The 132,500-nt window shown below is 39.4% G+C and overlaps 4 protein-coding genes across 16 annotated transcripts; 3 read left to right on the top strand and 1 right to left on the bottom strand.

Annotated features, from left to right (window-relative positions):
* Window positions 1-6,491: 6,491 nt before the first annotated feature.
* LOC135103613 (bis(5'-adenosyl)-triphosphatase enpp4-like) lies at window positions 6,492-37,457 on the top strand. 7 transcript variants are annotated; one of them, XM_064010091.1, is made up of 9 exons: window positions 6,492-6,569; window positions 7,583-7,771; window positions 16,683-16,854; window positions 17,113-17,373; window positions 17,792-17,993; window positions 20,617-20,826; window positions 21,393-21,644; window positions 31,717-31,825; window positions 35,227-37,457. In XM_064010091.1, the coding sequence occupies exons 2-9, from the start codon at window positions 7,590-7,592 to the stop codon at window positions 35,309-35,311; spliced, it is 1,473 nt and encodes a 490-aa protein (XP_063866161.1). In that variant the 5' UTR covers window positions 6,492-6,569; window positions 7,583-7,589; the 3' UTR covers window positions 35,312-37,457. The 7 variants fall into 7 exon arrangements, with proteins under 7 accessions (XP_063866161.1, XP_063866166.1, XP_063866160.1 ...); XM_064010096.1 differs by lacking the exon at window positions 7,583-7,771 and having other exon boundaries at window positions 6,493-6,569; XM_064010090.1 differs by lacking the exon at window positions 6,492-6,569 and having other exon boundaries at window positions 7,404-7,771.
* A 4,483-nt stretch (window positions 37,458-41,940) lies between these two features.
* LOC135103614 (hexosaminidase D-like) lies at window positions 41,941-57,242 on the bottom strand. The gene is made up of 12 exons (XM_064010098.1): window positions 56,950-57,242; window positions 50,093-50,132; window positions 48,903-48,957; window positions 48,532-48,729; window positions 48,145-48,309; window positions 47,622-47,805; window positions 47,146-47,217; window positions 46,586-46,778; window positions 46,047-46,211; window positions 43,997-44,107; window positions 43,430-43,516; window positions 41,941-43,029 (listed from the first exon to the last, which is right to left on the bottom strand). Exons 2-12 carry the CDS (start codon window positions 50,116-50,118, stop codon window positions 42,828-42,830), a joined length of 1,458 nt encoding a protein of 485 aa, XP_063866168.1. The 5' UTR covers window positions 50,119-50,132; window positions 56,950-57,242; the 3' UTR covers window positions 41,941-42,827.
* A 9,329-nt stretch (window positions 57,243-66,571) lies between these two features.
* LOC135103612 (glutamate receptor ionotropic, kainate 5-like) lies at window positions 66,572-72,357 on the top strand. Its single transcript, XM_064010089.1, has 13 exons — window positions 66,572-67,031; window positions 67,169-67,341; window positions 67,532-67,633; window positions 67,924-68,003; window positions 68,161-68,406; window positions 68,534-68,661; window positions 68,927-69,048; window positions 69,296-69,503; window positions 69,772-69,917; window positions 70,591-70,680; window positions 70,816-70,982; window positions 71,284-71,413; window positions 71,839-72,357. The coding sequence occupies exons 1-13, from the start codon at window positions 66,965-66,967 to the stop codon at window positions 71,932-71,934; spliced, it is 1,755 nt and encodes a 584-aa protein (XP_063866159.1). The 5' UTR covers window positions 66,572-66,964; the 3' UTR covers window positions 71,935-72,357.
* Window positions 72,358-73,935: 1,578 nt separating this feature from the next.
* On the top strand, window positions 73,936-118,336 carry LOC135103610 (uncharacterized). 7 transcript variants are annotated; one of them, XR_010270134.1, is made up of 8 exons: window positions 73,941-78,350; window positions 81,841-82,192; window positions 92,880-93,231; window positions 104,238-104,589; window positions 115,071-115,422; window positions 116,278-116,460; window positions 117,611-117,678; window positions 117,826-118,336. XR_010270134.1 is itself a non-coding variant. In XM_064010087.1 (5 exons), exons 3-5 carry the CDS (start codon window positions 93,205-93,207, stop codon window positions 94,205-94,207), a joined length of 327 nt encoding a protein of 108 aa, XP_063866157.1. In that variant the 5' UTR covers window positions 73,936-78,350; window positions 81,841-82,192; window positions 92,880-93,204; the 3' UTR covers window positions 94,208-94,227. The 7 variants fall into 7 exon arrangements, 2 of the variants coding, with proteins under 2 accessions (XP_063866157.1, XP_063866158.1); XR_010270135.1 differs by lacking the exons at window positions 73,941-78,350; window positions 81,841-82,192 and adding exons at window positions 89,024-89,890; window positions 115,902-116,015; XR_010270136.1 differs by lacking the exons at window positions 73,941-78,350; window positions 81,841-82,192; window positions 92,880-93,231 and adding exons at window positions 99,833-100,687; window positions 115,902-116,015.
* Window positions 118,337-132,500: the final 14,164 nt, after the last annotated feature.

Below are 132,500 nucleotides of genomic sequence, written 5' to 3'. Positions count from 1 at the left end.
ACAAACTTCCAGACAACTATCCCCCTCTTCTTCAATGACACTCAACTGTCACCCTCTTCTACACTGAACATCCTCGGTCTGTCCTTTTCTTATGGTCTAAATTGGAAACTTCACATCTCATCTCTAGCTAAAACAGCTTCTATGAAGTTAGGTGTTCTGAGACGTCTCTGCCAGTTTTTCTCACCCTTCCCCCAGCTGCTAACTCTGTACAAGGGCCTTATCCGTCCATGTATGGAGTATGCTTCACATGTCTGGGGGGGGGGTTCCACTCGTACCGCTCTTCTAGACATGGTGGAACCAAAGGTTTTTTCTTTCATCTACTTCTCTCCTCTAATTGACTGTCTTCAGCCTCTCTCTCATCGCCTCAGTGTTGCATCTCTAGCTGTCTTCTAACGCTATTTTCATACTAACTGCTCTTCTGATCTTGCTAACTGCATGCTTTCCCTCCTCCCGCGACCTCGCTGCACAAGACTTTCTTCTTTCTCTCATCCCTATTCTGTCCACCTCTCTAATGCAAGAGTTAACCAGTATTCTCAATCATTCATGCCTTTCTCTGGTAAACTCTGGAACTCCCTGCCAGCTTCTGTATTTCCACTTTCCTATGACTTGAATTCCTTCAAGAGGGAGGTTTCAAGACATATCGTTCAATTTTTGACTGCCACTTTGGACCCTTTTCTGGGATTGGCATCTCAGTGGGCTTTTTTTTTTTTTTTATTGGAGTTTTGTTGCCCTTAGTCAGTGTTCCTCCAACATAAAAAAAAAAAAAAAAAGATATGTGAAGCATACTCCATACATGGATGGATAAGGCCCGTGTACAGAGTTAGCAGCTGGAGGCGGAGGTGAAAATTGGCAGAGACAACACAGAACGCCTAACTTCATAAGAAATTGTTTTAGTTGGAGATGAGATTTGAAGTTTCCAGTTTAGATTATAAATAAAGGACATACCAAGGATGTTCAGTGTAGAAGAGGGGGACAGTTGAGTGTCATTGAAGAAGAAGGGACAGTTGTCTGGAAGGTTGTGTCGAGTTGATAGATGGAATTGATAGATGAGGCATGAAACAATACTAAGTTTGCTCTGCCCCAATCATAAATTTTAAAGAGATCGGAAGTCAGGCGTTCTGCGGCTTCCCTGCATGAACTGCTTACTTCCTGAAGGGTTGGATATCAACGAAAAGATGTGGAAAAATATAGGGTGGTATCATTAGCATAAGAGTTTTGTTTAGAAGATCATTGATGAATAATAGGAAGAGAGTGGGTGAAAGGACAAACTGGAGAACACCACTGTTAACTAATAGATTTAGGAGAACAGTGGCCGTCTACCACAGCAGCAATAGAACGGTCAGAAAAGAAACTTGAGATGAAGTTACAGAGAGAAGGACAGAAGACGTAGGAGGGTAGTTTGGAAATAAAAGCTTTGTGCCAGACTCTATCAAAAGCTTTTGATATGTCTAAGGCAACTGCAAAAGTTTCAACAAAATCTCTAAAAGGGGATGACCAAGACTCAGTAAGGAAAGCCAGATCACCAGTAGAGCGGTCTTGGCGGAACCCATACTGGCGATTAGATAGAAGGTTGTGAACTGATAGATATCTAAGAATCTTCCTGTTGAGGATAGATTTGAAAACTTTATAAAGGCAGGAAATTAAAGCAATAGGATGGTTGTTTGAGGGATTAGAACGATCATCCTTTTTAGAAACAGGCTGAATGTAGGCAAACTTCCAGCAAAAAGGAAAGGTAGATGTTGACAGACAGACCTGAAAGAGTTTGACTAGGCAAGGTGCATGCACAGAGGCACAGTTTCGGAGTACAATAGGAGGAACCCCATCAGGTCCATAAGCCTTCTGAGGGTTTAGGCCAGCGAGGGCATGGAAAACATCATTGCAAAGGATTTTAATAGGTAGCATGAAGTAGTCAGAGGGTGGAGAAGAGGGAGGTACACGCCCTGATTGATCCAAAGTAGCATTTATAGCAAAGGTTTGAGTGAATAGGTCAACTTTAGAAATAGATGAGATTGCAGTGGTGCCATCATATTGAAATAAAGGACAAAAAGATGAAGAAGCAAAGTGATTGGAGATGTTTTTTTGGTTAGTTGCCAGAAGTCACGAGGGGAGTTAGATCTTGAAAATTTTTTACACTTTTTATTAATGAAGGAGTTTTTGGTTAATTGGAGAACAGACTTAGCATGATTGTGGGCAGAAATATAAAGCGCATGAGATTCAGGTGATGGAAGGCTCAAGTATCTTTTGTGGGCCACCTCTCTATCAAGTGTAGCATGAGAACAGGCTGGGTTAAACCAAGGTTTGGAAAGTTTAGGTCGAGAGAAAGTGAGGAATGTACGCCTCCATGCCAGGCACTATCACCCCTGTTATGCGCTCGGCACGCAGAAATAGATCTCTGACACGGAAGCAGTAGTCATTCCAAGGAAAATGAGCATAATACCAACTAGCAGAGGCAAAACACCAGAGACACCTCCGCTTTGGGGGATCCTGAGGAGGGACTGGAGCAGTAGGACAAGATACAGATATGAGATTGTGTTCGGAGAAACCCAATGGAGAAGACAGGGTAACAGCATAAGTAGAAGGATTAGAAATTAGGAAAAGTCAAGAATGTTGGGTGTATCTCCAAGATGGTCAGGAATACGAGTAGGATGTTGCACCAGTTTCTCTAGGTCGTAGAGATTAGCAAAGTTAAAGGCTAGTTCAGCAGGATGGTCAGTGAAAGGATGGTCAGAGGAAAGCCAAAGCTGGCGGTGAACGCTGAAGTCTTCAAGAACGGAGAAATTTGCAAAAGGGAAGAGAGAATGTGCTCCACTTTGGAAGTTAAGTAGTCAAAGAATTTTTTATAGTCAGAGGAGTTAGATGAGAGATATACAGCACAGATAAATTTAGTTTGAGAGTGACGCTGTAGTCAGCCAGATGGTGGAAAATTCAGAAGATTCAATAGAGTGGGCACGAGAGCAGGATAAGTCATTGTGCACAAAGATGCGACATCCAGCTTTGGATTAAAAATGAGGACCGAAAAGGTAGGAGGGAACAAAAAAGGGTATACTGTCAGTTGCATCAGACACTTGTGTTTCAGTGAGGGAAAGGAGATGAGATTTAGTAGAAGAGAGGCGGTGTTCTACAGATTGAAAATTAGATCTAAGATCGCGAATGTTGCAGAAGTTAATGAAGAAAAAATTCAGGGAGGTGTCAAGAAACTTAGGGTCGATACAAGAAGAGCAGTCCGACCTGGGGACATTTGTGGTCGTCTCCCCAGATGGGGACCGAGGCTGGCGTAGGAGTTGCCATGATAATTTTGAATTTTGAGTTAAGGGTGTGTGTGTGTGTAATTAGGTGCATGTAGTTTTGTGTGAAGTAAGAGAGTTGTCTTTAGAGGGCAGGCTGTGACTGCCCCCTTGTGTTATGAGACACAAAAGGAAACGTTCACGGAGGTCACAGCCAGGTTTAATGACAGGTTTACAGCACTCCCTGATCCAATGCTTTAGACCTCACTGGGAGTAATTATCGTTTCGGCAGGTGTCTACTGCCTTCTCCTGCTGGTGATCTTTGCTTCCCTCATATATTAATTTATGGTCATATATTAATTTATGGTTTGAATTGAGCATTTAGGCATTATTCTTTCCGGTGATTCCCTGGCGCTACCGCACTCCTACCAGGACATACTTCATGTCAGGTACTTCCTACTTCAAAATGAAATGGTGTTGTAGCATATATATACACTGTGATGATCTAAAAAAAAAAAAAAAAAAAAAAAAAAAGTTTGTGTAATATATTTGTAATGATCCTTGTATTTTTTTTTTTTTTTTTTTTTTTTAGCAAACACCACAATACTTGGCAACGTTTCCCCCAGGTGATGTCACGTTTCCATGGGTGACTGATTGAGGTTACACGTTCAGAGTGACCGTGTTAATCCATGGTCACTTCCTCTCGCGCTATCAGTCAGGATGGAAGCTACCTCTCTCGCTAGCTCTCGTCACCTCCAGTGCCGAGAAAAAGAGCTTATTTACTCAGTAAATAATAATTTTTTTTGGAAGAAAAGGCTAATAGGGGGTCATTACTTGATCCCTCAATAGCTGTTACCCGAACAGCGAAAGCCCTTTTACCTGGATGGTGGTGTGGAAAAGTCATAAAAATGTAACGTCATAGTTTAAGAGAAGTATCATATCTAAAAGGAAACCTATCATATTTAAACGAAATTAAAAATGGAGAGAGAGAGAGGGGGGGGGGGGAGACAGGTTGACCGACTGACAGGCAAATTTTTTTTTTTATCAAATTCTAATGATTCATAGACAAGTATAAATCTCTGATAGAAATAAATTTGCATGATATATTATAGATTGTATATGCAGAGAGAGAGAGAGAGAGAGAGAGAGAGAGAGAGAGAGAGAGAGAGAGAGAGAGAGAGAGAGAGGTGATGTGTGTGGGGAGCGAGGTTATCAGTAACACAGGCTCCAATCTGACAATTGGCCCAGTACAAGGTTTGGCAGTGCCGCAAGCCGGGAACCCCCAGAAAGGGCAACACTTAAACTTTCAATTCAAAATGGTCAGACAATAGTGACAGCCACCTGGGCATCCGTTCTTGTCATCTGCTGCTAATCTCCAGCTTTGTTAGTTTTGTGTTGACTCATCCCATCGTGTTGTTCTCTTAGCTGGTCACGTTGTTTGGCAAATCTATCCCGGATCCAAATTTCTCCTGGGTGACGCCACTGCACATGCGCACCATATTGAGGCGACAGGATCAAAACATCACTCAGGTATTTTATATATTTTTACGTATTATAAACTAATTTTCAGGTTTTATTGACAAATCACTATTGTTTCATTGTATATGTATATGTTAGGAATGGAGCAAGTAAACAAAAGCAGTGAGTGATAACAGAGTACCAAAACTTTCTCTCTGTGCAAGTATTAAGTCCTACCACCATGTTATATATTTTACGCATTACCAACATCGTTATGGAGTTTTATTGACAATATACTAATGCTTCCTTACCTGTGGAATATTTTAAGATAGGAATGCAACAGATAAACAAGAGTAGTGAATGATAACAGACCACCAAAATCTTCTCCCCTTGCATATGTCAAATCCTACCACCATGTTTTATGTTTAAAATATTCTGCTGACAATGGAACATTCGTAATTTGTCAATAAAATTCCATACCTATGTTGACAATACGTAAAATACATAATTATAAAACATGGTGGTAGGACTTGACATATGCAAAGGGAGATTTTGGTGCTCTGTGATCATTCACTACTCTTGTCTACTTGCCCCATTCCTATCCTCGCATATCCACTTACAATAAAGCAATTCTTGGAGACTTCAATGTTCACCACCAGCTTTGGCTTTCCTCTCCCTTCACTGACCATCCTGGTGAACTAGCCTACAACTTTGCTATCCTCCATGACCTAGAGCAATTGGTGCAACACCCTACTCGTATTCCTGACCGTCTTGGAGATACGCCCAACATTCTTGACCTTTTCCTGACCTCTAATCCTTCTGCTTATGCTGTCACCCTTTCTTCTCCGTTGGGCTCCTCCGATCACAATCTCATATCTTTATCTTGTCCTATCACTCCAATCCCTCCTCAGGATCCCCCCTAAGCGAAGGTGCCTCTGGCGTTTTACCTCTGCTAGTTGGGGGGACCTGAGGAGGTATTTTGCTGATTTTCCTTGGAATGACTACTGCTTCCGTGTCAGAGACCCGTCTTTGTGTGCTGAGCGCATAACAGAGGTGATAGTGTCTGGCATGGAGGCATACATTCCTCACTCTTTTTCTCGTCCTAAACCTTCTAAACCTTGGTTTAACACAGCTTGTTCTCGTGCTATACATGATAGAGAGGTGGCCCACAAAAGGTACTTAAGCCTTCCATCACTAGAATCTCATGCACTTTATATTTCTGCCCGGAACCATGCCAAGTCTGTTCTCCAACTAGCCAAAAACTCCGTCATTAACAGAAAATGTCAAAACCTTTCAAGATCTAACTCCCCTCGTGATTTCTGGCATCTAGCCAAAAATATCTCCTATAACTTTGCTTCTTCTTCTTTCCCTCCTTCCGCGGCCTCCCCTCCTTCCGCGGCCTCGCTGCACAAGACTTTCTTCTTTCTCTCACCCCTATTCTGTCCACCTCTCTAATGCAAGAGTTAACCAGTATTCTCAATCATTCATCCCTTTCTCTGGTAAACTCTGGAACTCCCTGCCTGCTTCTGTATTTCCACCTTCTTATGACTTGAATTCCTTCAAGAGGGAGGTTTCAAGACACTTATCCACCAATTTTTGACCACTGCTTTGGCCCTTTTATGGGACTGGCATTTCAGTGGGCATTTTTTTATTAGATTTTTGTTGCCCTTGGCCAGTGTCCTTCCTACATAAAAAAAAAAAAAAAAGTAATTTGTCAATAAAATCTCAAATAGTTGATAATACGTAAAATATATATAATATACCTGGGTGATGTTTTGATGTTGTCGCCTCGATATGGTACGCATGCGCAGTGGCGTCACCCGGGAGAAATTTGGCACGACAACGTCTCCTCTGTTATCTATCAGGGTGGTGATAGCTTCTTAATTGGTACCTGCTTTCGTGTTTATCATCTTCTTCCCTCATTTATTCTTTTTATTTCTTACTTCCTTCTTCATTTCTTCATCTCTTCATTCTTGTTTCATTCCTTTCTTCTTACGTGTTTCCTTTCTTTTTGTTTCTTGGGTTACGATAAGAACATTTCCTAGTGGTCACGACTGCCTTCCCTAACCACCCCATGATTACCAAGACGGTCCATTCACTCACTCAGTTGCCTTATATCTTCAACATAATTAAAAGTATAAAATCATAATATCTGGAATCAATGTCTTCGTATTTACACATACGCAAGTCGTGCTTTACTTAAATATTGAAAATGGCTCGTATCCTATTATGTTTGCTTTAAAATAACCAATTCTGAAGGTATTTTCTTAATACTGTACCTAGTTTTTCTGTAAAACTGCAATTAAATTTTTATCTAATAATGTACCTAGTTTTCTCTAGTAACTTTCCTTTTTTTCGCATACTGCAGCTTGTCTAATACTGCACGGTACAGTATTAGACAAGCTGCAATATATATATATATATATATATATATATATATATATATATATATATATATATATATATATATATATATATATATATATATATATATATATATATATATATATATATATATATATATATATATATATCGTGTGGTTTAACTGCATAAGCTATATTACTGGAGAAAAATTGGCTTCAGTAATAAATAAAAACTAAGTACTGTACCCAGCTTTTTTTTAATACTGAAGCCAGTTTTTCTCCAGTAATGTAGTTGGAGCGGTTAAACCACACAAAATATTTAGGACTTAAAGAGTTTGAAAGGTCTTGTTGTTATTAGAAATAAACTCGGGAAAGAAAAAGAGAAACGAAAAAAAGTATTGGTCGTATCTCTTAAGTGTTTACTTCAGCAGCAGGTGTCCCAGGTGTACATGAGCTGTCACCAGCATTCGGGTGTCGGGCGTGTGTGTCTGTCACCTCTTTCTGGATTACTGACTCGTCCTCGCCTCCTTCCATAGCTTTAAGATGCACACACTGGTCCTGGCCTCCCTGGTGGTGCAGCTGCTGGGTGTTGTGAGAAGCATAGGTGTGGGGCGGCAGGTGGTAGTGGTCGCTCTTGACGGTTTCCCCAAGGAACAGCTCTCCAGGCACCCGTGGGAACACCTCACTTGGGTATATGCGCATGGCAGTCAGCCACGCAGGTTCATGTGAGTGTTGTGGCGATTTCGTGGAGGTTTGTTGAAATAACCTTGAATAATATCAGTGTTTCCATCCTAGGGCTTAGTTAGATCGAGTTAGATTGGGTCCAGAATGGTTTGGTTAATTTCAGTGCTCATCTCTTCAGTGTGTAGATTATGTAGTAATTTTCTAGAGTCCTTTCCCACCCTTATTACTGGTCTGTTCTCTTCCATTCTTTCACATCCACCTTTAGATACACCTAAAACATAAATAAAAGGTGGGGGAGAAGTGCCCTTGTCCTTAAGGGAGGGGGTCCCCTAGTGGTATTATTATATAAGTGCACCCGTCTCATGGGAAAAAAAAAAAGCATTGTTCTCGGTGAAGTATGAGGGTCACATTTATAATGCAGTGATGTATGTCTTCACCGCCGCAAATTGTTTGTTCTTGAGATATTAATCTATCATTTCTTCTACGTACCCAGGTTACGTTGCACCATGCTGGTCTGCAGGCAGTGTCAGGAGAAAGGGAAGGCATTAGACAGGTTAGGGGAGGAAAGGGTGATAGAGGAGGGAATTTCATTAGTGCATGCATGAAACAATGCCAAGGCCAGTCAAAAAAATATTCTTATAAATCAGCCAATATGCGGGCTGTATTCTGCAAGGCGGGAGGGAAGAGCTTGAATTTGAATCAGTCATGGACAATGGTTAAATTCATTGGCTGGAGTGTGATTACTTTGAGGCAATGAGAAAATTTCACAGCAATAACAAAGCTGCACTTCAGTTTCTACATGCTCATGGTGCCCTGCCAACTTCTGTGAAGTGTCTGCAGTGTAACAAGGTACCAAAGAACCAATAAGATAGGTTTAGTTAAGCTCTGTTTTTTTTTTTTTTTTCAGTGTCATTCATGAGGATGAAACTACATTTTTTTTGGTAGATTTTGATGTATTTTGGATGAATCTCTGCATGTTTTTGCTGCAAATCATTGATTTACATGTGTGGATGGATATAAAAAAGTTGATTTGTGGCAGAAACATTTACTAGATTCATTCAGAGTACATCAAAATCTATGAGAAAAATGTAGTTTTGTCTGAAAATGTTAGATGGGTGTGCTTGTACAGATTCACCCTCCCCCCAGTTATGTTAGGCTAGGTAATGCTAGGTTAGATTAGTTTCCTTAAGGGGGGTGTCCGGGGGAAGCAAAGCCCCCTGATTAGGTCTGATTGAGTTTTATATAAAAGTCTATGGTGACTTAAACGGGGGAGCATCACCCACAGCAGACCAGCTGTGAAGTGAATAAAATGAATTAATTGAAACTTAACCCAATGTAACCTAATCTAGCTTTGTGTGGAAACATGTTATTTCAAAGTAACTGTTTTTGGATGTGGATGTAATAGTAAATGTAATCTACCATACCTAATCAAACATTTTGTAACCAATCTTGGCACTCATGTAAAAGTGGGCTCCCTGGCTGGCTGGGCCCACATCCTGCAGGTGTGAGTTGCCAGTTATGCATTTCTGTTGCAGTGTTACCACATTGGGTGAGCAAGGATACTGCCATTCTGGGCAGAACAAACAAACACTTAATGCAGTACAGCCTCAAAAGACAAGGAATCCCAATAGCTAATGAGTTTGAGAAAAATCTTTTGCACAAGTCAATATGTATATGAGGATGAAATATTTTGAGAGAGTGGCCCTGTGTCCTGACATCTGTCATTGGTATAAAGATATCTCACAGAGATAGGTGATAATTCCTTGAATATTTTCCACACTTTGGTCAGATCAGCTCTGAGTATTCTATCCTGCACTGAATACAGACCCAGAGTAGAAAGGCGAGCACTATAATCCACGTTACAAAATCAAGAAATTTGCTTAGACCAATGACATTGAGCCCCCCTCCAGCAGCGAGAAATCTTCTTCCTAACCTGTATGCCAAACCACTGAACAGAACTCATTTATTGGATGAATATGTGTGAGATAGAAAGCATAAATGAGGAGTTGACTGTGCTCTTCAGAAGATTAGAGGCAATACCAGAAGCCTTATTGACAATTCTGTGAATGTGTTAGTGAAATTTCAAGGTGTTATCAGCCAGCAGTCCCAAATCTGATGCTGAATCTACAAACTGAATTTGATAAGAAACAGACATGGAAAAGGTGGAGGAGGAGTGATGATGCTTGTAAAAAAAAAAATATCAGGGTGGAGAGTGTGGAACAAGCAGAAGGCTTGATGGAAGGCTTAAATTTGAAACTAACAAATAAAAGAGGAGGAAGATGATATGTTACAGTGGTGTATGTCCCACAAAAAACGAAGACCTGGAATAGGGAAGAGCATGAACAGTTGCTGAATGAGACAGAAAAATGGCTTGTAAAGAAAATAAAGAAAACAATAAAATTATTATAATGGGATATTTTAATTGTAAAGAGATACATTGGGAGGAGTGAAACACAAGAGAAGATTCATGGGAAGATGAAGTTTTGAAATTGGCAATGAATAACATAATGACACAGTGGGTTCAGCAAAACACTAGATACAGAGGAGGAGAGGAGCCATCAAAACTCAATTTGGTACTATCAAAAGAAGCAGATATTATAAAAGACATGAATTATGATTGTCCAATAGGAAAAGCGACCATGTGATGATAAGGTTTTGCATTAAAGAAAAAAAAGAGAGGAAAGTAGATGTGAAGATTACAGAAATGAAAGATTTAACTATGGTAAGACAAATTTTGAACAAGTGAGGGGATACCTTGGTGAGGTGGATTGGAGTGAATTTACCCAAGCAAGTAATGTGCAAAAGAAGTGGGAAGCTTTCATCAATATATGAGTATATGAGGAGGGAGTGAAAAGATGTGTACCAGAAGTAAATACAAAGAGAAAATATAACAATGAGTGGTATAATAAAAGATGTGAAATAGTGAGGGAGGAGGGGGAGAAGCCATGAATTAGATGGAGGAAGAAAAGTACACAGGAGCTGTGGCAAAACTACACAACTACAAGAAATGAGTATGTAGGGGTTATTAGAGAATAAAGGAAAAGTTATGAGAAAGATGTTATGGACAAATGTAAGGAGGAACCAAAACTTCAGATATGTGAATAGTAAAATGAAAAATAGAGAAGGAATAAATAGGTTGAAGGTGAACTGTCAAATGTTTGAGAATCAGGCTGAAATGGCAGAGATAATGAACAAGAGTTTTCAAGTAGTGTTCACAAAAGAGAGAATATTTGTGGGGCAGAATGAGATGAGTTAGGAAATTGGTCTATGGGAAATGCAAGTAACTGAAGAAGACGTCCAGAAACATTTGGAGGGATTAGACGTTACAAAGGCACTGGGACCTGATGGAGTGTCAGCATAGATATTGAAAGAATGCAATCAGCAGTCGACATGTGTGGTCCACAGTATTACTGAGAGGTAGGTCCCTAAATGAAAGTAGAGTCCCAGTTGAATGGAAGAGAGCCAATATAGTGCCAATTTATAAAGGTCGTAACAAAGAGGAGCCTTTGAACTATAGACCTGTGTCTCTAACAAGTGCAGTGTGTAAGTTGTGTGAAAGATTAGTGAAGGATAAATGGATGCACTACCTAGAAGAAAATGAAGCAACAATTTGGATTTAGGAAAGGAAGAACATGTGTTATAAGTTTAATGAGTTTTTATTCTAGAGTGCTGGATATAATGCAAGAAAGAGATGGTTGGGTAGATTGTGTTTATTCAGACATGAAGAAAGCCTTTGATAAAATGCCACACAGGAAATTATGGTAGAAGTTAAAGCATGAGATGGATGGGAAATTCCATGTCTAATAGAGAGAGATGAGAACTGTGGTAAAGGATCAGGAATCATCGTGGAAAAAAAGTCACAAGCAGGTTACCCCAAAGTTCAATACTTTTACTAATCATGTTTGTGGTTTATATAAATGATGTGACAGAGAGTGTGAATAGCTACAAGAGCCTTTTTGTGGATGATGCTAAGTTGCTGAAAAAAGTTGAGAATGTGGAAGATTGTGAAGTGTTACAAGAAGATTTAAACAAGGTATCTGAGTGGGGTCATAGATGGGAAATGGAATTTAATTTAAAGAAATGTAATATAATAGAATTTGGAAAGAGTGCGAGGAAAGTAAAAGGGAATTATGTGTTGAATGGTGAAAGGTTTAGTGAAGCAGAAGAGGAAAAGGATCTAAATGTTACAGTGACTGGGAATTTGATCCCAGAGAAACACATTAGCAAAATTACAGGAGAAACCTATAACTGTTGAGAAGAATAAGGCTGGCTTTTGTGTATATGGATGAAGAAATGATCAGGAAGATGATTATATCACTGATTAGACCTAGAATGGAATATGCAGTGGTGGTGTGGTTACCCCACAAGAAAAAGGATATTAGGAAGTTAGAGAGAGTTCAGAGAGCAGCAATGAAGATGGTACCAAATATCAGGGACTTGACATATGAAGAGAGACTGGAAAGATTACATCTACCAACGATGGATAAAAGGAGAAAAAGGGGAGACCTGATTGCAATATATAAAGCATATGAGGGAGTTGAGAAGGTGGATCAGAGTGACTTGATGGTTTGGGATACACATGATACTAGAGGACATGGAAAGAGGCTGAAGAAGTGTGCTCATAGAAGAGACATCAAAAAATATAGTTTCCCATATAGAAGTAATGATGTATGGAACATTATGGATGAGGAGATGATAAATGCATAAAGTATACATGGATTCAAGGCTAAGTTGGATATTAAAAGATATGGAGATGGAACAGCACAAACAGCTCTTTTCCCATAAAGTATAACTAGGTAAATACACAAACGTGATGCCCATCTTGTGACATAAAAGTGATCATATCTCTTGCCTGAAGAGAGAGAGGACACACACACACACACACACACACACACACACACACACACACACACACACACACACACACACACACACACACACACACACACACACACACACACACACACACACACACACACACACACACACACACACACACACACACATGATGCCTGTCTTGCAATGTAAAAGTGATCATATCTCATGCCAGGAGAGAGAGAGAGAGAGAGAGAGAGAGAGAGAGAGAGAGAGAGAGAGAGAGAGAGAGAGAGAGAGAGAGAGAGAGAGAGCTAACTAGCTGCCCAGTGTGGCAGTATCCTCACTTGACCAATGTGATAACACTGCAAGAGAAATGCATATCTTGCAACTAAGACAACTCTCTTCCTTCACACAAAACTACAAGCACCTAATTACACATAAACCCTTCATTCAGAATTCAAAATTATCATAGCGACTTCTACACCAGCCTCGGAGCCCCCCAACTGGGGAGGGGACCACAAATGTCCCTGGGTTGGACTGTTTCATTCATGGAACCATACCAGGTCTGTTCTCCAACTAACCAAAAACTCCTTCATTAATAGAAAATGTCACTCTTTCAAGATCTAACTCCCCTTGTGACTTCTGATACCTAGCCAAAAAACATCTCTAATAACTTTGCTTCTTCTTTCCCTCCCTTATTTCAACCAGATGGCACCACTGTTATCACATCTATCTCTAAAGCTGAACTTTTCGCTCAAACCTTTGCTAAAAACGCTACCTTGGATGATTCAGGGCTTGTTCCTCCCTCTCTTCCACCCTCTGACTACTTCATGCTACCTATTAAAATTCTTCGCAGTGATGTTTTCCATGCCCTCGTTGGCTAAACCCTCAGAAGGCTTATGGACCTGATGGGTCCCTCCTATTGTTCTCTGAAACTGTGCCTCCATGCTTGTACCTTGCCTAGTCAAACTCTTTCAACTCTGTCAACATATACTGTACTTCTTGCTGGAAGTTTGTCTACATTCAGCCTGTTCCTAAAACTACTGTCCTATTGCTTTAATTTCCTGTATATCTAAAGTTTTAAATCTATCCTCAACAGGAAGATTCTTAAACACCCATTACTTCATCGTTTTCTATCTGATCGCCAGTATGGGTCCCATCAAGGCCACTCTACTGGTGATCTTCCTTACTGAGTCTTGGTCATCTTCTTTTAGAGGTTTTGGTGAAACTTTTGCTGTTGCCTTAGACATATCAAAAGCTTTTGATAGAGTCTGGCACAAAGCTTTGATTTCCAAATGACCCTCCTATGGCTTCTATCCTTTTCTCTGTAACTTCATCTCAAGTTTCCTTTCTGACTACTCTATTGCTGCTGTGGTATATGGTTACCGTTCTCCTAAATCTATTGACAGTGGTGTTCCTCAGCATTCAGTCCTGTCACTCGTTCTCTTCCTATTATTCATCAATGATCTAAACCAAACTTCTTGTCCTATCCACTCCTACGCTGATGATACCACCCAGCATTTTTCCACGTCTTTTCCTAGATGTCCAACCCTCCAGGAAGTAAACAGTTCATGCAGGGAAGCCACAGAACACCTGAATCCTGATCTCTCTAGAATTTCTGACTGGGGCAGAGCAAACTTAGTATTGTTCAATACCTCAAAAACTCAATTCCTCCATCTGTCAACTTGACACAATCTTCCAGACAACTATCCCCTCTTCTTCAATGACACTCAACTGTCCTCCTCTTCCACACTGAACATCCTTAGTCTGTCCTTATAATCTAAACTGGAAACTTCACATCTCATCTCTAGTTAAAACAGCTTCTATGAAGTTAGGTGTTTTGAGACGTCTCCACCAGTTTTTTCTCACCCCTCCCCCTCCCCAGCTGCTAACTGTACAAGGGCCTTATCTGTCCATGTATAGAGTATGCTTCACATGTCCTGGGTGGGGGTTCCATTCATACCGCTCATTTAGACAGGGTGGAATCAAAAGCTTTTTGTCTAATCAACTCCTCTAACTGACTGTCTTCAAACTCTTTCTCATCACTACAGTGTTACATCTCTTGGTGTCTTCTGCTATTTTCATGCTAACTGCTCTTCTGGTCTTGCTAACTGCATGCCTTTCCTCCTCCCATGGCCTTGCTGCACAAGACTTTCTCCTTTCTCTCATGCTTATTCTGTCCACCTCTCTAATGCAAGAGTTAACCAGTCTTCTCAGTCATTCATCCCTTTCTCTGGTAAACTGTGGAACTCCCTGTCTACTTCTGTATTTCCACCTTCCTATGACTTGAACTCCCTCAAGAGGTAGGTTTCAAGATACCCTTTAATTTTTGACTACTGCTTCGGACTCTGTTTGGGACTGGCATCTCAGTGGGCTTTTTTTTTTTTTTTTATTGGATTTTTGTTTCCCTTGGCTGGTGTCCCTCCTGCATAAAAAAAAGAAAAAAAAGAAAACTTGCTTTGGCAGGATGTGGGCCCAGCCACCCTAGGACCCAACTTTTCCACAAGTGCCCTGATTTTATCTAATCTTACTTAATATAACCTAACTTAACTTACCGTAGCATATGATATATATCCTCAACCTGGTGCAGGTAACATTATCACTAACTGCCCTCTTGAAGGAAGCAGTATGTTCATACATGCATTTTACAACTTTATGCACTGCTGTGAAATAGGTCATGGTGCTTTGTTTTGTCTCAGAAGTAAGAAACTGCCCGAAGTTGAATGGGTCTGTGAAAGATGTCTGTGTGTGCTGGGCACTTTTGATTACTTTGCAAGTATTGCTTGATTTTACAAAAATATTCAAGATTCCCTGACTTTTTTTATTTGAACAGTGTTCTGCAATGAGTGTTAGGTGCTAAAGCAACTGTAGTGTGTGGGTAGGCCAGATAAGGCCTTTTTTTATGAACTGTCAGAACTGATCACAGTTTAGTTTTTAAAGTTGAGTGGGGTGCAGCCCCACTATTAGGACCAGTGACAACAAAGCTTTATAGCTTAGACTAAATGAACATGATCTTTATACCAGGCCAGTAATTCCACATGGTATTGTCCAGATGGCATTGTTTCAGTGAGAATACTCTAGAGTGGATCTTGGTTGTGTAAGAATAGTCTTCTACTTTTTATGCAGCCTTATAAAAAAATTGCAATATAGAAATTTGTGTTCGAGGAGGATTGACTGTATGTATACATAATTGTATTTGCATATGTTTTAGCTTTGAAATTTCCTGTGTTTGTAAAGTATGCCACCTCATATGAGGTGTTCAGTTACATAATGATGTAAGTGCCAAAATCTAAAAGTGGAGAAAGCAGTAAAATTTTTGGCAACATGCAGAATGTGATAACTTTTTATTGGAATGAGCTAGGAAGCTCTAGTTTGTTTTAAATTGAAGCTCGATGACCTTGCTTTCTATTCAGCATGAAAACATTAAACATTACACAATACATTCTGATTGTTGCAACATTAACTGTGTTTTTCTCCATTTTTTAGTTAACATTTTGAGAAAAAGCTTCTCAACACCGAAATTCGCTCCAATTTACATTTTTTTCAAATCATGCTATTTTATAAGTGTGTGTGTGTGTTTGTACACATTAATGAAAGAAATTATAAAAATAATAATTTTTTAATCAGCACATTACCTTTGATGATGATGATGATGAAGATGTGTTGGTGATGACAATGATGACTGATGATGATGATGATGATATAGGGGTGGGGTGTCAGTGGGAAGAGGTGGTGAGGCAGGAGGAAGAAGGTGATGTTAGGGGAAGGATGCGCTGCTCATTGGCCAGTGGAGGGGTGCGGCACAATGATGAGGCAGCTTCCCCATCTCCCATTGGTTGCTCAGCCTTGTGTCTTCTGGCAGTGTCACATGTGTTGCTGGCGAGGTGAACTTCAGAGCGTATAAGTGGCAGCGTTGATACAGGTGACAGTACCTTCCAAATGAGAGGGGTTTCGACCATGTTGGGAACTGAATTTTAACATCTGCCTTAGCACCCCAGATAGAGGAAGGGTTGGGGAAGACTGTGCTATAAATAACTCATTTTCACCAGATGTGGCACTTATGTCACTGTGTAACTGAATGCCTCATATATGTTAGAAAGGGGTGGTGGTATTAAACATATTTTGTCATTACAGAAATCAGTTTCCAACCAAGAGTTTCCCAAACCACTTCAGTGTAGCAACAGGAATGTACTTAGAGTCCCATGGTGTGGTGGGGAACACAGTGTTTGACAAGACACTGAACCGCACCCTCACCATCAAGAATAGTGAACTCTTTACACAGAACCCTGGAGTAATGCCTCTCTGGGTAGGTTCACTGTCTGGTCTTGAAATGTCATGCCCTTATTATCATGAAGTGAAGGTCTTGGATGAGTCAGGATTGTGGAGGATCTCTAAAACAGTTGTAGTACTGCTTAAGAATTTTATTATGCTTGATATGTGTTGATGTATTTATGAAAAATATGATATATCCAGAATAGATAAAAATTTCGCACAGATTCTCCTCTATTATAAGCTCAGTTACTATACAGGAAGGAACAGTCTAACTAAACTCTGCTTCTTGTAGACCCTGAATGAACAACAGGGAGGCAGCAGTGGGTGTATCATGTGGCCAGGCTGCGATGTCCCCTTCCATGGGAGGAATGTGACCTACTGGGAACCTTATCAGAACAATGCTTCACTTACCAACAGTGTGGACCTGACTGTGGAATGGCTCACACATGCCATGGTTCCTGCCAACCTCATCTTCCTATACCATGATCAACCTGACATGGCAGGGCATGTCTATGGCCCAGACTCACCCTACTACAGTGATGTGCTCAAACAGGTATCTAATCTGATGCTGAGTTCTGCTGATATGACAGGATCTTGTATATACTAAGTTATGTTGAAAGCAACTTTATTGATCTAGAACTTCAATGCCATTGATGATTTTTTTTTAAATTATAATTTGTCCTTCATGTAGGAAGCATTTAAAGAGGAAACAAAATGTTATCAGTGGCTTAAAAGCTACCTGTTTCTTTTTTTTTTTTTTTTTCCAGAATCCTAAAGTTCCTCTACCATTTAGTAAATTCCTTTCATCCTACCTGAAATGGTTAATTTATTGAGGCAAACCAGTCTGTAGCAAATACTTTTTTTGTAATTAAGGTGAAAGATTTGTTGGTATGTTGAAGTAGTTTGAAGAATATGAATGTGCATAGTGTTGTATTCATTTTGAACATTACTATTAAGTAAACTCTCTACAGGTAGATGCAGGTGTAGGATACCTTTTCCATTTACTGGAGCTGCGAAAGATAAGACAAAAAGTGGATGTAATCATCTTGAGTGACCATGGAACAGCCTCAATCTCTGCAGAAACTGGCATCATTAACTTGGCTTCTGTGCTCAGCCCAGAACTGTATACTTACACAGGTTCTTCTCCAGTTCTTAATATATGGCCTGTTGAAGGTAGGTATACTTTTCATTATATGTTCACTTTTTTTAATAAAAATGTATGTATTCAGATTAAGCTGCTTGATTACAGATTATTTGAGGCTTTAGGCACTTATTGGCTAGTTTTCATAGATGGGTATCATTGCTATAATTTATCATGATAACAATAATGGGTTATCGGTAATCTGATAATTATTTTTCCTGCATTATCGATTCATTAGTATCATTGATACTTTTGGTTCCAAACTAACAATAATCGATAATTTTAGATTTTGGAACATGAGCATGTTGAAGTTTTAAACTTGCACTAGTTACATAATGAGCACATACTGCAAATACTGTATAGCTCTTATTTAATTATTTTACAGGGTGTCCCCAAAAAACTGACATTATTCTATCACCTAATATCATGAACAATTTTCATCCAAATTGTCTCAGATTTTAGCAGTATATCTAGAATTCAATACATTTTTAAAGTCTAACCTATCGTATATTTCTGTTTTCAGGGTTAGACATGCCGTTTACTGCAACAAAAAAGGCATTTTGTGTATTGAAGTAAGCCGAAACTCAGTCAGATGTGAATGCACAACATGAATTTGTAAGAAAATTTGATAAGTAAGCGTCAACAGGGATGTGGTGTAAGAAGTTTCAAGAGGAAGGCTGTTTGTGTTGGAAAAAAGGATATGGATGGCCACCAGTTTCAGAAGAGGTGATGAACCAAGTTTGTGAAACATTTAGTCAGAGTCCAAAGAAATCTGTGCGAAGAGCAAGCCTGGAAACATGGATCCCAAAGTCAATTGTTTGGCGTGTCATAAGAAAATGCTTGCTGCTGGCCCCCTACAAGTTTCAGCTTATGCAGGCTTTAAAGCTGGGGACAACTTGGTTGACCTTCTCTTCTGAAACTGATGGCCGTCCAGATCCTTTTTTCTGACACAAACAGCCTTCTTCTTGAAACTTCTTATGCTGTGTTTAAATCTGGTTTCCTGTTGGTGCTCATTTATGAAATTTTCTAACAAATTCGCATTGTGGATTTACATTTGAGTTTCGTCGTACTTCAGTGCACAAAATGCCTTTTCTGTTGCTGTAAACAGCATGTCTAATCCTGAAAAGAGAAACATATGAAAGGTTAGACTTTAAAAGTGTACTGAATTCTAGACGTACTACTAAAATGTGAGACAATTTGGAAAAAAATTATTCATGGTATTAGGTGATGGAATGATGTCAAATTTTTTGGGGTACCCTGTATTTTATCTTCTGTGCTGTTGGATGTGCACCATATGCTCTACCTTTGATTTATTTTAATCCTAAGGTGAGCTTGGAAGATAAATCATATTCAAATTCAATTGCAGGTCTGTCTTATGGTCTCTTTAGACTTGTGTAATGAACAATAATGAACTTGTGTAATTAATAATTAGTGTAATTAATGAGGGGCATAGTGGAAGGGACAATAACTTAAGGTGATTATTTTATGATGTGAGTGTAAGAAAGAGAATTCACTGGTTGGGTATGTGGAGAGAGAGAGAGAGAGAGAGAGAGAGAGAGAGAGAGAGAGAGAGAGAGAGAGAGAGAGAGAGAGAGAGAGAGAGAGAGAGAGAGACCATTGACAAGCTGAGTGACCAAGAGTCCAGTGAAACTGCCACTAGTGTACTGTGTATGTGGAATGTGGAGTAGGAAAAATATAATAATTTGTTGGATGAAAATAGTGATGTTGATGAGGAATGGAGAAAATTATCCATTTGCTTTGATGAGGAAGAAATGAGAGGGCTAAAGAAGAAAACACTGAGTTTGGGGTTTCCTTAAATGATGTGAAGATGTTGAGAAACCAGTATTTAGAAACTTGGTGTAAGTGGCTAAATTGGTTCTATCCTTACCCCACTCCAATGCTGAGACTGAGAGAATTTTTTCTATGCTAACTGACACCAAAACAAAGAAGAGATATAAAATGAGGCCAAAACTATTGAATGCGCTTCTAGTAATGAAATCTAGTATGGTTGCAAAGAAAGAAGATTGTAGAAATAAGACAATTAAACTGGAACACTACAATCTGCATAATGTATCTACGTATGATAAAAATAAGTCTTTAAAAATCTTTAAATTATGTCTGGAAAGCTCTTCCTATTCCAGTTTTTGGCCTGAAAAAAGATATGAATTATGTGTAATGGATTTTCTTTTAGAAGGAAGTTTTATTTTATTCATAGAGGCCCAATATGTATCACTGTTTTTCTTGGAAAATGATTATATAATCTACAATATAAATTTGATTTATTACTTTACCTACTGTGTCAATACCTGAGGAATAATGACACATTTCACAGAACAGAATAGAAATTACCTTGGAGTATATGAACATTTTCGTCCTGAGCTGTAGGGTGCTGAAGGCAAATGTAGGGTAATTTTGTTGTCTGTATAAGGCAAAGAAGCTTTCAGGGGTTGGCTACACTGATGTGAAAAAAGTAAACACAAGTGAGTAGACTCCAGGCACAATATTATTGGAGAAGGGTATGAAGTTGTCAAAATGTACGTAAATAATACTAACCCTCACAGAAGAACCAGGAAGCACAGAACAGAAAACGTTGATAGGCAAATAAGTTATAGATTTATTTTTCAGCCTAAAAAGTGGTGCATGAAACCTTTGCAGGGAAGGATCTGTATGTTTATGCCGAGCTGAAGAATGGGAGTCTCTCAAACCACTACAAAGTGTTCCTGAAGGAGGACTCACACATGAAGGCTTGGCACTACAGGGATAACCCACGCATCAGCAGCATCACCTTGGTGTCTGATGTGGGCTATGTCTTTCAGGACTTCACAGATTACATCAAGAATTATCAGGAGAAGGGATATCCTGGCTGTAAGTGCTGAAGACACTTTGTTCATGGCTCATTTATAGTGAGGTGTTTGTGTGAATGAGGTGTAAGTGTGTGGTAGACAGGTGAAGATGTAGAGCCAAGTTGAAAAGGAATGAAGTCTTCTTTTCTGTGTATGTATTTATATTTTTATATTTATTTAGGAATGAATGAAACTTGTATTGTTTTATGTTTATGTATGTTGTTTGCATACAGCAGAACCTCTAATAATGTATTTTTATGACATATTGCTATTTTTTTGTGTGTGTGTGTGTTTATGTGTGTGTGTGTGTGTGTTGTTTGTGAGTTAAAGCTTATAATGTTTTTACTTCATGACTTTAATTTTTAGCATGTCTTTTGTGAGGAGGAAAGGCAAAAGGAAACCCTCCATATAATTTTTTCATTATAAAAGTTAGTGCATATCTTATTCAATATCTAATACAAAAAAGTCACTGCATATCTTTGTTCAATATCTAATAGAGTTTTGATGCATATCTAGTACATTGAACACCATTGGCAGTGTAACACAAATGAGTTGTACATCATTGCCTCACTGCCTCTTGTGTTACAGTGACAAAAGTGTTTGGTGACCATGGATATGAGGTAGACAACCCAAGCATGGAGCCAATCTTTGTGGCAGTGGGACCTTCCTTCCGACAGAAATTCATCTCTGAGGACTTCAGCAATGTCGACGTGTACCCGTTGGTGTGCATGATGCTGGGGCTTCCTCCAGGACCCAACAACGGCTCACTGGACAACATTCAGACCATTCTGGCACGCCCCATCTCCTCACGCCTCATTGAGCCTCTCCTTGTTGCTGTGGGTTAGTACTTTGATGATATTTTATTCTTGTTGGAATTTCTTTTCTATTAAGGTGTATTGTAGGGATTCTTTGTAGTGTTTTTTTTTTTTATGTTCTTTTGTATAATAAGAGACTAACTTTGGAACTACATCTCAAGGAAGGAGAAAAATGTTATACTTCTTATGTATGCAAAATATGATTTCTGTTAGTGGGTTTTCAAGCCAAGAAAATAAAAAAAAATAAAAAATTCAGAATATTTTTATTTTTTGATTATTTTTAAGGATATGTTAGTTTGAATTTTATCAGACAACTTTCAGCTACTTATTTTTTATTCATATTATTAGTTCAACATTCTTGTGTTTTCCATAGCAACTTTTAGCACTTTTTTTTTAATCATATTTATTTGTTCAGTGTTCCCTTTTGTATGTAAAAATTTGATTATCATAGCAATGGGAACCTTCAGCAGGTGTTCTTGTGAAGATTGCTTGAGCTCTTCTACTAATATTACAATTAACTTTGACATTTGAAATTGGCTGATGCTCTACATCTCAAGTTTTTAGGTTGCTTTACTTTCCCGCCTACTTGCAAGCTTTGGAATAGTTTGCTATCCAAGGGTGTAACTTCCTCAACTATTGATGGACTTTTAAAAATCAGCTGATGTCTTTCTGCTATAAAGTAACATAAGGTTATATAAGTAACATAATGGTAGTAGTTGTATTTTTTGTTATATTGTATTTTTATAAATCTTTTGTTTTTTTTATTTTAATCTTTATTTTTAATTTGATTTTTTCCAGCTATCTTGATTCATGCTGACACTTGGTGGTGGTACAATCTTTTGATTCTTCAGTGTTGGTCTTTACAAGTTTTTTTATAATAATAATAATAATAATAATAATAATAATAATTAATAATAATAATAATAATAATAATAATAATAATAATAATAATATTGATTATAATAATAACATTAATAATGATGATTTCCAGGATTTGCAACTGGTGGAAAAAATCATTTTTGGCAAGTAGGCATCTTATTGTTCTATGAGATGGAAGTCTTTCTTTCTTTCAGCCCTACACTTTGGGTTGGTGCTTTCAGAGGAATGGAAAGTGGGAATTGATGCCCTATGACCAAATTTTATCCTTTGCTTTATATCAAATGGTGGAGAATTATTTTTTGCTTTATTTATCTAACTTTTCTGGTTAAAGTATATTAATTTCATATTTGTTTTTCATAATCAAGAGGACTTCTTGGAAAAGTTAAAAAAGCAAGTAGCATGTATGAAATGGTAATTCATCAAAATGACATTTTTATATTGTAGTGATGTACTTTGCTTTGTGAGGTGTAGTGATGTACTTGCTTTGTGAGGTTAGGTTCAGAACAATGACATTAAGAAAAGGTGGTAGAATTATCACTTATAAAAGAGTTAATTTTTATAAGACCTTGTGGCAAATTAAGAACCTAAAGGCTGAAGTAGGAAACAAAATCTTCCAAGAAAACAACAGACATCCACTGTCATTCAGTTGTTACTCTTTGTTTTGGTTAACTTTTACTTTGACAGTACTCATAGGTGATATTTTGTATAATCTCTCAATGAGTCAAACATGCTTTATTTTTTTATACATTTTTTATATGTATTATTATTATTATTATTATTTTTTTTTTATTTATTTATTTATTTTTTTTATACGTAAGAGGGTCACTGGCCAAGGAAAACAAAACCAGAAAAAAGGAAAAAAATCCCCACTTAGGCACCAGTCCCAAAAGAGATTTCAAGAGAATCATTGTAAATTGAAGGATAAATATCTTGAAACTTCCCTCTTAAAAGAGTTCAAGTTATAGAGAGGAGGAAATACAGAAGCAGGCAGGGAGTTCCAGAGTTTACCAGAGAAGGGGATGAATGATTGAGAATAATGGTTAACTCTTGCATTAGAGAGGTGGACAGAATAGGGATGTGAAAAAGAAGAAGGTCTTGTGCAGTGAGGCTGCAGGAAGAGGGGAAGCATGCAGTTAGCAAGATCAGAAGAGCAGTTAAAATGAAAATAGTTACAGAAGATAGCAAGAGATGCAACATTGCAGTGATGAGAAATAGGCTGAAGACAGTTAGTTGGAGGAGAGGAATTGAGAAGACAAAAAGCTTTTGATTCCACCCTGTCTAAAAGAATTATATGAGTGGAACCCCCATACATGTGAAGCAAACTCCATACATGGACATATAAGGACCTTGTACAGAGTTAGGGGTGGGGGGGAGAAAAGCTTGTGAAGATGTCTCAGAATGCCTAATTTCATTCGAGCTGTTTAAGCTAGAGATAAGATGTGAAGTTTCTAGTTTAGATTATAAGTAAAGGACAGACTGAGGATGTTCAGTGTAGAAGAGGGGTACATTGTGTCATTGAAGAAGAGGGGATAGTTGTCTGGAAGGTTGTGTCAAGTTGGTAGATGGAGGAATTGAGTTTTTGAGGCATTGAACAATACTAAGTTTGCTCTGCCCCAATCATTAATTTTGGAGAGATCAGAAATCAGGTGTTTTGTGGCTTCCCTGCATTAATTGTTTACTTCCTGAAGGGTTGGACGTCTATGAAAAGACGTGAAAAAGTGTAGGGTGGTATCATCAATGTAGGAGGGGATAGGACAATATGTTTGGTTTAGAAGATCATTGATAAATAATAGGAAGAGAGTGGATGACAGGACAGAACCCTGAGGAACACCACTGTTAATAGATTTAGGAGAATAGTGACCATCTACCACAGCAGCAATAGAATGGTCAGAAGGGAAACCTGAGATGAAGTTACAGAGAGAAGGTTAGAAGCCATAGGAGGTTAGTTTGGAAATCAAAGCATTGTGCCAGACTCTATCAAAAGCTTTTGATATGTTTAGGCAATAGCAAAAGTTTCACCAAAATCTCTTAGAGTATGACCAAGACTCAGTAACGAAAGCCAGAAGATCAGTAGAGTGGTCTTGATGGAACTCATACTGGCAATCAGATAGAAGGTTGTGAAATAATAGACATTTAAGAATCTTCCTGTTGAGGATAAATTCAAAAACTTTAAATAGGCTGGAAATTAAAGCAATTGGAGGGTAGTTTGAGAGATTAGAATGGTCACCCTTTTTAGGAACAGGCTGAATGTAGGCAAACTTCCAGCAAGAAGGAAAGGTAGATGTTGATAGACAGAGTTGGAAGAGTTTGGCTTGGCAACGGAGGCATAGTTTCGGAGAACAATAGAAGGGACCCCATCAGGTCTATAAGTCTTCTGAAGGTTTAGGCCAGCGAGGGCATTGAAAACATTACTGTGAAGGAAGGATTTTAATGGGTAGCATGAAGTAGTCAGAGTTTGGAGGAAGAGGAGAAACAAGCCCTGAATCATCCAAGATAGAATTTTTAGGAAATGTTTCAGTGAAGAGTTCAAATTTAGAAATAGATGAGATGGCAGTGGTGCTATCTGGTTGAAATAAGGGAGGGACAGGTGAAGAAGCAAAGTTATTAGAGAGTTTTTGGCTAAGTGCCAGAAATCACAAAGGTGGGGGGGTTAGATCTTGAAAGATTTTGACACTTTCTATTAATGAAGGTGTTTTTGGTTAGTTGGAGAACAGACTTGGTATGATTTCAGGCAGAAATATAAAGAGCATGAGATTTAGTTGATAGAATGTTCAAGTACCCTTTGTGGGCTATCTCCCTGTTATGTATAGCATGAGGTACAGGCTGTGTTAAGCCAAGGTTTGGAAGGTTTAGGTCAAGAGAAAGAGTGAGGAATGTACTCTTCCATGCCAAACACTATCACCTCTGTTATGCACTCAGCACACAGAGGTGAGTCTCTGACACAGAAGTCATTCCAAGGAAAATCAGCATAATACCTCCTCAGTTCCCTCCAATTATCAGGGGCAAAATGCCAGAGGCATCTCCGCTTTGGGGATCCTGAGGAGGGATTGGAGTGATAGGACAAGATACAGATATGAAATTGTGATCAGAGGAATCCAATGAAGAAGATTGGGTGACAGCATAAGCAGGATTAAAGGTTAGGAAAAGGTCAAGAATGTTGGGTTATGCACCAGTTGCTTTAGGTCATGGAGGATAGCAAAGTTAAAGGCTAGCTCACCAGGATGGTCAGTGAAGGGAGAGAAAAGCTAAAGCTGGTGGTGAACATTGAAGTCTCCAAGAATGGAGATCTCCACAAAAAGGAGGAGTCAAAATGTTCTCCACTTTGGAAGTTAAGTAGTCAGAGAATTCCTCATAGTCAGAGGAGTTAGGTGAGAGCTATACAGCACAGACAAATTTTGTTTGAGTGACTCTGTAGTCATAGCCAGATGGTGGAAAGTTAGGAAGATTCAAGATTGTAGGCATGAGAGCAGGTTAAGTCGTATTGCACATAAACACAATATCTAGCTTTGGGTTGAAAATGAGGATGGAGAAAGTAGGAGGGAACAAAAGGAACAACTCTCAGTTGCCTCAGACACCTGTGTTTTGATGAGGAAAAGAAGATGAGGTTTAGTAGAGGAGAGGTGGTGTTCTACAGATTGAGAATTAGATCTTAGACCGTGAATGTTGCAGAAGCTAATGAAGAAAAAGTTGAGGGGATGGTGTCAAGACACTTAGGGTTGATACCAGAAGAGCAGTCTGACTTGTGGACATTTGTGATCCCCTTCCCAGATTGGGACTCTGAGGCTGGTGTAGGAGTTGCCATGACAATTTTGAATTTTGAGTGAAGGGTGTGTGTGTAATTAGGTGCATGTAGTTTTGTGTGAAGGAAGAGAGTTGTCTTTAGAGGGCAGGCTGTGTCTGTCCCCTTGTGTTGTGAGACACAAAGGGAAATGTTCAGTGAGGTCACAGCTGGGTTAATGATAAGTTCACAGCACCCCCTGATCCATTGCTTATGACCTCACTGGGAGTAATTGTTGTTTTGACAGGTGTCTACTGCCTCCTCATCCTAGGAGGTGATATTTTGTTGTATTGTCTCTTATTGAGTCAAAGGTGCTTCCTTTGAAGTAAGCTAAATATCATTGTCAAACATTCCTCTTGTGTCCATTTTGCCCAGTAGAGGCAACACATTGGCAAGGTTAATTCAGCAGATGGTTATAGATGAGCTGATAAATACATAACATAGTACTTTCACCTTCACAGATATTGATCATTATGTCACAAGAATATGAATATTATTGGTGAAAAAAGGCAGTGTTCTGGTACGAAAAGTATGAGAAGGATGATTACATGTGAAGAAGGAATTACACAAGTTATCCAAGATTGAGACTGAGAAATGGCAGCCATTGATTGTTTCTTATAATTAACATAAATGCTATCATGTTTCATGATAGAACATTGCTCAAGCGATGTCTTGCTTTGAAGGAGCAAAAAAATGATAGGCACAGTGAATGTTATGGTGGTATGATTTGGCTTTTTGAAAATTTAAGAATATTTGTTCAGGTGGTGATTCATTTGTAATTGATTGGATTGTTAGGATAACCTATTCATTTGTAAGTGTTTGTTGTTTGTTTTATGATCTGTCTTGATGTTTCATATCAGCATGTAAGCAATTGTTGAAGGTTTTGATATATGTCATGAACTTTTTAAGGTAACTAATTGTTATCCAATGCATTAGGCAGTGGCATTAGAAATTGCCAATAAGTAATGGATATACATATTACTACTTGAAGTTATACAAAATTTTATATCATAGTGAAATACCATGATCCTGATTGAAGTTTTCATTGTTCTAACCTGACTGTTGTGTGATGTCTTTTCACTTTGGTGGTGGTGATTTAACATGACCCAGTGAGGCAGGTGATGACAAGCATTAAATGGCTTCCTGTTTGCTATCAGGCACAATGGTGCTGTGGCTTCTGCTATCCCGCAACAAGTGACATAGTCAGGTATTCTGCTGCTTTGGTCAGCATCTTGCCTGTTGTGCTGTTTCTTAACCTCTTTGTTTGCACCAGTAACCATGTAGCTCCATTTGTGTGAATGTGCATGAGGGCCTAGAGATAGTTTATCTTATTGATTCACTGACTAACCTGCATTCACATCTATTGTGTTTTGTGTTTATCCTCAATTTTTAAAGTGTTCTAATGTACTGAGAATCTTCATACAAAACCTAAAAGTTAACATTTTAGGTCAGGACTGAAGATTGAAAGAAACCATGAAAGTGACTGTAATATATTATTTGACTTTTGATTATGACAACAAAACAAGATCACTGTCAGGGTTCACACTAACCATCACTGTTATGTTGTAGTTGGTGGTAAAAGCATGTGGCTTATTGTTCATGCATTCAGGATTTGTGTCATTCTGAATTCTATGAGTATGTTTCACCACATTTTCTTAAAGAGCTCCCTCTCAGAAACTGGCTATGTTTCAATCTCATTAAGTCATTATCTCTGGTTTCTTAACTCTCAATCATTCTTATATTCTCTTGTCTTTATCACCTGAGTTCTGATATTGTGAATGGTTCTTTCCTTGTTTTTCAGACTGAATATGATTTGTCTTTTCATAAGTTTTAGCTGTTACTATATACTAGTTATGCTCTTTTTGTGAGCTCTAGGTGAATTGTCTTGGCAAATTGTATTTTGCACAGTCATCCCTTTGCAAATTACCCAGTTTTCTCTTAGAAGTAAAATATCCCTTGGTTCTTGCTTGTTGATTTAATATTTCTTTTTTTTTGTAATACTACTGTGAACCCTTGTTAGATTTTACTTTGAAATGTTCAAAATATTTATACTCCTTTATGAACAAAATTTCTGAGCATTAAAGTTATAGTCTTCATAATACATTTTATATGAATATTTATCTTTGATGTATTGGTTCCCTTTTGATTGAGAAACCATAGGGAAGGAATATACCGTATGCATATTCCTTATTACATGCAGATTATTAGTAAAAGAAAACAAAACAATGAATTAGTAAAAGGAAATCAGGCAAATATGTCTATCATATCTTTTATAAAATTCTTGAATGGTTTATGGTGTATGTTGCTGGTATTTCTGGCAGTGTCTCCCATCATCAAAAGTTGCATTTTCTCATGACTAACAAGATTGATGTTTAGATTCAGTAATTGTTAAATACTCTGCCTTCTCAAAGTTGTGAGATAGGAAATGTCTTATATTGTTTTTGAGAATATTTAATATTCATGGGTATTTAAGCTATGCCTCCATGCCCATGTCCATTAATATGCCTGAAAAAGCTTTCCCATTCTTATAGAGATCCTTTCCTAAATGCAAGCAGAATGTCCAGCTCACTTTGCTTGTTAATCTGATCTCCATATTACACATATACAAATAAAAAATAAACTGCTCATATCCTGTATTCTTCTCTATATGGGTGCTCATTACCACATAGCATGATGCCATCCTGTGCCTGTTGTGTTTTGCATTTATTATATGTAAGCCATTAAAGTGAACTTCCTTCTGATTTTTCACATTCCCATCACCACATCACCATATTTTGATGGGTTTTGTCCTCTCCATATGTGATGTGCAAGTTTAAAGTGTAGTTTATATAAAAGGAAAAGAAGCATGTAAGGCAGGAAAGGAAGATAGAGGAGAAAAGTGTTTAAGAGAATGGCATGAATAATGGATAAAAATGTAAGTAAGGACTATGCATGGGATAACAATGTAAGGACTCTGTGCATGGTAAGGCACAGATAACAGCCATTTCCATTATGGTTACTCTCATGGTAGAATTTACAGAAGGATGAAATGTCTAAACTACGCAGAAAACTAGTTTTCTGTAGTATTTATTAATGTTACTCTCAGTTAATTATTTCCTGTTTTATGAAAAGAAAATAGCTTAATGTATTCTTTCAGTATAAACAGCATAAAGGCTTGTATTGAGAGTTATGAGTGCCATTGAGCTGAACAAAGCTTAGACTTGAGTGAAAAGTTCTTAGGTCAACACATGCCAAGTGAGATCCTGACCCATTGCATCATCTGTCTTGCTGTTGTTTAGAGCATGCTGCATTGGGTATGCATAGAGTCACTGAAACAAGTGATTGATTTCTTGTTTGAACACAATTTTTAATACAAAATGCTTCATTTGATGCACCTAATGTAGTTGTTATGCACATAAAAATCTATGTACCTAAAAGACAGGACCTGCAGATCTGACCTCAAAGCATCTTGTGTAATGTTGAAATGCCATATTCGTACTTTCTTGTACAGTCACTTACAGTAGTATCTTTCCTGCAGTGTCCTTCCTCTGTTTTTGTGCAGTTCTGTTTAGTTAGACTATAAGGAATGTTTTCATTACAAATGTATCATACATAGAACTATGAGGGATGTTCAATGAGTTTTTGTCCTAACCTAGAAGGAGCAAAAAATAGAGCAAAGGTTCACTCATCTTACTTTTTTGTGTTTTTCAACGTAATCACCTTTGACCATGATGCACTTCTCTGGTCTCATCTTTAGCTGTGAAGATCCATTTGTTAACAATGGTGGGTTGAATCCCTCCAAAACCTCCATGACTTTTTCCTTGGACTTATCATTAGTGAAACCCTGCAGGTGCTTCTTCATGTGTGGGAAAAGGTGAAAGGCAACAGTTCGAAGCTGGAGGACACCACTTTGCTCATGGCCACCATGCTCTTGTGTGCAGGAGCATTGTCCTTTGAAAGAACAGCTCGGGTCACTTTTCCTTGGCATTTCTCAAGCAGAGCCTTCCAAACCTTCTCCATTAGATCAGCATAATATGGTCTGTTAATGGTGTGACCATGATCCAAGAAGTCCATAAGGAGGATCCCTTCAGAGTCCCAGAACACTCACCATGACCTTCCGGGATGACTTCATGACATTGAATACTTGTGGCATTAGAGAGGAGGGATGCTTCCATTGTTTAGATTCGGCTTTGGTTTCCAGATTGAAGTGAGGAATCCACATTTCATCCTGGGTTGCAATTCAGGCCATGAATCCCTCTGGATCCGCTCTCATAAAGATCAACATCTCCATTGAAGTCATTATCCAGTTCCTCTTCTGCTCAGGCATCAGCATTTTTGGGACCCATCAGACATCTTGGAAGGGTTGAGGTGATATTGCAAGATGGTAACAACAGATCGATTAATGATCCCCAGTTGAGAAACAATGTACTGCACCAAGATTCAGCAGTCATCCATGACCATGCTCTGGTATGGCTAGTTTCCATAGTGACTGCTGTTGATAGACCACCACTTTGGGGGTCATTCTTATATGAGTCTCAGCCCTGCTTGAAGAAAGCAGCCCAGCATTTGACAGTGAAATAGGATAGGGCACTGTCCCCTAGTCCTGCCCTCAACCCCTCATGAGTCAACTGTGGTGCTCTCCTGTGAATCATGGAAAACTATCATAGCCCACTGTTCAACTTCACTCATTTTGCTGGAGGTCATCATCCTCACTCATGAAAAGTCATTGTTGAACTGAATAAAATATGTTGGGAGGATGCCAGCTGCTACAAATGTGTGTTCCAACCATGGTGGGCTCCATTCTCCCTTCCTATGTTAGGCCGAGAACTCATTGAACACCCCTTGTAACAAACACCTGCAGTCCTGCTTGTTTATTAATGCCACAGGGTTCACTTCCTTGTTATCTCATGTTTATTACTTTAGCATGATACAGACTGGTTGTGCTACTCCTAATGAAAGCTTTATTCATGATAATGTTTATTAATATAAGTTATTTCCTCACATATATTTTAAGGCTTCACAACCACTCAAGACGTACTTGATGCTAATATGAGCACTGTAAACCAAAGTAGATGTTTTGCTTCCAGTGATTATTAAGTAGGATAAGGTTAATAAAGCTGTCTTGGTAGAAAGGTGCAGTTCTTGAAAACATTATCATTCTAACAAATTTTTGTAGAGGGAAGGCTTTTTTTATTAATAATTTCAGAACTAAATCTGGACAAAAAAAATTTTAAGAGAATCTTGAGTGAATTCTTCTAAATATGGATTTTATCTTTTATTTTTATAAAATGTTTTCAAACTCCTCTTAATAAGATTCCATGATACATTATCTTCAGTTATTAACAAATGTTCAATTCTTTGGTCATTCATATAGATTTCAGTAAACAACAATTTACATGGGGAAAATACATCAGTTATTGTGGCTAAGCTAGTGCCTGATAGTTTTTCATGTCCTTTCCAGCCTGCCTAGTGGTACTGGGGCTGGTTCTTGGGGCAGTGGCATGCAGATTGCACCATCGGGACAAGCGCAAAGTCTCTGCTGATGCACTCATCAATGGTTATGTGTTCAGGTCAGTGAAGTTATGGAAGAACCTTTGCAGCCACTAATCTATTTTGCATAAACAACATGAACACACACACACACACACACACACACACACACACACACACACACACACACACACACACAGATATTGTTGCTGAGGAAGTGGAATATGGTGATGGAATGGTGGAAACTTTGAGTGTTGTGATTAAGATCAAAGAAATTGAAAAAAAGGAAAGTTATTGTGATGTACATACCACCAAAAACTAATGCATGGGCAATAGATATAAAATTATGCAACTAGAAACAAGAAATAGCATAGAGGAAATGATAAGGAAAAGTAACAAAGTGCTCTTAGTAGGTGACTTCAACACTAAAGGAATTAACTGGAAGGAGATGGAAGTGAAAGAAAATGTCTGATCATGGAGCAAATAACGTATGCATACCATGATGGTGAATACAATGAAACAATGGGGTGAACAAACCTACAAGATGCAGAGAAGAAAAAACCATCACAGTTAGACTTAGTGTTTATGAAAACCCAAGAAAGTAGACCAAGTATACATTGTCTGAGTCCATTGGGAAGAAGTGATCATGTGACAATAGAAGTAGTACTACAGGAGGAAACAGTGTTGCACAGGAATGAATAATTTAAAAATGGATGAGAAAACTATGTTAAGGCAAACTTTGCAGAGCTTAATAAATTTTATGGAAAACTGGAAAGAGCTTTTTGAAGGTAAAGTGGTGCAAGAAAAATATGAGTTATTTTTGAGCAACTATAGAGAGGGGTGCAACAGTTTGTACCAAGTTATAAAGTGAAAATTGGGAAGCATGAATGGTATAATGCCAGGTGTGCAGAAGCAAAAAAGAAAAACGACAGGGCATGGAGGAAAATGATGAGAATACTTAACAGAAATACTAGGGAAGAATACAGAAAGGCAAGGAATATATATATATATATATATATATATATATATATATATATATATATATATATATATATATATATATATATATATATATATATATATATATATATATATAATAAGAAAAGAAAAATTTTGAAAGTGACCTAGTAAGAAAATAAAAGGAAGAGTCCAAACTCTTCTAAAGATATGTAAATGAAAAAAAATGAAACATAGGGATGATATAAACAAGTTAAAAAGAAAAGGAAGAATTTATGAAACTACTGAGGAGATGAGTGAACTAGTAAAGGAGAGTTTTCAATCTGTGTTTACAAAGAAAACTGATTTTGTGGCTCCAAAAGTGGTATCACAATGAGGGAATACTGGACATACAAGTAAAGAGACAAGAAATCAAGAAACTGCTGGAAGAGCTGGATGTTAGAAAAGCTATGGGACCAGATCAAGTAAATGGATGGATATTAAAAGAATGCAGAGTAGAAATGGAGTAACCCATATGGGATATAATCAACAGCTTGTTAAAAGAAGGAAAAATACTGAGGGAATGGAAAAGAGCTAACATGGTCCCAATATACAAAGGGGGAAATAAAATGGAACCATTAAATTACACACCAATGTCACTAACAAGTACTGTAAGCAAGCTTTGTGAAATAGTAATTAAAGATAGATGGGCGCAAAATTTAGAAGATGAAAAGATAATTACAAAAAAGAAATTTGGATTCAGGGAAGGGAGATCCTGTGTCACAACTCTACTGAGCTTTTATATGAGAGTAATAGGTAGAGTGCAAGAGAGGGACGGACGGGTTGATGCAGTATACCTGGATCTCAAAAAAAACATTTGATAAAGCTCCCCACAGAAGTCTGGAGGTGGAAATGGAAGTTAGAGAATGAAAGCAGATTAAAGGGAGCAACATAGAGATGGATGGATGTTTATTTACAAGGGAGAAAAGTGAGAACAGTAATTAGAGACACTAATTCAAGTTGGCGTGAAGGATCTGTGTTGGTACCTGTTACGTTTCAAATGTATGTAAATGATATGATAGAATATCTAAATAGCTATATAAATCTTTTCACTGATGATGCAAAAATAATAAAAATAATAAAGGATGAACATGACTGCAAGGAGTTGCAAAAAGATATTGGAAAGATACATGCATGGAGCCAAAGATGGAAACTAGAATTTAATGCCACATGTTGGAAATAGGAAAAAGTAAAGAGGCACTCATGGAATTACAAAATGGGAGAAAAATAATACCAAAAAGTAATGAAAAAAAGATTTGGGAGTAATGATCCAGGACACACTATCACCTGAATGGCACATAAATGGAATATTTAGGTCTACATACAGCTTGTTAACAAACATTAGGGTGGATTTAACTATTTAGATAAAGAAATGATGAAGAAAATTATAACAAGCACAATATGACTTAAATTGGAAATCACAGCAGTAGTTTGGGCTCCACATAGAAAAAAAGATACATGGAAACTGAAAAGAATACAGAGGATAGCAACAAAGATTGTACCAGAATTGAAAGATTTTAAGTTATGAAGAAACTTGAAGAGGTGGGATTACCAGCATTACAAGAGAGAAGAGAAAGAGGAGACCTGATAACAATGTACAAATTAGTAAACAGTATAGAAGGAATTGACAGAAATTACTTTGCACCGCAGATGGAGGAGGGAGAGAGATAGACGAGGAGGCATGGGAAGAAAATAAAGAAGAGTGGATGTTTGAGCGACATCAAAAAATACAGCTTCCCATATCGAACTATTTAAATCTGGAATGATTTGAAGGAAGATGTGGTTTTTGGCAAACAGTGTAGACATGTTTAAAGAGAAACTGGATAAATATGGTTATGGAGATAGGACAAAATGAGCTTTGGCTCATGCCCTGTACTTTATGGATATAGGACAAAATGAGCTTTGGCTCATGCCCTGTACAATACAGCTAGGTAAATACACACACACACACACACACACAAACACACATACACAAATCATGATAATAGGCCTTCTGCTTCTATGGAACTACACACATACACACACACACATGTATGCACACAGGGAGACAGGATTGCTGGTCATATCCTCGGTGGAATGTGAGGAATTAGATCTACAAAAGGAGAGCAACACAAGCTATCTATAGCTGATGAGAACTTGAACCTGGAACTTTGCAGTTGTACAACTTAAATGTGTGAATCACTGCACCACCCTGACACAGGTGGCCAAAGATGTATAGGATGTTACTGAAGTTTGTGTGTGAAAACACATGGCAGATTGTAAAGGAGTTAAACCTGTATTACCTTCTACATTTTTCATGTTGTTTTGTGAAAATAACTGGTGTAGAGAAAGGACAAGCCTTGGGCATCATTGTTTGTGTCTAATGGTGAAACAATGAGTACTGTGTGCTTTCATTCTTATTACTTTCATTATTGAGAGATAAACATTGTTTTCATACCAGTGTTACTGAATAAAAATTTGTTTCTAATATTTTTTTCTTTTTAAGGAAAACTATGGAGAAAGATAAGAGACGTGATGATGGAAGTGAAGAGGAACGTCTTTTGGATGAAGAAGAGATTGACCTTGTTTAGACAGTGAGTGAGTACAAAGGTTGATGGGCAAAGGAGATATGAGGGGCATAAAAACAAATGGTTCATTATAAAATTTTTAATGCTCCAGAGCAAAATGTTCACATTTAAATATATCACACAAAGCATTTGGATGAGTTGGTTGACAAACATTTTCTCCATTGGGGACAGCAGACTTTGTGTAGAAATAATGCAGAAGTCCTCGGATATTTTTTTACATGTGATTAGGGAAGGAGAACTTTGTGATGATTGTTAGTGCCTCTATATAGTAATTACTTAATAATTGCACACAACCATCTCAGAATTTTTATCTAAATTTCATGAGTAAAGTCTCTGAATGAGCACCTTTGAAGTGAAGGTGTTGTCTCGTGTGTAATTTTCCTTACACTCACCTACTCTTGTACAGGAAAGTAGTTGTTACCTTGTGGTGGATTCCTCTTACAGGTGAAGAGGAAATGTTTACACTTACAGCATCAAGATAGAGATTTTTCTTTATTATTATTTACATGACTTCTTTAGGCTTTCACATTCCATTGTAGTGTTGTTTCTTCCTCCATTTTCTTTATTCTTATTATTGTCATTGCCTTTCAGCCAGTCATTTTGTAGCCATACTGCACAACATAAATATTTAATTTGTAGTGGAAAAGTTTAGTAGTGTAAACATTTCTCTTTTTATCCCCATTACAGGTATACTCAGATACAGTGGAATAGTGTCTTTATTCAGAACTGATTGTTTCCACTTAGTACAATCTGCTCTCATAAGAGGAGAGTATGAAATCACTTACAAAATAAATTGATATTTTTCTTAGGAATTTGCCTAAGGTATATTTAACTTGCATATGTAGGAGACAAGTTTACTGCCATTGTTCTTTGTGCATCCTCCATTACATTGATGAATAGTGCCAACCAAAGATCCCATCAAGTTGGGTAAAATTTTCAGTGCAATAGTTGGTGGCAGGTACAGTTGGCTCCAAGAATTTTGGTACACATCATGTCATGGCATGAGGGCAATATCTGGCAGAAGCATAGTGGGACAGGATATGTCTCCAGATGCTGCCTAAGACCAAAACACCTAACAATCTTTTGCCCCAAGCAGCATTGCCATCAGCTTCTCCATCCCTTTTTAACCTTGGGGAACATTTCCTGCTCAGCTGTGTGGTTCTGCCAGCATGGTCCTAACCATGCCATGGCATATACCAAAATTCTCAGAGCCAACTGTAACTCCTCAGTTTTCAGTTTTAATTTTTTTAAGGTTATGTAATATGCATGGAAGTTGCAGTATTAACTTTGAAATATTTCTTGTCAAGGCTCCTATACATATTAGGTTTAAGTTGCAGTATTAACTTGAATTATTCTTTGTCAGTAGATGATTTTTTGCCAAAGTTGGAGGTATGATCTTAATTTTATATAAGCCAACTTCTGATACTAGTCTCACATGCATACTAAGTTCTGTCTAGTCAGTGATGTTTTTACTTTTAGGATTGAATTTGTCTTGCATATTTATGTACATTCCTTAAGTATTAATGCTTACCTATTTTTAAGAATCAAAAGTGACTTAAAATCAGTTTATTGAATGAAATGGTATTGTATGTAGTGAAAATTAGTGATATTTTTTTCTCTTTGCATAAGTTTAATAAAGTTTTAGTGCAGGTAGAATTACTGGAATGGGTTACACTGAAATGGATTGCCTGAATTAAAAGGATGAAGACTGAAGTCTGTATAAAGAAGATATATGAAGGGGAAAGTAAAGGTCCTAATATAAGAGGAAGGCCATTTGGAAGATGAAAGTAAACAGTTACATATCTGAACCAGATTAATTCAAGTGGAGCACTTGAACAGGCAAGAATGGAGTGTTTAGATAGGAAGAGGCATCTGCATCTGCTGTGGTCATCCCCTTGGGGAGATATTCCCTGTTGAAGTGAAGCAACAGAAATAGTAGATAGCTACAGTTTTAAGTGTTCTTGTTGCTCACAATACTGATTCAGTGGAATCTTCTAGCAGTATTTATTTCTACTGGAAGTATTTAAATGCTAGACACATTAGAATATCCTGCTCTCTCTCTCTCTCTCTCTCTCTCTCTCTCTCTCTCTCTCTCTCTCTCTCTCTCTCTCTCTCTCTCTCTCTCTCTCTCTCTCTCTCTCTCTCTCTCTCTCTCTCTCTCTCCCCCCAACACAACCCACAGACCTCACAGAATGTACCCCACAGTATGTTTATGAACCACAATCACTCAACACAGCTTCTCAAATATAAAAAAATAATAATTTGTAAGGTACATTATCAAGTAGTTTGAATTATGGCACCAAATACACCAAGTACAGTTATTTTGAGGATGTTTATAATACCTTGAATATGCAGAGCAAATCCTTGAACTCCATAAACAATAAGAGAATTAAACTCTCTCTTTGCCTATAGAAATGGCTTTCACTTTAGACTGATTGATGCAATGGGTTTCTCTTGCATCAGCATTTTCTAAGTTTTTCATACCATTCACTGTATAATACAAATTCAGCCAGATCCCCCACATGTCCAAAATCCATTATATAGTACATTAGCTGTAATTGAATTGGAAGCACAATAGAAAAAAAAAATTTAAAAATACCTCAGAAATATTGCTGCAGTGTTAACAACTGTGTCTGGCACCAGTGTATCAGTCAGATCAAAACTGCTGCAAGAAGTGGAGGTACATCAGTAGACCTACTACCCTGCTACTCTACTACCCTGCCTGCTTGTATTCCTGGGGGTGCATTTCTTTTATCTATAATTATAGGTAAACCCAGCCTTTTCCTTGCAAAAAGACTCAGATGACCATCTTGTGTGGAGGGAAATACCATGATAGGAATAACAAAGGAATTAAGAATTTCCTAAAAAAAAAAAAATTGTTGGTTTAGATTACACAAGCAAAGGCAGGGTAGCAGGCCACACATACAATGCTTCCTCTCTATAACGGCCAACTGGCTACTGGTGCCTCTCCACTTCTCACATCAATCTTGACCCTGTGTATTACTTCTACATGGCTGCAAGACAATGAGTTTTAAAACTCAAAATGGTTATATTTTTATTGTATTTCCAGTTTAACTGCAGCTACTTATTAACTTATTAATTAATAAAAATCAACTCGGTTTACAAATAACAGTAGAAATTGCACTATAGAAAATACTTCCTGCAAAACGTGAATATTTGAATAATCTTCCTGCAAAAACATGAATATATGCATAATAATACATGGTGTGTTGAATAAGTGTTTGACCTGAGGCTTACAGACAATATGGCTTCCTTTTATGGGTTATAATTGCAGTAATCTTCATAGGAGGCCCTTGTGATTCCATATACAAGCTTATCACTTTGGCTATGAAAATCCTTTTCTGGAAAAAGCTACCAGGTACACCATCACATTTTGTATGTCTTGCTTCTCAAACTGGGATGCTTTCAGTGACATCTTCAAAACACCAAATATCACATGGCTCTATGTCTAGAAGATTAAGCAAATCGGAAGCACTTTAGGCGCGTTTTACATCAGCCTGTCACCGTCACTCCCTATCCCTGTTCATGACGTCATAAACTGTGAGCTAGATGGGAACCTGACCCTCTGTGCTCATGGCTGTCTCGTTGTCCAAAGATGAAATATATTCATATTTTGACAGCGGGATGGCGGTGGTGTTGACCCTTATCAATGGTGTTGGATATTCTTAATATCATGAAAATGTGAAATATTAGTGTTTGTACACAGAAATATATTATAATAATAAATATTTAAATATATTTTCCTAAAGTGTGAGGCGAAGACTATTGTTCAACGAATCTGGAAATGTGGCAACATTGCTCGCCAGGCACCCTCAGCGCAGCTGATCCTGTAGTAAACACACAGCATTTGAGCACTTGCAGTGAGGACCAACTAGTTGCACTAGCTCCTGGAAAATGGCTGGGGTCATGCAGTAGGCTCCATGGAAGCTATTTCTATCACCCCTCATCTCTGCATCCATAACTATCTTGTAGTGGCCTCTCCAGCAGTAGTTGCCATGCCCATACTGTTTGTCTCCTCCTTCGTCTTGCTGGCCTAACTGGGCAGTCTTCTGGTTCCAAATTGTCCAACAATAAGAGAGCAAAAATGATAAGGAGATTCTTGTGGTCCATCTTGTTTTGGTGGGTGTGTGGGACTGATGATTGATGGGCTGACATCACACTGTCACCCTGCAATGGACATTATCTCCTCTGAAGTGGATGGTTATCACGTTTGTGACATCATGGAAGGGGATGGGCTGGTGTGAATTGCACCTTGGTGCTTATCTAAAAAATCCTGGATCAAATACTGAGAATGGCCCAAGATTAGTCCAAAGGGACTTGGGCATCTGACAACTGCTCATAGCAATACTCTTGCTTCTTCTTTATTTAATACATGGTCCAGGATATTTTGGCCAAGTGCTGATTGTCTCAGATAGCTCAGATTGTTTTGTTCTCTGGATGTGGTTCCTTGTGATTTCTGGATGATTCCTAAGTGAAGATGTTTCTGAAAAATCTCAATTTGGGAGCTCAAAACACATTACAAAGAATGTGGTGTACCTAAGAGCTATTTCAGTAAGGGAATAATGATAATTGCTAAATGTGTGTTATCACAAGGGATGCACTTTGAAGGAAATTGGAATTTGTTCCCAAGCAGAAAAAGTAAGCCATTTTCTATCCAGTCACATCTTTTTTATGTTTTCTTTTTTAACACCCTCTTCTACCAGTGCATTACTTACATTTTCTGCTTAACAATTACTTTGGATTTCAGAGGTAATGTTACATTGTCTTTTGTAAATAACTTTAATAAACTAATTAGGATCATACTTTGATAACTTGTTTCACATAGTTAATTTTTGTTAATACTAAGTGACAAAAATGGCACCTGCCCTTGTAAATCAAGGTGCATTAGACCCAGCCAGCTACCCAATAGATGAAGGAGTCAGGATGTTGTGATTTCACTCCTTCAGCTCCACCCCCACAGAAGAGAATATGTTCAATAGTGATGAATGAAATATATAGTGTGCTGAGTACCATGTTTGCATAATTTGTACACCCATCATGTCTTCTTTCCTTTCATCTATAAGGCACGCCTGGAAGTGACACATTGCTTCACAAATTTTGAGCATGAAAGTATTAGGTACAGTAAACTATACCTACAACAAGATGCAAGCAAGAGAACAGTGCAAATACTCATGTAATTTATAGGAAGTTTCAATTAAAGCAAAGGTAAAGAAGAAAATTTAGCTTAATGCAAATACTATAAGCTCACAATGTGCTACAATAACATGTAAAAGGCAGTGATGGGCTCTTTTTCCCCAAATATCATATACACTCATACCTCTGTACTATGGACCTCGCTTTAATGTATTTCGGAAGCATCAGGCAAAATCTGGAGCAGCCAGCCCAATCTGAAAGTCCCATGGATGGAGTTGTGGCAACATTGGACACATGCTGCTGCATTGAGAACTGACTGTTTGTTTGCAGGCAGTCACTTTGTTTACATCAATTTAACAACATGTATAGCTCATTGCTCCATAGCTTTTGCTCTTTTTATGTGTTGTGTTTGAATTATCATAATTTTCTATATGGTTATCATGGTGTCCATGATAACCACAGTCGGTACCCAGAAGAGCAGCATCAGTGATGCAGAAGACGAGATACTGGTGACATTGCCAAAACTAGTGGAGGTGTGTAGCTGTATGGACACTGTGCTACAATTTGTGGAACACACCAAGAATAGAGATATCAGTGTTCATTATAGAAATCTCAGAATTCTTTGAGAAGCCATAATTAAGGAATAATTTCAAAGTGGCAAGCAATTAAAATTAGGCAGCTTTTTCAAACCAGTACAAACTTTAGGTTCACCTGATACACCAGTAGTACCAGCCAGCTTTGCAGGTCCAATGATGTACTACTGGTTGTAGGAATGTGCTGGTGGTACAGATGTATCAGTAGTACATGAACAATGTGAGGTAGAGGCTGGTGGTTCATTAGCTGACAGTGAGGGTGGATGGGCTTGTGCATCAGGTGATCAGAGTCTGTACAGGTTTGAAAAAGTTTTCAAATTTTAATTGCTTGTCACTTTGAAATTGTTCTTTGATTATGGCTTCTCAAAGAATTCTGAGATTTCCATAATGAACACTGATATCTCTATTCTTAGGATGTTCCAGAAATTGTAGCACTTCTGATAGTTTTGGTAATGTCACCAGCATCTTGTCTTCCTCATCACTGCTGCTACTCTCCTGGGTACTGACCATGGTTATCATGGGATGGCGTGGTGTGCTTGATTAAAAGTACATTACAGTACTGTATTCATTCATGTCTTTCATAATGTAATTGTTGATAATAACCACTCCTAACATACCCTAACAGTGTTGGTACCTATGGACAGTCAGCTTCATTGGACCGATGTTCCCCTTTTATTCTGTAGTACTGAGGTACAAGTGTAGTAGCTTAATAATACTGGATAAAAATAACCAGGTAGCTTCACAGTAATGTTGACAGCAGCATCTCTGTGATGGAAAGGACAGCAGTGGGTTGGAGCCTAGTGATGCACTGTGACGTCCCAATGATGTCTTAATAATCTAAATGGATGGGGCAGATGGCTAGGTCTTGTCCGCAATAAATCTATAATGGCAAGTGCCTTTATTATCCACTTTTGTAACTTGATTATGGTGACAAAAATTGGTGGTGTATGAAATAAGCTATGTCAAAGTATGATACCAATCCATCAGTTTGTTACATTGAGATTTTCGAAAAACAATGTAACAACCTCTGAAAACCACAGAAGGGTGAGATTTCATATTATGGAAACAAACATGAACTCCAGTTAAATAAACATTTTCACATTGTGTCTACTTCTGAACCCAATCCTGATGTTTCAACACTTTGTTGGAGATATGAAAAAGTTTGTTACTTAAAAACAATAAAGTACTTCCAATTAAAATTTGTTACAATTAAACTTCCTGCTAATGCTCTTACAATAAATAACACAGCCTCATAGAAAAATTGCATTTTGGGCAGATTCTTACATACTAGGAATAAACTGATGATAGATCTTTCATACCAGGAATAACTTTGATGCTCACCTTTATGATATGGAGATGTACTGGGTCCTTGGAGGCATTAAGTATGCTGTGGTCTCCCTTTGCCAAAGAAAAGAAAATGCAGAACAAAGAATCCTCCCACTTGAGAGGAAAGTACTAACAAAGTTTAAAATTTTCTTAGAGGTAACATTTAGAGGAAACATCCACATCAAACACAAGGCGGGATACATGAACTATGAAGCAATTTATGCAAAAAGTTCAAGTAAAATTACTTTTCCTTCACTTATTTGTGCTGACCTATTATCAAAAATTTAACTCTACTTAATCTTGGAGAATTCTAAAAACTGAATTCAAATTCCTGATTTTGACTTGCTCACACAATGGTGTGATTAATAAAGTAAGACACAAATGTGTCTCAGTAGGGATCATTCATTGATTTAAATTCCTCATTGGATTTTTTTCTTTTTAACTTTTCATCTCATCTGAGCTTTCTTGTAGTCTCTGACTCGTCCACCAATTAGAATTTGTTTCTTACATTCTTTTACTACATCATTTAGTTTGTCTATAAGTGGATCAACAAAGGAACCAATCCACTCCTCCACTGTGTCTTCAAAGAACACCTCCTGCATCCATGGCACAAGGTGAGTCTTCAGTTCCAGGATGTTGTCCAGGACCCTGAGGATCATGCAGATAACCAAAGATATTTTAGTAGGGTTATCAATTATTTTTTTAAATACTATAAAGTTATGATGAATGTAACTACTTCTCCATTCTTCTTGTTTCACCTTCCACCAACTCTTATTTGACATGTCAAGCTTTTTGTACACTTTCAAAATTCTTGCCACCATTGTGTTTGCACCACAACAATCTTGTATAGCTCATTTCCATTACCACTGATATGTGACTTTAGTTGTTATGCCCAAGTCTCATCCATACATCAGTGTTAGAGCTACAGAATTATACTATTCCCATAGTGGCTGTTCCTGTTACTTTGATCATATCTTCTACTGATCACACCACTTTCAGCAAAACAATATCAAATGCATTATACAATATTACATGTTTAGACACTTACTCAACTATTTGGGTTAAAATATTTTCCACCTGGAGAGGGTTTGTGAAATTTCTGGACCTTAGGTAGTCACTGAACCATCCCAACATTCTGTAAATTTAGATCACATTTATATAACTGTAATGTTTAATGCATCTAATCCCATGTCAGCTTAATATTACACATGCATTAAGCTATGAGCCAAACCCAAAATCTATTTTAAATAACTAGGGAAGTTTTTTTTGTTTCTTCACAACTGAAAGGCCAACAACATTATTTAATATTTCTCCAAATATCACGTGAATATATAAACTTAAGTTTTATCTGAATCTAATTAATTAGTGAGAGAGAGAGAGAGAGAGAGAGAGAGAGAGAGAGAGAGAGAGAGAGAGAGAGAGAGAGAGAGAGAGAGAGAGAGAGAGAGAGAGAGAATTTGCCAAGCATACTACAGGGCTACATCTAATGAATGGTGTGCATTTTGAAAGATAAGGAATTAATAATATTCTCCTTTCAGAATTTTTTTTATTATTATTTTACCCTTTAATCACTTGAGTATTAAACAAGAACACCAGAAACATAAATATTTCTTACCCCTCTGAGTTGCTTATTGCTTGGTATCTACACACAAAATTTGACCACATCTGCACTCCAACATAGACTTTGTGACCAGGAAAGGACATTTGCTGCTCTATTACTTGTGGCCTGTAGAATGAGGATATATTACTTTCATTAAGTCATGATATCACTGTGACTACCACTAACATAAACTATGTTTAGTGGGATAAGGCAGATGAAGCTTTTTGTTTGGTGAATTCTTTACATATGAGCATTTCTCAAAAAAAAAGAAAAAAAAATCTGGGAAAAAGCAAAAATGCAGGAATTATTATTAAAAATTACTTGAGGGTATTTTACTGAACTCTTCAAGGGAGAATTCATGAGTTTGTACAGAACTAATGAATTATGAATCCTCAGAGAATACTATAACTAAGGAATCTAACAAACTTAAAGTTATGCATAATATTGCAAAAGTGGAGATATGGAGTAAAACTATATACATGTATGAAACACTAAAAAAATGAAAAGCAAATACAGAAAAAACAAAGATAAATTAAAGGTAAGTAATGTGATAACATGAATCACACAAGCAATCACTAGCTAGTAAAGGTTGGTTATTAGAACTCCATAATTCAGTGACACACTTGACTAGCGATCCTCATGTCAGTGTTTCGAGGTAACCATCCCATCAGAAATAAAATAACAATAAAATGTATTTGACTTACCGTAGTGTTAATATCATGTTGTATTTCCCTTCTTCTTTATAACTTCTAGTAAATGACAAGGAATTGAGTCAATTTATCTTTTGGAAGATTTTCCTACACTTGTTGCAATGTAGCTCTCAGTATCAGCAGTGAACTAGTGTCCTTTTTTATCTGATTTTTCAGAAAAGATCACAAGTTCTTGATAGGATTAAGATCAGGACTGTTGGCAGGCTGATTCTTGATGCAATCTAACCCATAATTGTCAAACAACTCCTTTACTTGCTTGCTTGTGTGGCAGGGAGCCCCATCCTGAATGAAACAATCTGTATTGCACTTCTCATAACACTAAAATTTTAAGTTGTCATATAACAATTCCGAGTATCGTTCACTGTTCACTGACTCTCTCTTTTCAAAAAAGACCAAACTATCAATACCATGGTATGTAAATGCTCCCCAAACCATAACATAATCTGGATGTTTTACCATTTTTACAGTGTATTTTGGGTTGTACCAGTCAGATCTTTTGGCCTACACACTCTTGCAAATTGTCCCAGATACTGTGAAAACACTTTCATCACTTTATAGCATGGAACAGATTTTTCTCTATGGGCCAATGAATATATTGCTTGGTGAAACTGAGCCTGTTTGCAGTATGCTGTGGAGTGAGTAAAGGTTTCCTAGCACCAGTGTGGGAAGGGAGATAAAGCTCTTTCTGACAGTATGTGACACTGTTCTCTGAGACACTTTGCCCAGCAGATCTGGAGAGTTTTAACTCGTGTGATATACATACAGGTCCAGCATTCAAATCACACTTCAATACAGTTAAGAGTTCTTTAGGCTGACCATGTTTTGATAAGTGGGCCAGTGCTGTGTCATCTTGGCAGCCCTGCAACACCGCAGCCAACACTCAACAGTATGTTGAGACACACAAGTCTGTTTCTGAATAACATTTTTGCCAAATCAGGCCTTATGTAAGGCATAAATAGGATTGATTTTGTCCTAAGTGATTTGTGGCTTGCATGCCATTCATTGTCCAGTGATCAAAAACAAGATGCACAAAATATTGCTCAGATTCTGAGAAATTGTGCTTGCAGTGATCTTGGACAAATGTCACCACTTATGACACATGCATCACTGACTGTTAATCTTTGCAGCCTAGCTGATGGATCAGTGAGTGAAAAAGTTGCCAAATAGATAATAAAAAAAAAAAATGTTTCTGCCAGCCAGACAGATGAGATGAAATGACCTTGATTAAATGTTGCCACACTTTGCAACATCTGACACTATTTGTGGCACTACAGCACTCCATCTCACTCTCCACCATGGCCTACCTACCTGACACAGAATGACCATGCCAAACAAGACAAGATCAATGAACTCACCTGGGGAAGGGAAGGACATTAATGCGATGGCGGAAGCCCAGTTTCTGTGACACAAGGTCATGGTCTGCCTCAGTGAAGGCTGCTTGGGACACTACTCGCAGACACAAGCAGAGACTGGGCAGAGCTACAGGTAGCAACTCACACAGCACAGCATAATGGTCATATCTGAGGGGAAGAAAGTAAATGATGCACTCTGGTTCAACCGGGTGGATGTGTTTCTCCCATGATAAGTGTTCAATTGTATAAAAGTTTTTATAGACAGACAAAGACTTATTTTTGTCTGCTTCTTTCTTACTGCTCTCCTCTTAAAGTTTTTTTTTTATTGATAAATTTTGAAATATATGTTTTCAACATAACTTGTTATAAATTTAACTTACTGAAAATGCAGTTCTTAGGTAATAAATTGTGGTTTAATCACCTCCCAGTATTGGAGAGGATGGGGTAGGAGCAGATTGGTGAAGATGAATTCCCATGCTAATAAGGCTATTTTGAGCACTGGATTTCTATGATAAATTCTGAAGCATAGCATTTCTGCTTACCTTTGCCATCCAGTTAAACAAATACCTTTGAACTTCTTGGTATGCTTTTTTTCTGACAACACAGTTAACCACATCAGGTTATTATTGATGTGGTGCTGAATGGGAGGCAGAAACTGTGTACTCCCTGTGGCACCCTTGAAGGCACTGGCAACCCATATACTTGGAAATACTGCTGAATACTTCTCAAACAAATCTGAAAAAACATGAATTCACATAACACTGTAATACTGGAAACAAGATCCACCATATTCAGATGCATTACATAAAATACACAAATAAGAATTTGAAAGACAAGAAAACTAAGACTTGTATCTCTCTATATACTTAGACTTCCTGAAGTGGAATATTAATACACAAACAATTAAATGACAATTCCACTACTAGTTGATGACACATAACTAATCATTTGTAGCAAAACTGTCAAAATAAGATATATATGATGTTATACATAGATATAAAAAAGTTAATAAGTGATCAAACATCAGACACATGTCCACGAGTCCACATTTGACCAAAACATTAATCTGAAACAAATTTTAATAATAAAATGTGCAACACACCTGGAGGCAGGTCAAAAGTTTTGGCCTGATACTGCCACACCATTGGTTCCACAATATCACAAAGGCCACTGCCTGATGAGGGAAAAAACAGGTGAAGATAAAATACAGTCTCATAATTATGCAAGTAATTGTGGGTTGGTTCAGGCTGAGCAGTATCCACCTGAGTCTTGGTGACCAACTGTGCCTTAAATGAAAACAAATTCTGTACCTTGTAGTATCTGATTTTTTTTTTTTTCAGCTGCTCTCTTATGGCCACCTTTTAGATAAATTTTTAAGCAGTTTCAAAAAACAAAACAAAACAAAACAGTGATGGTAGCAACAAGACTAAACTCCCATTAGGACACTTCTCCATGCTATGAGAAGCTTAACATTATGTATCTTGTAAATATCAGTACTCTATTTTGCTTTGTATATCAATGAAATATCAATATCAAAATCTACTTACTGATTAACATGTAGGCAAAACAGATACAAACTTTTGATTTTCTCAGCAGGAATATTTCTTATCATGTCATCCCACATGATAATTGTAACATGAGGATATTCCTTCTTGAACCACCGTGCCACCTTAAATACCCACATTTGAAATAAGTCTTCTGTTGACATTCCCTTTGACTCCATCTCAACCTGACATCTTGGACACTTCCCTATATGCCACACCTGCAAACAGTTTATAGATATCATCCAACATTAAGTTCTGCAATAAGCATGGAGGATAATCCTGCCTGAAAATAAATACGTAAGTATTCCATTAGAGGGAAATCAAACTGCTTAATAAAATGTTATCAATACTATTATTGTTATCACCTGCAGGAATGTTTCCTGAACAATATAAATAAATAATTTAACTCTATGCATATATGCAAAGAAAGGTAACATCTGAGAATGAACAAATGCTCCTTCCATATACTGCTATCAATTATTGTATTTACTCTGAGCAACACAAAATGAAATCATTAATCTATGTTTCTAGCATTTTAAGCTTGTAGGATTACCTACCTCATCAGCACCAATATGAAGATATTTGTCTGTGAAATGCAGGTTCATTATCTGTGTGAGCAGCTCAGTCACTAATGGGAAGGAGTCAGGGTGGGTTGGGCACAAGGTGTTGGGGTAGCCCTCTACCTCCCGAACTGCTCGGTTCTCATCATGTTTCAGCACAAACTGTATAGTAACAATAAGAATAAGGAAGGCTGTGACCTGAAAAGAACTTAGATTGTATGATAGTAATGCTTTCAAAAGTGAAATTGTGCCATTCTTGCCAATCTAGCATTGCAAGTAGATATTAACTTGTAAGTAGATCAACTTCAAGAAAGATGGTTGAAATAAAAAAAACAGCAAATTGTAAAATTTTCAAAATTTCAAATTTTCTCATTGACCACATACCTCAAAGTGGCCAAAGGTTTGCATTAAAGGAATGACAGTGAGATTGCTTTTTGCTGCAAGCTCATGTAGTTTTAGAATATCTTCCTGTGTGTAGGCATGAGGTGCCTTCAAGTGAGCCAACTTGTCATGATATGGAAACATGTCCTCATACTCCACCAACAAGCCGGTGGCACCAAATGATGAGATGACGGGAAAGATCTGAAAAAAAAAAAAAAAAAGTGAATATGTATATAGTATAATATTTATAAGAACAGGAAAACAAACTTATATACACACACCATATGAAATTTATTATCACAGAACAAAAAACCTAGTTAAAATGAAAACAGCAAAACATTGTTATAGATGACAAAGAAAGTGTACTTCCTTACCTGCTCATAGTAACTCATTCTAGGAGGAGCTCCCTTCAGGTCAAGATGGACCAACCTAAAGTTTCAAGTCATATTTAGGATTCAGCTTTTAATGTTTCAAGATGCATTACTTCATTAACATTGATTTAATTGAAGAGCATTAAAAATCTCAAAAAATCTCAGACTTTATCTTCATTACACTTAATAATTCCAATTACTTATTTTCATACAATCACACACTAATTTTGTAATAAGTAAAAGAAAAGACAAAAAAATTTATGTAGACCTTGCAACTTAAATGAATTATGACAAAGTCATCAATAGACACATGCACTTGAAGAATTCATGGGCTTTCCATACAACTGATGGCTTTTTTCTTTTCATAGCTCGCACAAAGTCTTCATGTAAGCCCTTCAAAATCAACAAACAAACCTGCACATATTCATCCTGCAAGCAATACCACTTTACCTTTCCAACTCCAGGTTATACTTTGTTTTAAACCTAATACTGCCCCTAAATCTAATTTTCATATTGCATATCAATTAAATCTTCTTCCTCTTTGTATTTATATAATAACACATGCTCCCTCTTGCCCTATCAGCAGACCTGGTTTTAGGTACAAATTAAACAAACAACAGCTTTGGGCCCCTGTCACTAGGGACTCTCAAACACAGACATTATTGTTTTGTTATTACTCAACCATTTATCATAATTTTTCTACAACAGTTATGAAAATTATAAAACTTCAACACCAGTGTATCTTTTTGCACTCATCTGCATTGTGTAAAAGCTATTAATTCTGACTAACAATGCAACTGTAAAACTTCTACAAGATGAACTGTTCTAAAAATTAAAGTGAAGACCACATTAATGGTATCTAAAATATAACCATGCTTACGAATCCTAAGCATAGTTGTACATTTTTAGACTGCCAGTCACCAATGTCATAAGACATCTTTCATCTTTAGATATTCACAACTGAATTGCAAACAATCTAAATCTCTCTTTGCTATTTTGTTCTACTTATATTATTTTTTCTTTAGTAAATCATTAGCTTGCCAGTCCTGTCCCTACTGGTTCATTAAACATGAAAAATCTAACAGATGATTCACAGCTTTATTATAAATTAGATTTGGAACATGCTGGGACTGGGACTACCCATTCAAGTACATGAATGCATTGATACATCTGCAGAACACAACAGCTCTTACTTGTGAAAATCTTCAAGTTGATCCATTTTCAGTGAAGTTCCTGGAACACAAATGAAGCATATAAGACACTGAAAATGAGGGTAAAACTAGTTTCATAAAATTCTTCCATTTTTCCTTATCTCCTTCCCAAAGCATAACAAGTTTGGTGATGCAATGGGAAAGCAGAATTTTAGGGTGGGGTAAGAAAATACAGTACATACTACCTAACACTTAAGTATGGGGCTTCAGCACCCTTAGATGCCCGGTGACAATCACACCAACTGTTGTACCCCCAGTCTTATTCATATGACAGTGAGCAAATTTATTTATTCATAATTTTTTTTCCATTCTTTGAGACTTTTGACCTGTATATGCATAGTATTACAAAAATAATTTATCATAGATCACAGCATGGATGTATGTGTATTCCAGCCTTACACAAGGCAGGTATGTTTCAAATTCACTGATGATGCATTCCATCTCTAGATGATGTATGAAATGGATAACATTTAAGATTTTTTAAAATTTTATGTTGGAGGGGCACCAGCCAATGGCAACAAAACTGGAAAAAGAAGAAGAAAAAAAAGTGGTAGTCAAAAACTACAGGATAAGTGTCTTGAAATCTCCCTCTTGAAAGAGTTCAAGTCATAGGAAGGTGGAAATACAGTATCAGACAGGGAGTTCCAGTGTAAGGGACAAAACACCACTCCCACCTAAACGAGCCAAGGAGGAGCAGTAGAACCTGCTACTCTTCCCCCTTTCATCACCTGGGAGTGTGGGAGAAGGTCAGCTCATCCGTGCCTGTCCCAAAGCTTTGAGTCATCGGCTGTTTTAGAGTGTGTGGATGCTTCAAACAGCTAAACCTGTCTCAAGGCTTCAAAGATCAGCCTAGTTTCATTGTGTGTGTGTGTGTAGGCTTCTTGTAGCCTCTTTTTAAGGCTATTTGGGGACCCTTTATATCCAGCTCCAGCAGAACAGACTCGCTGCCAAGACTAGACACACCTGTTCTCCCTTGGCTGTCATCTCAGTTTCCACTGCACCGAAGTGCCCTCACCTTATTTTTGTTCATCCCTAGTGTGTGTGTGTGTGTGTGTGTGTGTGTGTGTGTGTGTGTGTGTGTGTGTGTGTGTGTGTGTGTGTGTGTGTGTGTGTGTGTGTGTGTGTGTGTGTGTGTGTGTGTGTGTGTGTGTGTGTGTGTGTGTGTGTGTGTGTGTGTGTGTAGGCTTCTTGTAGCCTCTTTCTGAGGTTATTTGCAGACCCTGTAAATCCACCTCCAGCAGAACATACTTGGTGCTGAGACTAGGTGCACCTGTTCTCCCTTGGTTTCCACTGCGACAAAGTGCCCTCACCTTTTCCCTGTTTGTCCCTAGTGACAGGTTGTGTGTGTGTACGTGTATTAGTGCTTTTCCCATGTCACAGCGACGGAACGGGGAAGGGTGTTGGAAAGCTTCAGTGGCAATGTCCTTGTGTAAATGTGTAGTATTTGTGTCTTTGTTATCTTGTGTGTAGTTTGGGAAGAAAGTATTGTGATTAAACTTCTACACTGCTCCCCAGTGTTTCTGTCCCATTGTCCCTTTGTGGACCATACCCTACTCAGCTCAGACGATTCTGGGATCTGGAAAAACTGTTGGATACTTCACCATCACCCCTTCTGGTTGTTTCTCCCCTTACACTGAGTTTACCAGAGAAAGGGATGAATGATTGAGAATACTGGTTAACTCATGCATTAGAGAGGTGGACAGAATAGGGGTGCAAGAAAGAAGAAAGTCTTGTGCAGCGAGGCTACAGGAGGGGAGGCATGCAGTTAGCAAGATCAGAAGAGCAGTTGGCATGAAAATGGCAATAGAAGATAGCAAGAGATGCAACACTGTGGCAATGAGAAAGAAGCTGAAGGCAGTCAGTTAGAGGAGAGGAGTTGACAAGATAAAAAACCTTTGATTCCACCCTGTCCAAAAGAGCAGTATGAGTGGCACCCCCTATGCATGTGAAACATACTCCATACATGGCCCCTGTATAGATAAATGACTTGGAATGCCTAACTTCGTAGAAGCTGTTTTAGCTAGAGATGAGATGTGAAGTTTCCAGTTTAGATTACAAGTAAAGGACAGACTGAGAATGTTCAGTGTAGAAGAGGGTGACAGTTCACTGTCAGTGAAGAGAGATAGTTGTCTGGAAGGTTGTGTCAAATTGATAGATGGAGGAATTGAGTTTTTGACGCATTGAACAATACTAAGTTTACTCTGCCCCAATCAGAAATTTAAGAGAGATCCAAAGTCAGGCATTCTGTGGCTTCCATGCATGAACTGTTTACTTCCTGAAAGGTTGGATGTCTATGAAAAGATGTGGAAAAGTGCAGGGTGGTATCATCAGTGTAGGAGTGGATAGGACAAAAAGTTTGGTTTAGAAGATCATTGATGAGAAATAGGAAGAAAGTGGGTGACAGGACAGAACTCTGAGAAACACCACTCTTAATAGATTTAGGAGAAGAACAGTGACCATCTACCACAACAGCAACAGAATGTCAGAATGGAAACTTGAGATGAAGTTACAGAGAGGGATAAAAGTCATAGGAGGTTAGCTTGGAAATTCAAACTTTGTGCTAGACTCTATCCAAAGCTTTTGATACGTTTAAGGGAACAGCAAAAGTTTCACCGGTCTCTAAAAGAGTATGACCAAAACTCAGTAAGGAAACCCAGAAGATCACCAGTAGAGTAGCCTTGATGGAACCCATACTGGCAATAAGACAGAAAGTTGTAAGGTGACATATATTTAAGAATCTTCCTGTTGAGGATAGATTAAAAAACTTTAGATAGGCAGGAAAATAAAGCAACAGGGTGGTAGTTTGAGGGATTAAAGTGGTCACCCTTTTTAAGGTACAGGCAGTAGTCATTCCAGGAAAATCAGCATAATACCTCCTCAGGTCTCCCCAATTAGCAGATGCAAAACGCCAGAGGCACTTCCACTTTTGGGGATCCTAAGGAGGAATTGGAGCGACAGGACAAGATACAGATATGAGATTGTGATTGGAGGAGCCCAAAGAAGATAGGATAACAGCATGAGCAGAAGGATTAGAGATTAGGAAAAAGTCAAGAATGTTGGGCATATCTCCAAGATGGTCAGGAATATGAGTATGGTATTGCACTAGTTGCTCTAGGTTGTGGAGGATAACAAAGTTAAAGGCTAGTTCACCAGGATGGTTTGTGAAGGGAGAGGAAAGCTTAAACTGGTGGTGAACATGGTTTCCAAGAATGGAGATCTCTGTGAAAGGGAAGAGAGTCAGAATGTGCTCCACTTTGGAAGTTAAATAGTCAAAGAATTTCTTATAGTCAGAGGAGTTAGATGAGAGATATATAGCAGAGATAAATTTAGTTTGAGAGTAACTCTGTAGTCATAGTCAGATGGTGGAAAGCTCAGAAGATTCAAGAGTATGGGCACAAGAGCAAGTTAAGTCATTGTGCACACAGATGCAACATCCAGCTTTGGACTGAAAATGAGGATAGAAAAAGTAGAAGGGAACAGAAAAGGGGCTACTGTCAGTTGCCTGACACACCTGTGTTTTAATGAGGAAAAAGAAGATGAGGTTTAGTAGAGGAGAGGTGGTGTTCTACAGATTCAAAATTAGATCTAAGGCCATAGATGTTGCAGAAGTTAATGAAGGAAAAGTTGAAGGGGATGTCAAGACACTTAGGGTTGATACCAGAAGAGCAGTCCAATCTGCAGTCATTTGTGGTGCCTTCCCCAGATGGGGACTCTGAGGCTGGTGTAGGAGTTGCCATATTAATTTTGAATTTTGAGTGAAGGGTGTGTATGGGATTAGATGCATGCAATTTTGTGTGAAGGAAGAAAGTTTTCTTTAGAGGACAAGCTGTGACTGCTCCTTTGTGTTATAAGACACAAAACATTCAGTGAAGCACAGCTGGGTTAATGATCAATTCACAGCATCCCTCAGTCCAGTAATTTCAGGCCTCACTAAGAGTAATTATTGTTTTGGCAGATGTCTACTGCCTCCTCCCATAAAGTGAGCCTGACAGTCACTTATTCTTGACAGCTAAGGATGGAATCAGAAATACTGTAACCCAAATAAAAGAGACCCATAATATTGGAGCAGTTATACCTATGTACTGTTCTAGACTCAGTCTACTGTATCAATATGAAACAATTTATATATAAATTCTAAAGAAGTAAGAATTTACATTTTTTTATTTTCTTTCCTTCTCCTTCAACAAACAAGTAGAAAGCGAGAAAGCAGAATGTTTGATAGAGATCAAATAATTTGGGAATCAAATTAATTTAAGACATGAGTATCCAACTTTAAACCATGTAGAGCATTAACCCTGAACTAGTAATACAGTACCTAATTGAAGGGTTTCAATGCCTCCTTGTGACAGTGTCTATTGGATAACTACCTACATGTGATGGCAACTGGCTGGCACATTAATTGGTGAAACAACACAATATGTGAATGTTAATACTTTAGTAAAGTAACAATCAATGTTATTTTAATAAAACCACATTATTCCACTGAAATACAAAATAAACTGAAACAATGAAACATTGTAATATAGTGATATCAGCTTAAAATTCAGTGTCTTGAGGAAATAGTAATGAACATATCACTTTGAATTTCAATATGAAAAGGCTGTTTTGCTGGTCTTGGCAAAATAAACAAATATGCCTTTAACCTAGCAGCAAGTAGGTATGGGATGTAACCCAAGGGTCTATGACTTTGCTGTCCAGGTGTGTAGTGTATGAGTGGTCTCAGTCCTACACAAAAATTGGTCAGTACGAGCTCTGAGGTCTTTCTGTAGGGGAAATGGCTTGCTGGGTGACCAGCAGACAACCATAGGTGAATAGCCATAGGTGAATAACACACAGATGTGTATGCATGTATATTTTGCCTTTGGTGTCAAAGCAAACTTCACTCCTAACTCTGTAAAAGTCCCTCTGAGGTATTTTTTATCTTTTGCCCACTGTGAGAGCCCTTCAAAGAGCAAACTTGCAACTTTGAGAGTCCTTTAAGGAGTTAGGAGCAACTTTGAAAGTAATCTTTACTTTGAGAGTAACTTTTAACTTTCAGTGTTTATTAATATGGGCCTTGTGTTGTTATCTTTAACATTAATTGCATTCCTAAAAATAATGAAAAAAAAAAATTTACAGGCAATATAGTTTGGGGGTGTATTTTACTGGGATTGGTAAAATAAGCCTCAAAGCATGTTTGTCTACTTTACCAGGACTAGCAAAATAGCCTCTTCCATTTAATTTTAAGCATAACCTCAGTCTTTACACTGAAACAATGAGGTAAATACATGCTCCTCCAATGTGTTAAGCACACTACATATTGATGGGGTAAGGCAACAACTGTTAGAATATAATAGGATAGGTTAGGTTAGATTATTAAACTAATGAGAAAACATTTTCATCTGCCAAAGTGAGACTGGTCTTTTTCAATTAATCTGGAAAAGAAGTCTGTGTATCATACAAACATGAAACTCACACATCATGTAAAAGGCTCAGTGACCTTGCCATAAATATAAAGAAATTGGGGGCATGTGTCTAGTATGGCTGTAACAGCACTTGAGTGCAGCAAAATTTGACATTTTCTAAGTCCAGCAAACTTTGCAACTGTCAAGAGTAAACATTTAAATGATTTTCTATTGTTTATAGCTAAGATTTGTGGGTAGTGGCATATTAGAATTTCATGGTATCTGTAGAGCTGGTCCCTGCAATCACATGCTGCCATTCATGAGGCCACCAATTACAACTTTTCACACTAAGTTCAGCCTTACTTTTCATTTGTTTCAGAGACATATCAGGCATTCTGATGGAGGCTCAGTCATCTGTTAATATGGTTAGCCACTGGAAGGAGGTGAAGTGAAAAATCCCAGTGTTTGGCAAGAAAAAAGTCACTATGTGGGATATTTAGCAACAGCAATGTTTAAGATATGATATGAAAATGTAAAGAAGTTCCAAATATTAATTAAGGAAGCTGCCAAACTCTATCCACCTCCATTGCCCTGAGACTTTCCACACCACATCAGTACCTCACATCAGTAGCTCACACCAGCAAGTCATAATGGTACAATTTTTGAGGTCCCTCATTAGGTTAGGTTAATGTCCTGGGGGCGGGGGGGAGTCCAGGGGACACAGCTCCCCCAGCTAGTTTAGTTTAGGTTAGCTGTTAGATTAGGTTAGGTTGGGTTATGCTAGGTTAGGTTAATGTCCTAGCAGGGCAGGGTCCAAGGGTGGGGCACAGCCCCCCCCCCCCCGGCTTTGTTAGGGAAATATTCTCCTAAAGCTGGCTATCAAAATACGTATAGCAGAATTTCCTATATTCTTTAAACATTGGGAAATTCGAAATATTATGGAAAATTTCCTTAGATTTTTTAATATCCATATTTTGTTTATTTTTCATCCACCCTCTAACAATAAACGCGATTCCCCACAAACTCCAAATCTTGTTTGAGGGGTTTGGGGGGCGGGGGTAGAATTGGGTGGGGAATGAGGAGGCGGACTTCTTACTAAGAAATACCTCTTTTCCTTATTATTTACTGTTCTTTCGACTTTTCGATTCGAGAATGGTACTGTCAGCAGAGCTGGGTTATCTTCAACGGCTGTGCTGTTGGCAACTCCTGCATAACATATCAACACGGACTAAACACATCATTTGTCTCAAGTTAAGGTACGGAATTTTAAAACGTCATGGAATCCTCCAAATCCAGGATACAGCGACAGGATTCCTGGCAATGCTCTTGTGCACTGCCAAGGTTTTGGCTCCCACTCATAGCAATCCATAGCAACATGTGCTTGTCTGCCGCATTACCACACTTGCTTCACTTGCTTCCCCAGGATCTTTAAAAGAGAGAACATGAAACACCAACCTTCGGACAGCGGTGTAACCTACGCGGGACTCTTGTTTACATCCAGGCAAAGAAAACCTGACTTGTCACTTGCCGCCGCGCTTCAGGGGGGACCACACTGCTACTTCCACCGTTTCCCTAGGTAGCGGTAAGCGCCATGTACGAGTCTCCAGTTTTTTTTGTCCGCTGCATTCTCCTCTGTGACTTCCATCTTTAGCAGTTTTACCGCAATTCCGTCCCTCCATCTCACTCTCTTCCCTTCGATCTTCACTCAACTGGTTTCTTCCAGACTCTTTTAATCAATTCCTAGTCTTTACTGCCACAACTCCTACACTCCATATTTTCAATTCCTCATTTGCTCTGAAAACATCATGATTATCCTGGTTGTCTATCTTACTTTCTTTTCCTCTTTTTCCTTATCTTCCTCCTCGCCCTATTAATCAAAACTCCTTACCTAGATTTTTTCTTTTTTTTTACCGATATAAATTTCAGCACGCAGGTAGATTCACTAATTATAATAGCTATAGGAATATATATATATATATATATATATATATATATATATATATATATATATATATATATATATATATATATATATATATATATATATATATATATATATATATATATATATATATATATATATATATATATATATATATATATATATATATATATATATATATAGATAGATAGATAGATAGATAGATAGATAGATAGATAGATAGATAGATAGATAAACGGAAATAAATAAAAAATCGGGTAAAGTCATTAGTGGGGTCACTCAGGGATCCGTTCTGGCCATTACTTTTCATAATGTATATTACTGATTTAGATCCTGGGATTAGCAATGTTATGAGTATTTGACAACGACACCGAAGTAAATTACTCCAATCGGAGCAAGACACAAACGTACTGTAGAATATGAGTGGGTAGAAAATAGAGAATGCAATTCAACATCAATAATTGTAGTACTCTCCACGAAGGGGGAAAAATGAATAGCTATACTTAAATAGATAAATAAATAAATAAATAAATAAATAAAATAAGAATAAATAAATAAATGAAGTGATAGTACAAGTACGTATATCAGACAAATGAGGATGCATTTTTGTATGGGTCTCTGTGTTTGTAAAGTCGAAAAAAATTTTGTGTCTGTATATATGGAAATACATGATGCTTCCAAATCTATCTTCGGCATCAGATGTAATGCAATGGAACAACAACAGGACCGACAGGATTGGTTGTGTTAATAGGAGCCTTAGTGATAAAAGAGCAGATGTGATTTTAAGGCCAAAGGCGCTTAGTTTTGGTTAGGCTGCACTTAGATTACGCTGTAAGGTTCTGCAGGGCTCTTTATTACAGAATATATATATATATATATATATATATATATATATATATATATATATATATATATATATATATATATATATATATATATATATATATATATATATATATATATATATATATATATATATATATATATATATATATATATATATATATATATATATATATATATATATATATATATATATATATATATATATATATATATATATATATATATATATATATATATATATATATATATATATATATATATATATATATATATATATATATATTGGCTAAACGCCCCTAGAATTTGTGGAAAGAAGGGTGCGCGGAATGATTCGGAAAAAAAAAAATACCAGTATAGGTTAAAACGTCGAGTACGTTACGATATGACAGAAGTGTCTAAATGGCTTAAAAGGTTAAAACAAAACAGAGATTCTTGTAAGACACATTAAGTATACAAGATGATGGACCAAAAAAAAAAAAAATTTTTCAAATACGGTTGTGGATGAGTGGAACAAATTTAGCGTGAGCGTAGTTGTTTAACAGGTATTAGACGGGTTTTGAGAGTAAGTTGGATGAATTTGTGGATGGGGATGGCTGACAGTGATTTTGTTGAGCTGCTGCCTTGTGTAAGCCAGATTTGCAGTCTCCTTGTTTTCTCATGTTCTTATGATCTCAACATTTTGAGATCAGTTATACGACTGTCCCACTGATCTTTCAGTATTCAATAGTTGAAATGAAGAAGTGACTAGAAGTGTAATGGTTGAGACAGTCTTCCACTATTTTATAAAGAAAATAAGAAATGAAAATAAAAAAATATAAACATTAAAAATAAAAATGAATAAAGATAAATACCCAAAAGAAATAAGTTAAAAATAAAAAAAATAAGTAAAATATATATATATATATATATATATATATATATATATATATATATATATATATATATATATATATATATATATATATATATATATATATATATATATATATATATATATAAAGACGATTTACCATTGAAAATTATCATTATTAGTATAGCATTGTGACGAATGATGCATACTGCGAGATAATCCATGGACGATCTTCATAATTACTTAATTGACAAGTACATTATGATGATTAATAGTATAAATTTACAAATAATGTACAAAGCAATTGTCGTTAACGAACATGTGTGACAATACTTTTTCCGGAGCATAACCAGTAATGAAATAATGTTGTAGTGTCCGCGAATGTCAAGTTTACTCCACACAGTGGAAGGTCGGTGAGAATAATTCACTCGCGTCCTTTGCTCGGCGCTGCATCTTTTCCTGCATTCCGGGCACTGAAATAATACACGTGGAGCGCGTGAAACACTCGCACGGATATAGTACAGTTTCTCTGCTCCCCCATGGAATATTGTTCAAGCTATTGGGATGGATCACTCTGCAAACAAGTGGACTTCAAAGGATGAAACGTTGCAACTTCAGTAAATGAAGAAGAAATTCCTGGTTTGTCCCTGTTCACATCACCTATATCTTGGAACTTATCAAATGTATATATATATATATATATATATATATATATATATATATATATATATATATATATATATATATATATATATATATATATATATATATATATATATAGGTATGTTACCTTTGCCCTGTGTGTAATAATAATAATAATAATAATAATAATAATAATAATAATAATAATAATAATAATAATAATAATAATAATATTTGGTTTATTAATCTTGCAGTCTTACAAATGAAAATCCACATGTTACATACCTTTACTAACATACAAACTACATCTTAAATATACATTTAACCCTAAGGAAGTATCTTAAAATTTTATATTGTGGCTGCCAGATGGCGCCGGTCAACCTAGTAGACTAGGCCCGGGATGGTCAGGCCATCCCGTTTGCATTTTCTCTCAGACTTTGTTTCTCTTTCCTAGCAGCGGGTCACAACTCCCGACTTACACTGGATACCTAATCACTGCTAGGTGAACAGGAGCTATATTGTAAAAAAGTCCACCCAACGACTTCTGACCTGACCCGTGTGTGTGTGTGTGTGTGTGTGTACCTGTAACCAGTACACTGTTAAAATCAAAGTCTACCTTATGTAAATCTGACTGACAGTACGGTGCAACAAATTAATCAGATCAAATCAAGAGTATCCAATGTTTGCACTTAAGATCATTAAATGGGTACGGACTACATGCGAATGAAGAAGATTCGAGACAAGTGTTTCGAGATAATGAACCTTTCCACTCCCGCCCCCCCCTCCCCCACACTCCTGCTCGTCGCCATTACGTACACACACACACACACACACACGTCATAGTCGACACGCACCTGGAAATCCTATATCGTCTTGCTAATGATTTTTTTTCCTTTTTTCTCTTTTATTATGAGTTACTGCTTGAAGATGTGACTGGTGCAGAGAGGAGTGTTGCGGCGGTGAGGGCGATGAGACGGACACACCACCTCTTTTCACGCCACCAGTACCACAAGCACCAACAAGTACTTCAATAATGTAGACGATCCCATTACGTGAATTGCTAAGGTAAATCTATGCTAGTGAAGGCTTTGTCCTGCTACCGTATTAGCGATTGCTGAGGACTCGATAATCCTGTAGTGATGATGCCATTAAGAAGACCATATATTTGTGTTCTTCACGGCAGACTCTCTCTTTTTGCGTGACTCTTCGTTGTGAAGACTCACCGATCGTTATTGAACAGTAGTGTGAACGGTGGAAGAGAGAGTGAGGGTGGGTTTAAAGTGAGGTCCGGTTATATGCTGATGAAGACTGATAAGAAAGACAAGAGAAACAAGAGTGAAAGGAATTATTATTGAACAGTGCTGGTTAAGGTTCAATTATTTATTAATTAAAACTGATAAGGAAGAAAGTTAAGAGAACTGAATGTGAAGGGGTTGGATCAGAATGAGGAATTGTCACCTCATCTTCACCACCACCACCATCACCACCATTACATCACTTTCATCTAGAACTTCATGGAACTTTGTGGTGTTTCGCAGTTACTTCACTGGCTGTGCTTGCCTCTCTACTTCTATCGTTGTCATAAGATCATTTACTCTGAGCTTTACTAAAATGACGCATTCAGTTTAAATATAGAAGCATTATATTGCTTTGCTATAATGCTTTAAGGCAGTGGTTCCCAAACTTTGATTTTTTTTTTCCCGACTTTAAAATGTTATCCTGGCCAGGCCTCGCGATCCTAGATACACGGGTAAATATTCACTTTCTTGCCCGTCACAAAATAGAAGACGAAAATATTTTATTTTGGTAGATTTCGGTTTGTTTGATCAATCCGCTGTTTCCGTCGCAAATTAGCCGCTTTTTTTTTTTTTTTTCATGTATTCAGTCTTCCCCACTCAGAAGCCTCGCATTCCCACAGGGTCGCAAATTTGTTGGGGAGAAATGGGGATATTTGAGAATATATGGATAAAAAGAAAGAAAAAAAAAAATAATATCGGAATTATTCCAAATGCATAAAAACTTATAGGAACATTGTTTACATTCGCAGGTGTGTTATGATGAAATGGTAATTTGCAAAGACGATTTGTCATTGGAAAGAAAATTATCATTATTAGTGTATATATATATATATATATATATATATATATATATATATATATATATATATATATATATATATATATATATATATATATATATATATATATATATATATATATATATATATATATATATATATATATATATATATATATATATATATATATATATAAACACACACGCACGTACACACGAAAACACAGCAGATAAAACAAATCAAATAAGAATTAATTCACAAATTAGGAACCACGTCAGACACAGGGTATTATGGGAATTCCCCGAAACAAGCGAAGCGCACAAGAATCTCTTCTAGGGTGTCGTGCTTGAGAAGATGACGGCAAACTGGATCCAGCGGCTGTCCTAGTGGTAAAAGATCACGAAAAGTTGGATAGTCCAGGCAGTAGTGCTCAATGGTGTTAAAGAGCGGCGCGTGGCACAAGCGACACTCAGTGAAGGGAGACTCCTTCTACTCTGAAGATCTACCACGGAGGACGGTAGCCCACTGGATACGCTTAATTTTGCAAGGTATAATAAGATAAAAAAAAACAAAAAAAACTGTGTGAAATAAGATAACCTAATTTGACTACATCTTCATTAAAACTATATGAGATATCTATATTAATAAAATAAATAAGGCAAAATAACTTGACTTGGTTGTTCCCTGACTTAGTGAATCATCTGGCCAACTCTTGCCACCACCGCCTCGTTACCTTGCCATTTTTAAAACCAATTCACTCGTTAATTTTCACCAAAGTAAAGGAATGAAAGAGGTTTGGTGCTGCTAGACAAATGCATGATTCTGTGTAGACGTATATACATTAAGAGGCTGATGATATATTACACAGCTTTTATGAAATGTGCTTAAACATGTAGGATTTTTGTTTTTGTTTTATTTTTCATTTTTAAGTACGAGCATCTGAGCGTACACGTGGAGCAAGGACGAGTTTCGAATCAGCACGGTGTTGCTGTCAGTGTGTAAAGCAAATATAGAATGAAATTTGAGGCAGGCAATGAAGATGTCATAGAGTAAAATCTTTGTGGACGAAACTAAACCTGTGTCGGGACAGTGCTTCGTTCAAACAAGCTTTTCTCAGTGGTTCCCCCCCCCCCCCTCTCTCTCTCTCTCTCTCTCTCTCTCTCTCAACTTACTAAGTATCAAGGGGCGAACTTGACTGGTCGTTACATGATCGATGGTAGTATGAACTCTATTTTTTTTTATGTAGGATAACACCGGCCAAGGCAACAAAAATCCAATAAAAAGAATAAAAAGAAGCCCACTGAGATGCCAGTCCCCGAATAGGATCCGAAGCAGTAGTCAAATATTGAAGGATAAGTGTCTTGAAAGCTTTCTTGAAGGAGTTCAGGTCATAGGAAGGTGAAAATACAGAAACAGGCAGGGAATTCCAGAGTTTACCAGAGAAAGGGATGAATGCTTGAGAATACTGGTTAACTTTTGCATTAGAGAGGTGGACAGAATAGGGGTGAGAGAAAGAGGAAAGTCTTGTGCAGCGAGACAGCGGGAGGAGGGGAGGCATGCAGTTAGCAAGATTAAAAGAACAGCATGAAAATATCGGTAGAAGATAGCAAGAGATGCAACATTGCGGCGATGAGAAATAGGCTGCAGACAGTCAGTAAGAGGAGAGGAGTTGATTAGACAAAAAGTTTTTGATTCCACCCTGTCTAAAAGAGCGGTATGAGTGTAACGCCCCCCAGACATGTGAAACATACTCCATATTTGGACGGATAGGGTCCTTGTACGGAGTTAGAAGTTGGGGATGAGAAAAACTGGCGGAGACGTCTCAGAACATCTAACTTCATAGAAGCTGTTTTAGCTAGAGATGAGATGTGAAATTTCCAGTTTAGATTATAAGAAAAGGACAGACTGAGGATGTTCAGTGTAGATGGGGACAGTTGAGTGTCATTGAAGAAGAGGGGATAGTTGTCTAGAAGGTTGTGTCGAGTTGATAGGTGGAGGAATTGAGTTTTTGAGTCATTGAACAATACCAAGTTTGCTCTCATTCCCTGTGAAGGATGCACACACACACACACACACACACACACACACACACACACACACACACACACTTGAGCACGAAAAATGCCCATAATGAACTTGCGATGTTAACAACAGAAAGAAGAAATCGAGTAAATGCGTAGACAAACTCCTCTTTATTCCAACGACAGTGAAAAATGGTAGTGAAGTTGACGTGGTTAACATTTCTTTTATAACGGCATAAACACAGGTTGACGCGCGGAAGGAATCCAGCGTGGAAGATGAAACGTCACCACTTCTTGGCTGACACACTATTAATAAATATTTCCCAAGTTTTGCATGCTTTCTTTAGAGTAAACAATGTCAGGGCGTGTTTGTGGTGCAGTCAATAGTCCGTTCCGCAAGTGTTTATGTGTGTGTGTGTGTGTGTGTGTGTGTGTGTGTGTGTGTGTGTGTGTGTGTGTGTGGCTCTTTCGATCAGGATGTTGTATAGATATCCTGGATTCGGATGCGGCGGGGTAAGCATCGCATGAATGTCATTAGTGGGCGATATCCGAATCCTTCTTGTCAATTAAAAGTGAGTGTAGATGGAAAAGTTGAAAAGGAATAAGGATTACAGCACAAAATAAATGGATGAGGTTTAAGCATCGCCACTTCAGGGCCAAGAGCTCCATATGCGCCACAACACATTGACTTGCAGGTGACGCAATGCTGGACAAGGATTCAAGAGGGCACGATCCAGGAGAGACCCGGGGCGAACACGGGGCAGGGTTGGATAGCGTGTCAGGGAAGAATCATGGAGACAATCTTTCACGTTTTATCGCGTCGCATAATCGAAGCAGCGCAATAAATCAGATGTTACCATCTTTGTTCAGGCAGGAAGGTGGTGAACAAAGCGGCAATTTTTCTTTATTATTGTCTCAATAGTATCGCTCAGAGGTGGGCGGCGGTGTGGTGGGGCGTCGGGGGCGGTGCTCGGCGAGGCCCACCAGGCAGGCGTGGTGGGTATCGGTGCATCCATACAGCGTCATACTTCTCGTTATTGACTTGGCCCCAAGCCGTGTGACGTCACGTGAGTTTAAAAGGCGGCTCCAGACTTGTGTCATTAGAAACGTCTCAGTCGTGGAAGGAGGCTAACAACAAGACTGACGACAGCTGACACCTACCGCTGCCTTCAAGTTTGGTGAGTTATTTCTCTCGACTTTGAGAGATAGTGTTGTTCATCCATTTGTGCATGAAAAATGATGTGATTCTTCCATCATATCTTTCTGCCCCACAAATATATTACATTACAACCACGGAGGTGAAGTAACGAACGCTCATTTACCTAAGACCGCTCCCGCCCTCCGAGCCACAATATCGCCCGGTCACCATTGTCTTTGTCCAGTATGCGGCCAAGATATGTGCTCCAATAACCATCAGTTACTGACAAACTGTATCCACAATTTGAAACTTAACCCTCATGTGCCTGAAACGATGTATGTGGAAAACTACAAGATGTTTTGACGCAATAAATTCACTGAACAGTAACTCGCTGTTTTGTATTCCATCACCAAATGTTCTAATTTGAACGCATTGAAACAAATTTTTGTCTAAATGATATCACTTTCAGTGTTGAGCGACGCCTGGACCTTGTCGGGTAGGGACCTGTACGCGAGGAGGCGCCCTTGTGTTTCTTGTGATGGAAATTTGGCATTCCTTGATGACTGCTGAGAGAGAGAGAGAGAGAGAGAGAGAGAGAGAGAGAGAGAGAGAGAGAGAGAGAGAGAGAGAGAGAGAGAGAGAGAGAGAGTGTCACATCGATCTGTTAATAACGGAAGTGTTAAGAGTGCACACCTGCGTGCTGACGGAGTGGATTATGATTCATGACTGAGAGCAGTGTGTGTACCTTGGCGTGTCGGGCTGAGCTAAGTCCACGATGTAAATCACTCGTCTGTTGAATGAAAGAGAAACATTTGTACTATGAAAGAGAATTAACTTACTTTCTTTTATGTTAATTCAAGTTATTTTCAGGAGGCGCGCAAGAAGCAGCACTGTGTGTGGTGGTGGCGGAGGTGGTGGTGGTGGTGGTATTCAATGCCGGGATTAAAAGTGACGATTGTCTTTCCAGGAGGGATGTGGGACTCGAGTGGACAGCGCGGCCGCCTTCTGCTGTTGTTGCTACCTCTGTTACTAGGTCAGCCACAAGGTGGAGATGAAAACATGCTTCCACTGATCGGAAGGAAGCGTGGCACTTTGGTGATTACAATTTCTCGTACACCTATTAAGTTTTCCCCACACATAAAAAAAAAAAGATGAAAGGAAAGAGATCCTTTCAATCAGACCAACTGAAACTCTCCAGCTTCCCTCCTCTTCCTCTCCCAGAACAGACCTCAACCACGCTGGAGGCCGAGAACTACACCACCACCATTACCACAACTACTGCCATCACCAGCAGTAGCACTAGCCGGGCCGCAGTGACTCGCTCTAGTCAGCAGGCTCGGCCTCTTCTGCATCGCTTCCCTTCCAACCATTCCAGTCTGTACGCATGACTCGATAATGAAGATGATGATGATAATGATAATGATGATGGTGATGATGATGATGATGATGATGGTGGTGGTGGTGGTGGTGGTGGTGGTGGTGGTGGTGGTAGTGGTGGTGGTGGTGGTGGTGGTGGTGTGTGTGTGTGTGTGTGTGTGTGTGTGTGTGTGTGTGTGTGTGGATCATCATATAATAATGCAGCTTCTCTCTGGGCGTGGCTGATGATTTTTTTTATTTATGTAGGAGGGACACTGGCCAAGGGCAGCAAAAAAAAAAAAAAGCCCACAGAGATGCCAGTCCTAGAAAAGGTTCCAAAGCAATAGTCAGAAATTGAAGGATAAGTGTCTTGAAACTTCCCTCTTGAAGGAATTCAAGTCATAGGAAGGTGGAAATACAGAAGCAGGCATGGAGTTTCACAGTTTACCAGAGAAAGGGATGAATGATTTAGAGAGGTGGACAGAATAGAGGTGAGAGAAAGAAGAAAGTCTTGTGCAGCGAGACCGCGGGAGGAGGGGAGGCATGCAGTCCTTACGTTCCCAGCAGGCAGGATGGGGAGGCGCTGACGGCTGCTCTCATGAAGTTCATCCTGCAGGTGTCCTCAGGGCGACAGGTGTATCTCCTCGCTGACAACAGCATGCCGGGTACAGTGCGAACGCATAACATCATGCGGAGATCGTGTTGTTTACATTTTCTGCAATGACAAAAAAAAAAAAAAAAATCTCATGATGACAGAAAATCAAAGGAAGTAAGGAATGTCATTTGTGTATTCCTGAAAAAGTGGGCGTGGCGGCGAGGGTGTGCGGGGAGGCGCGGCTGGACACCATCCTTCTGACCTACGAGCCCAAGCTGCTGCTGCTAGAGTCGCTGCTCCGTTCGCCCCTCAGGCCGCTGGACGTGCGCTACGTGATCGTCATGTGCACTGCCAACCACATGCTGCACGTCTTTCAGCAAGTAATAAAGTCTACACCATTTGTAACTTTATTATTATTAACTATTTTGGATGCTGCAGTTAAGTTGTTCTTTCTGGTTTTTATAATCCTGTTATATAACAGCATACTGCTCTCGCTTATTGTCACGGCACTACTGCGACGGGAGCGTGCCGCCAGCAGGTACCTAACTTGTCCTCGCCTCGCCCCGGCAGGTGCGAGCCAAGGCGCTGGAGTCCATGACGGTGTGGTGGTTCGTGATAGCGACCGAGGACCGCACCGCCGCCCTCCAGGACCTGCTGAGGGAAGGGTCGCAGGTGAGCTGACTAGGAATTTGTAGCACACAAACACACACACACACACACACACACACACACACACACACACACACACACACACACACAACGAATATAATAAGTAACCTCCCAGGAACTCACTCGTTCAGGTCAGCAGGTGATCTGAGCTGTCACAAAACTGGAGATAAAAGCATGAGTACTGATGACGGCAAATGAACTTTCGACGCATCTCTGATATAATGTGATGTTATTTTATTTATGCATTATTTCTTTTCCGTCACACTCTGCATATCTTCGTCCCGTGTGTACAGGTGACGCTCATCACACGAGTGTCTGATGCCGCTGAGTTCACGGTGGCCACCACGCGAATAAACCAGGCGGGCAGGGTGAGGTGAGTGCCGTTCCCTTATTATTGCATCTTCATGTTATTTTTCTTGATGTTCTACGTGCGGGCGTGTTCATGGCTGCCTTTAGAGTTACGCCCACTTTCAGGATGAGGCCAACATTGGAAATAACTGCAGGTGTGTTACTCGAGTCTTTCCCCACAGGCTGGAGACGGCAGGAAGGTGGCGTCCAGCACGGCGGCAGCCGGTGGATGCCTCTGCCTGGTCTGCCACGCTGGTGCCGGACCTCCTCCGCTTATATGCTGATTTCGAGGGCCGGCAGCTGATTGTGGCAGCCAACGACAACTGGCCTTTCCTTGGCCTAACGCTCCTTGAGGGCGACGCCGCGGCTCCGCGGTCAGGCATCGACATCAACATTTTAGATGCCCTTGGCGCCAAGCTTAACTTCACGTAAGTTCAATGGCCATCAGACAGCCGCGATGGCCAACCCGTCAGGACGAACGCGAAAAATACTCCTTCAGCACGTGGACTGGTAAGTTGGTGGTTGGCACTGACGCGCGTGTCTCTGAGTTTGCAGGTACCAACTGGTGGTGCCGAGGGACCGTGCGTGGGGCGGCCCGCAGCCCGACGGATCCATCACGGGACTCATCGGGATGGTCGCCCGACACGAAGCTCACGTCGCCATCTGCGAGATCACTATCACCGGTAATCGCTTTTTTCGTACTGAAGAAGTCCAAGACTTTACACTTTTGTGCTTACATGAATCTCCTGTAAGTAGTCGCGTTTTAATATAATTTATTTGTAAAGTTAAGTTTTATGAACGCTTCAACTTAAAAAAAAAAAAAAAACATTATGGAGTAATGCATTCTGCTTTTCTTAGAAGTCATCTTGCATGTGTGGGAGATGGCCAGTGGTGTGAAAAAAAAGACTGTCTTAAGTTAATGCTCGACCCTGCGTGGACTGCCTTCAGACAGTCGCGAGACGGTGGTGGACTTCACAGCGACCTACTGGCTGGAGTCCCTGACGCTGGTGAGCCGCGCCCCCAAAGAGAAAGAGCGATCCATGGCTGTGTTCTGGCCCTTCACCACGGCGGTGAGTGTGAGCACTGGGAGGGAGGGGGATGGGCAATCTTGCTAGAGAACAGAAACAAAACTAAAGCCCAGGTATACAGCTTAAAAAAAACACATGGCTTCATTCTGTGACATCTCAACGCTGGTGGTGGTGGTGGTGGCGGGGAGAAGGAATCTAGCTAGGTAGAGGGAGGAAGGCTGGGCTGCTGTCTGCTCACCACCACCACCACCAAGGGCACCATCAGTAGGAGGGAGCCGGATCATTTCAGGTGTGGGGATTTATCGCGGCGGCCACACTGGTGATGGGTCCCGTGGCGTGGGTGATGATGAGGGCCTCGGGGAGCGGTCTTCACCTGCACGTCGCCGCCTTCAACATGTTCCGCAGCATCGTGATTCAGACCAACTTCTTGCCGCCTCGGTCTGCCTCCCTCCGTTTTGTGTTCATCTTCTGGTACTTCTTCTGCTTCATTATTTACGGTGAGTGGCAGCTGCTCTCTCCATGCCTTCGCACCGCTCTCTTTCTCTTTCTTCTGCGGTGCCTATTTCTTTTTGCATAATGAGCCAATGCTGTTCATCTGCAGAAAATACACACTAAGTACATAATACTGGAATTTTCACCTAATTTCCACAGTAAGAGAACTTTGAGTATATCATAATAATACCGTCTGTCTTGTGGTGATCATTTCCTACACTGCCTAGTGTGGTGTGGTGTGGTGTGGTATTAAGAAGTATTGGTGTGCCGCAGCGATGTACTCGGGCACCCTGACAGCGGTGCTGGCCATACCCTCCTTCGACCGACCCGTGGACAGCCTCACTGACTTGCCAGCCGCAGTGGCCAACGGGTTTTCTGTGGGAACCCTCAAGGCCTCCAGCACCGAGTTCCTCTTCAGGGTGTGTGTGTGTGTGTGTGTGTGTGTGTGTGTGTGTAGACTCTATAGATGATCTGTCTACACTCCCCTCCGTAAGGAGTCCCACCTACCGCGACCTGCTACATATCGGTCTCATGTGATGGGCATTAGTGTGTTCCCTCCCCGGGCGTCACGAGGCTTCACAGTGCATGAGCCACTTCGTAAATAATTACTCATTAACTATTGCAAACGGCTCAAAAATATGCAGGAGCAACTTCCTCAGTTACCCAGTGTTCCGGCGACAAATGGCAACATGGTCGCTATGCTAGTTCGTGCACTTACTGGTGGATGTGTTAGACTAAACTCTTCATAAATCTGCCTCCAGAAAACGCCGTAGTCATGAAACTATTTCGTAAGATTGCTGTTAGAGGGCGGCGTTATTTATTCTAATAACATTTAACATGCAGTTCGTCCTATACGGTTTCAAATGCGATACGTGAGTACTGGTAACGAGTATCAGACGATCGCTAGATTAATGCCATTCAACTGTTTACTAAAATTTAACTGTGTGGGTAAAGCGTGAACAGAATTTAAAGATGTGCATTTTGTTTATCTCATAATGACTACAATTCTTCGTCTCTATCGTTATTTTCCTCACGGCGAGACGCTGCCTCCTCTTTTTTCGCCTCCTCGCCTCCCTCCTGCTTCCTCTGCAGCACGCGGATGGCGGCATCTACAAGCAGGTGTGGGAACTCTTCCACCCCGTCCACAGCCTCCTGCCTGACCCTGAACTCGGCTTCGATAAGGTTAGCGATTGTGCCCACATGAGGGAGGCTGTGGATTTTAATCTTATACTTTGCATGAAAATTATGTATTTCCTCTATAGGTATTCTTATTAGTTATTTACAGATGTTTGTCTGTCTGTGTCTCCTTCTCTCCAGGTGCTGGAAGAGAAATTTGTCTTGATCAACTCTGAACTCAACGCCAAGATCCGCGCCACGGTTCGAGGCCGCGAGAAGTATTACTTCGGACGTGATACTTTCTACCCACACGGCTACGGCATCGCCTGCACCAGCGGCGCCCCCTTTAGGCCCAAACTTGAGCAACTGTAGGTGTGCTTTCTAGTTGTCCCTTAGCACATCTCCACAATAGTCTTAGAGGTTATTTGATCGTTAGCAAATCTTCACAAAGAGTGGTTTAACTTCTTTACACTCAATCACTTGAAAACTCTAAAATATTAGAAAGAAGGTTCTAAAAGATGAGGTAGTTGTGGGATATGCACAGAGGGACTCAATTTCCTTACACACTGGAAGACTCTCACAGCACATCAGCGACCAAACTTTTGTTTACATGATGGCATAACCTAATTAGCATGACAGTGATCCTACAGCCACACGCGTTGCTTTCAGGCTGCAGTGGATTGTGGAGGCGGGGCTGGTGACGCAGTGGGGCGAGCAGGAAATTCAGAAGCTTGCTCATCATGAGGCCGGCAGCGATGAGGCCAAGGCAACTCTCTCCCTCACGCTGGAGCACCTCCAGGTAAGCAGCGACTCCCCTCTCCTTCCCTCAAGTCATTCAGATTATTCGTATAGGTTCCTGCCATGTGGAGTCTCTGGCAGATTTTTATGTTTTATTAAGGCAGCAAAAGATTCCCTGCACTTCCTCCTACACACCAACAACCCAACTGTCTCGAAGAAGAAAAAGAGGCGCTTTAAAAAACATAATAAACGACGCACATAAGAGAACAGAAACAAATAACTGATAACACCAACTAAAACCGCAGATAACTCATTCAAGAGGGAGATTGCAAGACACTTGTCCTCCAATTTTGGGTGATCCTTATGACCTTTCTTTTGGGACTGGCACCTCAGAGAGCTTTTTTTTTTGCCCTTGGCCGGTGTCCTATTACACACAAAAAGAGAGATCGCTTGAATATCTAGTGATTAAAGTTCCCGCTCCACCAGGCAGCGTTCTACCTGATGCTGTGCGGGTCCACGGTGGCGGCCGCCACTCTCATGATGGAGCTGAGTGTCTGTGTGCTGCTCAACAAAGCCTCCTGACCCGCCGCAGCGCAAAGATATGATGGCAAACGGATCGTGAGAGGGCACGCGGTGGAGGCGGTAGCGTGCATGTGTGTGAGTGAAGACCCATCTCAGCAGTGTTCTGGCAGCTCAAGATATTTTCATTCTGAACCGTAGACTTACCACGCAGAAATGACATTTACGTTAACAAGGCGCCATATGACTTTGTTGTCGCAGCACAGAATTACTAAACTGACTAACAAATCCCATTTGCATGAATAATTTAGATTTGCAGCTCTAATTTCACAGCTATACAAATGTCACGAGTGATTTTTTTGACTATTTTATTATCTTTTGAGTGTCTAAATGGACGTTATTGACAAGTAATTATCATAAGTAGATCCGTAAGTAAATAAATAAATAAACACATAAATGTAACTAAATTAAAGAAATGGATACTTGTGTTTCTCTTTCGCTCCTCAGACTTCTTCCCCTCCTCCCTCCCCTTTCAGAGCCGCAGCTCCAAGGAAGTGTGTGAGGGCGGCTAGACACGTGTCCAGCACACACACACACACATACACACACACTCTCTCTCTCTCTCTCTCTCTCTCTCTCTCTCTCTCTCTCTCTGACTCCTCCTCCCCACGGACATGAATTCCTCAAAGCGTTGAATAAAAACTAAACTATCGCCTCAACTCCATCAGCAATTCCACGCTTGAGACAAGACTGACGCGAGGACGGGCGTGAAATCAAATAAACAGCCGACTTCTCCAACACGTCCCGGTAAAATGCTGGTATCTGGACCTTTCTTCCCCGTCTCCCACCCTACGCAGGTGTTTTCAGTTACCAGAATTTCCCTGTTACGTGGGAGAAGAGGTGCGACAGAAAGGATAAATGAAGAAAGAAGAAATGTAGGAATAAAAAGAGTATAACCATAAATCAAGACGAGACGGGAGAGATGGAAGAGGAAAGTAGAAACGTATAAGAGAATCAGAAAAGAAACATGAATAAAATAAAAAACTGAGAAAAGAGATGACGAAATTTATACACAGTGACACGTATGTCGCATCACAATAAAATCTTCATAGTATCATTCTCGTGACATCTATACACATCCCTACATGCGCTACTCTCCCACAGGCACACTTCCGTTGCAGGTGTTTCTCTCTCTCCCTAGCTCCCATGCAGGTGGTGGCTACAGGTTTAAAAAGAATAATGAACAGGTTTGAGTGAGTGAAGAGTCCGGCAATGAAGGGAGGACGACTGCTGCAGGTAATTCGACAACTAACATCGACTGTACATATCCTTACACTCCCACAAACGTCCTTCTTTCAAACAGTAGGTACAGTGGTGGTCAGAGTGCAAATAATCTGTTGCACTCGCTGCTATTTTGTTTTGTTGTGTCTTTCAAACTCATCTCTTCCGCTCATCTGACAGCCTCCTAACAAAGCTTGACTACTGATAGATTCGCAGCATAGCAGAGGACTTACGACTGAGAGAAGCGGTGAACACAGTGGAAGGGTGGGGTCTATGTTATTCGACTGTTTACCGTTAATACACTCCAGTACACAAGCCGTACCTCATCTCCTTATGAACACCTCTTTCTTGTATCCCTATTAAAAAAATGCATTTCTCCTTACCTCTCTCAAAACAGCTATAGTACCTGTCCCTTCTTCTCCGTCCTGCTCCCCAGAGATACACCACCGCAGCAGCCAAAATGAAGTAACCTGACGAACCGGTTCAGGGTTGTATGAAGAGAAAGACTCAGCAGCTTTCCTCTCCGGGGCTCGGGTCTTCCCACTCCTGCCCCGCCGCGGGATGCTGCCGCTACCTGCCCGACGGGTTTGCTTATCGCTCTCCTATCAGCCGCCATACACTCACTGGCCGGTCATGCACACCTGTCCTGCATGAAAGAGAGAGAGAGAGAGAGAGAGAGAGAGAGAGAGAGAGAGAGAGAGAGAGAGAGAGAGAGAGAGACTTGTTGTTTAATCAATTTATTGCGTACAAGGCGTCAGTCCAATACATGAATTGAGCTATTGATTTGATGAATTTATGCTTGTCACAAAGGGAAAAGGGAAACACACACACACACACACACACACACACACACACACACACACACACACACACACATTTAAAAAAGATAACAAGACAGTACTATTAGGGATAGAATATCATACAGAAATAAACAGAGTGACACCAGTGCAAATTACCAAGATGGAAATATCGAGTGAGCAGTTCATCTAGGGTGTTATCCGCAAGTAGATGGCGAAGTCGTCTATTGATGGAAGTCCCCGAGTCAGCAGGCCGTCACGCTGTGGGCAGTGGTGGCAGTAGTGTCCCAGCGTGTTGTCGTTAGAGTAGTGACAAGGCAGGCACGAGGTGAAGTGGGGTTCGTCCTCCACCCCGGATACTTGCCACAGTGGCCAGTAGCCCAGACGTAGCCTGGCTGCTATCACATTGTGCCACGTCACCATGAGACCCCGGCACCGGTACTTATAGTGGTGATGGCGGAAGGCGCCGTAATGCTGGATGGAGACGTTGTTGGCTCATTGATGGTCTCTGTGCTGTCTGGAGGAGCGGAAAGCATCAGCACGAACTCTGGACAAATTGCAAGAAGGTGACGGAGATGGATCAGCACCACGACGTGGCAGCTTTGGCTAATCTGTCCACTATGTCACTGTGGGTTGTGTCTGAGGTACGTGTGAGGGAATCCACAAAATATTTATTATCAAGGCACGTTGCCGCACTAACGCCATGAATGACAAAATGCGTTGTACTACATATGAAGCAGGTTCAGGGGAAGAGATAACTGAAGGGCGGACTTGGAGTCCCATATATCACAAAGGCATTAAAACCCCGCTGGCAGATTAGGCTAACTACGTCTAGCTGGAGGAGACAGGCAGACTGCGGCCGATCCAGCCTTGTGGTGGCTACTCGACATCAAGGGGAAAACAACACACTCCGCTGTTCCCTCTGGCTGTAGAGATCCGTCAGTGTATACCTTGAGCAGCTCGGGACCTGAGGACAATATTGTGGCGATGGCCTCTATCGTCAGCTGCCTCTGTAGAGTAGGGAGAGGCGACTTGAAGGTTTGGGTGTAGTGGAGAGATGGGGTGGGGCTAGGGAAGGGTTCTGCCTCTGGAACATCAATTTCCAACCCCTGAAGAATGGAGGAAACAGCCCAGATGAAGACCTTCGGCATACTCCCGGGGGTGTGATGGAGGGCACTAACAGGGTTCTGTCTTGTTACTCTCTGAATGGGCTGCTACATGGTCCCCACCCTCGTCTGCTGGTTAATATTGTCTGTAAACTTTCGTAAAGACGCCGTCTTCACACAGCCCTGCATGTTGAGTAAGGCATCCCGGGATGCCTAGTATCGACGGAGATTGTCGGGCGTGTGATCCATCTGGAAGAGAAAGCCATCCTGCTTCGCTGTCCTTTCAGCGTGGAAAATGCGCTCATCAAGGGCCCAGCCAGAGGAGTATGCATCTTTCTTACTGTGAAAAGTGTTTCGGAAACACACTTGGAATAGAGAGTATGTGTTGCATCCACAAGAGAAATGTATAGTGCCTCGGGCGATGCCAATTGAAATATGGGGAAGAGAGCAGACATATAGGCTATATAATTAGGGCAGTACTTTGGAGGAATGGTGATGTGATGATGTTGATGAGAAGGGTCGTGTTGAGCAGGAAGGGAGTACCGGAAGCTGAGTGTCACATGGTCAGAGAGGAGAGCAGGAGTGGAGGTACCCGAGACGCGGGCTGCTACCAGGCCGGATGTGACAATGTGGTCCATGGTCCCACCATGAGCGTGAGTAGCTCCTCTGACGTCCCAGCAAGTGAGGTTGTTGCTTTGAATGTACCGCAGCGAGTAGCGCCCATTCCTGTTCAGCATGGCCTGATCCCCCACCTCTGGATGACGGGCATTGAAGTCCCTGATGAAAAATAATTTCTTGATCCATGGGAGGAGGAAGTGCATTAACCTATAATTTGCCTGGAGCAGAGTATACATGACAGACCCAGCGATTATAATTATATATAAAGGTACTAGGCCTTGCTGGCGCCCGAGAGTGTAAGAAAGGCAGGAAAAGTGAGTGGCGAGTGTGTGGGGCGACACTGTACTCTCCCCACGGTTTTAGAGGACAAAGTGAAAGATGGAGGCGGAAGGAAGGGCCAGTGAGCTGCGTATGCTTGACCTCTGAGTGGACGTCGGGGAAAAAAAAAAAAATGACACGTTTCGGAAATAAATTGTATCATAAGTAGAGAACGTGCATCCCGTTAAGCAGCCGCGCATTGCAAGGCCACGAGAGTACGTGGTATGATCGCAAGTGACACGTCCGGAAATCAGCGTTTAATTGCGTGTGTCTTAATAGAAAAAAAATAGCTGATTTCCAAATTATACATCAAAGTATGACCTCGTCTAGTTCAGGAGAGTCCTTCGTATAGTAAAACACATCAAGACGTCTCAGTGTAGATATAAAGATAATAAAGTAATAGATATAAAGATGTAAAGTGGATAGATAAATAAGAAAAAAGTGTTAAATCATTAGTGTGAGGCCATTTGTGTGTTGTAAAACACACAAAGGCGCTAAACTCTGTCCACCAATTAGAGGCAGTTAGGCTCATTACCGCTCATGTGCAGTCTTGAGTTCAATATATTACTTTATGACCGCTGTTTACTTACTGTATAAAACATCTGTGACCAGGGTTGTGTCTTTGAGCCAAACTGTGACCAGATAACACGTCAGGAGCGGTCAGACTTGCCCTTCACCTGAAGCACCACCATCTGCGCCTTTGTCTTTGCTTATTACTTGTGAGTGTTGCTTGTGAGTCACCATTGCCCCTGTTCCTTTTTTGTCAATATTGATACTCGCTGTTACCTATGTGCGTCTTATTGATAGGTATATAGTGTGTATGAAAACTCTGTATTAGTTCCTCATGCATCTGCGAAATTCCCTTGATCCTTGATGCTATACTCGTAGGTTAGTTTATTTATTTATTTATTCCGTTATGTAAGAGGGACACTGGCCAAAATGCAAGGTTGAAAAGAATAATCGAAAATTGGAGGATTAACTGGTAGCATCCTACTCTGTATCTTCTATATATGTGTTAATTTATCTATCATAAGCCAGTATAAGCCTAAAATCATCACCTGATATTTTACGTCAATCCAACAAACGTATTTAAAAATTTGCGACCACGTTGATGTTTTTGGTGTAACATTGTTGGAGAAGCGTGGTGGTAGTGGTGGTGGTGGTAGTGGTGGGACGTGAGGACGTGAGGATCTGTCACTGACCTTGCGATGGCTGGCTTACCCTTGAGCAGTGGTGGGTGAAGGAGATCGAGGGGAATGAGGCAACCACGACATCAGGGAACAGGTGTGTGAGGGGACAGGGATGAGGTAGGATGAGATGAGACGCTTCGATGCCTCTACTGTCCTTCCCTATACACACACACACACACACACACACACACATCTGTACGTGACATTCCTGTTAGTTTATTTCTTTGGTGGTTATTTTTCTTCTGTTTTAATATTTTTTCTATTGTTTATTTATGTTTTGTCCCTTGTTTCTTTGTTCGATGGTAATTTAGTTATTTATTTTTTTTTTGTAGAACGTCAGTAAAACATAAAGGAAAATCTGCCCTCCGTCCTGTAATATTTGGGAAAATGTTAGGCTTTGTGGAATATCTCGTCTTACCTCTCGCGCTCCCTCCTTCCTAGGCATTGAAAAAGTGCGGGAAATTTGAAGGTTTATAAATGCACTGGTGTGTGTATGTGTGTGTGAGTGTTATTGCTAGTTATCTCTCTCTCTCTCTCTCTCTCTCTCTCTCTCTCTCTCTCTCTCTCTCTCTCTCTCTCTCTCTCTCTCTCTCTCTCTCTCTGTCAGTAGTTGCACAGGTCTTCAAGGGTATTTTTACGGTTTTAGTGACAGATTAACAACATTTCTACATTAATAACAGGAGAAACACCATTGAAAACCCTGATAATCATCTTTATAGCTTTGAAAAACAGTCGTGAGGAGAGAGAGAGAGAGAGAGAGAGAGAGAGTAGGAGCATTTCAGTTGAGCCTATTCTGCCCTGGTTCGTGTTTGCTGCGGTGACACGGTGCCGCACTGAGTGAAGATTGCGTTCATAATCACTTATCGGGGGTGGAGTGGGGAAAGGAGAGTCAGGAAGTGAGGATATTTATATTATTTGACATATTATTTGATAGCATGTCAACTTTTGTGTGTGTGTGTGTGTGTGTGTGTGTGGGTGGGTGGGTGTTGGATCAGTGACAGGTGGCGCTGGGGAGTTACCACGGCGAGCGGCTGGCTGGCTGCAGTGTTTTGGTCAGCACTGGTCAATCTTGCCCTACACGCTCTATTAACCAGTGTTTCCGTCTTCCCGACACCTTCTTCCTGCACCAAGCACCGTCAAGCATCACCAGAGAGGCACGAGTACGTAAGGTGAGTCCAGCGGGGCCAGTCTCTCCTCAGTCAGCCTTACTGCCTTCACAACACCCTAATCCTCCCTGTAGTGTCTTGTATTCGTTTATTTAGGATTCATTATTCGTTATTTAGTTTTTTTAGGGGTTAATTATTTATATTTAGGTTTTGTTTACGTCTGAGTCTGGAAAGAGTTGGAAATTTATTCAAATATTTAATGTTCGCCAATATGTAAACAAGCCGTCAGCTGTGTTATTATCCATTATTTGCCTCGTCTCTCACTTATTGTAAGCCTAACATATCACAAGATGGATCCACATGTCTAGCCTTCATATCCGCTGGTCAGATATATCCGTCATTGCCTGGTTTTGGTGTTATATAGGAATAAATAAGGCAACATGGCCGCCGGCTCCCCCCCTGAGGTCGCCCCCGAGGGCCGCCATGATGGACTGGCACCTGTTCCGGCTTGTTGGTTCCAATATTTTTTTAAATTTTTCAGAATTAATTTATTTGGCTTGTATAGTAAGATTTTATGGTTTCTAAAAATATTTCGTTGCTTTTGAAGTGTTTTTCTTGCTTCAGTTAAGTAAATGTGCCGAATTTGGTGTTGTTTTTTATGTAAATAAGGGGCAGTTTGTACGGTGAAATTTACCCAGCCTGGTTTTTGGCTTTTTTATTTGAGGCTTTAATGAAGATTTTATTGCTTCAAAAAATCGTTTATGATTTTTAAAGTATGTTACGTTCCTGTTGAGTTAAGTATGTGGAATTTGAATAGGCTTATTGTCCCGTTGAAAGTGGTGATTTTGTCATTTTTTAGCTTCTTTATTTTTTTATTGTAGCTTGTAACTAAGTGTGCATTATTTTAAAAAATAGTTCAGATTTTTTAAAATGTTTTTTTACCAGTGTAAAGTGGAATAGGTGGACTTTTCAGTGTTTTTAATGGTGTCAAAATTTCCAACACTTTTTCCATATTTCACATAATATTTCTTTATAACTACTGAGACTGGAGGTGTTTTGATATTGTGAATATTAATTAAAGTAATTGTCAAGTCAGAATATATAATGCATTCGAGCCTAGCTTCATTTTTTCTATGGGTCAATTTCAAAATGAAATACCTTACGTACGTATGGCAGCGGGGCGCCGGCACCTCGCCTGTGACGTCATCAAGGATTCCGGACTCGGTCTGCTCCAGTGTCTCCTCAATATTTACCGTAATTTCCAGTGTTTTCGAAGTATTTCTAGCTGTTTCTAAAGTCAGGCGTGTAGATAGTTGTAATAGAAGGAAGAAAATAAGAGAAATGAAAGAGGAGAAGGAAGAAATAAAAAGAAATGGAGGAGGAGGCAAAACAGGTAAACAATATTTAGCTTAGTTTCCCTTGCTGCGCTGCAGTTCTCTGTAATAATTGGTGTGTTTTGGGTGTTTTAGGTGTTTAGGATGTATGTAGGAATGTTGTGGGGTGTTTAGAGTGTGTTTTGGTGGTGTTTAGGTGTGTTTTGGGTGTATATTTGCTGTTATCATTGTGTTTTGGGTGAATTTTGGGTGTTTTAAATGTGGTTTAGGATGTTTTTAGTTATATTGTAAGTGGTTTGAGTCGTGTGGGGTATTTTGAGTATATTGTGGGATGTTTTTGTGTGTTATGGGTGTGTTTGGGGGTATATTGAGGTGTAGTGAGTTTGTTTTGGGTTTATTTTCTGTTTTAAGTGTTTCGGTGAGTTTGGATGTGTGTGTCGGGTCTTTTGAGGTGTATTTGATTGTGTGCAAGTAGTTTTGGGTCTTTAAGGGTGTGTTTGTGGCGTGTTTGTGGTGTTGAGTGGTGCTTTAAGTGTGTTTTGGATGTTTTGATGAGTTTTGGGGTGTTGTAGTGTATTTTGGGTGTTTTAAATCTTTTGAGTTTGTTTGGATGAGTTTTAGGTATATTGGGGTGCTTTGAGTGTGTTTTGGATAAATTTAGCGTGGTTAGGGTGGGTTATTTGGATGTTTTTAGATGTTACGGGGTGTTTTGAGTGAATATTCAATATTTGGTTGTGTTTAGGTGAGTGTAGTGGGTATTTTGGGGTGTTGTGATGTGTTTTGGTTGTGTTTTGGATGTTTTGAGTGTATTTTGAGTGTGTTTTGGTAAGTTTTGTTGCATGTAGGGATGTTGAGTGTTATATATATATATATATATATATATATATATATATATATATAATGGGAAGGCAATGAGAAGAAAGACAAAAGAACATGGGATGCACCGCCTGTGTTCATACCGGGATCTGATGTCAGTTCTTGTGAAGGGCCAGAATGCATATTCCTGAAGTCTGGAAGGAGTCGTCCGCCAGGCTGTATGGACACTAGGCTGTAGCTCCAAAACTAACCGTAGGATTCTCCCTAAAATAGTCTCATTGAGATTCTCGCACAAAATTACCAATACGTAACTTAATCTAACCTAACCTAACCGCTACAAGAGTAAATGGGCCGAAACATTACCAGACTTCGGGAATATGGATACGGGTTAAGGTCGCTTCACACACATCAGTGCCATATTCATTCCGTGCTGTTCAGTGCTTCAGTGTCAGTAAAAAAAAATTCATCATTTTGGAATTCAGTGGAAGCATTTACACACGTCCAGCGAAGTACCGTGTTTTGACTGAAGTGATTGTTACGTCTCCGTTCCGTGAAATAGAATATCGTCGTCACTGGTATTTTAAAAATTTTCACGGATGTCGGACAAGTGTTTGAAATAAAATAGAAGAAATTGAAATGGTGATAAATACTCTTTTTAATTGATGTAATTAATCACATTGTACATTATACTTACCACAACACACCACATCACACCACACCACATCATAACACACCACACCATACCACACCACACCACACATCACTGAGCAATGTCATCAAACAGTTTTTGGACATTCTTAAGTATTGGAAAATTTTTGTTTCACCATTAATTAATTCCTCATACAGAGTAGCAAAATCTCCTTCAGTTTCTCTTTTTCTTCCACGTTTCATGTACCCACTTTTCTTTTCTTTATTTTTTGTTAAGCAAGCATCTTGCTCTTCATCAAGAATTATGACAATCATAGCCAACTCCACGTCTGAAAGGATATGTGTGCATAGACGTCACGAAAGCGACATGGATATCACTGACACTACACGATACTAATACGGCACTGATAGGTGTGAAACCACCTTTGAGCGTACTATTTAGATAGTGTACCCACTATCTGCCAATTTCACTGGGACAAAAGCACAATTAGGTGATTGTTAAGAAGAAGAACAATAATAATAATAATAATAATAATAATAATAATAATAATAATAATATAATAAAAGGAGTTAAGCCATCTATATAGTTAGCTAGATTGATATTATCATTATTATTGTTATCATCATTATTACATATCAAGGTATTGTGACATTATTATTAATAATATGTTATTATTATTATTATTATTATTATTATTATTATTATTATTATTATTATTATTATTGTTATTATTATTATCATTATCATATTTCAGCTATCCAACATCAGAACAGTATATGAATATGGCAAATGCTGTTTTGACATCATTTCCTGCCATCCTGAGAAACAGTGATCTCGAGGAGCATGAATTGCAGCTGCAATGGAAATTGCGCATCCAGCGCAAGTTTCAGAATTCAAGAAAGAGGCAGGATTCCTCAGTGACTGAGGTGACGTCGAGTAAAAAGAAGATCCCTTGCATAGCGCCAAAAGAGACTACGTGTCCACTGATGTATGGAGTAAAGGCTTACCTTCCACCAAGGCCCCATTCATAAGATGATGAGTCATTAGAGAGACATAGACAGTGGCTTGCTCTACATTGGATGAAGAAAGATCCTGAGTTAGATAAGGTATGTGATATTTGTACGCTTGATTTATCTCTTTTATATTTCAGAGACTTCTTTACTGGTGTTGTTTAAAAATACCTGCTCTTATGTAAGCAATTTCAATGGTACTGGTGGATAGCCACTGAAAAATGATGCTCGTATATATATATATATATATATATATATATATATATATATATATATATATATATATATATATATATATATATATATATATATATATATATATTATATGAGGCGCGCGGTGCAACAACGACGTAACCGAGAAATGGAAAATTTCACGGTTACGTCGTTGTTGCACCGCGCGCCTCATATATATATATATATATATATATATATATATATATATATATATATATATATATATATATATATATATATATATATATATATATGAAGGAGAGAGAGAGGCTGGCGGGACAGTCAACTTATGAAAACTAATTTTACTTTAATGATTTTCCTCAGGCTGAATGCCTCATGCAGTTGACACTCTCTGAGAGATGCAAAAAAATAATCAATGGGAACATTCTTGTAGCAGAAATCCTGAACTTGTACCCGTGGATTCAGACTTTTGATGGCGTAAGTGTGTATATATGTACACTTTATGGATTTTGCTACATATTGTTACTAATTGTCAACTTTATTTGTAGGGCTATAATATATATAGCTATTTATATTTTATAGTAGGTAATTGATATTTAACTACCAGTACTTCCATTCTCCCTCTCAGGCTCAAAGGCCTCAGTGACGGGAGATAAGCACTCATAACTAAGTACAGTTATTGCAGATGCTCATTTCTGTAACCTTCACTTATAATTATTTGATGCTTATATCTTTACAGATAATCAAGGAGTTCCTGAGATTAGAACCACAAGCAGATGAACCAGACCCAAGAGTAGCAGTTTTGAAAGGGCTGGAGAAATATAGGCTCCCAATAATTGCCATTCTCAAAAAAAAGAAAAGCAGTTCCTCTGTATATGGAAACCTTACTTGAACTCTATGACCACGATGAAAGTCAATGCGAGTAATGTCTAGTTCAATTTGTTCATTTCAGTAGCTGGTAGCAATTTAATATATGTATCTTTTCATCATTAGCAATGCATCTTTCACTTTTATAAGCCTAGTATTCATGAAACTATGCTGCATGCAAAAACCAAACATTGTATTAAGCATGACCTATCTAACTGTAATGCTTGCACCAATTTCTATAAAGGTACTAATTTAATTGTTAAATTCCTGCTCTGCTATCAAATTTTTGGCTGAGTGCTATGGCTAAATAATTGTTTGCAGCATAAGTGATGTTAAAGATTTTAATAGGTGTAAAGCATCTCTCTCTCTCTCTCTCTCTCTCTCTCTCTCTCTCTCTCTCTCTCTCTCTCTCTCTCTCTCTCTCTCTCTCTCTCTCTCTCTCTCTCTCTCTCTCTCTCTCTCTCTCTCGTAAGGAAAGACATTATTTCTAGTGTAAATAAACCCAATAGGCTGTCCAATTTGAAATTTAAAATGTAAATATTATCAATCTTTTTAGAAATGTTAGCTGCATCCTCTTCCCTTGCAGTCCAATAAGACAGGTCACTAATTCGTGTGGAGATAGAATTCTTGGAGTCACCTTTGCCGGCACTAGCGCAAGTGCAAACAGTCTGATAAAGGTTTCTTCCATGGTTGTGATGAAGTTCAGGACTTCTCACACTGTTTTGGTTGATATGATGAGAAGAATCGGGAGTTCGGAACATCAGTGCGTTATGTCGGGGCATGTAGGTTCAGCTGGGGTTTTCTTTCTTTTTTTTTTTTTTTTTTTTTTCGATCAGTACTCATCATATTCTTACGAGGACTTGCTAGACAAAGCATTATTGCATTATGATATTACCCAAATAGTGTCTCAAGTAAAAAACATAACCGCATACTCGTACAAAAGATTTGCTGCTGTGACACAAAGGACAAAAATCATTAGTATACTGGTCGTTCTGAGCATTCAATCAAAATGCTTGTCATTCATATAATTAGTAGAACCATCGAGGAGCTTTATTTTTGTTAATTCTTATGTGATAAAGCAATAATTACAGGAGACTTTTAAAAGATTGGTACTCAAATTAGTGGACTGTCCTATTGGATGTGACCATATCTTCACTTTTTCCTTACACAGTTAATTTTCTTTTGTTTATTTGATTTACTTATTATCATATTTATTTATATATTTATTTATTTGCACCAGATGCTTGCTTAGTTATATTGGGGTTACTTCACCTGCTTGGAGAAAGGAAAGACTCCATTTTTACTAAGGTTAAATTTCAGTACCTTTGATTTTAGAGTGGTGTGTATATATTGAAATTTCTGAATATATTATCACCTTAAGATATACATCTACATATAAATTTTATTTTAATGTCAAAATGTTATTAATGTTTACACTATTATTTCTTCTTTAAGGTAACAGAAGAAGAACTAAGAACAGGGCAGTCTAGTGTGTATTTGATGGTGCACTTGTAGCTGAACCAACATGTATTTCTATGGCTGTAGTCTCATTGGTAGCAGGGCTTTGTGTTTAATATTGAACACCCAAAAAAATTGTGAACATTTCCTCCGTTTCACAACATCCCATCTCTTAGGTATCAAGTATGACAAAGGTAACACTTCAAAAACAAGATCTCTACTTGTAAAACTCAATGAAGTAAAGACAGAATTGAGCTACAAAAATGCATAAATCTGCTTCCAAATATATTCAACTCCACACATAATGCCCCTCTCTCTCTCTCTCTCTCTCTCTCTCTCTCTCTCTCTCTCTCTCTCTCTCTCTCTCTCTCTCTCTCTCTCTCTCTCTCTCTCACACACACACACACACACTAGTCAATTACTAGTTAAAGATTAATCAGTGAAATAAATACATAACATTATGTTAATAAGTTTTCTAAAAGGAAAAGGAAATACCTGTACTTCCCCTTCCCCCCAACCCAGTATTCATGAAATCTTACTGAATTGTTATCTTATGTTTTATATATATATATATATATATATATATATATATATATATATATATATATATATATATATATATATATATATATATATATATATATATATATATATATATATATATATATATATATATATATATATATATATATATATATATATATATATATATATATATATATATATATATATATATATATATATATATAATGAATGGAGAGTAGACATTCTCTCTCTCTCTCTCTCTCTCTCTCTCTCTCTCTCTCTCTCTCTCTCTCTCTCTCTCTCTCTCTCTCTCTCTCTCTCTCTCTCTCTCTCTCTCTCTCTCTCTCTCTCTCCAAATTGGGAAGTATTCTTCATGTACCATATGATGCATATATTTTTATTTGATTTTTTATGCATTTTTTACCTTTTTTTTTTATTTCTCTATGTTATTGCAAGTGATACGTGAAGCTTCTTTATTACTGTTCTGAGCATTTCTGTAGATTTGTTTAGTTAGTATATCCCATAGAAATACTCATTTTCTTTTTTTGTGTGGCTTTAAAGGATTAATGGTGACATATGGATATGATCTGGGTTAAAAGCTTGTACAAATAAGGTTAAATGTCTATTTTTGCACTGGTTGTTTCCCTAAGTTTCTTAAAAGTACTGTGATATAATGATTAGCAGTGGACTAATTAATTATTCTTTACAGAGTCTGTAACTCCTTACATTTAATTTATGTTAACTTTACTTACATATTTTTTCCTTTAGTTTATGAATGGGAGGAAGATTTAATATTCATATCTTAAGAGATGCTTACTTTCTTTTCTACATTGCAAGTTTTAGTGATTAATACTCACAAATGTGTATTATTTACTTAATGGCTTGTCAAAACAGGTTGTTTTTGTGTTGCTTTTTTTTTTTTCTCATGCTAGGATGAAGTGTTACTAATGGAGTTTATTTTTTACATCTGTTTTATATATCATTACAGTTTTGAGGGGAGCTTTCTGTTAAATGTTCAAGTGAAAAGCATATTATACTATAGATGATAAAAATTATAGTGTTTATTTTTTTATTTATTTTTTTTTAATGCAATGAAATGGAGGGAACATTTAATTGTATATGAATATATTGAATTTATTACCTATTCTTTCCCTAACCTTGAGACAGCAGTAGCTAGCTGCTAGTATTAAAGGTACTAATGATTCATCATCTGCCTAAGAAAGACTAACTAATTAGTCATTTAATTGACTAACCTATGATCCACTTTACTAATGTGGTTAGTAGAAGCAGTGAACAGTACGAAGGCATTAGTCAGATATATTTGAGTAAGACCATACTCAGGTTGAGTGCTCAGTTAGTCACAAATTGACTAACATTATGTTAGTCACTGTGACTAATGCTGCCACTCGTTCTAGACCCCATGGGTTTTACTAAGAAAAGGTAGCACGACTAACTTTGGTTTTGTGTGAACACCGTATACCGCTGCCACCTCAAGCAACAGGAAGGTCGTCTCTGCATCAGTGGAGTTGCGTTGAATTTTGTTCTGTAAGGGGTGATCGTAAGTGACAAGGCCATTTCGTACCAGATGAACGTAAGAAGTGTATTCTGAGAGAGTGGGGGCGCGCTTGATTTCATAAGGGGCCACAACAGTCTCTTGAATTTTAAAACTGCTTGAGGGTGATGTCTGTGCACATAAACCTGTAATGAAGAAAATTTGTCAAAGGATGTAATGCAGCAAGTATTCCATGACACAATGTGTTACTGCCGTGGCCTGTCAGCTAACGTTACGATTGACTGTAGAGCGGGAACCGGGCTTGGAGGGAGTGGCGGTGCGCAGGTGGCCACGAGAGGAGGGTGCCTGCTAACTTACATCCTCAAAGCGAGTGAGAAAAGCTTCAAACCTTTCTGTGAGTGAGTGATGGAAGCCTGCTGCGTCTCCACCAAGGTAGCAAGTGTGGCTTCTGTCTTGGCTTGAATGACAACCATGCTAAACATGCGAGCTTCAGTGGTATCCAGTTGTGATTCCGAGGAGGCACATCGGCTCATCAGCTTTTCCACAATGTTGCGAATAGCCTGCACCTGTGGAGAGGGAGATGCAGGAGTAGAGACGTCAAGTGTGTGTGAATTGGTGGCGGGGGTGGCTGATTGAGCGGCGATGTAGACGCGGTCTTATGTTGTGAACAGCCATACCAAACGCTTACTCCAGGCTCCTGACAGCAAGGATACTTCCAGTGCGCGTTAACGTCAGGAGGTGGCGGCGGTGGACATGTGGTCGGGTCATGTGTGGTCGTGGGTGGAAGTAGTGGGGCGCGATGACAGTACGTGCGCGATTCGTGACTCCCAGCACATCACGCACACTTCTCAGGAGCCGAGCAACAGCGGGGTATGTGGCCAGTACCCCAGCACTTATAACAAGATGGTAAATTTTAAGTTTACGTATCCCACAAGGTGGAAGACAAGGAAGGAAGCTGAATTCAGTAGACGATGGTATTGGGCCCTATATAGTCAACGTGATCACAATCCTGCTGATAGGCTGCACGTCCTGATAGAATCGACGAGCAAAATAGATTTCCTACATCTCCTTGCTGAGATTAGGGTCGGCGCCAACCGGGTAACGAGGGAGAAAATAGGTTGGCAATTTGCGAAGCCTGTCAGGAAAATCCTGCCGGGTAAGAGGAAGAGCAAGAAAGTCACCTCGTTCCGCACTACTTAAAAAATCCGGGCGATTCCCCGCTACGTACACGAATCGGGAAGTTACTGCAGCCTTCTTTACCTCGGCCAAACTGCGTTCGAGTTTGAAAGCACGATTCACCTCTTCCAGCCAACGCAACTTGACATCAGCAGTCTCATGTGAGAATTGCGAGGTACGTTGGGAGGGAGGACGCAGTCCGCAAGGGTCGTCATGTGAGGAGGGTATGTGGTGTAGATGTTGCATTGAGGATCATTATCTTTTCTCAGACGGGAGACTTTGGGAAATCATTGACCGAGATCCTCCACTGCAGTTGAGGGCATCATAGATGTGTGGTCTTAGGAACACAGCCAGTTGCAGGCCGTGGTGACGGGGACCGACTGTGGGTCTCAAAGGTAGGTGATGGCCTTCTTCCGGCTGAGTGAGACAGGCCGGGCCAATGGTCGTAAACTTGGTCGTCTTTCTCACTCATCGCCAAGTCTTTCTCCAAAACCGAAAGTGGACCTGGACCAGATGCTCTGTGGTGCTGTGTCTCCGCCAGCAGCACCAGAATTGGCAGCAAGAGAGCACTCTTGATCCAACTATTGGACAGGCAAACGACGCGAAGCTGAGTTAGAGGGCAGGTGAGAGGGAGCGTCCACTCACCACCATATTTCAGGTGAGAGAGAGAGAGAGAGAGAGAGAGAGAGAGAGAGAGAGAGAGAGAGAGAGAGAGAGAGAGAGAGAGAGAGAATTTTTATATTGTCTTTCAGTTACTCTTTAATAATGAATTTGATTGCTTGTGGATGTAATTTTCTATCCATTGGTATACTTGTTTATGCATTTCTTAATTTGTTAATCATTTTCTTAATTTGTTACTCAAATTATTTTTCTGAAATGAGGTAAATGAATGGAAGTGCTTTGATTTTTCGGTAATTAAGTGACGTGTGCCTAAACACACACACACACTCTCTCTCTCTCTCTCTCTCTCTCTCTCTCTCTCTCTCTCTCTCTCTCTCTCTCTCTCTCTCTCTCTCTCTCTCTCTCTCTCTTGTACAAGAGACATAAAGCCATGCACATATAACATGTCTTTAGTGGTAGATAATTCAAAAGTATACATTGAATATGATTGGATCCTTTACGCAAACGGTCATGATCGCAGTTTTAGCTTGTTTGACTGCTATGCGGTGCTTAGTGGGCGGAAAAATTCACGCGGTAATTGAAGGGCGTGCGGCCGTAGCTGTATAACCACATGCTGAGGTGGAAGGAATGCTTCATCGCTCTCGATCATGGCCTACATGCTACGATGTCCGCGATGTCCTCTCGCGCTCCCTCCTTCCTAGGCATTGAAAAAGTGCGGGAAATTTGAAGGTTTATAAATGCACTGGTGTGTGTATGTGTGTGTGAGTGTTATTGCTAGTTATCTCTCTCTCTCTCTCTCTCTCTCTCTCTCTCTCTCTCTCTCTCTCTCTCTCTCTCTCTCTCTCTCTCTGTCAGTAGTTGCACAGGTCTTCAAGGGTATTTTTACGGTTTTAGTGACAGATTAACAACATTTCTACATTAATAACAGGAGAAACACCATTGAAAACCCTGATAATCATCTTTATAGCTTTGAAAAACAGTCGTGAGGAGAGAGAGAGAGAGAGAGAGAGAGAGAGAGAGAGAGAGAGAGAGAGAGTAGGAGCATTTCAGTTGAGCCTATTCTGCCCTGGTTCGTGTTTGCTGCGGTGACACGGTGCCGCACTGAGTGAAGATTGCGTTCATAATCACTTATCGGGGGTGGAGTGGGGAAAGGAGAGTCAGGAAGTGAGGATATTTATATTATTTGACATATTATTTGATAGCATGTCAACTTTTGTGTGTGTGTGTGTGTGTGTGTGTGTGTGGGTGGGTGGGTGTTGGATCAGTGACAGGTGGCGCTGGGGAGTTACCACGGCGAGCGGCTGGCTGGCTGCAGTGTTTTGGTCAGCACTGGTCAATCTTGCCCTACACGCTCTATTAACCAGTGTTTCCGTCTTCCCGACACCTTCTTCCTGCACCAAGCACCGTCAAGCATCACCAGAGAGGCACGAGTACGTAAGGTGAGTCCAGCGGGGCCAGTCTCTCCTCAGTCAGCCTTACTGCCTTCACAACACCCTAATCCTCCCTGTAGTGTCTTGTATTCGTTTATTTAGGATTCATTATTCGTTATTTAGTTTTTTTAGGGGTTAATTATTTATATTTAGGTTTTGTTTACGTCTGAGTCTGGAAAGAGTTGGAAATTTATTCAAATATTTAATGTTCGCCAATATGTAAACAAGCCGTCAGCTGTGTTATTATCCATTATTTGCCTCGTCTCTCACTTATTGTAAGCCTAACATATCACAAGATGGATCCACATGTCTAGCCTTCATATCCGCTGGTCAGATATATCCGTCATTGCCTGGTTTTGGTGTTATATAGGAATAAATAAGGCAACATGGCCGCCGGCTCCCCCCTGAGGTCGCCCCCGAGGGCCGCCATGATGGACTGGCACCTGTTCCGGCTTGTTGGTTCCAATATTTTTTTAAATTTTTCAGAATTAATTTATTTGGCTTGTATAGTAAGATTTTATGGTTTTTTTAAAAATATTTCGTTGCTTTTGAAGTGTTTTTCTTGCTTCAGTTAAGTAAATGTGCCGAATTTGGTGTTGTTTTTTATGTAAATAAGGGGCAGTTTGTACGGTGAAATTTACCCAGCCTGGTTTTTGGCTTTTTTATTTGAGGCTTTAATGAAGATTTTATTGCTTCAAAAAATCGTTTATGATTTTTAAAGTATGTTACGTTCCTGTTGAGTTAAGTATGTGGAATTTGAATAGGCTTATTGTCCCGTTGAAAGTGGTGATTTTGTCATTTTTTAGCTTCTTTATTTTTTTATTGTAGCTTGTAACTAAGTGTGCATTATTTTAAAAAATAGTTCAGATTTTTTAAAATGTTTTTTTACCAGTGTAAAGTGGAATAGGTGGACTTTTCAGTGTTTTTAATGGTGTCAAAATTTCCAACACTTTTTCCATATTTCACATAATATTTCTTTATAACTACTGAGACTGGAGGTGTTTTGATATTGTGAATATTAATTAAAGTAATTGTCAAGTCAGAATATATAATGCATTCGAGCCTAGCTTCATTTTTTCTATGGGTCAATTTCAAAATGAAATACCTTACGTACGTATGGCAGCGGGGCGCCGGCACCTCGCCTGTGACGTCATCAAGGATTCCGGACTCGGTCTGCTCCAGTGTCTCCTCAATATTTACCGTAATTTCCAGTGTTTTCCAAGTATTTCCAGCTGTTTCTAAAGTCAGGCGTGTAGATAGTTGTAGTAGAAGGAAGAAAATAAGAGAAATGAAAGAGGAGAAGGAAGAAATAAAAAGAAATGGAGGAGGAGGCAAAACAGGTAAACAATATTTAGCTTAGTTTCCCTTGCTGCGCTGCAGTTCTCTGTAATAATTGGTGTGTTTTGGGTGTTTTAGGTGTTTAGGATGTATGTAGGAATGTTGTGGGGTGTTTAGAGTGTGTTTTGGTGGTGTTTAGGTGTGTTTTGGGTGTATATTTGCTGTTATCATTGTGTTTTGGGTGAATTTTGGGTGTTTTAAATGTGGTTTAGGATGTTTTTAGTTATATTGTAAGTGGTTTGAGTCGTGTGGGGTATTTTGAGTATATTGTGGATGTTTTTGTGTGTTATGGGTGTGTTTGGGGGTATATTGAGGTGTAGTGAGTTTGTTTTGGGTTTATTTTCTGTTTTAAGTGTTTCGGTGAGTTTGGATGTGTGTGTCGGGTCTTTTGAGGTGTATTTGATTGCGTGCAAGTAGTTTTGGGTCTTTAAGGGTGTGTTTGTGGCGTGTTTGTGGTGTTGAGTGGTGCTTTAAGTGTGTTTTGGATGTTTTGATGAGTTTTGGGGTGTTGTAGTGTATTTTGGGTGTTTTAAATCTTTTGAGTTTGTTTGGATGAGTTTTAGGTATATTGGGGTGCTTTGAGTGTGTTTTGGATAAATTTAGCGTGGTTAGGGTGGGTTATTTGGATGTTTTTAGATGTTACGGGGTGTTTTGAGTGAATATTCAATATTTGGTTGTGTTTAGGTGAGTGTAGTGGGTATTTTGGGGTGTTGTGATGTGTTTTGGTTGTGTTTTGGATGTTTTGAGTGTATTTTGAGTGTGTTTTGGTAAGTTTTGTTGCATGTAGGGATGTTGAGTGTTATATATATATATATATATATATATATATATATATATATATATATATATATATATATATATATATATATATATATATATATATATATATATATATATATATATATATATATATATATATATATATATATATATATATATATATATATATATATATATATATAATGGGAAGGCAATGAGAAGAAACACAAAAGAACATGGGATGCACCGCCTGTGTTCATACCGGGATCTGATGTCAGTTCTTGTGAAGGGCCAGAATGCATATTCCTGAAGTCTGGAAGGAGTCGTCCGCCAGGCTGTATGGACACTAGGCTGTAGCTCCAAAACTAACTGTAGGATTCTCCCTAAAATAGTCTCATTGAGATTCTCGCACAAAATTACCAATACGTAACTTAATCTAACCTAACCTAACCGCTACAAGAGTAAATGGGCCGAAACATTACCAGACTTCGGGAATATGGATACGGGTTAAGGTCGCTTCACACACATCAGTGCCATATTCATTCCGTGCTGTTCAGTGCTTCAGTGTCAGTAAAAAAAAATTCATCATTTTGGATAGTGTACCCACTATCTGCCAATTTCACTGGGACAAAAGCACAATTAGGTGATTGTTAAGAAGAAGAACAACAATAATAATAATAATAATAATAATAATAATAATAATAATAATAATAATATAATAAAAGGAGTTAAGCCATCTATATAGTTAGCTAGATTGATATTATCATTATTATTGTTATCATCATTATTACATATCAAGGTATTGTGACATTATTATTAATAATATGTTATTATTATTATTATTATTATTATTATTATTATTATTATTATTATTATTATTATTATCATTATCATATTTCAGCTATCCAACATCAGAACAGTATATGAATATGGCAAATGCTGTTTTGACATCATTTCCTGCCATCCTGAGAAACAGTGATCTCGAGGAGCATGAATTGCAGCTGCAATGGAAATTGCGCATCCAGCGCAAGTTTCAGAATTCAAGAAAGAGGCAGGATTCCTCAGTGACTGAGGTGACGTCGAGTAAAAAGAAGATCCCTTGCATAGCGCCAAAAGAGACTACGTGTCCACTGATGTATGGAGTAAAGGCTTACCTTCCACCAAGGCCCCATTCATAAGATGATGAGTCATTAGAGAGACATAGACAGTGGCTTGCTCTACATTGGATGAAGAAAGATCCTGAGTTAGATAAGGTATGTGATATTTGTACGCTTGATTTATCTCTTTTATATTTCAGAGACTTCTTTACTGGTGTTGTTTAAAAATACCTGCTCTTATGTAAGCAATTTCAATGGTACTGGTGGATAGCCACTGAAAAATGATGCTCGTATATATATATATATATATATATATATATATATATATATATATATATATATATATATATATTATATGAGGCGCGCGGTGCAACAACGACGTAACCGAGAAATGGAAAATTTCACGGTTACGTCGTTGTTGCATATATATATATATATATATATATATATATATATATATATATATATATATATATATATATATATATATATATATATATGAAGGAGAGAGAGAGGCTGGCGGGACAGTCAACTTATGAAAACTAATTTTACTTTAATGATTTTCCTCAGGCTGAATGCCTCATGCAGTTGACACTCTCTGAGAGATGCAAAAAAATAATCAATGGGAACATTCTTGTAGCAGAAATCCTGAACTTGTACCCGTGGATTCAGACTTTTGATGGCGTAAGTGTGTATATATGTACACTTTATGGATTTTGCTACATATTGTTACTAATTGTCAACTTTATTTGTAGGGCTATAATATATATAGCTATTTATATTTTATAGTAGGTAATTGATATTTAACTACCAGTACTTCCATTCTCCCTCTCAGGCTCAAAGGCCTCAGTGACGGGAGATAAGCACTCATAACTAAGTACAGTTATTGCAGATGCTCATTTCTGTAACCTTCACTTATAATTATTTGATGCTTATATCTTTACAGATAATCAAGGAGTTCCTGAGATTAGAACCACAAGCAGATGAACCAGACCCAAGAGTAGCAGTTTTGAAAGGGCTGGAGAAATATAGGCTCCCAATAATTGCCATTCTCAAAAAAAGAAAAGCAGTTCCTCTGTATATGGAAACCTTACTTGAACTCTATGACCACGATGAAAGTCAATGCGAGTAATGTCTAGTTCAATTTGTTCATTTCAGTAGCTGGTAGCAATTTAATATATGTATCTTTTCATCATTAGCAATGCATCTTTCACTTTCATAAGTCTAGTATTCATGAAACTATGCTGCATGCAAAAACCAAACATTGTATTAAGCATGACCTATCTAACTGTAATGCTTGCACCAATTTCTATAAAGGTACTAATTTAATTGTTAAATTCCTGCTCTGCTATCAAATTTTTGGCTGAGTGCTATGGCTAAATAATTGTTTGCAGCATAAGTGATGTTAAAGATTTTAATAGGTGTAAAGCATCTCTCTCTCTCTCTCTCTCTCTCTCTCTCTCTCTCTCTCTCTCTCTCTCTCTCTCTCTCTCTCGTAAGGAAAGACATTATTTCTAGTGTAAATAAACCCAATAGGCTGTCCAATTTGAAATTTAAAATGTAAATATTATCAATCTTTTTAGAAATGTTAGCTGCATCCTCTTCCCTTGCAGTCCAATAAGACAGGTCACTAATTCGTGTGGAGATAGAATTCTTGGAGTCACCTTTGCCGGCACTAGCGCAAGTGCAAACAGTCTGATAAAGGTTTCTTCCATGGTTGTGATGAAGTTCAGGACTTCTCACACTGTTTTGGTTGATATGATGAGAAGAATCGGGAGTTCGGAACATCAGTGCGTTATGTCGGGGCATGTAGGTTCAGCTGGGGTTTTCTTTCTTTTTCTTTTTTTTTTTTCGATCAGTACTCATCATATTCTTACGAGGACTTGCTAGACAAAGCATTATTGCATTATGATATTACCCAAATAGTGTCTCAAGTAAAAAACATAACCGCATACTCGTACAAAAGATTTGCTGCTGTGACACAAAGGACAAAAATCATTAGTATACTGGTCGTTCTGAGCATTCAATCAAAATGCTTGTCATTCATATAATTAGTAGAACCATCGAGGAGCTTTATTTTTGTTAATTCTTATGTGATAAAGCAATAATTACAGGAGACTTTTAAAAGATTGGTACTCAAATTAGTGGACTGTCCTATTGGATGTGACCATATCTTCACTTTTTCCTTACACAGTTAATTTTCTTTTGTTTATTTGATTTACTTATTATCATATTTATTTATATATTTATTTATTTGCACCAGATGCTTGCTTAGTTATATTGGGGTTACTTCACCTGCTTGGAGAAAGGAAAGACTCCATTTTTACTAAGGTTAAATTTCAGTACCTTTGATTTTAGAGTGGTGTGTATATATTGAAATTTCTGAATATATTATCACCTTAAGATATACATCTACATATAAATTTTATTTTAATGTCAAAATGTTATTAATGTTTACACTATTATTTCTTCTTTAAGGTAACAGAAGAAGAACTAAGAACAGGGCAGTCTAGTGTGTATTTGATGGTGCACTTGTAGCTGAACCAACATGTATTTCTATGGCTGTAGTCTCATTGGTAGCAGGGCTTTGTGTTTAATATTGAACACCCAAAAAAATTGTGAACATTTCCTCCGTTTCACAACATCCCATCTCTTAGGTATCAAGTATGACAAAGGTAACACTTCAAAAACAAGATCTCTACTTGTAAAACTCAATGAAGTAAAGACAGAATTGAGCTACAAAAATGCATAAATCTGCTTCCAAATATATTCAACTCCACACATAATGCCCCTCTCTCTCTCTCTCTCTCTCTCTCTCTCTCTCTCTCTCTCTCTCTCTCTCTCTCTCTCTCTCTCTCTCTCTCTCTCTCTCTCTCTCACACACACACACACACTAGTCAATTACTAGTTAAAGATTAATCAGTGAAATAAATACATAACATTATGTTAATAAGTTTTCTAAAAGGAAAAGGAAATACCTGTACTTCCCCTTCCCCCCAACCCAGTATTCATGAAATCTTACTGAATTGTTATCTTATGTTTTATATATATATATATATATATATATATATATATATATATATATATATATATATATATATATATATATATATATATATATATATATAATGGAGAGTAGACATACTCTCTCTCTCTCTCTCTCTCTCTCTCTCTCTCTCTCTCTCTCTCTCTCTCTCTCTCTCTCTCTCTCTCTCTCTCTCTCTCTCTCTCCAAATTGGGAAGTATTCTTCATGTACCATATGATGCATATATTTTTATTTGATTTTTTATGCATTTTTTACCTTTTTTTTTTATTTCTCTATGTTATTGCAAGTGATACGTGAAGCTTCTTTATTACTGTTCTGAGCATTTCTGTAGATTTGTTTAGTTAGTATATCCCATAGAAATACTCATTTTCTTTTTTTGTGTGGCTTTAAAGGATTAATGGTGACATATGGATATGATCTGGGTTAAAAGCTTGTACAAATAAGGTTAAATGTCTATTTTTGCACTGGTTGTTTCCCTAAGTTTCTTAAAAGTACTGTGATATAATGATTAGCAGTGGACTAATTAATTATTCTTTACAGAGTCTGTAACTCCTTACATTTAATTTATGTTAACTTTACTTACATATTTTTTCCTTTAGTTTATGAATGGGAGGAAGATTTAATATTCATATCTTAAGAGATGCTTACTTTCTTTTCTACATTGCAAGTTTTAGTGATTAATACTCACAAATGTGTATTATTTACTTAATGGCTTGTCAAAACAGGTTGTTTTTGTGTTGCTTTTTTTTTTTTCTCATGCTAGGATGAAGTGTTACTAATGGAGTTTATTTTTTACATCTGTTTTATATATCATTACAGTTTTGAGGGGAGCTTTCTGTTAAATGTTCAAGTGAAAAGCATATTATACTATAGATGATAAAAATTATAGTGTTTATTTTTTTATTTATTTTTTTTTAATGCAATGAAATGGAGGGAACATTTAATTGTATATGAATATATTGAATTTATTACCTATTCTTTCCCTAACCTTGAGACAGCAGTAGCTAGCTGCTAGTATTAAAGGTACTAATGATTCATCATCTGCCTAAGAAAGACTAACTAATTAGTCATTTAATTGACTAACCTATGATCCACTTTACTAATGTGGTTAGTAGAAGCAGTGAACAGTACGAAGGCATTAGTCAGATATATTTGAGTAAGACCATACTCAGGTTGAGTGCTCAGTTAGTCACAAATTGACTAACATTATGTTAGTCACTGTGACTAATGCTGCCACTCGTTCTAGACCCCATGGGTTTTACTAAGAAAAGGTAGCACGACTAACTTTGGTTTTGTGTGAACACCGTATACCGCTGCCACCTCAAGCAACAGGAAGGTCGTCTCTGCATCAGTGGAGTTGCGTTGAATTTTGTTCTGTAAGGGGTGATCGTAAGTGACAAGGCCATTTCGTACCAGATGAACGTAAGAAGTGTATTCTGAGAGAGTGGGGGGCGCGCTTGATTTCATAAGGGGCCACAACAGTCTCTTGAATTTTAAAACTGCTTGAGGGTGATGTCTGTGCACATAAACCTGTAATGAAGAAAATTTGTCAAAGGATGTAATGCAGCAAGTATTCCATGACACAATGTGTTACTGCCGTGGCCTGTCAGCTAACGTTACGATTGACTGTAGAGCGGGAACCGGGCTTGGAGGGAGTGGCGGTGCGCAGGTGGCCACGAGAGGAGGGTGCCTGCTAACTTACATCCTCAAAGCGAGTGAGAAAAGCTTCAAACCTTTCTGTGAGTGAGTGATGGAAGCCTGCTGCGTCTCCACCAAGGTAGCAAGTGTGGCTTCTGTCTTGGCTTGAATGACAACCATGCTAAACATGCGAGCTTCAGTGGTATCCAGTTGTGATTCCGAGGAGGCACATCGGCTCATCAGCTTTTCCACAATGTTGCGAATAGCCTGCACCTGTGGAGAGGGAGATGCAGGAGTAGAGACGTCAAGTGTGTGTGAATTGGTGGCGGGGGTGGCTGATTGAGCGGCGATGTAGACGCGGTCTTATGTTGTGAACAGCCATACCAAACGCTTACTCCAGGCTCCTGACAGCAAGGATACTTCCAGTGCGCGTTAACGTCAGGAGGTGGCGGCGGTGGACATGTGGTCGGGTCATGTGTGGTCGTGGGTGGAAGTAGTGGGGCGCGATGACAGTACGTGCGCGATTCGTGACTCCCAGCACATCACGCACACTTCTCAGGAGCCGAGCAACAGCGGGGTATGTGGCCAGTACCCCAGCACTTATAACAAGATGGTAAATTTTAAGTTTACGTATCCCACAAGGTGGAAGACAAGGAAGGAAGCTGAATTCAGTAGACGATGGTATTGGGCCCTATATAGTCAACGTGATCACAATCCTGCTGATAGGCTGCACGTCCTGATAGAATCGACGAGCAGAATAGATTTCCTACATCTCCTTGCTGAGATTAGGGTCGGCGCCAACCGGGTAACGAGGGAGAAAATAGGTTGGCAATTTGCGAAGCCTGTCAGGAAAATCCTGCCGGGTAAGAGGAAGAGCAAGAAAGTCACCTCGTTCCGCACTACTTAAAAAATCCGGGCGATTCCTCGCTACGTACACGAATCGGGAAGTTACTGCAGCCTTCTTTACCTCGGCCAAACTGCGTTCGAGTTTGAAAGCACGATTCACCTCTTCCAGCCAACGCAACTTGACATCAGCAGTCTCATGTGAGAATTGCGAGGTACGTTGGGAGGGAGGACGCAGTCCGCAAGGGTCGTCATGTGAGGAGGGTATGTGGTGTAGATGTTGCATTGAGGATCATTATCTTTTCTCAGACGGGAGACTTTGGGAAATCATTGACCGAGATCCTCCACTGCAGTTGAGGGCATCATAGATGTGTGGTCTTAGGAACACAGCCAGTTGCAGGCCGTGGTGACGGGGACCGACTGTGGGTCTCAAAGGTAGGTGATGGCCTTCTTCCGGCTGAGTGAGACAGGCCGGGCCAATGGTCGTAAACTTGGTCGTCTTTCTCACTCATCGCCAAGTCTTTCTCCAAAACCGAAAGTGGACCTGGACCAGATGCTCTGTGGTGCTGTGTCTCCGCCAGCAGCACCAGAATTGGCAGCAAGAGAGCACTCTTGATCCAACTATTGGACAGGCAAACGACGCGAGGCTGAGTTAGAGGGCAGGTGAGAGGGAGCGTCCACTCACCACCATATTTCAGGTGAGAGAGAGAGAGAGAGAGAGAGAGAGAGAGAGAGAGAGAGAGAGAGAGAGAGAGAGAGAGAGAGAGAGAGAATTTTTATATTGTCTTTCAGTTACTCTTTAATAATGAATTTAATTGCTTGTGGATGTAATTTTCTATCCATTGGTATACTTGTTTATGCATTTCTTAATTTGTTAATCATTTTCTTAATTTGTTACTCAAATTATTTTTCTGAAATGAGGAAAATGAATGGAAGTGCTTTGATTTTTCGGTAATTAAGTGACGTGTGCCTAAACACACACACACACACTCTCTCTCTCTCTCTCTCTCTCTCTCTCTCTCTCTCTCTCTCTCTCTCTCTCTCTCTCTCTCTCTCTCTCTCTCTCTTGTACAAGAGACATAAAGCCATGCACATATAACATGTCTTTAGTGGTAGATAATTCAAAAGTATACATTGAATATGATTGGATCCTTTACGCAAACGGTCATGATCGCAGTTTTAGCTTGTTTGACTGCTATGCGGTGCTTAGTGGGCGGAAAAATTCACGCGGTAATTGAAGGGCGTGCGGCCGTAGCTGTATAACCACATGCTGAGGTGGAAGGAATGCTTCATCGCTCTCGATCATGGCCTACATGCTACGATGTCCGCGATGTCCTCTCGCGCTCCCTCCTTCCTAGGCATTGAAAAAGTGCGGGAAATTTGAAGGTTTATAAATGCACTGGTGTGTGTATGTGTGTGTGAGTGTTATTGCTAGTTATCTCTCTCTCTCTCTCTCTCTCTCTCTCTCTCTCTCTCTCTCTCTCTCTCTCTCTCTCTCTCTCTCTCTCTCTGTCAGTAGTTGCACAGGTCTTCAAGGGTATTTTTTACGGTTTTAGTGACAGATTAACAACATTTCTACATTAATAACAGGAGAAACACCATTGAAAACCCTGATAATCATCTTTATAGCTTTGAAAAAACAGTCGTGAGGAGAGAGAGAGAGAGAGAGAGAGAGAGAGAGTAGGAGCATTTCAGTTGAGCCTATTCTGCCCTGGTTCGTGTTTGCTGCGGTGACACGGTGCCGCACTGAGTGAAGATTGCGTTCATAATCACTTATCGGGAGTGGAGTGGGGAAAGGAGAGTCAGGAAGTGAGGATATTTATATTATTTGACATATTATTTGATAGCATGTCAACTTTTGTGTGTGTGTGTGTGTGTGTGTGTGTGTGGGTGGGTGGGTGTTGGATCAGTGACAGGTGGCGCTGGGGAGTTACCACGGCGAGCGGCTGGCTGGCTGCAGTGTTTTGGTCAGCACTGGTCAATCTTGCCCTACACGCTCTATTAACCAGTGTTTCCGTCTTCCCGACACCTTCTTCCTGCACCAAGCACCGTCAAGCATCACCAGAGAGGCACGAGTACGTAAGGTGAGTCCAGCGGGGCCAGTCTCTCCTCAGTCAGCCTTACTGCCTTCACAACACCCTAATCCTCCCTGTAGTGTCTTGTATTCGTTTATTTAGGATTCATTATTCGTTATTTAGTTTTTTTTAGGGGTTAATTATTTATATTTAGGTTTTGTTTACGTCTGAGTCTGGAAAGAGTTGGAAATTTATTCAAATATTTAATGTTCGCCAATATGTAAACAAGCCGTCAGCTGTGTTATTATCCATTATTTGCCTCGTCTCTCACTTATTGTAAGCCTAACATATCACAAGATGGATCCACATGTCTAGCCTTCATATCCGCTGGTCAGATATATCCGTCATTGCCTGGTTTTGGTGTTATATAGGAATAAATAAGGCAACATGGCCGCCGGCTCCCCCCCTGAGGTCGCCCCCGAGGGCCGCCATGATGGACTGGCACCTGTTCCGGCTTGTTGGTTCCAATATTTTTTTAAATTTTTCAGAATTAATTTATTTGGCTTGTATAGTAAGATTTTATGGTTTTTAAAAATATTTCGTTGCTTTTGAAGTGTTTTTCTTGCTTCAGTTAAGTAAATGTGCCGAATTTGGTGTTGTTTTTTATGTAAATAAAGGGCAGTTTGTACGGTGAAATTTACCCAGCCTGGTTTTTGGCTTTTTTATTTGAGGCTTTAATGAAGATTTTATTGCTTCAAAAAATCGTTTATGATTTTTAAAGTATGTTACGTTCCTGTTGAGTTAAGTATGTGGAATTTGAATAGGCTTATTGTCCCGTTGAAAGTGGTGATTTTGTCATTTTTTAGCTTCTTTATTTTTTTATTGTAGCTTGTAACTAAGTGTGCATTATTTTAAAAAATAGTTCAGATTTTTTAAAATGTTTTTTTTACCAGTGTAAAGTGGAATAGGTGGACTTTTCAGTGTTTTTAATGGTGTCAAAATTTCCAACACTTTTTCCATATTTCACATAATATTTCTTTATAACTACTGAGACTGGAGGTGTTTTGATATTGTGAATATTAATTAAAGTAATTGTCAAGTCAGAATATATAATGCATTCGAGCCTAGCTTCATTTTTTCTATGGGTCAATTTCAAAATGAAATACCTTACGTACGTATGGCAGCGGGGCGCCGGCACCTCGCCTGTGACGTCATCAAGGATTCCGGACTCGGTCTGCTCCAGTGTCTCCTCAATATTTACCGTAATTTCCAGTGTTTTCCAAGTATTTCCAGCTGTTTCTAAAGTCAGGCGTGTAGATAGTTGTAGTAGAAGGAAGAAAATAAGAGAAATGAAAGAGGAGAAGGAAGAAATAAAAAGAAATGGAGGAGGAGGCAAAACAGGTAAACAATATTTAGCTTAGTTTCCCTTGCTGCGCTGCAGTTCTCTGTAATAATTGGTGTGTTTTGGGTGTTTTAGGTGTTTAGGATGTATGTAGGAATGTTGTGGGGTGTTTAGAGTGTGTTTTGGTGGTGTTTAGGTGTGTTTTGGGTGTATATTTGCTGTTATCATTGTGTTTTGGGTGAATTTTGGGTGTTTTAAATGTGGTTTAGGATGTTTTTAGTTATATTGTAAGTGGTTTGAGTCGTGTGGGGTATTTTGAGTATATTGTGGGATGTTTTTGTGTGTTATGGGTGTGTTTGGGGGTATATTGAGGTGTAGTGAGTTTGTTTTGGGTTTATTTTCTGTTTTAAGTGTTTCGGTGAGTTTGGATGTGTGTGTCGGGTCTTTTGAGGTGTATTTGATTGTGTGCAAGTAGTTTTGGGTCTTTAAGGGTGTGTTTGTGGCGTGTTTGTGGTGTTGAGTGGTGCTTTAAGTGTGTTTTGGATGTTTTGATGAGTTTTGGGGTGTTGTAGTGTATTTTGGGTGTTTTAAATCTTTTGAGTTTGTTTGGATGAGTTTTAGGTATATTGGGGTGCTTTGAGTGTGTTTTGGATAAATTTAGCGTGGTTAGGGTGGGTTATTTGTATGTTTTTAGATGTTACGGGGTGTTTTGAGTGAATATTCAATATTTGGTTGTGTTTAGGTGAGTGTAGTGGGTATTTTGGGGTGTTGTGATGTGTTTTGGTTGTGTTTTGGATGTTTTGAGTGTATTTTGAGTGTGTTTGGTAAGTTTTGTTGCATGTAGGGATGTTGAGTGTTATATATATATATATATATATATATATATATATATATATATATATATATATATATATATATATATATATATATATATATATATATATATATATATATAATGGGAAGGCAATGAGAAGAAAGACAAAAGAACATGGGATGCACCGCCTGTGTTCATACCGGGATCTGATGTCAGTTCTTGTGAAGGGCCAGAATGCATATTCCTGAAGTCTGGAAGGAGTCGTCCGCCAGGCTGTATGGACACTAGGCTGTAGCTCCAAAACTAACCGTAGGATTCTCCCTAAAATAGTCTCATTGAGATTCTCGCACAAAATTACCAATACGTAACTTAATCTAACCTAACCTAACCGCTACAAGAGTAAATGGGCCGAAACATTACCAGACTTCGGGAATATGGATACGGGTTAAGGTCGCTTCACACACATCAGTGCCATATTCATTCCGTGCTGTTCAGTGCTTCAGTGTCAGTAAAAAAAAATTCATCATTTTGGAATTCAGTGGAAGCATTTACACACGTCCAGCGAAGTACCGTGTTTTGACTGAAGTGATTGTTACGTCTCCGTTCCGTGAAATAGAATATCGTCGTCACTGGTATTTTAAAAATTTTCACGGATGTCGGACAAGTGTTTGAAATAAAATAGAAGAAATTGAAATGGTGATAAATACTCTTTTTAATTGATGTAATTAATCACATTGTACATTATACTTACCACAACACACCACATCACACCACACCACATCATAACACACCACACCATACCACACCACACCACACATCACTGAGCAATGTCATCAAACAGTTTTTGGACATTCTTAAGTATTGGAAAATTTTTGTTTCACCATTAATTAATTCCTCATACAGAGTAGCAAAATCTCCTTCAGTTTCTCTTTTTCTTCCACGTTTCATGTACCCACTTTTCTTTTCTTTATTTTTTGTTAAGCAAGCATCTTGCTCTTCATCAAGAATTATGACAATCATAGCCAACTCCACGTCTGAAAGGATATGTGTGCATAGACGTCACGAAAGCGACATGGATATCACTGACACTACACGATACTAATACGGCACTGATAGGTGTGAAACCACCTTTGAGCGTACTATTTAGATAGTGTACCCACTATCTGCCAATTTCACTGGGACAAAAGCACAATTAGGTGATTGTTAAGAAGAAGAACAATAATAATAATAATAATAATAATAATAATAATAATAATAATAATAATAATAATAATAATATAATAAAAGGAGTTAAGCCATCTATATAGTTAGCTAGATTGATATTATCATTATTATTGTTATCATCATTATTACATATCAAGGTATTGTGACATTATTATTAATAATATGTTATTATTATTATTATTATTATTATTATTATTATTATTATTATTGTTATTATTATTATCATTATCATATTTCAGCTATCCAACATCAGAACAGTATATGAATATGGCAAATGCTGTTTTGACATCATTTCCTGCCATCCTGAGAAACAGTGATCTCGAGGAGCATGAATTGCAGCTGCAATGGAAATTGCGCATCCAGCGCAAGTTTCAGAATTCAAGAAAGAGGCAGGATTCCTCAGTGACTGAGGTGACGTCGAGTAAAAAGAAGATCCCTTGCATAGCGCCAAAAGAGACTACGTGTCCACTGATGTATGGAGTAAAGGCTTACCTTCCACCAAGGCCCCATTCATAAGATGATGAGTCATTAGAGAGACATAGACAGTGGCTTGCTCTACATTGGATGAAGAAAGATCCTGAGTTAGATAAGGTATGTGATATTTGTACGCTTGATTTATCTCTTTTATATTTCAGAGACTTCTTTACTGGTGTTGTTTAAAAATACCTGCTCTTATGTAAGCAATTTCAATGGTACTGGTGGATAGCCACTGAAAAATGATGCTCGTATATATATATATATATATATATATATATATATATATATATATATATATATATATATATATATATATATATATATATTATATGAGGCGCGCGGTGCAACAACGACGTAACCGAGAAATGGAAAATTTCACGGTTACGTCATTGTTGCACCGCGCGCCTCATATATATATATATATATATATATATATATATATATATATATATATATATATATATATATATATATATATATATATATATATGAAGGAGAGAGAGAGGCTGGCGGGACAGTCAACTTATGAAAACTAATTTTACTTTAATGATTTTCCTCAGGCTGAATGCCTCATGCAGTTGACACTCTCTGAGAGATGCAAAAAAATAATCAATGGGAACATTCTTGTAGCAGAAATCCTGAACTTGTACCCGTGGATTCAGACTTTTGATGGCGTAAGTGTGTATATATGTACACTTTATGGATTTTGCTACATATTGTTACTAATTGTCAACTTTATTTGTAGGGCTATAATATATATAGCTATTTATATTTTATAGTAGGTAATTGATATTTAACTACCAGTACTTCCATTCTCCCTCTCAGGCTCAAAGGCCTCAGTGATGGGAGATAAGCACTCATAACTAAGTACAGTTATTGCAGATGCTCATTTCTGTAACCTTCACTTATAATTATTTGATGCTTATATCTTTACAGATAATCAAGGAGTTCCTGAGATTAGAACCACAAGCAGATGAGCCAGACCCAAGAGTAGCAGTTTTGAAAGGGCTGGAGAAATATAGGCTCCCAATAATTGCCATTCTCAAAAAAAAGAAAAGCAGTTCCTCTGTATATGGAAACCTTACTTGAACTCTATGACCACGATGAAAGTCAATGCGAGTAATGTCTAGTTCAATTTGTTCATTTCAGTAGCTGGTAGCAATTTAATATATGTATCTTTTCATCATTAGCAATGCATCTTTCACTTTTATAAGTCTAGTATTCATGAAACTATGCTGCATGCAAAAACCAAACATTGTATTAAGCATGACCTATCTAACTGTAATGCTTGCACCAATTTCTATAAAGGTACTAATTTAATTGTTAAATTCCTGCTCTGCTATCAAATTTTTGGCTGAGTGCTATGGCTAAATAATTGTTTGCAGCATAAGTGATGTTAAAGATTTTAATAGGTGTAAAGCATCTCTCTCTCTCTCTCTCTCTCTCTCTCTCTCTCTCTCTCTCTCTCTCTCTCTCTCTCTCTCTCTCTCTCTCTCTCTCTCTCTCGTAAGGAAAGACATTATTTCTAGTGTAAATAAACCCAATAGGCTGTCCAATTTGAAATTTAAAATGTAAATATTATCAATCTTTTTAGAAATGTTAGCTGCATCCTCTTCCCTTGCAGTCCAATAAGACAGGTCACTAATTCGTGTGGAGATAGAATTCTTGGAGTCACCTTTGCCGGCACTAGCGCAAGTGCAAACAGTCTGATAAAGGTTTCTTCCATGGTTGTGATGAAGTTCAGGACTTCTCACACTGTTTTGGTTGATATGATGAGAAGAATCGGGAGTTCGGAACATCAGTGCGTTATGTCGGGGCATGTAGGTTCAGCTGGGGTTTTCTTTCTTTTTCTTTTTTTTTTTTTTTTCGATCAGTACTCATCATATTCTTACGAGGACTTGCTAGACAAAGCATTATTGCATTATGATATTACCCAAATAGTGTCTCAAGTAAAAAACATAACCGCATACTCGTACAAAAGATTTGCTGCTGTGACACAAAGGACAAAAATCACTAGTATACTGGTCGTTCTGAGCATTCAATCAAAATGCTTGTCATTCATATAATTAGTAGAACCATCGAGGAGCTTTATTTTTGTTAATTCTTATGTGATAAAGCAATAATTACAGGAGACTTTTAAAAGATTGGTACTCAAATTAGTGGACTGTCCTATTGGATGTGACCATATCTTCACTTTTTCCTTACACAGTTAATTTTCTTTTGTTTATTTGATTTACTTATTATCATATTTATTTATATATTTATTTATTTGCACCAGATGCTTGCTTAGTTATATTGGGGTTACTTCACCTGCTTGGAGAAAGGAAAGACTCCATTTTTACTAAGGTTAAATTTCAGTACCTTTGATTTTAGAGTGGTGTGTATATATTGAAATTTCTGAATATATTATCACCTTAAGATATACATCTACATATAAATTTTATTTTAATGTCAAAATGTTATTAATGTTTACACTATTATTTCTTCTTTAAGGTAACAGAAGAAGAACTAAGAACAGGGCAGTCTAGTGTGTATTTGATGGTGCACTTATAGCTGAACCAACATGTATTTCTATGGCTGTAGTCTCATTGGTAGCAGGGCTTTGTGTTTAATATTGAACACCCAAAAAAATTGTGAACATTTCCTCCGTTTCACAACATCCCATCTCTTAGGTATCAAGTATGACAAAGGTAACACTTCAAAAACAAGATCTCTACTTGTAAAACTCAATGAAGTAAAGACAGAATTGAGCTACAAAAATGCATAAATCTGCTTCCAAATATATTCAACTCCACACATAATGCCCCTCTCTCTCTCTCTCTCTCTCTCTCTCTCTCTCTCTCTCTCTCTCTCTCTCTCTCTCTCTCTCTCTCTCTCTCTCTCTCTCTCTCTCTCTCTCTCACACACACACACACACACTAGTCAATTACTAGTTAAAGATTAATCAGTGAAATAAATACATAACATTATGTTAATAAGTTTTCTAAAAGGAAAAGGAAATACCTGTACTTCCCCTTCCCTCCAACCCAGTATTCATGAAATCTTACTGAATTGTTATCTTATGTTTTATATATATATATATATATATATATATATATATATATATATATATATATATATATATATATATATATATATATATATATATATAATGAATGGAGAGTAGACATACTCTCTCTCTCTCTCTCTCTCTCTCTCTCTCTCTCTCTCTCTCTCTCTCTCTCTCTCTCTCTCTCTCTCTCTCCAAATTGGGAAGTATTCTTCATGTACCATATGATGCATATATTTTTATTTGATTTTTTATGCATTTTTTACCTTTTTTTTTTATTTCTCTATGTTATTGCAAGTGATACGTGAAGCTTCTTTATTACTGTTCTGAGCATTTCTGTAGATTTGTTTAGTTAGTATATCCCATAGAAATACTCATTTTCTTTTTTTGTGTGGCTTTAAAGGATTAATGGTGACATATGGATATGATCTGGGTTAAAAGCTTGTACAAATAAGGTTAAATGTCTATTTTTGCACTGGTTGTTTCCCTAAGTTTCTTAAAAGTACTGTGATATAATGATTAGCAGTGGACTAATTAATTATTCTTTACAGAGTCTGTAACTCCTTACATTTAATTTATGTTAACTTTACTTACATATTTTTTCCTTTAGTTTATGAATGGGAGGAAGATTTAATATTCATATCTTAAGAGATGCTTACTTTCTTTTCTACATTGCAAGTTTTAGTGATTAATACTCACAAATGTGTATTATTTACTTAATGGCTTGTCAAAACAGGTTGTTTTTGTGTTGCTTTTTTTTTTTTTCTCATGCTAGGATGAAGTGTTACTAATGGAGTTTATTTTTTACATCTGTTTTATATATCATTACAGTTTTGAGGGGAGCTTTCTGTTAAATGTTCAAGTGAAAAGCATATTATACTATAGATGATAAAAATTATAGTGTTTATTTTTTTATTTATTTTTTTTTAATGCAATGAAATGGAGGGAACATTTAATTGTATATGAATATATTGAATTTATTACCTATTCTTTCCCTAACCTTGAGACAGCAGTAGCTAGCTGCTAGTATTAAAGGTACTAATGATTCATCATCTGCCTAAGAAAGACTAACTAATTAGTCATTTAATTGACTAACCTATGATCCACTTTACTAATGTGGTTAGTAGAAGCAGTGAACAGTACGAAGGCATTAGTCAGATATATTTGAGTAAGACCATACTCAGGTTGAGTGCTCAGTTAGTCACAAATTGACTAACATTATGTTAGTCACTGTGACTAATGCTGCCACTCGTTCTAGACCCCATGGGTTTTACTAAGAAAAGGTAGCACGACTAACTTTGGTTTTGTGTGAACACCGTATACCGCTGCCACCTCAAGCAACAGGAAGGTCGTCTCTGCATCAGTGGAGTTGCGTTGAATTTTGTTCTGTAAGGGGTGATCGTAAGTGACAAGGCCATTTCGTACCAGATGAACGTAAGAAGTGTATTCTGAGAGAGTGGGGGCGCGCTTGATTTCATAAGGGGCCACAACAGTCTCTTGAATTTTAAAACTGCTTGAGGGTGATGTCTGTGCACATAAACCTGTAATGAAGAAAATTTGTCAAAGGATGTAATGCAGCAAGTATTCCATGACACAATGTGTTACTGCCGTGGCCTGTCAGCTAACGTTACGATTGACTGTAGAGCGGGAACCGGGCTTGGAGGGAGTGGCGGTGCGCAGGTGGCCACGAGAGGAGGGTGCCTGCTAACTTACATCCTCAAAGCGAGTGAGAAAAGCTTCAAACCTTTCTGTAAGTGAGTGATGGAAGCCTGCTGCGTCTCCACCAAGGTAGCAAGTGTGGCTTCTGTCTTGGCTTGAATGACAACCATGCTAAACATGCGAGCTTCAGTGGTATCCAGTTGTGATTCCGAGGAGGCACATCGGCTCATCAGCTTTTCCACAATGTTGCGAATAGCCTGCACCTGTGGAGAGGGAGATGCAGGAGTAGAGACGTCAAGTGTGTGTGAATTGGTGGCGGGGGTGGCTGATTGAGCGGCGATGTAGACGCGGTCTTATGTTGTGAACAGCCATACCAAACGCTTACTCCAGGCTCCTGACAGCAAGGATACTTCCAGTGCGCGTTAACGTCAGGAGGTGGCGGCGGTGGACATGTGGTCGGGTCATGTGTGGTCGTGGGTGGAAGTAGTGGGGCGCGATGACAGTACGTGCGCGATTCGTGACTCCCAGCACATCACGCACACTTCTCAGGAGCCGAGCAACAGCGGGGTATGTGGCCAGTACCCCAGCACTTATAACAAGATGGTAAATTTTAAGTTTACGTATCCCACAAGGTGGAAGACAAGGAAGGAAGCTGAATTCAGTAGACGATGGTATTGGGCCCTATATAGTCAACATGATCACAATCCTGCTGATAGGCTGCACGTCCTGATAGAATCGACGAGCAAAATAGATTTCCTACATCTCCTTGCTGAGATTAGGGTCGGCGCCAACCGGGTAACGAGGGAGAAAATAGGTTGGCAATTTGCGAAGCCTGTCAGGAAAATCCTGCCGGGTAAGAGGAAGAGCAAGAAAGTCACCTCGTTCCGCACTACTTAAAAAATCCGGGCGATTCCCCGCTACGTACACGAATCGGGAAGTTACTGCAGCCTTCTTTACCTCGGCCAAACTGCGTTCGAGTTTGAAAGCACGATTCACCTCTTCCAGCCAACGCAACTTGACATCAGCAGTCTCATGTGAGAATTGCGAGGTACGTTGGGAGGGAGGACGCAGTCCGCAAGGGTCGTCATGTGAGGAGGGTATGTGGTGTAGATGTTGCATTGAGGATCATTATCTTTTCTCAGACGGGAGACTTTGGGAAATCATTGACCGAGATCCTCCACTGCAGTTGAGGGCATCATAGATGTGTGGTCTTAGGAACACAGCCAGTTGCAGGCCGTGGTGACGGGGACCGACTGTGGGTCTCAAAGGTAGGTGATGGCCTTCTTCCGGCTGAGTGAGACAGGCCGGGCCAATGGTCGTAAACTTGGTCGTCTTTCTCACTCATCGCCAAGTCTTTCTCCAAAACCGAAAGTGGACCTGGACCAGATGCTCTGTGGTGCTGTGTCTCCGCCAGCAGCACCAGAATTGGCAGCAAGAGAGCACTCTTGATCCAACTATTGGACAGGCAAACGACGCGAAGCTGAGTTAGAGGGCAGGTGAGAGGGAGCGTCCACTCACCACCATATTTCAGGTGAGAGAGAGAGAGAGAGAGAGAGTAGAGAGAGAGAGAGAGAGAGAGAGAGAGGAAGAGAGAGAGAGAGAGAGAATTTTTATATTGTCTTTCAGTTACTCTTTAATAATGAATTTGATTGCTTGTGGATGTAATTTTCTATCCATTGGTATACTTGTTTATGCATTTCTTAATTTGTTAATCATTTTCTTAATTTGTTACTCAAATTATTTTTCTGAAATGAGGTAAATGAATGGAAGTGCTTTGATTTTTCGGTAATTAAGTGACGTGTGCCTAAACACACACACACACTCTCTCTCTCTCTCTCTCTCTCTCTCTCTCTCTCTCTCTCTCTCTCTCTCTCTCTCTCTCTCTCTCTCTCTCTCTCTCTCTCTTGTACAAGAGACATAAAGCCATGCACATATAACATGTCTTTAGTGGTAGATAATTCAAAAGTATACATTGAATATGATTGGATCCTTTACGCAAACGGTCATGATCGCAGTTTTAGCTTGTTTGACTGCTATGCGGTGCTTAGTGGGCGGAAAAATTCACGCGGTAATTGAAGGGCGTGCGGCCGTAGCTGTATAACCACATGCTGAGGTGGAAGGAATGCTTCATCGCTCTCGATCATGGCCTACATGCTACGATGTCCGCGATGTCCTCTCGCGCTCCCTCCTTCCTAGGCATTGAAAAAGTGCGGGAAATTTGAAGGTTTATAAATGCACTGGTGTGTGTATGTGTGTGTGAGTGTTATTGCTAGTTATCTCTCTCTCTCTCTCTCTCTCTCTCTCTCTCTCTCTCTCTCTCTCTCTCTCTCTCTCTCTCTCTCTCTCTCTCTGTCAGTAGTTGCACAGGTCTTCAAGGGTATTTTTACGGTTTTAGTGACAGATTAACAACATTTCTACATTAATAACAGGAGAAACACCATTGAAAACCCTGATAATCATCTTTATAGCTTTGAAAAACAGTCGTGAGGAGAGAGAGAGAGAGAGAGAGAGAGAGAGAGAGAGAGAGAGAGAGTAGGAGCATTTCAGTTGAGCCTATTCTGCCCTGGTTCGTGTTTGCTGCGGTGACACGGTGCCGCACTGAGTGAAGATTGCGTTCATAATCACTTATCGGGGGTGGAGTGGGGAAAGGAGAGTCAGGAAGTGAGGATATTTATATTATTTGACATATTATTTGATAGCATGTCAACTTTTGTGTGTGTGTGTGTGTGTGTGTGTGTGTGTGGGTGGGTGGGTGTTGGATCAGTGACAGGTGGCGCTGGGGAGTTACCACGGCGAGCGGCTGGCTGGCTGCAGTGTTTTGGTCAGCACTGGTCAATCTTGCCCTACACGCTCTATTAACCAGTGTTTCCGTCTTCCCGACACCTTCTTCCTGCACCAAGCACCGTCAAGCATCACCAGAGAGGCACGAGTACGTAAGGTGAGTCCAGCGGGGCCAGTCTCTCCTCAGTCAGCCTTACTGCCTTCACAACACCCTAATCCTCCCTGTAGTGTCTTGTATTCGTTTATTTAGGATTCATTATTCGTTATTTAGTTTTTTTAGGGGTTAATTATTTATATTTAGGTTTTGTTTACGTCTGAGTCTGGAAAGAGTTGGAAATTTATTCAAATATTTAATGTTCGCCAATATGTAAACAAGCCGTCAGCTGTGTTATTATCCATTATTTGCCTCGTCTCTCACTTATTGTAAGCCTAACATATCACAAGATGGATCCACATGTCTAGCCTTCATATCCGCTGGTCAGATATATCCGTCATTGCCTGGTTTTGGTGTTATATAGGAATAAATAAGGCAACATGGCCGCCGGCTCCCCCCCTGAGGTCGCCCCCGAGGGCCGCCATGATGGACTGGCACCTGTTCCGGCTTGTTGGTTCCAATATTTTTTTAAATTTTTCAGAATTAATTTATTTGGCTTGTATAGTAAGATTTTATGGTTTCTAAAAATATTTCGTTGCTTTTGAAGTGTTTTTCTTGCTTCAGTTAAGTAAATGTGCCGAATTTGGTGTTGTTTTTTATGTAAATAAGGGGCAGTTTGTACGGTGAAATTTACCCAGCCTGGTTTTTGGCTTTTTTATTTGAGGCTTTAATGAAGATTTTATTGCTTCAAAAAAATCGTTTATGATTTTTAAAGTATGTTACGTTCCTGTTGAGTTAAGTATGTGGAATTTGAATAGGCTTATTGTCCCGTTGAAAGTGGTGATTTTGTCATTTTTTAGCTTCTTTATTTTTTTATTGTAGCTTGTAACTAAGTGTGCATTATTTTAAAAAATAGTTCAGATTTTTTAAAATGTTTTTTTTTACCAGTGTAAAGTGGAATAGGTGGACTTTTCAGTGTTTTTAATGGTGTCAAAATTTCCAACACTTTTTCCATATTTCACATAATATTTCTTTATAACTACTGAGACTGGAGGTGTTTTGATATTGTGAATATTAATTAAAGTAATTGTCAAGTCAGAATATATAATGCATTCGAGCCTAGCTTCATTTTTTCTATGGGTCAATTTCAAAATGAAATACCTTACGTACGTATGGCAGCGGGGCGCCGGCACCTCGCCTGTGACGTCATCAAGGATTCCGGACTCGGTCTGCTCCAGTGTCTCCTCAATATTTACCGTAATTTCCAGTGTTTTCCAAGTATTTCCAGCTGTTTCTAAAGTCAGGCGTGTAGATAGTTGTAGTAGAAGGAAGAAAATAAGAGAAATGAAAGAGGAGAAGGAAGAAATAAAAAGAAATGGAGGAGGAGGCAAAACAGGTAAACAATATTTAGCTTAGTTTCCCTTGCTGCGCTGCAGTTCTCTGTAATAATTGGTGTGTTTTGGGTGTTTTAGGTGTTTAGGATGTATGTAGGAATGTTGTGGGGTGTTTAGAGTGTGTTTTGGTGGTGTTTAGGTGTGTTTTGGGTGTATATTTGCTGTTATCATTGTGTTTTGGGGTGAATTTTGGGTGTTTTAAATGTGGTTTAGGATGTTTTTAGTTATATTGTAAGTGGTTTGAGTCGTGTGGGGTATTTTGAGTATATTGTGGGATGTTTTTTGTGTGTTATGGGTGTGTTTGGGGGTATATTGAGGTGTAGTGAGTTTGTTTTGGGTTTATTTTCTGTTTTAAGTGTTTCGGTGAGTTTGGATGTGTGTGTCGGGTCTTTTGAGGTGTATTTGATTGTGTGCAAGTAGTTTTGGGTCTTTAAGGGTGTGTTTGTGGCGTGTTTGTGGTGTTGAGTGGTGCTTTAAGTGTGTTTTGGATGTTTTGATGAGTTTTGGGGTGTTGTAGTGTATTTTGGGTGTTTTAAATCTTTTGAGTTTGTTTGGATGAGTTTTAGGTATATTGGGGTGCTTTGAGTGTGTTTTGGATAAATTTAGCGTGGTTAGGGTGGGTTATTTGGATGTTTTTAGATGTTACGGGGTGTTTTGAGTGAATATTCAATATTTGGTTGTGTTTAGGTGAGTGTAGTGGGTATTTTGGGGGTGTTGTGATGTGTTTTGGTTGTGTTTTGGATGTTTTGAGTGTATTTTGAGTGTGTTTTGGTAAGTTTTGTTGCATGTAGGGATGTTGAGTGTTATATATATATATATACGAGTATATATATATATATATATATATATATATATATATATATATATATATATATATATATATATATATATATATATATATATATATATATATAATGGGAAGGCAATGAGAAGAAACACAAAAGAACATGGGATGCACCGCCTGTGTTCATACCGGGATCTGATGTCAGTTCTTGTGAAGGGCCAGAATGCATATTCCTGAAGTCTGGAAGGAGTCGTCCGCCAGGCTGTATGGACACTAGGCTGTAGCTCCAAAACTAACTGTAGGATTCTCCCTAAAATAGTCTCATTGAGATTCTCGCACAAAATTACCAATACGTAACTTAATCTAACCTAACCTAACCGCTACAAGAGTAAATGGGCCGAAACATTACCAGACTTCGGGAATATGGATACGGGTTAAGGTCGCTTCACACACATCAGTGCCATATTCATTCCGTGCTGTTCAGTGCTTCAGTGTCAGTAAAAAAAAATTCATCATTTTGGATAGTGTACCCACTATCTGCCAATTTCACTGGGACAAAAGCACAATTAGGTGATTGTTAAGAAGAAGAACAACAATAATAATAATAATAATAATAATAATAATAATAATGATAATAATAATATAATAAAAGGAGTTAAGCCATCTATATAGTTAGCTAGATTGATATTATCATTATTATTGTTATCATCATTATTACATATCAAGGTATTGTGACATTATTATTAATAATATGTTATTATTATTATTATTATTATTATTATTATTATTATTATTATTATTATTATTATTATTATTATCATTATCATATTTCAGCTATCCAACATCAGAACAGTATATGAATATGGCAAATGCTGTTTTGACATCATTTCCTGCCATCCTGAGAAACAGTGATCTCGAGGAGCATGAATTGCAGCTGCAATGGAAATTGCGCATCCAGCGCAAGTTTCAGAATTCAAGAAAGAGGCAGGATTCCTCAGTGACTGAGGTGACGTCGAGTAAAAAGAAGATCCCTTGCATAGCGCCAAAAGAGACTACGTGTCCACTGATGTATGGAGTAAAGGCTTACCTTCCACCAAGGCCCCATTCATAAGATGATGAGTCATTAGAGAGACATAGACAGTGGCTTGCTCTACATTGGATGAAGAAAGATCCTGAGTTAGATAAGGTATGTGATATTTGTACGCTTGATTTATCTCTTTTATATTTCAGAGACTTCTTTACTGGTGTTGTTTAAAAATACCTGCTCTTATGTAAGCAATTTCAATGGTACTGGTGGATAGCCACTGAAAAATGATGCTCGTATATATATATATATATATATATATATATATATATATATATATATATATATATATATATATATATTATAATATATATATATATATATATATTATATGAGGCGCGCGGTGCAACAACGACGTAACCGAGAAATGGAAAATTTCACGGTTACGTCGTTGTTGCACCGCGCGCCTCATATATATATATATATATATATATATATATATATATATATATATATATATATATATATATATATATATATATATATATATATATATATATATATATATTATGAAGGAGAGAGAGAGGCTGGCGGGACAGTCAACTTATGAAAACTAATTTTACTTTAATGATTTTCCTCAGGCTGAATGCCTCATGCAGTTGACACTCTCTGAGAGATGCAAAAAAATAATCAATGGGAACATTCTTGTAGCAGAAATCCTGAACTTGTACCCGTGGATTCAGACTTTTGATGGCGTAAGTGTGTATATATGTACACTTTATGGATTTTGCTACATATTGTTACTAATTGTCAACTTTATTTGTAGGGCTATAATATATATAGCTATTTATATTTTATAGTAGGTAATTGATATTTAACTACCAGTACTTCCATTCTCCCTCTCAGGCTCAAAGGCCTCAGTGACGGGAGATAAGCACTCATAACTAAGTACAGTTATTGCAGATGCTCATTTCTGTAACCTTCACTTATAATTATTTGATGCTTATATCTTTACAGATAATCAAGGAGTTCCTGAGATTAGAACCACAAGCAGATGAACCAGACCCAAGAGTAGCAGTTTTGAAAGGGCTGGAGAAATATAGGCTCCCAATAATTGCCATTCTCAAAAAAAAGAAAAGCAGTTCCTCTGTATATGGAAACCTTACTTGAACTCTATGACCACGATGAAAGTCAATGCGAGTAATGTCTAGTTCAATTTGTTCATTTCAGTAGCTGGTAGCAATTTAATATATGTATCTTTTCATCATTAGCAATGCATCTTTCACTTTTATAAGTCTAGTATTCATGAAACTATGCTGCATGCAAAAACCAAACATTGTATTAAGCATGACCTATCTAACTGTAATGCTTGCACCAATTTCTATAAAGGTACTAATTTAATTGTTAAATTCCTGCTCTGCTATCAAATTTTTGGCTGAGTGCTATGGCTAAATAATTGTTTGCAGCATAAGTGATGTTAAAGATTTTAATAGGTGTAAAGCATCTCTCTCTCTCTCTCTCTCTCTCTCTCTCTCTCTCTCTCACTCTCTCTCTCTCTCTCTCTCTCTCTCTCTCTCTCTCGTAAGGAAAGACATTATTTCTAGTGTAAATAAACCCAATAGGCTGTCCAATTTGAAATTTAAAATGTAAATATTATCAATCTTTTTAGAAATGTTAGCTGCATCCTCTTCCCTTGCAGTCCAATAAGACAGGTCACTAATTCGTGTGGAGATAGAATTCTTGGAGTCACCTTTGCCGGCACTAGCGCAAGTGCAAACAGTCTGATAAAGGTTTCTTCCATGGTTGTGATGAAGTTCAGGACTTCTCACACTGTTTTGGTTGATATGATGAGAAGAATCGGGAGTTCGGAACATCAGTGCGTTATGTCGGGGCATGTAGGTTCAGCTGGGGTTTTCTTTCTTTTTCTTTTTTTTTTTTTCGATCAGTACTCATCATATTCTTACGAGGACTTGCTAGACAAAGCATTATTGCATTATGATATTACCCAAATAGTGTCTCAAGTAAAAAACATAACCGCATACTCGTACAAAAGATTTGCTGCTGTGACACAAAGGACAAAAATCATTAGTATACTGGTCGTTCTGAGCATTCAATCAAAATGCTTGTCATTCATATAATTAGTAGAACCATCGAGGAGCTTTATTTTTGTTAATTCTTATGTGATAAAGCAATAATTACAGGAGACTTTTAAAAGATTGGTACTCAAATTAGTGGACTGTCCTATTGGATGTGACCATATCTTCACTTTTTCCTTACACAGTTAATTTTCTTTTGTTTATTTGATTTACTTATTATCATATTTATTTATATATTTATTTATTTGCACCAGATGCTTGCTTAGTTATATTGGGGTTACTTCACCTGCTTGGAGAAAGGAAAGACTCCATTTTTACTAAGGTTAAATTTCAGTACCTTTGATTTTAGAGTGGTGTGTATATATTGAAATTTCTGAATATATTATCACCTTAAGATATACATCTACATATAAATTTTATTTTAATGTCAAAATGTTATTAATGTTTACACTATTATTTCTTCTTTAAGGTAACAGAAGAAGAACTAAGAACAGGGCAGTCTAGTGTGTATTTGATGGTGCACTTGTAGCTGAACCAACATGTATTTCTATGGCTGTAGTCTCATTGGTAGCAGGGCTTTGTGTTTAATATTGAACACCCAAAAAAATTGTGAACATTTCCTCCGTTTCACAACATCCCATCTCTTAGGTATCAAGTATGACAAAGGTAACACTTCAAAAACAAGATCTCTACTTGTAAAACTCAATGAAGTAAAGACAGAATTGAGCTACAAAAATGCATAAATCTGCTTCCAAATATATTCAACTCCACACATAATGCCCCTCTCTCTCTCTCTCTCTCTCTCTCTCTCTCTCTCTCTCTCTCTCTCTCTCTCTCTCTCTCTCTCTCTCTCTCTCTCACACACACACACACACACTAGTCAATTACTAGTTAAAGATTAATCAGTGAAATAAATACATAACATTATGTTAATAAGTTTTCTAAAAGGAAAAGGAAATACCTGTACTTCCCCTTCCCCCCAACCCAGTATTCATGAAATCTTACTGAATTGTTATCTTATGTTTTATATATATATATATATATATATATATATATATAATGAATGGAGAGTAGACATACTCTCTCTCTCTCTCTCTCTCTCTCTCTCTCTCTCTCTCTCTCTCATCTCTCTCTCTCTCTCTCTCTCTCTCTCTCTCTCTCTCTCTCTCTCTCTCTCCAAATTGGGAAGTATTCTTCATGTACCATATGATGCATATATTTTTATTTGATTTTTTATGCATTTTTTACCTTTTTTTTTTATTTCTCTATGTTATTGCAAGTGATACGTGAAGCTTCTTTATTACTGTTCTGAGCATTTCTGTAGATTTGTTTAGTTAGTATATCCCATAGAAATACTCATTTTCTTTTTTTGTGTGGCTTTAAAGGATTAATGGTGACATATGGATATGATCTGGGTTAAAAGCTTGTACAAATAAGGTTAAATGTCTATTTTTGCACTGGTTGTTTCCCTAAGTTTCTTAAAAGTACTGTGATATAATGATTAGCAGTGGACTAATTAATTATTCTTTACAGAGTCTGTAACTCCTTACATTTAATTTATGTTAACTTTACTTACATATTTTTTCCTTTAGTTTATGAATGGGAGGAAGATTTAATATTCATATCTTAAGAGATGCTTACTTTCTTTTCTACATTGCAAGTTTTAGTGATTAATACTCACAAATGTGTATTATTTACTTAATGGCTTGTCAAACAGGTTGTTTTTGTGTTGCTTTTTTTTTTTCTCATGCTAGGATGAAGTGTTACTAATGGAGTTTATTTTTTACATCTGTTTTATATATCATTACAGTTTTGAGGGGAGCTTTCTGTTAAATGTTCAAGTGAAAAGCATATTATACTATAGATGATAAAAATTATAGTGTTTATTTTTTTATTTATTTTTTTTTAATGCAATGAAATGGAGGGAACATTTAATTGTATATGAATATATTGAATTTATTACCTATTCTTTCCCTAACCTTGAGACAGCAGTAGCTAGCTGCTAGTATTAAAGGTACTAATGATTCATCATCTGCCTAAGAAAGACTAACTAATTAGTCATTTAATTGACTAACCTATGATCCACTTTACTAATGTGGTTAGTAGAAGCAGTGAACAGTACGAAGGCATTAGTCAGATATATTTGAGTAAGACCATACTCAGGTTGAGTGCTCAGTTAGTCACAAATTGACTAACATTATGTTAGTCACTGTGACTAATGCTGCCACTCGTTCTAGACCCCATGGGTTTTACTAAGAAAAGGTAGCACGACTAACTTTGGTTTTGTGTGAACACCGTATACCGCTGCCACCTCAAGCAACAGGAAGGTCGTCTCTGCATCAGTGGAGTTGCGTTGAATTTTGTTCTGTAAGGGGTGATCGTAAGTGACAAGGCCATTTCGTACCAGATGAACGTAAGAAGTGTATTCTGAGAGAGTGGGGGCGCGCTTGATTTCATAAGGGGCCACAACAGTCTCTTGAATTTTAAAACTGCTTGAGGGTGATGTCTGTGCACATAAACCTGTAATGAAGAAAATTTGTCAAAGGATGTAATGCAGCAAGTATTCCATGACACAATGTGTTACTGCCGTGGCCTGTCAGCTAACGTTACGATTGACTGTAGAGCGGGAACCGGGCTTGGAGGGAGTGGCGGTGCGCAGGTGGCCACGAGAGGAGGGTGCCTGCTAACTTACATCCTCAAAGCGAGTGAGAAAAGCTTCAAACCTTTCTGTGAGTGAGTGATGGAAGCCTGCTGCGTCTCCACCAAGGTAGCAAGTGTGGCTTCTGTCTTGGCTTGAATGACAACCATGCTAAACATGCGAGCTTCAGTGGTATCCAGTTGTGATTCCGAGGAGGCACATCGGCTCATAAGCTTTTCCACAATGTTGCGAATAGCCTGCACCTGTGGAGAGGGAGATGCAGGAGTAGAGACGTCAAGTGTGTGTGAATTGGTGGCGGGGGTGGCTGATTGAGCGGCGATGTAGACGCGGTCTTATGTTGTGAACAGCCATACCAAACGCTTACTCCAGGCTCCTGACAGCAAGGATACTTCCAGTGCGCGTTAACGTCAGGAGGTGGCGGCGGTGGACATGTGGTCGGGTCATGTGTGGTCGTGGGTGGAAGTAGTGGGGCGCGATGACAGTACGTGCGCGATTCGTGACTCCCAGCACATCACGCACACTTCTCAGGAGCCGAGCAACAGCGGGGTATGTGGCCAGTACCCCAGCACTTATAACAAGATGGTAAATTTTAAGTTTACGTATCCCACAAGGTGGAAGACAAGGAAGGAAGCTGAATTCAGTAGACGATGGTATTGGGCCCTATATAGTCAACGTGATCACAATCCTGCTGATAGGCTGCACGTCCTGATAGAATCGACGAGCAAAATAGATTTCCTACATCTCCTTGCTGAGATTAGGGTCGGCGCCAACCGGGTAACGAGGGAGAAAATAGGTTGGCAATTTGCGAAGCCTGTCAGGAAAATCCTGCCGGGTAAGAGGAAGAGCAAGAAAGTCACCTCGTTCCGCACTACTTAAAAAATCCGGGCGATTCCTCGCTACGTACACGAATCGGGAAGTTACTGCAGCCTTCTTTACCTCGGCCAAACTGCGTTCGAGTTTGAAAGCACGATTCACCTCTTCCAGCCAACGCAACTTGACATCAGCAGTCTCATGTGAGAATTGCGAGGTACGTTGGGAGGGAGGACGCAGTCCGCAAGGGTCGTCATGTGAGGAGGGTATGTGGTGTAGATGTTGCATTGAGGATCATTATCTTTTCTCAGACGGGAGACTTTGGGAAATCATTGACCGAGATCCTCCACTGCAGTTGAGGGCATCATAGATGTGTGGTCTTAGGAACACAGCCAGTTGCAGGCCGTGGTGACGGGGACCGACTGTGGGTCTCAAAGGTAGGTGATGGCCTTCTTCCGGCTGAGTGAGACAGGCCGGGCCAATGGTCGTAAACTTGGTCGTCTTTCTCACTCATCGCCAAGTCTTTCTCCAAAACCGAAAGTGGACCTGGACCAGATGCTCTGTGGTGCTGTGTCTCCGCCAGCAGCACCAGAATTGGCAGCAAGAGAGCACTCTTGATCCAACTATTGGACAGGCAAACGACGCGAAGCTGAGTTAGAGGGCAGGTGAGAGGGAGCGTCCACTCACCACCATATTTCAGGTGAGAGAGAGAGAGAGAGAGAGAGAGAGAGAGAGAGAGAGAGAGAGAGAGAGAGAGAGAGAGAGAGAGAGAGAGAGAATTTTTATATTGTCTTTCACTTACTCTTTAATAATGAATTTGATTGCTTGTGGATGTAATTTTCTATCCATTGGTATACTTGTTTATGCATTTCTTAATTTGTTAATCATTTTCTTAATTTGTTACTCAAATTATTTTTCAGAAATGAGGAAAATGAATGGAAGTGCTTTGATTTTTCGGTAATTAAGTGATGTGTGCCTAAACACACACACACACTCTCTCTCTCTCTCTCTCTCTCTCTCTCTCTCTCTCTCTCTCTCTTGTACAAGAGACATAAAGCCATGCACATATAACATGTCTTTAGTGGTAGATAATTCAAAAGTATACATTGAATATGATTGGATCCTTTACGCAAACGGTCATGATCGCAGTTTTAGCTTGTTTGACTGCTATGCGGTGCTTAGTGGGCGGAAAAATTCACGCGGTAATTGAAGGGCGTGCGGCCGTAGCTGTATAACCACATGCTGAGGTGGAAGGAATGCTTCATCGCTCTCGATCATGGCCTACATGCTACGATGTCCGCGTGGGTGCGAAGTATGGGATGGTGGGCAGGAGGGCGAGGATGGAAGGAGGGGAAGACGGGAGGGAAGGGAGAGGTGGCTGAGTGATACACGTTATAACTACGTCACGCAAAACCTTCCCTGCCCGAGTGTCTACTCGGCTCTTGTCAACTTCCCTTTGAAAGTCAAGAGCAAACTTCTTAATGAAGTACATTTGGCAACGCAATATGATGTCATAAATTAAGGGATGATGTCACAAGCTGTGCCAAAAATGTCATATTGATTCAGCTGTTTGTTTAGAAGATATTTGCGAAAAACGATGTCTCATGGGATCTGAAATAGATAATAGTCGGACCTGAAGTGTGTCAATCAGGCAATCAACCATCTATCAACCATCAGTTCACTCCACTTGTTCATTCATTAGTTGTGGGGCCTGAAGTTAGCCACACCCCAGGTCCCACCGGAGTTGGCCATTATCTGCCCACTGCCAGCATCCCATTCCCTTCCCTGCCCACGCTGACAAAACTCCCTCATGACTCGCCGCCAGCAGATCGTCCTCTTGCACTACGGGTTTTCATCCTCCCCGCTGCATCACTCGCTGGCCCGCCCTGTGAGTCACCCGTCAGGCTTCTACAGCGGATCTCTCCCTCTCCCTCTCCCCCTCCTCCTCTTCCTCCCCCCCGTGTCTTCATCCCCCAGGCATCCATGACCCGCCTGTTTGTCTGGCTCTTTCTTCTTCTTCTTTCTCCTGAATGCAGTTTTTATTGGTCCTTCACATCTCTTTATCTTTCTCCTCTTTCTTCATCTCTGCAGTGTTCTTTTTTCTTGTAATTCTTCTCTCTCTCTCTCTCTCTCTCTCTCTCTCTCTCTCTCTCTCTCTCTCTCTCTCTCTCTCTCTCTCTCTCTCTCTCTCTCTCTCTCTCTCTCTATCTTTCTCTCTCTAGATAGATAGATAGATAGATAGATAGATAGATAGATAGATAGATAGATATTATGAAATGACTGATTTCTGAACACACGAATCAAGACGGTTTTGAGCTAACACGGACGGACTGAAGGCTAATAAAGAGACCTGAATATGTGTTTGCCAAGGTGCAGCTCATCACAGTATTCCCTCCTGTGATTGTGTGAGTTAGCCCTTATAAAACGGGAGTTATGGACCCGCCACCACCTCCACCACCATCATCAGCAATACCTATACAACTCTTTCCTCGTCTGCGTTGCTTCATTTTCGTTTTCTGTTCCCAATCATTACCTGACCTAACCCTCAATAATCCTCAACATTTTCATCTTCACTCATCCTTTCTCTCGGATCGCCACCATCACTTCTTTACGTTGCAGTCCTGCCACACCTTCACCATCACCATCAACAGAATCTATATAAACAACCAGCCTCGTTTCCCTTGTGTAGTTTTCGATTTCTGTTCCCTATCATTATCTGACCAAACCCTTAACATCCTCTACTTCGGATCACCATCAGTTCCCTTAATTTATATTCCTTTACTTCCTTCTCCTCGTCCAGTACTAATGTATCTGCTCCTCGTCCATCTAGTCCTCTTTCTTCTCTTCTCAGCATCCCTTACTTAGCATCACCGTCAGTTCCTTAGTTTATATTCATTTAATTCCTTCTCGTCCTGTACTGATATTATGTCCTCTTCGTCCACCACTTCCTCTTTCAGTTCCGTAGTTTATATTCTTTTACCTCCTTCTCCTCGTTCTGTACTAATATCACCCCCTGCTCCTCGTCCACCGCCTCCTCTCTCTCCTTTACTTCTTGTCCCGTCGCAGCGTTTGAAAGAAGAAAGTAGCGAGGGCGGCAGCGGTCATCTCCGAAGTCAAGGGCAAGCGGATAGGGTTAGTCGCCCGGGTATGCAACACACAACCTTCCGCTTAACTGTCCCTCTTCCTTCTGCTGTTCCTACGTCTGCTGTCCACACCCTCCTGAGTCTCCCATAGCCCCGGCAGGAGTTCTCGTGGGAAGGATGGGTGCTAGTTGAAGGAAGGGGATGAGGGAGGGCGTGGTATTGGATATGTCTGTAAGCGGCGAGTAATGTGAGGAGTGTTCTGGGAAAGTCAGTCAGTGCTCTTATGCCCCGCAGCGCCGCCCATCGTCGTCTCTGTTTTCATCATGATTTGCGATAAGCCATGTTCGATTCCTTCCTTTCCCTTTGTGAGTTGTCTTTTGCTTTTGGACTTTGATTCTGATTCTCTCTCTCTCTCTCTCTCTCTCTCTCTCTCTCTCTCTCTCTCTCTCTCTCTCTCTCTCTCTCTCTCTCTCTCTCTCTCTCTCTCTCTCTCTCTCTGATTTTAGTAGCATAAAACCTACATGCGTATCACTATTATCATTACTACTACTACTACTATTACTACTACTACTACTTTCCCTACTATTACTGTTACCAATCCCACTAAAACTATTACCATTCATACTACTACAAAAATACCAGTACTAGTTACCACCATCACCACCACTACCACCACCACCACCACCACCACTACCACCACCACCACTACTACTACTACTACTACTACTACTATTACTAATAATAATAATAATAATACCACCACCACTGCACAGGCTCTTCATGCAGCGTCCCTCAACCCCAGCCCGGTATCGTCCCACGCATCTCGGTCCTCACCTTCTCCCGGGCGTGTGTTCCCTTATGGCTTTGTTATGGTGCGCCAGTATTTATAGCCCGGCTGAGTTGTGAGGCGCACCTAGAGAGGGACATTGACCTCTACAGACACTCCTCTGACCGTGTGTGTGTGTGTGTGTGTGTGTGTGTGTGTGTTGTAATTATAGATCACGACATGTCTGATTCCTGTCTCTCTTTCTTTCTCTCTCTCTCTCTCTCTCTCTCTCTCTCTCTCTCTCTCTCTCTCTCTCTCTCTCTCTCTCTCTCTCTCTCTCTCTCATCGATGTCACGTTACTATAATGGAGGAGGAGGAGGAGGGGGAGGAGAAAGAGGAGAGAAGAAGAAGAAGAAGAAGAAGAAGAAGAAGAAGAAGAAGAAGAAGAAGAAGAAGAAGAAGAAGAAGAAAAGAAAAAGAGAAAGAAGAGGAAGAGGTGGAGAAAAAATAGGGTTGACTAGCTTGCACACGTGTTTCCCTATTAGAGCAGCGTAAAACTACATATCCTAAACACACACACACACACACACACACACACACACACACACACACACACACACACACAATGAAAATAATAAACCCCTTTCAGTCAGAGCCGTTCTTCTTTCCTGACAGCCACTCACTGGGTACCTTGTTGTCAATATGTGAAGAGAAAGCTTTGATAACTCCTCTTCCTCTCCCTCTCCTCTCTCTCTCTCTCTCTCTCTCTCTCTCTCTCTCTCTCTCTCTCTCTCTCTCTCTCTCTCTCTCTCTCTCTCCAGATGGTGTAGAGCCTCTAAAGTCAACAATCTTACGACCGTCAGAGATATAGAACACTGAGGATAAGACACGATCACCGTCCCGTCGAGAGAACACTGCGGGGTGCTGGCGAGGCGAGGGAGGGGTGGGGCTGGGGGAAGCAGGGCGAGAAGAGGAGCGAAAAGCAGGTGATCATTGCAACCAGGGCAGGGCAGGGAGAGGTGAAGGGGTGCTGGCATGCTGTAGACGGAAGCTGCAGCGTGGTGTGTAATTCTTCTTGGCGTTTTGTATTGTAGGTTGGTTTGGGAAGTGGGCCTGGGTGTGGGTGAGTTGTAAGAGAGAGAGAGAGAGAGAGAGAGAGAGAGAGAGAGAGAGAGAGAGAGAGAGAGAGAGAGAGAGAGAGAGAGAGAGAGAGAGTTGAGGTCCTTCTTGTACCTGCTAAAGTTGTTTTGTTGATTAATCGCTTAACAAACAAACGTCACACACACACACACACACACACACACACACACACACACACACACCAATTATCATCCCAAAGGTAAAAAAAAAAAAAAAAAAAAATCGCACGTATCTGCGAACAGGACTCAGGGGATGAGGTGCCACCCTGTGCTGCGCCTCCTTCCGGCCGCGGGGCACCGGGAGGCTAGGTGGGGCGGCAGGGATGATAGGGCCGGGAGGGCCGGGACGCCGCACCATGGGGGGCGCATAGGCAGCACCACCGCGGGCCAGTAACACTGACAGCGTGGCATTATGATGGGAAAGATGAGGTGTAAGTACAGAATATTGAATAAAAACGTAAATTATGTATAAATAAAAATCAGGGAACCAAGTCTAGAGTCTCGCGCAGGCTGTGCACGAGGCAGATGACTTGATCCACAACTCGGCCGCGGGTCGCCCACGTCACTCCGTCACCGTTAACGCAGCGCTCAAACGTGTAATTTCCCGCTATCGTAATATCAGAGCGTTGAGCCTCCATAATTGCAGGGGTTTTTAACATTCATTCAAATTATCAGCTGAAGTGATCTAATTCCGAGCGTTTAATCCAATGGGGCAGAGTATTAGTGCAAGTGAAATGATGCTAACGTGCTGCGCCCCGTCTGGTGTGCTGGAGTGTTCCGAGAAGGGCTGGAGAGGCGCCGGGACAAGCATGAAAAAAATAGGCTTTCTTGGAATTTCTCCTTCGTGAAGTATGCCCGAGGAGGTGAGGGCGAGATGGCTAAAAGTCTGCGGTGTGTGATAGGACAGGGAGGCAATGTGCGCGATCCTGTTGTTTGTTACGTTCATGGAACGGCAAGTGTGAACCACTCGCCCAGTACTTATTATAACAATCCTTCCTGGAAGTTGCCGAGATTTCCAAGGGTGTTCTTAGAATTCTAGTGATGGTTTAACAAGAATTGTGCGTCATCAGTAGAAAAAAGAGATCATGAGAACGGCTCAAAATTTACGTATCCTTTGAAAATAGTCCTAATGGGAGTCATAAGGTTTCAGAATTGTTGTCTGTGCAGTTTTGGTATTATTTTGTAGTTTTCTTTTATCTTATTTTGAGACAGTGGTCAGTAAAAAAAAAAAAAAAAACAGCAACATTGGTTTTAAAATCTGAATTAGTTATTAATATGTCTGTACTTTAGAGGGAGACTTTGGGAGACAGAACATTCGTACTAACAGGAACTTCTTTGAGCTGCGACTAATTAGGCTGTGCCGCTGCTCAGATCTTCGGCGGCTCCTCCCTCACGGAGTCATTCACCCCGTGGTCATCAGACACTGAATCGCCACAAACAGGTTCCCCAGAGCCAACACCTGCCTCAGTCACCGCCCCGCCGAGCACCGGGTGGTCCTGACGCGGCACTACACGACCTCCTGCACGCTGCTCCTCACCGCCCTAGGGACAGACACCTCGCCCCCCGCCTGGACTTACCTTCCTTGTGTGACTGCGTGTGTCATGACAGCCTCGCCTTGCTAACGGGACCAGCCAAAGCTCGTTGTTTGCTACTACACTAAATATTCACTATGGACGGAATTATTATATACATCCGTAACCATTGCGATAACTAGCTTCATGGTTACTGTGGCTTGTTGACATTAGTGAAATGAAATTTGACCCTCCGGACAATGCAGAGGCAAAACAAGCTTCCTTCCGTGGAAGTGTCAGATGACACTTAGGGCCGCTTATGAAGCAGCTTTGATATTAATTTAGAGTTACTTTTGACTTAATTTCAAGGCAGTGGTCAGTATAAAATAAGCAACTTGAGTTTTTAAAAATTCAATTGAGTTGATAATACAAGCTTGTACTTTTGAGGGAGAGTTTGGGAGACAGAACATTTGCATGAACAGGAACTTCATTGGGAAGAGAATAGCAAGAAGGCCGTATTGAAATCACAACCCAGATGGCGCCCTGCTGCAGTGCTCGTTTCGACTCCCGGGGCGTGAATCAGCGGCTATCCTGGCACGCAGGACCGATGCTAGCCGCTCTAGTCACTACAGTTACCTCCCTCAGGTGTTGCCAAGGTGCTCGTTTGCCCACCAAACTTGGTACAGGGCGGTGCGAGTCAGCTGTTCAGTCTCGATCCGAACTGTTTTGTTGGTCGAGTCGGACCACCATGCAGGCGGGCGGGCGGGCAGCTCTGGCGTGTTATATGATGTCTATGAGATGGCTGAGGGTTGACCCAATACACCCATGGCATACTAAGTCTGTTATTCAGTGGCGCTGTAGTGATGGCGGTGGTAGGGGGAGGACGGGTGGTGGTAGGGAGTGGTGGTGGTGATAGTGTATGTGTGTGTGTGTGTGTAGGGTATTCCTCCGCGGCGGGGGCGGAGGCGGTGCTGGGGCAGGAGGCAGGACGCCGCCAAGGGCAGGATGGGCCGCCCCAGACGAGGCTCAGGACACCCACCTCCACCTTCACCTCCACGCCCTCCGCGCCCTCCCCCTTGTCTTCTCCCTCACTCCCACCGAAACCTTCCCCCTCTACCTGCTTCCCTCTTCCTCCTTTCTCCCCCTCCCCTGGCCCTCCTCCCAGGTATCTCAACAGACTGTATCAAACACTTTCTCGTTCTCCCAAGTGTTACCATTCATTAATTTTGTAATTTCATTCGTAATCAACCATTTACCAAACACTTGCAGTCATTACTTCACACAGCCGCGCCTCGTTTCCCCTCCACTTCTGTAATAACTGATGAAACAAATTACACATCATTTATCGAAAGTCGCAATGGAATATAACTTTGCAAAATTCCTATGGTGACTGCATGACTGTCTTTTTTTTCAGAATGGGGCCTAAGGATCTCTGCAGTTGTCAGCGCTTCAGGGACAAGTGTTCTCTACTCACTATCAATTTTATCTGGCTTTATCCTTCTCGTCAGTCCTCCAGTCTTTCCTCAGGACTTCCACATGAATCTTTAAACACAAAAGAATATTATCCGTTCATACACAGCCAAGGCATCAATTATCTGCAAGCCTTTAATATTGATCTCGCACGGGCAACATCAAAGACTGTGGAGTTGTCTACCGCCGCGTGTGTGTGTGTGTGTGTGTGTGTGTGTGTGTGTGTGTGTGTGTGTGTTCTCCTGTAGGTCACCTCCTGTAGGATCTAGCTGGTCAGGGTCGGCGGGCGGCGGGGCGATGGTCGCGAGCGGAAATAACCCCACCTGGACTTCCCGACGCCTATAACACTGAGATATTGTGCGATACATATGTTTTCCAGCCTCGCCGGCAACGCTTCGCACCTCCTCCATGGTTACCACTCACATTTCTTGCAGCGGTTTCTTCTTCATACATTCTCAAGAAGTGGAAGAGAGTATTTCACACCTTGCTGCACACAATGGCCCTGAGTGCACACAAAGTACCATGCACATACGCACCATGCATTACACGTGAAAGGAAGACCCATCACCGCTTAGGTAAGACCAGTACTTTCCTGTGCTGATGGAGGCGCGTCGCCCTCAGGCTTCCTGTGGTCCAGGAGCTTCACCCCTGACGCTCACCTACGGGCCAAAAACAAAAGCATCCCCCTCAGCCCACACACGAGAGGAGCACACTGGGCTGAGCGAGTGACCAGGTAAAGAGTCGACCCTTCAACCCTTTCGTCCTGGACACGTGACTCATCCCTCCATCACTGAGGGGCTGAGAGGCCTCCCTGCAGCCGCGACATTAACGCCACTCGCAACGCATGGCGGAATATCTAGAAACTGACTAGGCATGACAAAAACGAGGTCATATACCGCCATCTAGGATCACGACAACACGCTACCTCTTCCACCGAGAAACCACCGTGAGATAGGGATATGCATCCTCAAGCGTTTAGGTGTCTTATCTCGACTACATTTGTCAATTTGTCAGGCTAGTGGAAATGCTTGGAACTTTCATGGATGCTTTCGGGATTCTAGTGATGGCTTAAGGATTCTGTGCCACTAACAGGTAAAAACATTTCGCACACCTGACTAATCATTTCTACTATAAACTTTGAAAATAGTCGTAATGAAAGCTAGGATTGAATCCACAGCCTTTGGACCATGAGCCAAGCACTGTACCTGCCACAGAGCCTACGGAATTTACGTACACCTGGGGAGTGATAGGTAACAGGTGCATAATCGACTGAATCGCCTTAACAATGAAAGAGGGACACTGGACTTGGGAAACAAAATAAACGAAAATAGAAAGGCCTATTGAGTTGCTAGTTCCTTCAGAAAGGTCAAAAAGATAATTCACAATTGGAGGATAAGTGTTTTGGAACCTACACGTGTTAAGAATAGCTCAGTAGATTCCTAAATTCTAGACGTGGGTTATTTATAGTACCAGACCCAGATGAAGGCCATGATGTGCAGGGATGAGGAACACCAGCGATTCGGAGGTCAGGCAGAGGTCGCCACAGGCTGATTCTTTCCCATTACACGCCTTTGACGACGGAGGAATGTGTGTGTGTGTGTGTGTGTGTGTGTGTGTGTGTGTGTGTGTGTGTGTGTGTGGTTCACCCCATCTTCTGTAACACTCCCGACTCCACCTTCTCTTATATCCCCTTCCCTGCCCTCTCCCCATCATACCTCCTTCTCCTCCTCCTCCTCCTCCTCCTTTGCCTTCTTCTCCTCCTTTTTCTCGTCATAGTTTTTATGCCTTACCAAAGAGGTTCATCTAACGACTCTCTCTCTCTCTCTCTCTCTCTCTCTCTCTCTCTCTCTCTCTCTCTCTCTCTCTCTCTCTCTCTCTCTCTCTCTCTCTCTCTCTCTCTCTCTCTCTCTCTCCCTCTCTCTCTCTCTCTCTCTCATCACTCTTGTCTTCACGTCTTTACGGTCACCCTTCATACTGGCAAAGTCACTCCCCTGTCTCACCTCTCCTTTTACCGACAACTCGCTAAGAAAACACACACGCACACACACACACACACACACACACACACACACACACACACACACACACACACACACACACACACACACACACACACACACACACACACACACACACACACACACACACACACACACACACACACACACACACACACACACACACACACACACGGCGGTAGACAACCACCTTTCCGCCGCCAAAAGGCGTGCTCATGACCCGCCAGCACGGCCGCCACGTGCTGTTGAGTGAGGGGGTGCGTGCAGCAGTATTTGGAACGCAGCCTCGCTTGGCTGAGGTTCTTTTATTTTGCGGGAAGGTGGCGCGACTTGCTGGAGGGGGCGTCGCCATGAGGGCCAACACTGGCTGCCGCAGCCCTCCAGCACACAGCGCCTTGTGCTGCACTCACTCCTGCCGCCTGCTGCTGCGTTCAGTCATGAGTAAGCTCACCAGGAAGGGAAAGCAGCAGAGTGAATGGAATAATCTAATAAAGTAATAGAAACAAAAATAAATCAATAGGTAAAAAAAAAAAAAACTTAACTCATATACGTGCACCACTAAAATAACAAATAAATAAATAAATAAAACATAAAATAAAAAAAATCAATAAATGAAATTAATAAATAAAAAAAACAATAGCCATGTCCCCTAAAAAAAGGAAAATAAATAAATAAAGAAAGAAAAATAAAGCAACACAAAGAAACAACTGTATTAATGAAAACAAAATATACGAAAATATATGAAAATAAATGAAGTTAACATAATTAAAACAAAAATAAATAAATAAATAGGTAGATAACGCCCATTAAAATTAAAAGAAAATAAATGAATAAATAAAACAATAAAAATAAGATGAATGGATAATTGGATAAATAAACTGGTAATAAAAAATAAAAGTAAAATAAGATAAGTTTTTTTTTTTTATGCAGGAGGGACACCGGTCAAGGACAACAAGAATTCCCCCCCCGCCAAAAAAAAAAAAAAAAAAAGGCCCACTGAGATGCCGGGCCCCGAATAGGGTTCGAAGCGGTTGTCAAAAATTGTAGGATATGTGTCTTCAAACCTCCCTCTTGAAGGAGTTCAGTTCATACAGAAGCAGGCAGGGAGTTCCAGAGTTTACCAGAGTTTATAAATAAAAGCAGCAAAAAATCAATCAATCGGTAAAAAAGAAATAAAAGAAAATTAAGAAAAACATAAGAAAACTAAACGCAAATATTATGCACCACCATATATATATATATATATATATATATATATATATATATATATATATATATATATATATATATATATATATATATATATATATATATATATATATATATATATATATATATATATATATATAACAAATAAACAAATAAAAATAAAATAAAACAGTTCCTTCTAAAAAGGAAGAAAAGAAAATAACTATATGAACAAATAAAAATAAATAATCAAAATAAGTAAAACCAGGTAATAGGTGCTTTAAGCCACGGAGCAGCTTAAAGAACCTTCCCTTAGCGTATGACCAGGTCTGCGACCTGGTCATACACTATCGTGTTCACGAGAGTTTTTCGTACTTAAGGTAATGATATATTTTCAACATCCAATGATTAACTGAAAATAGCGAGCATAAGTAAAACATGTTATAAACATTTTTTTTTTTCACATCTTCGCAGTTCAGGTCGTTGTAATAACATTTTCT

The sequence above is a fragment of the Scylla paramamosain genome, chromosome 9 (assembly GCF_035594125.1).
Source record: "Scylla paramamosain isolate STU-SP2022 chromosome 9, ASM3559412v1, whole genome shotgun sequence".
In the NCBI taxonomy this organism is placed as follows: domain Eukaryota; kingdom Metazoa; phylum Arthropoda; class Malacostraca; order Decapoda; family Portunidae; genus Scylla; species Scylla paramamosain.
This window is presented reverse-complemented; position numbering and strand designations above follow the sequence as displayed.

Bases quoted from the DNA above. Each gene is read 5' to 3' on its own strand.
- LOC135103613 (XM_064010091.1), top strand. From the start codon at position 7,590: ATGCACACACTGGTCCTGGCCTCCCTGGTGGTGCAGCTGCTGGGTGTT. The intron at 16,855-17,112 runs GTAGGTTCACTG...TGCTTCTTGTAG, and splicing joins CTGGAGTAATGCCTCTCTGG to ACCCTGAATGAACAACAGGG. The intron at 17,374-17,791 runs GTATCTAATCTG...AACTCTCTACAG, and splicing joins ACAGTGATGTGCTCAAACAG to GTAGATGCAGGTGTAGGATA.
- LOC135103614 (XM_064010098.1), bottom strand. From the start codon at position 50,118: ATGGATCAACTTGAAGATTTTCACAA. The intron at 47,218-47,621 runs GTTTGTATCTGT...TTCCCTCATCAG, and splicing joins TCCTGCTGAGAAAATCAAAA to GCAGTGGCCTTTGTGATATT. The intron at 46,779-47,145 runs GTGTGTTGCACA...ATGTTTTTTCAG, and splicing joins AACTTTTGACCTGCCTCCAG to ATTTGTTTGAGAAGTATTCA.
- LOC135103612 (XM_064010089.1), top strand. From the start codon at position 66,965: ATGAAGTTCATCCTGCAGGTGTCCTCAGGGCGACAGGTGTATCTCCTC. The intron at 67,032-67,168 runs GTACAGTGCGAA...TTCCTGAAAAAG, and splicing joins CGCTGACAACAGCATGCCGG to TGGGCGTGGCGGCGAGGGTG. The intron at 70,681-70,815 runs GTTAGCGATTGT...CCTTCTCTCCAG, and splicing joins CTGAACTCGGCTTCGATAAG to GTGCTGGAAGAGAAATTTGT.
- LOC135103610 (XM_064010087.1), top strand. From the start codon at position 93,205: ATGAAGAAAGATCCTGAGTTAGATAAG. The intron at 93,232-93,645 runs GTATGTGATATT...GATTTTCCTCAG, and splicing joins AAGATCCTGAGTTAGATAAG to GCTGAATGCCTCATGCAGTT. The intron at 93,760-94,021 runs GTAAGTGTGTAT...ATATCTTTACAG, and splicing joins GGATTCAGACTTTTGATGGC to ATAATCAAGGAGTTCCTGAG.